The sequence below is a fragment of the Scyliorhinus canicula genome, chromosome 18 (assembly GCF_902713615.1).
Source record: "Scyliorhinus canicula chromosome 18, sScyCan1.1, whole genome shotgun sequence".
NCBI classification, from domain to species: domain Eukaryota; kingdom Metazoa; phylum Chordata; class Chondrichthyes; order Carcharhiniformes; family Scyliorhinidae; genus Scyliorhinus; species Scyliorhinus canicula.
Window position 1 is genome coordinate 116,725,327 of NC_052163.1, and position 144,179 is coordinate 116,869,505.

The 144,179-nt window shown below is 49.2% G+C and overlaps 1 protein-coding gene across 2 annotated transcripts; it reads left to right on the forward strand.

Annotated features, from left to right (window-relative positions):
• The first annotated feature begins 2,842 nt into the window (after positions 1 to 2,842).
• LOC119953503 (tyrosine-protein kinase JAK2-like) lies at positions 2,843 to 111,049 on the forward strand. Of its 2 annotated transcripts, XM_038777847.1 has the most exons (24): positions 2,843 to 2,968; positions 28,820 to 29,040; positions 34,387 to 34,510; positions 42,240 to 42,357; positions 44,748 to 44,893; positions 52,180 to 52,477; positions 54,253 to 54,375; positions 60,034 to 60,191; positions 61,918 to 62,029; positions 64,066 to 64,246; positions 68,121 to 68,245; positions 75,405 to 75,536; positions 76,402 to 76,489; positions 79,057 to 79,190; positions 84,477 to 84,615; positions 85,451 to 85,602; positions 88,593 to 88,743; positions 89,828 to 89,967; positions 92,360 to 92,549; positions 95,426 to 95,550; positions 102,246 to 102,418; positions 104,136 to 104,253; positions 108,092 to 108,199; positions 110,661 to 111,049. In XM_038777847.1, exons 2-24 carry the CDS (start codon positions 28,845 to 28,847, stop codon positions 110,763 to 110,765), a joined length of 3,336 nt encoding a protein of 1,111 aa, XP_038633775.1. In that variant the 5' UTR covers positions 2,843 to 2,968; positions 28,820 to 28,844; the 3' UTR covers positions 110,766 to 111,049. The 2 variants fall into 2 exon arrangements, with proteins under 2 accessions (XP_038633775.1, XP_038633776.1); XM_038777848.1 differs by lacking the exons at positions 2,843 to 2,968; positions 28,820 to 29,040; positions 34,387 to 34,510 and adding an exon at positions 34,890 to 35,042.
• Positions 111,050 to 144,179: the final 33,130 nt, after the last annotated feature.

The window sequence follows — 144,179 nt, forward strand, 5'->3', positions numbered from 1 at the left end:
GTATTCTAGCCCTCTCAAAGTGAATGCAAACATTGCATTTGCCTTCCTAACTGCTAATTGAATCTGCACGTTAACCTTAAGAGAATCCTGATCTGGGAATCCTGAGTCCCTTTGTGTTTCAGATTCTCAAAGCCTTTCCCCATTTAGAAAATAGTCTATGGATCTATTCTTCCCATCAAAGCAAAAGCTCAACACATTTCCACATTGTATTCCATCTGCCACTTCATTGCCCACTCACCTAGCCTGTCCAAGTCCTTCCGCAGCCTCCCCACTTCCTCAATACTACCTGTCCCTCTACATATCTTTGTATCATCTGCAAATTTAGCAACAGTTCCTCTTCCAGATCGTTAATGTAGAGAGTGAATAGTTGCGGTCCCAACACTGACCGCTGCGGATCAACACTAGTCACCGGCTGCCATCCTGAAAAAGACCCCTTTATCCCCACCCTCTGCCTTCTGCCAGTCAGACTAATCCTCTAACCTTTAACCTCCTCTAACCTCCAGTACCTTTCCTCTAACACCATGGGCTGTTATCTTTGGCAGCCTCCTGTATGGCATCTTGTCAAAGCTCTTCTGGAAATTCAAATGGATCAGGTCCAGTCTTTTACCTAACCTCCTTGCTACCTCCTCGAAGAATTCTAACAGATTTGTCAGGCATGACCTCCCCTTGACAAAGCCATGCTGACTCAACCCTACTGTACCAAGCACTTCAAAGTGCTCCACAATCTCTTTTTTTTAAATAAATTTACAGTACCCAAATTTATTTTCCCAATTAAGGGGCAATTTAGCGTGGCCAGTCCACATCTTTGGGTTGTGGGGGCGAAACCCACGCAGACTCGGGGAGAATGTGCAAACTCCACACGGACAGTAACCCAGGGCCGGGGCCGAACCCGGGGCCTCAGCGCCGTAGGCAGCAGTGCTAACCGCTGTGTCACCATGCCGCTCCTACTCCACAATCTCAACCTTAAGAATAGACTCTAAAATCTTACCAACGACTGGCGTCAGGCTAACCGGCCTATCATTTCTCATCTTAAACAGGGGTCTCATGTTAGCCATTTTTCAGTCCTCTGGGACCTTCCCTGATTCCAGTGATTCCTGAAAGATCACCACCAATGCCTCCACCATCTCCTCAGCTATCCCCTTCAGAGCCCTGGGGCGTAGGCCATCCGGTCCAGGTGATTTATCCACCTTCAGACCTTTCAGCTTCCTTAGTGATGGCCACTACACTCGCCTCTGCCCCCTGACTCTCTTGAGAAAATTGAGAATGAATGAAGAAAATCATCTCGCGAGGCACGCCAGCTTCTTTGAAGGTTGTCTTTCCGTACCTGGCCTACCCCTTCTCCAAACAACAATACCCGGTGTAGTTTAGAGGAAGATTGATGATACAAATGTAAACATGTGCGGGTTAGGTGGATTGGCCATGATAAATTGCCCAAAGATGTGCGGGTTAAGTGGATTGGCCATGATAAATTGCCCTTAGTGTCCAAAATTGCCCTTAGTGTTGGGTGGGGTTACTGGGTTATGGGGATAGGGTGGAGGTGTTGACCTTGGTAGGGGTAGGGTGCTCTTTCCAAGAGCCGGTGCAGACTCGATGGGCCGAATGGCCTCCTTCTGCACTGTAAATTCTATGTAATATCATACATTCATGGAGGAAAGGATATTATTGCCATAGAGGGGGTGCAACGGAGGTCCACCAGACTTGCTCTGGAGATGGCGGGACTGTCTTCTGAAGAGAGATTGCGGGGAAACTGGGCCTGTTTTAGAGTTTCGAAGAACAAGAGGTCGTCCCATTGAAACCTAAAAAATAATTCAAGGAATAGACAGGGTCGATGCAGAGATGTTTCCCTTGTTTGGGGGGGTACAATTTCAAAATAAGGGGGAAGCCACTTAGAGCCAAAATGAAGAGAATTTATTTGCACAAAGGGTTGTGAATCTTTGGAATTCTCCACTCCAGAGGGCTGTGTAAGCTCAGTCATTCAGCATGTTTAAAGCAGAGATGGATACATTTCTGATTGACAATAACATAGAGGGTTATGGGGATAGTGGGTATAAAACGCTGTGTCCAATCTGCCATGATCGTTTTGAATGGTAGAGCAGGTTCGACGGGCTGAATGGTCTACTCGTCTTCCAATGCTCCTAAAGGGCGGCAATCTTTGATTATTATATGCAATAGAACAGTACAGCACAGAACAGGCCCTTCGGCCCTCGATGTTGTGCCGAGCAATGATCACCCTACTTAACCCATTCACCTGAAGAAGGAGCCGTGCTCCGAAAGCTCGTGTTTGAAACAAACCTGTTGGACTTTAACCTGGTGTTGTAAGACTTCTTACTGTGCTCACCCTACTTAAACCCACGTAACCCGTATACCCGTAACCCAACAATCCCCCCATTAACCTTACACTACGGGCAATTTAGCATGGCCAATCCACCTAACCCGCACATCTTTGGACTGTGGGAGGAAACCCGGAGCACCCGGAGGAAACCCACGCACACACGGGGAGGACGTGCAGACTCCACACAGACAGTGACCCAGCCGGGAATCGAACCTGGGACCCTGGAGCTGTGAAGCATTGATGCTAACCACCATGCTACCGTGAGGCCCCATATAAAGAATTTCATAAATATTGAAGAAATTCTGAAATAAATCATCATCAATAATTACTGATTCGCCTTTAACTTGTTCGAACCACTTTGCAGTGTGACTTGCCGTTGGAGTGGAGTGACTACTCTTATGGAGGCGCGTGCTGCTATGTAGGTTAAGAAGGGGAAAGAGCCCGTTCAGAGGCAGGAAGCTGCACAACAATCTATGTCTCATCCATCCTTGACAGGAAGTCTAGGACGCATGCAGTAAACGTAGCTGCTCACACAGCAGAGAAGCCAGACACAGCATGGAGGACCTCCTACCCGCTCGCTCCTCTCACTCTGCAATGTGGAAACCCTGACCAGTGTAGGAGAAGCAACATTTCAGGGTAAGAAACTTTATTGACTGGTTTTATAACTTTAATAGGTACTTTGTAGAGGGAACGGGCCTTCCTTCCCATAGACACACACACACACACACATATACCCACAAAGGCATAACACACAAACTCTCTCACACACACACGTCTGTATCCATGCCCAAATGCACACACACACACACGTATATACACACACATCAATATTTATATACACACAGATGCACACTCATTCAGACATAGGCATACATAGATACACACACACCAACACTCAAATACACTTCAGTACACACACACACTCACACACTCATGTGCTTACAAACACTTATACAACCAAACACACTCATACACACATGCAGACAGAAACACACACTCAAACACAAACACAGAAACACGCACAGTCAAATACAAACACACACACTCACACTTTCTGGGATGATTTAAATGAGCAGCAGCAGGTAAATGTGCCCCTCCATATTCCAGGGCTCTGACCTGCACAGAAGCCTCTAGACACCCCAAGGTGTTTTATAGCGAGTGAAGAAGTACTTCTGTCGTGTCGCTGCTGTAGAAATGTTGACAACTCAGCAGCTCAAGTGGACACAGCAAGCCTTGACAAACAGCAATGTGACAATGACAATGTGATAATCTGTTCTGGTGACATTGACCGAGAGATAAGCGTTAACTAGGACAGTGGCTCTCTTCCTCTTCTTGCTCAGCGTGACTGAGGGATAAATAATACCAAGGACAGGAGTTCCATTGCTCTTCGTCCATAATAGTGACGTGGAATTTCTCACATCGACCCGAGACCCGTACCAGCCTCCCCGGACAGGCGCCGGAATGTGGCGACTAGGGGATTTTCACAGTAACTTCATTGATGCCTACTTGTGACAATAAGCGATTTTCTTTTTTTCATTTTCGAGAAGGTAGACAGGTGCCTCATTCAAATGGCAGTGTCTCTGATAATGCAGCACTCCCCGGGTGCTGCAGTGTGAGTTTACATTCTGTGCCCAGGTCTCTGGAGTGGGACATGAACCCTCAACCTCTAACGCAGGTGTGTGCATGTTAAATACTGGGGGTTGTTGGGTTACGGGTATAGGGTGGATACGTGGGTTTGAGTAGGGTGATCATTGCTCGGCACAACATCGAGGGCCGAAGGGCCTGTTCAGTGCTGTACTGTGCTATGTTCTATGTTCTAACTGTCGCCTTACAACCTGAACTTCTGGAGGAAGCAAGAGAAATCACTTTATTTTTGTGCTTCACCAGACAGTAGTAGTCAATGGAACACCCTGGAGGCCATTTCTGGCTTCCAACCTAGGAGTAATTGGACGGGATGGGTCGCTCCCCCTTGTGGGTCCTGCCTGATTCTAATTCCTCTGATGCCAGGAGTTTGAATTCAGCTCAGGCAGCTTCTGAAAGGGAGAAGGGGTCGGCCTGGACTCCCAGGCTACCCATCTGACCAATCAGTGAAGCCAGAGACCGAAACTGCTCATCCCCCTCCCCTAACTCCCACTGTGTCTTCAATCACCCCATATACAGCCTGGTGTAGGTGGACAGTGAAGCTCCCCTCACTCCCCCAACAGCCCACCTCAGCTCCAACTGCAGAAGCGGACTCCCAACTCGATCGGGAATCAGTCTCTGAGCATATTTTGTCAGCTGGATACAATGAAACCAATATGGAAATGGTTTGAGAATTCACCATCGAAATCATTAAAACAGATTATCTAGTCATTATCACATTGCTGTTTGTGGGAGCTTGCTATGTACAAATTGACTGCTGCATCTCTTACATTAGCAATGACTATGCGCTTTTGGGCATCCTATGATCACAAAAGGCACGATAGATATGCAAATCTTCCTTTCATCTTTTTATCTATTCCCCTATCACCCCATGCTGTAAATGGTTGGGACTGAATTCCGACACACAATTTGTCTCATGTAACTCTAATCCACTCATTGCATTTGGCTGGAGAAATCACCCAGACTTGGTTTCTGTTTGCTCTGGTTCATAGAGTCTCTCTGTAAGTAGACTCTGTAGACTTGCTGCTGGTTAAACAGACTTTACAAATTGGACTGTTTTCTGTGAGTCTTGCCATAAGCCTTGCCTCACAACATTGGTTGGCACAGTGGAACCACGGGGCCAGGCACGGAGACAGGAATGCACAGGTCTGCTGGGTCCCCGACTCCATTCTGCCCCGTTTGCGGAGGCAGGATGGGTAGGGGGCTGCCCGCCCTCAAGCAGCGAGTGGCCAATTGACCTAATTGAAGGTCAATTGAACCCTGGTGTTGGAGGGTAACTGGAAAATGTTGTTTGGCTTTCCAGGTTCCCAGGAGCGTTGGAGAACTGCGTACTTGCCTGGCAGCAGCCGGCCGGAAGCTTACAGGGGGCCAGTACTCCATGCAGGTTTAGACGCCCTTCCCTGCCAGCCTGGCTCCACCTCCTAAGGCTATTTTTAATTGAAAATTTAAGAAGTTGGGATGGGCGCGCTCACCCTCATTTTCCTGTCAGGATAGCCAGCTGCTCCTCCCGAGCTGGAGAACATTCTATTGATTCTCTAACTCCGAGAACGCACCGTCGTCCTCAATTGATCAGCAAGACCGCCCTCTGGAGGCTACTTTGTCAATTCGGGGAAAGTAACAGCCAATACTGCTCCCCACACACGGGCATTTAATCCCCATTTTAGTTTGGGCGGGGGGGTGGGGTGGGGGTGGGGGGGGGGGGGGGGGGGGGGAGGGGGGGGGCGGGGGGGCGGGGGGGGGGGGGGGGGTCCACAGCCCCTAGGAAAAACATTGCACTCTAATTTTTAACAGAGTTATAAGCCTAATTAAAATAATTGCCTCACCAAAATGCAGAACGTACCCAAGGTAATTAAATTACCCCCTTTATAGGTTAATGTGTACAACGCCTTATGGCGCCGTGGGTAGCATCCCTTCCTGCGAGCCAAAGGACCTGGGTTCGATTCCCATCCCAGAATTTGGTGGCCAAGGAAGGTGCATTCATAACGCGTTGAATGTCAACTCGTAAATTCTTCCAACACCCCAATGACAGGTGGGGGTAAGAGTGGGAAAGACTCCGGGTCTCAGACACGGGCAGCACGGTAGCACAGTGGCTAGCACTGACACTTCACAGCTCCAGGGTCCCAGGTTTGATTCCCGGCTTGGGTCACTCTCTGTGCGGTGTCTGCATGTTCTCCCCCTGTCTGTGTGGGTTTCCTCCGGGTGCTCCGGTTTCCTCCCACAGTCCAAAGATGTGCGGGTTAGGTGGATTGGCCATGCTACTTAGTGTTCTGAAAGGTCAGGTGGGGTTACTGGATTATGGGGTAGGGTGGGAGAGTGGGCTTGGTGCTCTTTCCAAGGGCCGGTGCAGGAGCGATGGCCTCCTTCTGCACTGTGAATTCTATGATTCTATGGTCAGCCATGGGCATGGAAAGGAAATTGGAGCGTCCACCATCACTATTCGTAGCTCCAGACCACAGTGTGCATGGTGAAGTGCATGCTGTCAAAGCAACTCAGACTCCTTGGGGTGCTGGATCGCTGATGTGGATCAAATTGGTGCCAAACAGCACAGGGTTCAACCTTCCCTGCCCTACCTGGGGTGGTGCTGTGGGTCAGACCCACCTTTGGTCAGAGAACCGAAGAAGAATAGGGTAGTGCGTGGCCCAGAACCATATAGACGTTGGAGGAGTGAAGGCTGTGTGGTGTTCTGAGGGAGGGAGGGGGGCTGAGGTAGGCCGCAAAGACATGTGGTTTGGCAGCAAGAACGTCTACACCTGTTTGTCATTTATTTTAAACTGATGCAAAGTTAATATGGGATAGTATGACACAGCAGGAGGCCACTCCGCCCATCCTAACCATGCCAGTCTTTGCCAGCCAGTTAATCCCATTTCTCTGCCCTTTCCACATAGCCCTGTGCACTGTTTCGCCATCTGCTTCTCCCACACTTACATGCAATGTCATCCATATCATTACAGGAGCATTTCTCGAAGGTGTCGTGGAACACCTTCAAAACTATTGCAAAGAATGTCCTTTCATTTTCGTTCTGTTAATTTTATTTATTTTAAAACTATTTTTGTTTCAGCAGTTAGTGAGAGCTGAACATCCTTCCCTCAACCTCGCTGGCTCTTTAACGCGCACCCCACTCCTCCCCACCCCCCATTTTAAGGTTCTCTTTAAAACCTACCTATTTGACTGAACTTTTGGTCATCTATCCTATTCGTTCCTGATGTGGCTAAACGTCAGATTTTGCTGACAGTGCTCCTGTGAGGCAGCAATGCTCCTATGAAGCAGCAATGCTCCTGTGAAGCAGCAATGCTCCTGTGAAGCAGCAATGCTGCTGTGTGGCAGCAATGCTCCTGTGAAACAGCAATGATGCTGTGAGGCAGCAATGCTGCTGTGAGGCAGTAATGCTGCTGTGAGGCAGCAATGCTCCTGTGAGGCAGCAATGCTGCTGTGAGGCAGCAATGCTCCTGTGAGGCAGCAATGCTCCTGTGAGGCAGCAATGCTCCTGTGAAGCAGCAATGCTCCTGTGAAGCAGCAATGCTCCCGTGAGGCAGCAATGCTCCTGTGAAGCCACAATGCTGCTGTGAGGCAGCAATGCTCCTGTGAAGCAGCAATGCTCCCGTGAAGCAGCAATGCTCCCGTGAAACAGCAATGCTCCCGTGAGGCAGCAATGCTCCTGTGAAGCAGCAATGATGCTGTGAGGCAGCAATGCTCCTGTGAGACAGCAATGCTCCTGTGAAGCAGCAATGCTGCTGTGAGGCAGCAATGCTCCTGTGAAGCAGCAATGATGCTGTGAGGCAGCAATGCTCCTGTGAGGCAGCAATGCTCCTGTGAAGCAGCAATGCTCCCGTGAGGCAGCAATGCTCCCGTGAAGCCGCAATGCTCCCGTGAAGCAGCAATGTTCCCGTGAAGCCGCAATGCTCCCGTGAAGCCGCAATGCTCCCGTGAAGCAGCAATGCTCCCGTGAAGCCGCAATGCTCCCGTGAAGCCGCAATGCTCCCGTGAGGCAGCAATGCTCCCGTGAAGCCGCAATGCTCCCGTGAAGCCGCAATGCTCCCATGAAGCCGCAATGCTCCCGTGAGGCAGCAATGCTCCCGTGAAGCCGCAATGCTCCCGTGAAGCAGCAATGCTCCCGTGAAACAGCAATGCTCCCGTGAGGCAGCAATGCTCCTGTGAGGCAGTAATGCTGCTGTGAGGCAGCAATGCTCCTGTGAGGCAGCAATGCTCCTGTGAGTCAGGAATGCTCCTGTGAAGCAGCAATGCTGCTGTGAGGCAGCAATGCCCCCGTGAAACAGCAATGCTCCCGTGAGGCAGCAATGCTCCTGTGAAGCAGCAATGCTCCTGTGAGGCAGCAATGCTCCTGTGAGACAGCAATGCTCCTGTGAAGCAGCAATGCTCCTGTGAGGCAGCAATGCTCCTGTGAAGCAGCAATGCTCCTGTGAAGCAGCAATGCTCCCGTGAGGCAGCAATGCTCTTGTGAAGCAGCAATGCTCCTGTGAGGCAGCAATGCTCCAGTGAAGCAGCAATGCTCCTGTGAGGCAGCAATGCTCCTGTGAAGCAGCAATGCTCCCGTGAAGCAGCAATGCTCCTGCAAGGCAGCAATGCTCCTGTGAAGCAGCAATGCTGCTGTGAGGCAGTAATACTGCTGTGAGGCAGCAATGCTCCTGCGAGGCAGCAATGCTGCTGTGAGGCAGCAATGCTCCTGTGAAGCAGCAATGCTGCTGTGAGGCAGCAATGCTCCTGTGAAGCAGCAATGCTCCTGTGAAGCAGCAATGCTGCTGTGAGGCAGCACTGCTCCTGTGAAGCAGCAATGCTGCTGTGAAGCAGCAATGCTCCTGCGAAGCAGCAATCCTCCTGTGAAGCAGCAATGCTCCTGTGAAGCAGCAATGCTCCCGTGAAGCTGCAATGCTGCTGTGAGGCAGCAATGCTCCTGTGAGGCAGCAATGCTCCCGTGAAGCAGCAATGCTGCTGTGAGGCAGCAATGCTCCTGTGACGCAGCAATGCTGCTGTGAGGCAGCAATGCTCCTGTGAGGCAGCAATGCTCCTGTGAGGCAGCAATGCTCCTGTGAAGCAGCAATGCTCCCGTGAGGCAGCAATGCTCCCGTGAAGCAGCAATGCTCCCGTGAAACAGCAATGCTCCCGCGAGGCAGCAATGCTCCTGTGAGGCAGCAATGCTCCTGTGAGTCAGGAATTCTCCTGTGAAGCAGCAATGCTCCTGTGAAGCAGCAATGCTCCTGCGAGGCAGCAATGCTGCTGTGAAGCAGCAATGCTCCTGTGAAGCAGCAATGCTGCTGTGAGGCAGCAATGCTCCTGTGAAGCAGCAATGCTCCTGTGAAGCAGCAATGCTCCTGTGAGGCAGCAATGCTCCTGTGAAGCAGCAATGCTGCTGTGAGGCAGCAATGCTCCCGTGAAGCAGCAATGCTCCCGTGAAGCAGCAATGATGCTGTGAGGCAGCAATGCTCCTGTGAGGCAGCAATGCTCCTGTGAGGCAGCAATGCTCCAGTGAAGCAGCAATGCTCCCGTGAGTCAGCAATGCTGCTGTGAGGGAGCAATGCTGCTGTGAGGCAGAAATGCTGCTGTGAGGCAGCAATGCTCACGTGAAGCAGCAATGCTCCTGTGAAGCAGCAATGCTCCCGTGAGTCAGCAATGCTGCTGTGAGGGAGCAATGCTGCTGTGAGGCAGAAATGCTGCTGTGAGGCAGCAATGCTCACGTGAAGCAGCAATGCTCCTGTGAGGCAGCAATGCTGCTGTGAGGCAGCACGTTATTATGTTCACGGTGATATTCAAACATGAGTTGTTGTTCTGGCAACTTCCCAGAAACCTTTACCTGGGATTGTGGTCCTTGGCATCGATTTACATCAGGCTCTCTTTCCACTTTCAGGATGTAAGTTGTTGTTGTCATTCGTTCTTGTCACATGAGCATCATTGGCTAGAGAGACTTTTATCATAAACTGACCACAAAGCCAATCTATTCTGCATGATTGATGCATCTTAGGATGTCTTAGTACATTAAGGGTTCAGGGTGTTGTTGGTGTTTGCGGTGGTGTTGGTGATGGTGTTGGTGGTCGTGTTTGTGATGGTGTTTGTGGTGATGGTGTTGGTGCTGATGTTGGTGTTGGTGTTGGTGGTGATGGTGCTGATGTTGGTGTTGGTGTTTGTGGTGATGGTGTTGGTGCTGATGTTGGTGTTGGTGTTGGTGGTGATGGTGTTGGTGCTGATGTTGGTGTTGGTGATGGTGTTGGTGATGATGATGGTGATGGTGGTGATGATGATGGTGGTGCAGTTGGTGGTGATGATGATGGTGATGGTGGTGCTGTTGGTGGTGATGATGATGGTGATGGCGGTGCTGTTGGTGTTGGTGGTGGTGGTGGTGTTGGTGATGATGATGGTGATGGTGGTGATGATGATGGTGATGATGATGGTGATGGTGGTGATGATGATGGTGGTGCAGTTGGTGGTGATGATGATGGTGATAGTGGTGCTGTTGGTGGTGATGATGATGGTGATGGTGGTGATGATGATGGTGGTGCTGTTGGTGGTGATGATGATGGTGATGGTGGTGCTGTTGGTGGTGATGATGATGGTGATGGTGGTGATGATGATGGTGGTGTTGTTGGTGGTGATGATGATGGTGATGGTGGTGATGATGATGGTGATGATGATGGTGATGGTGGTGATGATGATGGTGGTGCAGTTGGTGGTGATGATGATGGTGATGGTGGTGCTGTTGGTGGTGATGATGATGGTGATGGTGGTGATGATGATGGTGGTGCTGTTGGTGGTGATGATGATGGTGATGGTGGTGCTGTTGGTGGTGATGATGATGGTGATGGTGGTGCTGTTGGTGGTGATGATGATGGTGATGGTGGTGATGATGATGGTGGTGTTGTTGGTGGTGATGATGATGGTGATGGTGGTGATGATGATGGTGGTGTTGTTGGTGGTGATGATGATGGTGATGGTGGTGTTGTTGGTGGTGATGATGATGGTGATGGTGGTGCTGTTGGTGGTGATGATGATGGTGATGGTGGTGATGATGATGGTGGTGGTGGTGTTGGTGATGGTGGTGCTGTTGGTGGTGATGATGATGGTGATGGTGGTGGTGTTGGTGGTGATGATGATGGTGATGGTGGTGATGATGATGGTGGTGCAGTTGGTGGTGATGATGATGGTGATGGTGGTGCTGTTGGTGGTGATGATGATGGTGATGGCGGTTCTGTTGGTGTTGGTGGTGGTGGTGGTGTTGGTGATGATGATGGTGATGGTGGTGATGATGATGGTGATGATGATGGTGATGGTGGTGATGATGATGGTGGTGCAGTTGGTGGTGATGATGATGGTGATGGTGGTGCTGTTGGTGGTGATGATGATGGTGATGGTGATGATGATGATGGTGGTGCTGTTGGTGGTGATGATGATGGTGATGGTGGTGCTGTTGGTGGTGATGATGATGGTGATGGTGGTGATGATGATGGTGGTGTTGTTGGTGGTGATGATGATGGTGATGGTGGTGATGATGATGGTGATGATGATGGTGATGGTGGTGATGATGATGGTGGTGCAGTTGGTGGTGATGATGATGGTGATGGTGGTGCTGTTGGTGGTGATGATGATGGTGATGGTGGTGATGATGATGGTGGTGATGTTGGTGGTGATGATGATGGTGATGGTGGTGCTGTTGGTGGTGATGATGATGGTGATGGTGGTGCTGTTGGTGGTGATGATGATGGTGATGGTGGTGATGATGATGGTGGTGTTGTTGGTGGTGATGATGATGGTGATGGTGGTGATGATGATGGTGGTGTTGTTGGTGGTGATGATGATGGTGATGGTGGTGTTGTTGGTGGTGATGATGATGGTGATGGTGGTGCTGTTGGTGGTGATGATGATGGTGATGGTGGTGATGATGATGGTGGTGGTGGTGTTGGTGATGGTGGTGCTGTTGGTGGTGATGATGATGGTGATGGTGGTGGTGTTGGTGGTGATGATGATGGTGATGGTGGTGATGATGATGGTGATGATGATGGTGATGGTGGTGGTGTTGGTGGTGATGATGATGGTGATGGTGGTGCTGTTGGTGGTGATGATGATGGTGATGGTGGTGGTGTTGGTGGTGCTGTTGGTGGTGATGATGATGGTGATGGTGGTGCTGTTGGTGTTGGTGGTGGTGTTGGTGATGGTGGTGATGATGATGGTGGTGTTGTTGGTGGTGATGATGATGGTGATGGTGGTGCTGTTGGTGTTGGTGGTGGTGTTGGTGATGGTGATGGTGGTGCTGTTGGTGGTGGTGTTGGTGATGGTGATGGTGGTGCTGTTGGTGGTGGTGTTGGTGATGGTGATGGTGGTGCTGTTGGTGTTGGTGGTGGTGTTGGTGATGGTGATGGTGGTGCTGTTGGTGGTGGTGTTGGTGATGGTGATGGTGGTGCTGTTGGTGGTGGTGTTGGTGATGGTGATGGTGGTGCTGTTGGTGGTGGTGGTGTTGGTGATGGTGATGGTGGTGCTGTTGGTGGTGATGATGATGGTGATGGTGGTGCTGTTGGTGGTGATGATGATGGTGATGGTGGTGCTGTTGGTGTTGGTGTTGGTGATGGCGATGGTGGTGCTGTTGGTGGTGGTGGTGTTGGTGATGGTGATGGTGGTGCTGTTGGTGGTGATGATGATGGTGATGGTGGTGATGATGATGGTGGTGTTGTTGGTGGTGATGATGATGGTGATGGTGGTGTTGTTGGTGGTGATGATGATGGTGATGGTGGTGCTGTTGGTGATGGTGATGGTGGTGGTGTTGGTGGTGATGATGATGGTGATGGTGGTGCTGTTGGTGGTGTTGGTGATGGTGATGGTGGTGCTGTTGGTGGTGTTGGTGATGGTGATGGTGGTGGTGTTGGTGATGGTGATGGTGATGGTGGTGGTGGTGATGATGATGGTGATGGTGGTGCTGTTGGTGGTGTTGGTGATGGTGATGGTGGTGGTGATGATGATGATGATGGTGATGGTGGTGCTGTTGGTGTTGGTGGTGGTGTTGGTGATGGTGATGGTGGTGCTGTTGGTGGTGGTGTTGGTGGTGGTGGTGGTGGTGAAGATCAGCAATGCTGACTGTCCTCCTGATTGAGGTTAAATTGAAGGGTTTCACTCAGAGAATATCACCAGGTGTGGGGAATGGAAATGCCGCTAAAGTAAAGGTGCATTCATCTCATCTTTAGGGACAAATCTTTCTAACTACATGTACTCACCCTTTCCCCCAAAACCTTTCAACTCCTTTGTCTTCATCGACATGGTTGCAGCTTCAAGAAGAGACACAAAGTCTTCATGGAGTTAGGCTTCCGTTAAGCACGACAGCTCTGGCTTCCATTGGCAGAAGGGCAGGAGTCAGCAGGGACTGGTCTAGCACAATGGGCTGAACAGCTGGCATGTAATGCAGAACACGGTTCAATTCCCGTGCCGGCCTCCCCGAACAGGCGCCAGAATGTGGCGACTAGGGGCTTTTCACAGTAACTTCATTGAAGCCTACTTGTGAAATGAAATGAAATAAAAATCGCTTATTGTCACAGTAGGCTTCAAATGAAGTTACTGTGAAAAGCCCCTAGTCGCCACATTCCAAGGCCTGTTCGGGGAGGCTGGTACGGGAATCGAACCCACGCTGCTGGCCTGCCTTGGTCTGCTTTAAAAGCCAGCTATTTAGCCCAGTGTGTTAAACCAGCCCCTCATTGTGACAATAAGCGATTATTATTATTATTATTAGATAGAGGTGGTAGTGGTGTCTGGGCGTTAAAAAATCCAGAGACCCGGGCTGGAGCCATGGGTTCAAATCCCACACACCCTGATAGCTGATACAATTTAACTTCAATTAGTAAATCTAGAGTTGAAACTATCATTGTCTGTTGTTAAAAATCGATCTGGTACACAGTAGAGGAAAGGGGAGAGGAAGGGAGCCGGAATGTTCTGTGGGCTTCCATTTGCAATTAACGGGCTCACCCCGACTTCTCAGCTTTACAGGAAGCGTCTGTCACACAGGTCACTGCCAGCAATAGGTGACCCAGAATGGGAAAGTGACACCTTCTCAAACTCAATGCCTTGACAAATAGGAGGATTTGTCATCATAAAACACGGTGACAGATGGTGTCATCATCGGGGTTTTTGGCTCAGAAGAGATATTAACTGAAAAAAATGGAGCAAGGGGGTATTTTGTTTTTAATTTATTCATTTATGGGATGTGGGCGTCGCTGGCTAGGCCAGGATTTGTTGGCCACCCCTAATTGCCCCTAGAGAAGGTGGTGGCGAGCTGCCGCCGTCTTCACCTCCCACAGGGCTGTTGGGGTGGGTTTTCCAGAATTTCCACCTAGTGGAAGCGCAGGAATGGGGGATATATTTCCACGTCAGGATGGTGTGTGTGTGTGTGTATGGCTTGGAGGGGTGACCACTGCCCTTGTCCTCTGGGGGAGGGAGGGATCAAGGTCGCATGTTCGGAACATACCACTAACCTTATGCAAAGTTTAACAAACACAATAAAGGCTTAATCACTCGCCGCAGGGACTGAGTCAGTAACTTCCCCTCTGGAATATCCCCCGGTACTGCCGCCATTTCTCACCATTGTGTTCACAGTTGTCTGGTGGCCAATGGCACTGAGCTTAGCAACGCTGAGGTTGTTAGATCAAAACCCACAAACGGCAAATTGTGAAACTTCGTGTCAGAAACCTGCTGAAACCTGCCCACCTGTCAGCTGGCAGCAGTAACGTCTGACTGAGAAAACCCAACATGTTCTTCAGATAAAGAGAATGTGCCGCGTGCTGCCCCGCCAGGCACTCTGGGCAGGATTTAATGCAGGCGACAGGGGCTTTGCCCACTAGCTGGACGGTGAGAGGCCTTTGTCGCCTCTTTTGTGGACAGCCCACCACTTTCAGCACTTCAGACCCAGCAGCCACCCATCTCCGGGGTTCAAGAACCCTGGGAGCAAATTCCCCCCCCCCCCCCCCCCCCCTCCCACCTTCTCCATCCCCGAGAGCTGTTAGGTAATCAGAGGTTGGCAGCTGTGAATTGCTAGCAGTGCCAGTAAAAGCAGCCACGCAAGGCCTACTTGAAGGCTTCAGTTGGCAACAGGCCAAGTAGGCTGCCCATGTGCCCCCAACCAACCACAGACTTAATCAGGGAAGAGGCAGGAAGGTGGCGGGGTCCCCAAATGCCACCCTCCCACCCAATTAAATGCCCCTTCCGCCACCAAACTCACCTTGGAGCTGGACGGAATTATCCTCCGCCCTCTGCGTAACTGACTCCTATTGGCCTCTGGAAGGTGATGGGAAGGCCGCCACCACTTTGTCAGGTCAACTAGCGAAGGGCAAATACATGTGGCTCTGCTAGCAATGCCCACATATTAGAATTTTTAAAAACTGTTTTCAAAAGCAAAACCACAGAAACAATCAAAATTCTTTATCAGTTCTGTTTGCAGCGCTGATTTATTTTAATGAAGACCAGCGGTCTATATATCCTAGACCGTGACACACCCTGATTCCCCCTGGGGTGGTGCCCCGACGTACAGAACCTTACCTTTCCTGAGATGCACCTCATGTGCCCAGGTCTCTGTCCAAGACCTTATCCGAATGGCCATTCTTTACATTCTTTCAGCAGTAAGCATTGGAAGGCTGGTCTACTAGAGAGCACTTCATAGCAGAGAAAAAGCTGCATCCGTACTCATTGTTCACACATTGTTCATACATGCAAGCATTCCAGCACTGGATTACTGGAAAAGAGAATCATTGGATAGCAACCTATGACATGTCTGATTTATAGAACATACAGTACAGAAGGAGGCCATTCAGCCCATCAAATCTGTATCGACACACTTAAGCCCTCATTTACACCCTATCCCCATAACCCAATAACCCCTCCTAATCTTTTTGGACACTAAGGGCAATTTAGCATTGCCAATCCACCTAACCTGCACGTCTTTGGGCGGAAACCGGAGCACCCGGAGCAAACCCATGCAGACACGGGGAGAACGTGCAGACTCCACACAGACAGTGACCCAGCGGGGAATCAAACCTGGGACCCTGGCGCTGTGAAGCCACAATGCTATCCCCTGTGCTACCGTGCTGCCCTTGTTTTGTTTCCCTGAGCCCAGTGCTGCTGAAGCCAATTGCAACATGTTAGCTGTATTGTTAAGGTGAGCAGGTAAACAGAATGAAATACTTCAAGCACTTGTAAAGCGAGACCGTTGGGAAATTGGGTCAGTAGGTGGAAAGCAATTCTGCATTTTATAAATTAACCTATTATCAAGAAAAGGATTGTGTCACAAGTTTCATTCTTCAATAACTGCTTTGGGATCAGGTTGTTATCAAATATCAGCCTGGGTTTTAGCAGAAGAAATTTGCATTTCGCTCCTGTCTGACACAACTTCCAGACATCGCAAAGCCAAGGTGATTCATTTCATGTTGTTGGGCAATACTCACTGTTGCAATATAGGAAACAGAATGGCAAACTTTTGCACAGCAAGACCCCACAAGCAGCAATGAGATAAATGTCTGTCTCTTAACGATGATTGGAAAATAATTAATTTTTTTAAAAAAATTTAGTGTACCCAATCATTTTTCCAATTAAGGGGCAATTTAGCATGGCCAATCCACCTAGTTTGCACGTTTTTGGGTTGTGGGGGCGAAACCCACGCAGACACGGGGAGAATGTGCAAACCCCACACGGACAGTGACCCAGAGCCGGGATCGAACCTGGGACCTCAGCGCCGTGAGGCAGTTGTGCTAACCACTAGGCCACCGTGCTGCCCTGGAAAATAATTAATGGCCAGCAGCCCCTGCCCACCCCACTGTGCTGAAACTGGCCCAGCAAGCTTAAAGGGGTTTTATTTTTACAAGAAGCTGCTAAAATCTTGCAGGGGAATTTTTGTCTTTTTATTCATAATTCAGGGAAATTTGAAGTGAGACAACTTCCTATTTATTTGTCAATTGTAGTTTCCTAAGATGGACGATGTGCTTTGGTAAATCCAGTACCATATTGCGAGCGTTACTTCCTGACTTGACAGAAATAATTTTGAAATGTGTTGACTGCAAGAAGGAGTGACTGATGCTGAACTGTTTGATGCCTGTATAACAACTCCAATGTGACAGCTCCCTCAGCACTTTACACAAAAGCACGTCTTTTTTTTAAATCGAGCTATTAGAAAGTTCTTGTTTTTAGCTTGGTTTCTCATACTCAGTTTCCAGATGCGGCCGCTAATACTTTCTGATCAAAGGCTTTTGGTCATCATTTTGCTGTTTTCTATTGCTCCCAGCACCTGAACGTACATAATTCCTCAGTTTCAATCTGGGATGTACCCTGTGCTGCATCTGGAAATCCTGGTCATGTGATGAATCAGGCCTTCCCGTCGGATCCAATCCCTGAATTGCAATCTTTGTGCCGTGCTTGATCCTGAGATGCGTTCCCGATCCCGTCTCGCACCATGGGCTGGAATCAACGTTTGGGAAACTAAGTGTCGATGCCAGCTGAGCAGGTGTGGACTTTCAGAACCAAAATTTCGGCCTGAACCACCTACCCCCCCCCCCCCCCCCCCCACCGATTCCGGTACCGGTGAGGGGCTAGCACCGGCGGCGAGTGAAACTCCTGCAGCAAAAACAGCCGAAGAATGGCCGGGTCATGGGTCACGGCTGACCTGCACTGGTCGCACCGTACAACACGGCGCCGGCCGTGCGCGAACCCAACCCGTCAACCGCGACACCACAGCCCACCCCCTGGCCACCCCCCCATCTGTCCCCCCAGCCCTCACAGGAGCCCCGCCTCCTCCCCATCCCCCGCCATCGAGCAGCAGCGCGGATCCTGGCCAAGTGTGGCGGCACTGGACACACTCCGCAGCCGGCACGCCATGTTCCTGCGCGTTCGGGACTACACGTGGCCCGCACCGTCCAGAACTCGGCCCATTGGAGGCGGAGCATCGCGGCTGGGGCGGCCGATGATGCGCCAATGCCATTGCAACGGTGCACCGGTTTGGATTGGGTGGAGCAGAGCGGACCAGCGCCAAACCCACGTCGGCCCTGATTACAGCGTCGGAATCCATTCTCCACCTGATAGCCAATCATGATTTTGCTGTCGGGCTACAAAGAATACCGCCCCATATCTTAAACCTTCACTCCCTCTAGTAGCGCCGCACAGTGGCAGTGATGTCCCATTTACAGGATGCACTGCAGCATCCTGGGGTTGTGGGGGGGGGGGGGGGGGGGGGGGAGATTTATTTACAGCGCAGTTCAGGGCTCCCTTTAAAGATGGGCCCTGATATTTGTGTCGACTCTATCAGGCCCCGCTCCGCCACAGTGGCAGCGCAAACCACGTCCCTGGATTTTCTCTGCGTATCGACTAGCTGGGCTGAATAAACTGTTTTAGTTCTGATGTAAATATTACATAACAAAAAATACACAGATGGCTCAGCATCAGTGAAGATAAAAGACTGGGTAATGTTTCAGATGTGGCCTGAACTGGGAACTGGTAAATGGGTACAGGGTGTGGGTCAGGAACGAGGCATGGTGAGAACGATGCAACTGCTTGTTTTGGCTTGGTCGTAGTAAATGGAAGCAAGTTGAGGAAGTGTCGGAGGAAACTGGTTCAGGTAACAGATGTCGAAAAGCCACAGTCTGTGCTGATAAACAAGTGATGTCAAACATGTGCAAAAACAAGGCCCAACCTTCACTGAACTCAGCGACGAAAGAGGATGCATTTCAAAATCGCACTCTTTATCATTTCAACTCACCGTCCAACTTCTTAGGTCTGGTTAAGGTTATTGGGTTGGAGAAAATTGAAATTAAGGTGCTGCAATCAGTCAGAGAGTGAAGCTGTGTGACGACATTCAGGATGTGCGCCTTTTGCTTGGATTGAAAATTAAAAGAGAAACCGATATTTCAGTAAGATTTGGGGAGAAGGAGGAAGCATGGCGTTTGGCGTTTGTGCCACTTTGCAGTGGTTGCCAGATTTCTGACGTTACAACACTGGCAACGTTTCCATTTGTAAAGCACTTTGGTACATCCTGACCTCATCAGCGCCGGCCCTAGGGTTGCTGGCGCCCCGGGCAAGCTGAACTTCGGCGCCCTTCGGGGGGGGTCGGGGTCGGGGGTCGGGGTCGGGGGGGGTCGGGGTGGGGGGGTGGGGTCGGGGTCGGGGGGGTCGGGGTCAGGGGGGGGCCGGGGTCGGGGTCGGGGGGGTCGGGGTCGGGGGGGGTCGGGGTCGGGGGGGTCGGGGTCGGGGGGGGGTCGGGGTCGGGGGGGGTCGGGGTCGGGGGGGGGGGGGCGGGGGGGGTCGGGGTCGGGGGAGTCGGGGTCGGGGGGGTCGGGGTCGGGGGGGGTCGGGGAGGGGGTCGGGGAGGGGGTCGGGGTCGGGGGGGGGGGTCGGGGTCGGCGGGGGGCCGGAGTGACCTGGTATATGATCGGGACTCACCGATCGGCGGGCCGGTCTCTCTGTCGGCAGGTCTCTGACGCCGGTCACGCACTCGTTGATGGCGCCCCCTAGCACATGGCGCCCCGGGCCACTGCCCGAGTTGCCGGTACCTTGAGCCGGCCCTGGACCTCATGAAACACACTGTCAAAAAATGCAAGCCTGTCTTACGCTCCAAGGATTCTATGGGAAGCAAGAAATGAAATTGCAGAGCCGTTGGCAATGATCTTTTCGTCCTCACTGTCAACAGGGGTGGTATCAGGGGATTGGAGAGTGGCGAATGTCGTGCCCCTGTTCAAAAAAGGGAATAGGGATAACCCTGGGAATTACAGGCCAGTTAGTCTTACTTCAGTGGTAGGCAAAGTAACGGAAAGGGTACTGAGAGATAGGATTTCTGAGCATTTGGACAGCTTGATTTGGGATAGGTCTTACCTTACAAGTCTCATTGAATTCTTTGAGGAGGTGACCAAGCATGTGGATGAAGGTAAAGTAGTGGATGTAGTGTACATGGATTTTAGCAAGGCGTTTGATAAGGTTCCCCATTGTAGGCTGGTGCAGAAAGTAAGGAGGCATGGGATAGTGGGAAATTTGGCCAGTTGGATAACAAACTGGCTAACCGATAGAAGACAGAGAGTGGAGGTGGATGGCAAATATTCAGCCTGGAGCCCAGTTATCAGTGGCGTACCGCAGGGATCAGTTCTGGGTCCTCTGCTTTTTGTGATTTTCATTAACGACTTGGATGAGGGAGTTGAAGGGTGGGTCAGTAAATTTGCAGATGATACGAAGATTGGTGGAGTTGTGGATAGTGAGGAGGGCTCTTGTCGGCTTCAAAGAGACACAGATAGAATGCAGAACTGGGCTGAGAAGTGGCAGATGGAGTTCAACCCTGAAAAGTGTGAGGTTGTCCATTTTGGAAGGACAAATATGAATGCGGAATACAGGGTTAACAGTAGGGTTCTTGGCAATGTGGAGGAGCAGAGAGATCTTGGGGTCTATGTTCATAGATCTTTGAAAGTTGCCACTCAAGTGGATAGAGCTGTGAAGAAGGCCTATGGTGTGCTAGCGTTCATTAGCAGAGGGATTGAATTTAAGAGCCGTGAGGTGATGATGCAGCTGTACAAAACCTTGGTAAGGCCACATTTGGAGTACTGTGTGCAGTTCTGGTCGCCTCATTTTAGGAAGGATGTGGAAGCTTTGGAAAAGGTGCAAAGGAGATTTACCAGGATGTTGCCTGGAATGGAGAGTAGGTCTTACGAGGAAAGGTTGAGGGTGCTAGGCCTTTTCTCATTAGAACGGAGAAGGATGAGGGCGACTTGATAGAGGTTTATAAGATGATCAGGGGAATAGATAGAGTAGACAGTCAGAGACTTTTTCCCTGGGTGGAACAAACCATTACAAGGGGACATAAATTTAAGGTGAATGGTGGAAGATATAGGGGGGATGTCAGAGGTAGGTTCTTTACCCAGAGTGTAGTGGGGGCATGGAATGCACTGCCTGTGGAAGTAGTTGAGTCGGAAACATTAGGGACCTTCAAGCGGCTATTGGATAGGTACATGGATTACGGTAGAATAATGGAGTGTAGATTAATTTGTTCTTAAGGGCAGCACGGTAGCACTGTGGATAGCACAATTGCTTCACTGCTCCAGGGTCCCAGGTTCGACTCCGGCTTGGGTCACTGTCTGTGCGGAATCTGCACATTCTCCCCGTGTGTGCGTGGATTTCCTCCGGGTGCTCCGGTTTCCTCCCACAGTGACAAAGATGTGCAGGTTAGGTGGATTGGCCATGATAAATTGCCCTTAGTGTCCAAAATTGCCCTTAGTGTTGGGTGGGGTTACTGGGTTATGGGGATAGGGTGGAGGTGTGGACCTTTGCTAGGGTGCTCTTTCCAAGAGCCGGTGCAGACTCGATGGGCCGAATGGCCTCCTTCTGCACTGTAAATTCTATGATAATCTATGATTAATCTAGGACAAAGGTTCGGCACAACATCGTGGGCCGAAGGGCCTGTTCTATGCTGTATTTTTCTATGTTCTATGTTCTATGTTCTTTCTTAAGTACAACTGTGATTGTCACCCAAGACAAAGGCCACCAAATGATGCTGAGAGTGAATGTCCATGATCGCAAGGGTCATGTGCGCAGACAAGGGGCGGAAGCTTGCCCCCACCCCCCATTGTGGCATTTGGTAATGAGATGGGACTTTAATTGGGTGAGAAGGTGATGAGTGGGGGTCCCACCACCTTCCTGCCTCTGCCTTGATGGAATCCATGGAGAGAAGGCCCATGGACAACCTTCCTACCTGGCTGCCGGTGGAAGGCCATAAATGGGTAGTTAGGGCCACTTAAGGGCTTCATCCCACTGTCACTAGTGGTGGGAAGGTGGCTTGCCATTCAGGGAGCATGAAAATCATGTTTGCTTCCGGGCTCCCAGATGGTCCTTTGTTCAAAGGCACTCAGTGCCAGTTTGAGAGACCCTGCGTTGGGAAAGGGAGCGCTGGAAGCCACCCCAGCCCTTTCTGCTGACCCGCCTCTCCCCACCCTCCCACCACCACAGCCGGAATCCCACCATCACTCACTTATTCCTGAGACCCTCCTTGATCCGAGGCTGTCAGTGGGTGTAGTGCCGGAAGTGGCCTCCGCCTTCCCATTGGTGCTGCTGAGTGTCTCCAACTGACCAGCAACTCTCGGCAGGTGGGCCATCCGACCATGGGAGTCCGTCATCCCAGGGAAGACCCACTGTTGGCTTGTTAAGTGCCTGAGTAGCACAAGATGTGGCATGCCTTCCCGAAGAGAGGCAGCTCAGGGGTTTCACTGAGTCTCCAGCTGGAAACTGCCAAGTCCCCTTATCAATGCCAAGAGCACCCACCCAACATCTAGGTTGAGATTCAGGTCACCACATTACAGGAAGGACATAATTGCTCTGGAGAGACTGCAGAGGAGATTTACAAGAATGTTGCCAGGGTTTGTAAATTGCAGCTATGTGGAGAGAATGGAGAGGCTGGGGTTGTTTTCAAAGAACAAAAAACAAAGAAAAGTACAGCACAGGAACAGGCCCTTCAGCCCTCCAAGCCTGCGCCGACCATGCTGCCCGTCTAAACTAAAATCTTCTACACTTCCGGGGTCCGTATCCCTCTATTCCCATCCTATTCATGTATTTGTCAAGATGCCCCTTAAATGTCACTATCGTTCCTGCTTCCACCACCTCCTCCAGCAGCGAGTTCCAGGCACCCACTACCCTCTGTGTAAAAAACTTGCCTCGTACATCTCCTCTAAACCTTGCCCCTCACACCTTAAACCTATGCCCCCTCGTAATTGACCCCTCTACCCTGGGAAAAAGCCTCTGGCTATCCACTCTGTCTATGCCCCTCATAATTTTGTGGACCTCCATCAGGTCACCCCTCAACCTCCGTCGTTCCAGTGAGAACAAACCGAGTTTATTCAACCTCTCCTCATAGCTAATGCCCTCCATACCAGGCAACATCCTGGTAAATCTCTTCTGCACCCTCTCTAAAGCCTCCACATCCTCCTGGTAGTGTGGCAACCAGAATTGAACACTATACTCCAAGTGTGGCCTAACTAAGGTTCTATACAGCTGCAACATGACTTGCCAATTTTTATACTCAATGCTCTGGCCAATGAAGGCAAGCATGCCTCATGCCTTCTTGACTACCTTCTCCACCTATGTTGTCCCTTTCAGTGACATATGCACCTGTACACCTAGATCTCTCTGACTTTCAATACTTTTGAGGGTTCTACCATTCAATGTATATTCCCTACCTGCAATAGAACTTCCAAAATGCATTACCTCACATTTGTCCGGATTAAACTCCATCTGCCATCTCTCCTCCCAAGTCTCCAAACGACTCCAAGTTTTCATTAGAACAGAGCAGGCTAATGGGCGAACTATTTCCAAAGACGTGCAGGTTAGGTGGATTGGCGATGAAAAATTGCCCTTAGTGACCAAAAAGGTTAGGAGGGGTTGTTGGGTTACGGGGATAGGGTGGAAGTGAGGGCTTAAAGAGGGTCGATGCAGACTTAATGGGCCGAATGGCCTCCTTCTGCACTATATGTTCTATTTGTGGTGTACAAAATTATGAGGGGCCTAGACAGGGGAGACAGGTAAGAGTCGTTTCCCCTCGCTGAGGAGTCAATTACCAGGGGGTGTAGATTTAAGATAATTGGTGGAAGGATTAGAAGGAACATGAGGAAAATCGTTTTCACCCAGATGGTGGTGGGTGTCTGGAATTCACGGCCTAAGTTGGTGGTTGAGGCCGAAATGCTCGACTCATTCAAAACGTGACCTAGATCTGCATCTGAACTGCTGTAAACGGCAAGGCCAAAGACCAAGTGCTGGAAAGGGGCATTAAAATGAACGGCTAGTTTCATTATTCTTTTTCTTTGACCGGCACAGAGTCAATGGGCCGAACCGTAACTTTTCTACGGTTCTGTATTTCTGTGATAATAACCATCGATGTTTCAGGTCACCATACAAACCTGCTTATAACAGCCGTTGGACCATAACAAATGCTACGTGCAGTTCTGGTCATCACGGAAGGATGTACTCGCACCAGAGAAGATGCAGAGGAGGTTTTTGAAGATGTTATCAGAATTGGAGAATCTTAGCAATGAGGAGGGATTGTTTTCTTTGCAATAAAGAAGGCTGAGGGGTGATTATAATATAATAATAATCTTTATTGTTACAAATAGGCTCACATTAACGCTGCAGTGAAGTTACTGTGAAAAGCCCCTAGTTGCCACACTCCGGTGCCTGTTCGGGTACGCAGAAGGGCTGGTTTAGCACAGCGGGTTAAACAGCTGGCTTGTATTGCCGACCAAGGTAGCAGCGCGGGTTCACCGGCCTCCCCGAACAGGTGTCGGAATGTGGCAACTAGGGGCTTTTCACAGTAACTTCATTGAAGCCTACTGGCGACAATAAGCGATTATTATTATTATTATAGAGGGAGAATTCAGAATGTCCAAATTACCTAATGGGGTAATCTTTCGGGACTTGCGGGAGGAAACCGGAGCACCCGGAGGAAACCCACGCAGACACGGGGGGAACGTGCAGACTCCGCACAGACAGTGACCCAAGGCCAAAATTGAACCCGGGTCCCTGGCGCTGTGAGGCAGCGGTGCGAACCACTGTGTTACCGTGCCCGCCCCTCTTTCACGGCTGGTACACACAATGGAAAATGGCCTCCTTCTGTCTGTAGATTTCTATGATTCTAAGTGGACCAATGAACTTGCTGTTGGGATTAAGGAATGAGCTACATCACGGTTAACTGTGAGAGCCACGTCACTTTGTGATGCTCCAAATTGGCTATTTAAAAGAACCTTCTTGCCTATTATCCCACCAAGGGAGCCCAGCTCCCTGGAATTGTTTCTGTGTCTCTCTCCTCCTTTACAGAGTTGCTTAAAGTTTCCCCTGAAACATCTCGTGTGGCTGAGGTGTCAAATTGGGTCTGAAATGTCCTGTAAAGCACCTTGGCTCAGTTCTTCTGCATTGAAGGGGGTGACATAAATACACATTCTTATTGTACCTTTCTGGGATGGAATTTAGCTCAGGTCCCAGAGGTAAGAGTGCCTCACATCGTTAACCCATACAGGGGCTGAATACCCTGGGCAAGAGGATTAATGTGTGCAGTGAGGTAGTTAGCAGCAAAACACCTAATATTGTGGGGGAGGGCGATATATAAAGATGCACCGATGAGACTGGAGGGAAATCGCGGGCTCAGCCACTGTGATTTCCGACGTTCTGCTGGGATGGGGCCTGACCCAGCCATTTGTTACACAAGCACTTTCGGAGCTGAGAGCATTTCCTGCAGGTTTCATCACATGACTTGCCACCACGCTCCAGCCATCATTCGGCCAACACATCCAATCTTGTGGTGCACGGCCTTCCCTACGCTGATTGGAAAGCAGAAATACCCATTACCCAAATGGACAATGCTTGACCGTCATCCAAACATTTTTTTCTCTATTTTCAATATTTTTATACCTGGTGAAGAAAAATGTTTTAAGTGAGCGACAAAAGAAAAGTCTTTTTTTAATGTCCCAATGATCTTCCAATCATTTTTTAAAAATAAATTTAGTGTATCCAATTAATTTTTTCCAATTAAGGGGCAATTTAGCCTGGCCATTCCACCTACCCTGCACATTTCTGGGTTGTGGGGGTGAGACCCACGCAAACACGGGGAGAAAGTGCCAACTCCACACGGACGGTGACCCAGAGCCGGGATCGAACCTGGGACCTCGGTGCCGTGAGACTGCAGTGCTAATCACTGCACCGCCCTTGATCTTCCAGTCAAATACAATACAATCGATCACTAACATGCTCTTATGGGAGAGTCTAGGACCAGAGGCCATAATCTCAGAGCAAGGGGTCACCCATTTAAGACAGAGCTGAGGAGGAATTTCGTATCTTAGAGGGTAGAGAATTCTTTACCACAGAGGGCTGTAGAGGCTTAGTCAATAAGTATGTTCAAGGCTGAGATTTTTAGTCAGTAAGGGAAGCAAGGGTTATGGGAGGAATGTGAAAAAGTGGAGTTGTGGAGTATCATTGCAGATCAGTCATGATCTCATTGAATGGTGAAGCTGCTCGATGGGCCGAATGGCCTACCTCTTATGATTTGATTTGATTTAATTCCATTTATTGTCACATGTACCGAGGTACAGTGAAAAGTATTGTTCTGCATACAGGCCAGACAGATCATTCCATATATCGAAAACCTGGGACATACGATAAATACACAATGTAAATACGTAGACACAGGCATCGGGTGAAGCATTCGGAGTGTAGTACTACTCAGCAGAGAAGATGTGTGGAGAGATCAGTTCAGTCCATACGAGGGTCATTCAGGAGTCTGGTAACAGCTGGGAAGAAGCTGTTTGTCAATCTGTTAGTGCGTGTCATCAGACTTTTAGATTTCCTGCCCAATGGGAGAGGTTGGAAGAGAGAATAGCCCAGGTGGGAGGGGTCTTTGATTATGCTGCCCGCTCTGGCAGTGGGAGGTGTAGACAGAGTCAATGGATGGAGGCGAGTTCGCGTGATGGACTGGGCTGTGTTCACAACTCTCTGTAGTTTCTTACGATCTTGGGCCGAGCAATTGCCATACCAAGCTGTGATGTAGCCAGATAGGATGCTTTCTATCGTGTATATGTGAAAAATGGTAAGAGTAAATGTGGATATGCCGAATTTCCTTAATTTCCTGAGTAAGTGTAGACGCTGTTGTGCTTTCTTGGTCGTAGCGTTGGTGTGGGTGGACCAGGACAGATTGTTGGTGATGTGCACACATAGGAATTTGAAGCTGTCAACCATCTCCACCTCGTCACCATTGATGCAGACAGGGGTGTGTACGATACTTTGCTTCCAAAGTCAATGACCAGCTCTTTAGTTTTGCTGACATTGAGGGAGAGATTGTTGTCATTACACCACTCCACTAGGTTCTCTATCTGCCTCCTGTACTCTGACTAATTGTTGTTTGAGATCCAACCCACTATGGTCTTGTCATCAGCAAACTTGTAGATGGAGTTGGAGCCAAATTTTGCCACACAGTGTATAGGGAGTATGGTAGGCGGCTAAGTACGCAGCATTGCGGGGCCCCGGTATTGAGGACTAACGTGGAGGAGGTGCTGTTGTTTATCCTTACTGATTGTGGTCTAGGGGGCAGGAAGTGGAGGATCCAGTTGCAGAGGGAGGAGCCAAGTCCTAGGGTTTGGAGTTTGGATATGAGCTTGGCTGGGATTATGGTGTTGAAGGTGGAGCTGTAGTCAATGAATAGGACTCTGATGTATGAGTCCTTGTTGTCGAGATGCTCCAGGGAAGAGTGTTGGGCCAGGGAGATGGTGTCTGCTGTGGACCGGTTGTGGCGGTATGCGAACTGCAGTGGATCAAGGATTCTGGGAGTACGGGGTTGATGTGCCTCATGACCAACCTCTCGAAGCACTTTATAATGATGGATGCCAAAGCCATTGGACGGCTGTTATTGATGCACGTTGCCTGGTTCTTCTTTGGCATTGGTATGACGGTGGTCTTTTTGAAGCAGGTGGGAACCTCGGAATGGAGTAGGGAGAGGTTGAAGATCGTCTTATAGGTGTAGAAACAATTTACAGGTACCATGGATAAGGGACTTTGATTCTGTGGGGAATCTGGGTCTGTTCTGATTAGAGTAGAGAGGCTTCAGGGGAGAGTTACTGGGGACGTTCAAAATCATAAACAGCTTTGTTTTGAGTGAACAAAGAGAAATTGGTTCCAGCGGCTGGGGGGGGGGGGGGGGGGGGGGGGGGTAAGCAGAGGTACGTGGATTTTAAAATAACTGACAGAGAAACCAGCAGGAGGAGATGAGAAGAATGTTCTTGCTCAGCAAATTGTGCGCTGCCTGAAAAAGTGGAGGAGGAATATTCGATCGTAACTTTCAAAAAGGAACTTAAAAGTTGAGACTTGGGAAGAGCAGCAGAAGTAGAAATACTAAAATGGACATTTCAGGGAGCCAACATGGGCAATAGGCTGAATGGCCTCCGGAAGTGTACCATTCTAGCACAGGGAGCTTCTGGGTCACTGACTAGGCAGCAATGACATCATCCGCACTGGGAGTGGGATTTTAACTCAGTCAGAACCTATTCGTTTGCCGTTAAGCGGATCCTTTGTTGCTCAATCGCGACCTGGATCTAAAACAAACACACTTTGCGTGTCTTTTCATCATCTGATGGTCTTGTAGTTCTGGCGGTTTTTGTGGTGCTATGTGACAAAGGCAGAGAAAGCATTTTGAAGTAATGTTGGGTCTGCAGCACGGCTTCTAAGAGAAAGAAAGATAATTCTTACAGAAACAGAAAATAGTGGAAACATGCCGTTAGTCAAGCAGCAACTGTGGAGGGGTAAACAGAGTTAACATTCCGGGAAAAATGACCTTTCGGCAATTCTCAAGCTCTAGGCTTCCCAAAGTGCTTCACGGTACAGTGCAGCCAAAGAAGTGTGATAGTCACAGTTAGACAGTGAAGTGTTCCTGTTCGTTCTCTGATTCGTGAGCCGATTAATGAGACACCTTTAACTTAAAACCCAACCTCTAACATATTTAAAGTTACTTCCTTCTGCCATGGCAACCTGGAACTTGTGGTGTGGACTTCCTGGAGCAGTTAGAGCTGTTCACGATCTGAATCACCTTGTACCAGGGGCCCTGATCAAGCGTTCACCTCTGGCACAGTTGAGCTTCCCTGTGTCTCTGAACGCGATCCGACGGCTGGAAAAGCAGCTCGCCGCAGCGCAGCGTGGCCAATGAAAGCCGGGAGATCCTGCCCTGCAAAACAAAATCCTTTTTTAAAAAAACATGACCACTGCAGTCAAACGCACAATAACCACAGGATTGTAACCCTTAAATTGCCCCAACATTTAGAAGCTACTATTCCTCAAGCCCTCTATTAGTCAAATGGTGAAAATGTTTCTCTTGTTCTTTTTTTCTAGCCAAGAGGAAGCGTCTTATACCTAAATGCCTCCACTACACCACTTCGGAGAAATGGCTGCTCCTGGGGACGCAGCTCAGGAGGGGCATGGATCTGAAGGTGTCATCGGACTAAAGGTCTACCTCTATCACCCCACCACTCACCCTGGTGGAAGCACCTTGGATTTCTGCTCTGGAGGCTACACAGCGGAAGAACTTTGTATTCTGGCTGCAAAGGCAAGCGGTGAGTGTTGTAATATGCCTTTAAGGGATATCAGCGTGACATCACGGGAAGAGAAATGTATCATGTGACCCAGTCTAAGTTTCACTTTTGTTCTGGGCAGAGTACATACACAGCTCTGATGTCTATGCATAACTGGTCTCGCGGACTTAGTCTTCAATAAATGAGCCCAATCCCTTTTGAGCGATTGGTGTCTGTGTGTCTTATACAATAAGTAGGCACAAGGTAGTATATTGTTGGGAACAATGTGTAAATTTAAGTTTAATTTGTATTTGTGTGTTAAGAAACGTGGAGCACGGTTTCAGTTTCATTTTGGGGTTTTTTTCATGAGCTTGGTGCTGGGAAATATGGAAAGCCCCTCAGCAAAAGGATCAATATTTTAGGGTTTGCTTATATATAAAACATGCGTTTTAATGAGGTTTTACAACCGTTGAAAAGGAAAGATGGGTTACAAAGGGGTTAGTGATTTGGTGAAAAAAACGCAAAGTGGAAATAAAACGGCTGTTGCCGAGCAACAGGGGTCCAGTGACATCTTGCGATACAGGGAAAGACAGAAAGGAAGCTCATGTTGTGTATGCCAGAGAGAGAGAGAGAGAGAAGACAGGAGTTCTAAGCTCTCTGAAGATAAATGCTGCACTGTTGCTGGGAGAACTCATGTGTTTGCTCTGCAGTTGGAATAATCGTGAATTTCGAGTGTGACTCTGGGTGGCTCAGTGAAAAATAGTGAATGCTTGGAAATCCACTGGGAAGAAAGCCATTTGCAACTGGGCCAGCTCAAGCATGGCACTTTGGTGTTAAGATAGTGGTAAATCTTCACTGGGCCTTTGTGTGTGTAAGGACATTGCTTAGATAAAATGAATGGCACAAAGTTGAATCATTTTCTTGCAAATAAATAAATAATCACTTATTGTCATAAGTAGGCTTCAATGAAGTTACTGTGAAAAGCCCCTAGTCGCCACATTCTGGCGCCTGTTCAGGGAGGCCGGTACGGGAATTGAACCCACACTGCTGGCATTGTTCTGCATTGCAAGCAAGCTATTTAGCCCACTATGCTAAACCAGCCCCTATCTCTAATTTGTTTTTGTACTGAGATCGTTCCAACCTCTTTGCCTGGTGTGCTGTGGTTCATTTTGTCCCTTGTTTCAAAAATGGTTTATTCTTTATGTTAAAAATTCACCACTAATCTCCTGTGAATTTGTTTGTCAACTTTCCTCCATGGTTTCCAAAACAAAACAAAGAGTTTTGCCAAGCCTAGCTCTGGAGGAAGGCTTTGAGCTCATTGAAATTGTTCAGATCTCTTCTGCTTTCGACATTACTCTGCGCAAAATAAAAATCTTTCGAGGAAAGACCCAGTTCTCTTTGGAAGCAGTTTTGTAACCGCCATGGTCCAAATTTCACTGCAGGTTGCAGCAGCTGGTATTGGAGGTTGGGGAGTGGGGGAGGGGTGGGGCGGGGCGGGAGCGTGGGGAAGAGGGGATGGTCTGTCAGGAAACCTGTCACTCCAATTTGGCTGATTAATGGCCAGAGTGGAGTTTGTTCAATTAAGGAAGTAAGTAAACGGCAAAGGAGAGTGCAAGGAGTTCCTAAGAAAACATTTATTCAACAAAACAGCAATATTTACACAGGACCCAGTTACACATCTCAGGGTCTTAGAATCATAAAATTTACACTGCAGAAGGAGGCTATTCGGCCTATCGAGTCTGCACCGGTCCTTGGAAAGAGCACCCTACCCAAGCCCACACCTCTACCCTATCCCCATTGTGGTGAATGTGATTCACACTATATATAGTTGCCAATATCACTCCATGTATATATGTTCGTTATCTACCCATTGTAAGTGCAGTTGCACTATCCGACCACCAGGGGGAGTCGCTCTGGGAGTACGCGAGAGTTTGTACTGGGCTCCTCTCTTGGCTCCGCCCAGGACTCCTCCCCTGCGACCGATGTATAAAGATCAGTGCCTTAGAGCCAGCCTGCCATTTCACCTGAAGTTCAACGACGAATAGGCTGGCTCTAAGTGTATTAAAGCCTCTGTTCAGATCCAACTACACGTGTTCGCTGAATTGATGGTTCCATCAATTTAATACACTTAAGAAGCTGCCGAAGTAAAGCATGGAATCCGCTCTAAAACCAGGACGTCTAGAACTCGATCCGCAGGATGCAGAGGCAAAAGAAACCTTCTGCCACTGGCTGAAATGTTTTAAGGCCTACCTGGCCGAAATCAGCACTGCTGAAACTACGGAGAAACAAAAGCTCAGCCTACTGCACGCGAGGGTAAGCCACAGAATTTCTACACAATTAAATCCAGCCGGTTCCTACACCGCTGCGCTGGCGATTTTGGACAAAATGTATATTAGGCCCATGAACGAGGTCTTTGCCCGCCATGTGTTCACGACTCGCCGACAACGGTCTACTGAAACTTTAGCTGAATTTGCACGCAAGTTGAATAATCTCTCAAATTACTGCAATTACCAGGCCGTAACCACGGCCGGACATAGGGAACTTGCTGTGCGGGATGTTTTTGTAGCGGGCCTTTGATCTAGCTATGTACGCCAGAGACTATTAGAAAATGGGGCCCAGGGCTTAGAGACTACCGTAGAGGCTGCTATCACAATGGAAGTTTCCTTCCGCAGCCTCAACTCGTTTCCCGCGGACCCCGCTAACCCCGCATGGGCCCCCGACCTGAGGACCCCCCAAGCCTGTGCCGCAAGGCCCCCAGCTATCACGCTGCCACAGCCGGCCCTACTGTCCCAGTCAACTACTCAAACTATCCAGCTGCTCCAGCTAATTACTCAGCTCCCCCAGCCAGCTACTCAGCTCACCAAACCAGTTATTCAACTGCTCCAGCCTGCCACTATTCAGCTCCCCAAACCAGTTATTCAACTGCTCCAGCCTGCCACTATTCAGCTCCCCAAACCAGTTATTCAACTGCTCCAGCCTGCCACTACTCAGCTCGCCAAACCAGTTATTCAACTGCTCCAGCCTGCCACTTCTGTGGACAAAGCCAGCACCCGCGGCAGCGCTGCTCAGCCCGATTCGCGACCTGCAGCAGCTGCGGGAAGAAAGGCCACTATGCTAGTGGCCTACCCCCCCCCTCACATACTCTCTCCCCATTCCCATCCTACCACCCTCACATACCTTCTCTCCATAGCTTGTCAAAGTGGCAAAGACATTTAAACATCCCATAATATGACAGCTAGTGTTGGAAAGGGGGGGCACGGCTTGGCTTCCCCCAACTCTCCTACACTGCACTGAAGGACTCCAGGGGCAGCTACGCTCCACATCCATCCACAGGCCCAGGTTGGAGGCCCAGGTGAGAACTGTGGGGCTCCAGTCTCAAGTAAGAAAATAGGAGCAGAGTTATCCGACAGTTGTTATCGCTCCTCGTATGATTTGATTCACGAACTGTTGCCCTCTCCACAGATGTTGCCACAGCTGTTGAGTATTGCTAATAGTTTCACATTTCCACCATCAGTAATATTTTACATTTTGCATTAAACAAATAATTCAAATTCTAAAACTGTCGCGAAACCTGAACTCAATCACACGGGCCTGTTAGTTTCTTGTTCGTGGGGTAATAATGGTGACACACCGCTTTTCTCTGCGACTGACCTTGGGAAAGCTTAAACTCTGCGTCACAGATACTGGCCACGTCCACCCCAGCCTCACTCGGCCTTTCCGCCTCTGAAACCCACATCCTTTGTCACCTCCAGACTATTCTGGGCAGGGGGGGGGGGGGGGGGGGGAGGGGCTTCTACCTTCCATCAGCTGTCCAAAATCTTCGCCTGTTCAAAATTCTATTGGTCGTATGTCATTGTCAAAGTGTTGTGGGTGCTCTGTGGGTGCTATTCTCAACTCTGAGACAAACAGCTGTGGGTTCAATCCCCGCTCCGGAGGCTTGAACACAAAATCCCTGCTGGGACTGCTAGCTCAGAGAGTGCAGCATTGTCAGAGGTGCCGACTGTCAGGTGAGATGTTAAGCTGACACCTTGACTGCCCTCTTGGTGGAGGTGAAAGGTTCCTGTGATTCTTTGACAAAGAAGAGCTAGGGAATTCTCCCTGGTGCCCTGATCAGTATTTATATCCATAATGAGCATCACTGCAGCTAGCTATCTGGTCGTTATCTGTTTGGGGAACCTCTTGTGGGAGATTGGATGTCGCATTTCCAATTGTACAACAGTAAACCTCGTCTCCTTCAAAACTCCTTCTTTGAGCAAATATTTGTCAATCTTATTTAGCCCATTATGTTTTTTTAGGACCTCTGTGAGACACCTCGCCTGAGGTGTGCTGATCCTCAGGTCAAATCACCACCAGTCAGTTCTCCCTCTCGAAGGGAGGCCACCTATGGCCACCTGGGACTATGGCAAATTTACTTTACTTAATTACTTGTTTGTGCCTGTAAATAAATACACCATAGTTTCGCTTGTCCGCACAAAGTTATTCCTTCACCAGCAGAAAGGGCCTCCCTCGTTCTGTCGATCTGAAGTGCTGAGTGATGCCACAAGTTTCTCTGCCACCTTTGTCCCCAGTGGTATAATTGCAGCAACTCACAAGGAGAAATGGTGAGCGGAACCTGGACATCTCTCCTTCTTCACCCTGGGAAATGGGGTTCTGACATGGTGACTGGAAAGCACCCTGAAAGGATTCTCCCTTTTTCTAATCTCCTTCAATCCCAGACCCCTCCAATATATCTGTGTTCCTCTAATTCAGGCCTTTTGTGCATTCCCAATCAAAATCCCTCCACCGTTAGTGGCTGTGGCTTCAGTTGTCTCGCCCCCAAGCTCTGGAATTCCCTCATCTCTTCCTGCCTCTTGACTTTATACGCCACCTTCAAAACAGTTTTTAAGACCTTCCTCTTTGACCAAGCCATTGATAATTTGACCGAATAACTCCTCAGGTGTCTCAATGTCTTATCTTGTTTGATGATCATCCTCTGACATGCCTTAGGATGTTTCATTGCATTAACAAGTGCTATTTAAATATAAGCTGTTGCAGTTGATGTAAATATCTTCTGCACCCTCTCTGAAGACTTCACATCCTTCCTAAAGTTCCTAAAAATGTATGCCTCAGCTCTCCACCAACTTTCAACTTTGACTATTGACCCTGAGGGCGGGATTCTCCGTTCCCGCCGCACCCATCCTCCAGGAGCCGGCCAATGGGGTTTGCCATTGTGGGGCACCTCCACACCGTCGGCAAGCCCTCGGGCGTGGGTGCGCTGTGGGCGAAGCGGAGAATCCCGCCGACGGAGAATCCCGCCCTGAAGCGTTCACTCAGTCTTTAGCAGCTATGTCTCAGCGTCTCAAGTCTTCGTCTCTGTCTTTGACATTTGAACATTTCTATCTCCCCCAGGGATCCTGCCAGTCTACAACAGCCTCTTCGCTCTTGCAACTGAAGATTTGAAATTTTGGTTCCCTCCAAGTCACATTTTCCAAGTCGATGGATCCACTCAACAGGTTGTTCTGTACCGGATCAGGCAAGTTGTGGCACATTGCATCCATGTTGTGGTCCTCAATGGCCTGTACAGTGTTAACAAACGGTCCTTACTATATTTTTGCTGTTCGTGCGTTTTATCCTATAGTTGTAGCAAAAAGAAACAAAAAAGAAGACTTGCATTTATATAGTGCCGTCCTCAACCACAGGAAGCCCCAAAGCGCATTACAGCCAATTAAATACTTTTGACTGTTGTCGTGTAGGAAACGCAACCGTTAATTTCTGGACAGCAAGCTCCCACAAACAGTAACGTGATAATGACAAGGTCATTTTCCTTTGTGATGTTGGCTGAAGGATAAATATTGGCCGGGACTCCCCAGCTTTTCTTCAAACAGACCTTTAACTTTCAACGAGGAGAGCAGGCGGGTTTAACATCTCATTCAAAGGATGGCGCCTCTGGCAGTGCCGCACCCCCTCAGTGTTACACTGGAGCGCCATTCGAGATTTTGGTTCTCAAGCCCTGGTAGAATCTGGAACCTTGTGACTCAGTCAGGACTGTCAGTGAATTGATGTCGGTGGGCCAAGACCATCATCAGGCCAATTGGCTAACAAGGTTAAGCTTGGCAAGAAATGGGGCTGTGCCCGTTACAATGTTGACATGAATCTGTGAGAGGATCAGCTCTGGAATTACGCTCTATAAATGTCACGCTAACGCCATATCAATAAAGCATTGGCTGGTGACCACACTGTCAAACAAAGTCATGTGGACAGAATGCTCCCAAATCGAAGGAGGTTCTCCTGACATCTCAAAGGATGGTCCCTGTTCAGGAAAGGAAGAAAAGGCTTCTGGTCTAACTGATCTTTGCCTTACCTGTCAGCTTTGGACTGTGACCATCCAGGGATGGAGACTGAAGTGAAAAGTGTTCACAGTATTGACACTGTTCATCTGGTGACTGTTCCAGAATGACTCTGTCATACTCAGCAGATGAACCCAAGGAATTCTTAGAATGCAGTTTATTTTTGTTCTGCTTTTAAATGCTGACCATTATAGAGTATTGGTTGCGGCAAAAATCAGTTGTGCTTCTCTTTTAAGGAACTGAGAAGTGTAGAGAGCAGCAACAAGTTACAGTCCTTAGCCTGGTCTGTTACAATCCTACAACTGACAGCAGAGAGTCCTATAACTGGAATCAGCGCCGGCCCTAGGGTTGCTGGCGCCCCGGGCAAGCTGAACTTCGGCGCCCTTGGGGGGGGGGGGGGGCCGAGAGGGGGCGGGGCCGAGGGGGGGCGGGACCGAGGGAGGGGGGCGGGGCCGAGGGGGGGGCCGAGAGGGGGGCGGACCCGGGGGGGGGACCCGAGGGTGAGGGCGGGGGGGAGCGGGGCGGGGCGGGGGGGGTGCGGACCGAGCGGGGGGAGCGGACCGAGCGGGGGGCGGACGAGGGGACGGACCGGGGGGGGGGGGGGGGGAGCGGACCGAGCGGGGGGGCGGGGGGACGGGACCCGAGGCGGGGGGGGGGGGGGAGCGGACCGAGCGGGGGGAGCGGACCGAGCAGGGGGGGCGGACCGAGGGGACGGACCGGGGTGGGGGGCCGCCCTGGGGGAGTGTGGCCACACTGGGGGAGTGCGGCCATCGCGCATACGCTGGTTGGCGCCGGCCCAACTGCGCATGCGCGGGACCCGAGTCTGGCGCCCCCTAGCACATGGCGCCCCGGGCGACAGCCCAAGTTGCCGGTGCCTTGAGCCGGCCCTGACTGGCATGTTGCTATCCTAATCCTAACTTGTTCTTCGAATCTTTCAGGGGATGTGGGCGTCGCTGGCTAGGCCGGCATTTATTGCCCATCCCTAATTGCCCCTGAGAAGGTGGCGGTGAGCTACCTCCTTGAACCCCTGCAGTCCACATGGTGTAGGTACATCCACAGTGCTGTTAGGGAGGGAGTTCCAAGGTTTTTACTCAGCGACAGTGAAGGAACGGCCAATATAGTTCCAAGTCAGGAAGGTGTGTGCCTTGGAGGGGAGCTGTGCAGGTGGTGGTGCTCCCATGTAGCTGCTTCCCTGGTCCTGCTGGGTGGTAGAGGCCACGGGAGAATGTTTTGCAGGAATGTGTGGGTTGTCTTATGAGGAATGGTTGGAGAGGTTGGGTCTGTATCTCCACCAGAATTGAGAAGAGTAAGAGGTGACTTGATTAAAACCTTTAAGATCCTGAGGGGTATTGACAGGGTGGAGGTGTGACGGATATTTCCTCTTGTCAGAGAATCCAGAACTAAGGATCACTGTTTAAAAATAAGGGGTTGAGCGTTTGAGACTGGGATGAGGAGAAAGTTTTTCTTTCAGAGGGTCATGAGTCTCTGGAACTCTCTTCCTCAAAGGGCTGGGGAAGCAGAGTCTTTGAATATTTTTATTACGGCAGAGCTGGATAGATTCTTGATTAACAAGGGGGTGAATGGTTATCAGGGACAGGCAGTAATATGGGGTTGAGGTTACAATCAGATCAACCATGATCGTATTGAATGGCGGGGCAGGCTGGAGGGGCCGAATGGCCTCTTCCTGCTAATTCATATGTTGATATGTTTGTTTGGAAGGTGTTATTGAAGACTTGTTACAGTCTTATACCTGGCATGTTGCAATTCTATTTCTCAGATATTCCTGTCCTACCTGATGAATTAGTCCTGAAACTGGTTAATTCTCCATAGTTACAAAGAACAGTACAGCACAGCAACAGGCCCTTCGGCCCTCCACGCCCGTGCTGACCATGCTGCCTGTCTAAACTAAAATCTTCTACACTTCCTTGTTCCATATCCCTCTATTCCCATCCTATTCATGTATTTGTCAAGATGCCCCATAAATGTTACTATCGTCCCTGCTTCCACCACCTCCTCCAGCAGCGGGTTCCAGGCACCTCTGGCACCCACTACCCTCTGTGTAAAAAACTTGCCTCATACATCTCCTCTAAACCTTGCCCCTCGCACCTTAAACCTATGCCCCCCGGTAATTGACCCCTCTACCCTTGGAAAAAGCCTCTGACTATCCACTCTGTCTATGCGACTCATAATTTTGTAGACCTCTATCAGGTCGCCCCTCAACCTCCGTCGTTCCAGTGAGAACAAATCGAGTTTATTCAACCTCTCCTCATAGCTAATCCCCTCCATACCAGGCAACATCCTGGTAAATCTCTTCTGCACCCTCTCTAAACCCTCCACATCCTCCTGGTAGTGTGGCAACCAGAATTGAACACTATACTCCAAGTGTGGCCTAACTAAGGTTCTATACAGCTGCAACATGACTTGCCAATTCTTATACTCAATGCCCCGGCCAATGAAGGCAAGCATGCCGTATGCCTTCTTGACTACCTTCTCCACCTGTGTTGCCCCTTTCAGTGACCTGTGGACCTGTACACCAAGATCTCTCTGACTGTCAATACTCATGAGGGTTCTACCATTCACTGTATAGTCCCTACCTGCATTAGACCTTCCAAAATGCATTACTCACATTTGTCCGGATTAAACTCCATCTGCCATCTCTCCGCCCAAATCTCCAAACGATCTGAATCCTGCTGTATCCTCTGACAGTCCTCAGCACTATCTGCAATTCCACCAACCTTTGTGTCGTCCGCAAACTTACTAATCAGTTACCTTGAGAATTCTTGATATTGTGTTGAATTTCAGAACGAGAAGGACAATCTCATACATTTGGGCTGCACGGTAGCACAAGTGGATAGCACTGTGGCTCCACAGCACCAGGGTCCCAGGTTCGAATCCCCGCTGGGTCACTGACTGTGTGGAGTCTGCACATCCTCCCAGTGTCTGTGTGGGTTTCCTCCGGGTGCTCCGGTTTCCTCCCACAGTCCAAAGACGTGCAGGTTAGGTGGATTGGCCAGGCTAAATTGCCCCTTAGTGTCCAAAAAGGTTAGGAGGGGGTTATTGGGTTCTGGGAATAGGGTGGAAGTGAGGGCTTCAATTGGTCAGTGCAAACTCGATGGGCCGAATGGCCTCTGCATTGTATGTTCTATTAACACACACACACTTTGATCAAATAATAAATCATAGAATATTCCCCCTGTGTGCGTGGGTTTCCTCCGGGTGCTCCGGTTTCCTCCCACAGTCTAAAGATGTGCGGGTTAGGTGGATTGGCCATGCTAAATTGCCCGTAGTGTCCTAATAAAAGTAAGGTTAAGGGGGGGGTTGTTGGGTTACGGGTATAGGGTGTATACGTGGGTTTGAGTAGGGTGATCATGGCTCGGCACAACATTGAGGGCCGAAGGGCCTGTTCTGTGCTGTACTGTTCTATGAAATCAAAAGCAATAGATTAGAATGAAGCAATGATATCCCCCAGTTGGATTGAATTTGTTCAAATAAGATATGGGAAGGATAGAGGGAAGATTTGTCCTCTTCAAAACTGTAAACAGGAAACCATACCCCACTCAGCGCATACAGCAGAGATCAGCACTGCGATAGACAGTGTTCCTTCCTTTGCTACAGTTGAAGATTAAACAGAGTCTTCCTCTTTACAGAGTGAGTAGCGTTGATTATCTTCTAGATTGAAGCTGAACTCCAGAATGTGACCACATCACGCAGGCTGACACGCCAACACTGAGAGAGTGCTGCACTGTCAGAGGTGCCGTGTTCCAGATGAGATGTTAAGCCAAGGGTCTGTCGCTCAGTTCTGATTAATGCTAAAGATTCCATACGGCACAATTCTAAAAAAAAACAGCAAGTTTTTTTTATCCAATTAAGGGGCAATTTAGCGTGGCCAATCCACCTACCCTGCACACCTCTGGGTTGTGGGGCAAAGACAGACACGGGGAGAATGTGCAAACTCCACACAGACTGTGACCCGGGGCCGGGATCGAACCCGGGTCCTCAGCGCCTCGAGGCTGCAGCACTAACCACTGCGCCACCGTGCCGCCCTGAAAAAGAGCAGGTTTTACCTGGGATACAGGAGTATGCTTTTCTCTCAACCAACATTAACCAGGCGTTTGACTGATTCAGAGTATAGAAGCATGAATGGTGTCATGTGAGAGAACCTTGAAGAAATGTGTGGTTATAAATGGGTGTGTATATAAATATCTGTAGTGAGAGTACCTTTAAGAAATAGGTGTTTATTACGGCAGTGATGTCAGAGAAGGGGTGGAGCTGGGCTGTCTGTCAGCTTTTTACTTTTGTTTTAGGCTGTTTGCTGCAGGGTGTGTTTTAGTTTTGTTTTCAGAGCTGGGTAGCTGCAGTCACAGCCAGAAGGTGTATGAATCTCTCTCTGTAATCTAAAGACTGTAAATTGATCCTGGTGATTTAAAACTAATAACAGTAGTGACTTTAACCTGATATGCTTCTGGTAAAATGTGTTTTAAGTCTAATGGATGTTAAAAGGAAAGCTTAAAGGATTATTTAGTGATGTATTCTTTGGGGGGGTGTATTTGAATTAATGGTTGCTAAGATGTTCACTGTATGTTTTAAAAAGGTTAACTTGAGTTCATAGAATAAACATTGTTTCGCTTTAAAAAAATACTTTTCCATTTCTGCTGGACCTCACCAGTAGAGTGAGCCGTGTGCTCCCCATACCACAATCTATTAAAAGTTGTGGGTCAGGTGAACTCCATGATGCACTTTGGGGTTCTCTAAAACCTGGCCCATAACAATGGACATACAGCGCCTTGTGCCTGTTCAATGTGATTGTGACGGATCGCAATCTGAACTGCATTCACCTGACCTGGCTCCGTTTCAGATTAGGTCCTTGCCTGGCTAGAAGTGCATTGATATCCGATTTTAAATTATTCATTGCTGTTTATGGGATCTTGCTGTGCACAAATTGACTGCTGTATCTGTCAACGTACCAACGGCATTTTCTGTTCGCAATGACTTCACTGATCGTTAAACCCTTGGTGACCCGCAAGGTTTTGCTCTGCCTCCTTCGTTTTGTGAGAACGGTGACCGACGTCTGTTTAAAATCAAGAACGGACCGGATTTTGCATTGCCAGTGACGGTGAAATTGTCGGCATTCGCCGTCATCATTCCTTGGAAACTGACAGCAACTTCTGGAGTCTGTAAATATGTAGTTAAACGTGGAAATCCAGAAGCTGCTGTCAGTGACTCTATGCATCTCAAGACGCTGTGTTGTGTTGAGATCCTGCAGACTGCCATCAATTAGAAATCAATTGGATTCGGATTGGATTTGTTTATTGTCACGTGTACCGAGGTACAGTGAAAAATATTTTTCTGCAAGCAGCTCAACAGATTATTAAGTACATGGGAAGAAAAGGGAATAAAAGAAAATACATAATAGGGCAACACAAGGTAGGTTATTAATAATGTTAGTCTTAGAATTAAATTTTAAAAGATTAGAACGAGTATAAGTTCAGTAAAAAGTGGATCTGTTGGGGAGAGCTCGCAGAGAGTCGCCTCGCTCCGGCGCCATCTTCTGGACATTTACACTTACAGTCTCAAACTCTTGCGAATGAGGTGAAACGAAGTGAAACTGAAAGTCTAAAGGTATACTAAATTCATAATAACTTGCAAACACCCTAACTGCCTCTGAAAGAGTAATTTTTATATTTTTTGAATGTCAGATCTCAGGATTTTAAATGTGTTGACTGTATTTCGGCTGGAATACACAGGCCGTTGGTATTCTCTTTGCCCACTGGCAGCACAGTCTGTTTTAAAAAGGTGAACTTGAGTTCATAGAATAAACATTGTTTTGCTTTTAAAAAATACTTTTCCATTTCTGCTGTACCACACCTGTAGAGTGGGCCGTGTGCTCCCCATACCACAATCTATTATAAGTTGTGGGTTAGGTGAACTCCATGATACACTTTGGGGTTCTCTAAACCCTGGCCCATAACAATTGACTCTTAATGCCCTCAGAGGGCGCTGGGATGGACAATAAATGTGACCTGGCTGGTGTTGTCCACCTCCCATAAAACAAACAATGGGCGCAATGTAACCATAGAAAAAACAGAGTCTGTTCTGGATGGTAATCGAGGGGGCGTTCCTGTCGCTATGGAATTTTTGTATGACCCCGCTATCTAATGCACCCCCCCCCCCCCCCCCACTCCCGTGCCACCCCCCTCCCCCCACGCACAAAGCCGTACTCAGCCGCATTTCCTGCTCTGCTCACAGCAACTCATCGGTGCAGGAGGAGATCAGGACGCCACTTTTAAATGGCATCCCAATCTCTTGACCATTTCCCCAACTCACCTATAAGGGGGTCCTCAGCCCCCCCCCCCACCCCCCCCCCCCCCCACCCCCCCCCCCCCCCGCAACACACACACACACATAGGCAGGGCCCATTCCTCAGCCGAGGCAAAATATCACCCTGATACCTTGACACTGCCAGCCTAGCACCCAGTGCCAGGGTGGTACCCTGCCCAGAGACCAACCACCCGGGGGCATCCAGCCCCCTTAGAGACCCCACCCCAGTGCCATTCTGCCTGACCCCCATTCGTGGGGACCAGTATTTTCAACAGCACTCACCTAAGCTCTCCGAGGGAAGGGGTTAGACACCCCCCCCTCCCCCCAAGCTTCGGGTAGATCAGGTGAGACCAGCTACTCACTCTAATCTGCAGATTTGCCAAATGTTGATCCCGCCCACAATGGGTGGCATCCAGATCTCGATGTCGCGCGAGATCCCGTTAGATCCCATGAGGCGTGGGGAGCCGGTTAACTTCCAGAAGTGGCCTCTCCTGGCATTGATTCGGGCGGGACGTGGCTGGTAGATCACGCCCATTCAGACTGTGATCTCTGTTTTTCAGGCTGACTGTCTCATCTCTCTCCCTCTCCCCAACGCAGATTTTTCTTCCCCAACTGGTTTGGACAAGGCAGCAGGAAATCATATCGCTGTGACCTTACGAAGGAGCACATTAACACCGTATTGGATTACTCTGTCATAGACTACCTCTTTGCTCAGGTAATTGTGAAGCTTTTACGCATCAGGAAATATGAACCAGGCTGGGATATTTCTAACATGACGAAACGTTCATTGGATTCTGAGATCATTAGTTGGAGCCAAGAAGTCAAAGATCTCCAAATATAATGATATGGTGTTCAAAATATGGTGTTCAAAACAAAAAGCAAAAAAAGCGTTGGCTCTCATTTCTGAAAGGATATAACTGGAAAAAGAGAAGTAATGTTAAACTTGCATTGGTTAGCGAAGACTTGGAGTACTGTGCACAGCTCTGATAATTAAGTTATAAAAGAGATGACAGGACGCTATTTAACCAAAGGGGAACAAAGTTCCATAGCAAGCGTGTTTAGCCGTGTGGTTCCCGCCGCTCACTGCACTGAGAAATACCTCGTTATTTAACGCACCCCCAGTTAGATAGGAGGCCTCAGTGGGGACTGCGTTGCAGAGGCCTCACATAGCTCCGTTTTGTGCACTGAGGAGTTCCACTCCCAGGAACCCCTCAGTGTAGCGAGAGATAAGGACGTCATTATAAAAATGGCCTCCCCATCTATGAAGCCCCTGCGCAACCCACGTCGCTACCTTAGCCCCAACTCACTATGAGGGTGACCCCCCTGCACTCCCCGCCCAACGCCTGTGCACGATCTCCGCTGTGCATGAAAATTCCAGCTTGACACTGCCAACCTGGCACCTTGGCAGTGCCCCTGTCAGCTGGCAGTGCCACCGGAGCACCTTGGCAGTGTCATCTAACACCCAAGCTAACACTCAGATGGCAATGCCAGGGTGCTCTGCTGGAGGTTCCAGGGTACCCAGGTGGCACCAGCAGTGCCAGGGTACCACCCTGCCCAAAGGGCATGCAGCTGGGTGCCTCCAATCCCTTGGAGACCCTTAGGACTGCCTTTCCATCTGGGCCCCGTTTCATTGGGGACCCGCGCCAAATAGCGTTCACCGACGTCCCAGAGGTGAAGGGATTGAATGGCAAAGCCTCAGATACCTCGGGAATCTGCACGTTAGAGTAAGGCTTACTGTGGGCGGGATTCCCCTCGCAACGTCTCGCGAGATTATAAGGTGTTGCGAGCTGGGTAGATCGCGGGAGCAGGATCTCCCGGCTTTCACTGGCCATGCTGCGCTGCGGCGAGCTGCTTTGCCAACACAGCGTGGCCGGAGGATAGCGCCTTTAGGTATTTTTCCATTGAAACGTGCTCTTTACCTCCCTTGTGCCCAGCTGCGAGCAGCAAAGAGCAATGCCACAGGAGGTCAACTAACTGGGTTTAAGGTTCAGAGGGTTAAATTCACTTCAGAATGTGGTTTAATTTGAACCCCGTGGAGTGCAGAGATTGAGAGGTGACAAAAATCGAGGTGATTAAAATGTTTGCAACCTTGGGCGGAGAGAAACCATTTCCTGCGGTTGAGAATCAGGAACAGGTTAGAGGCAGATCGATCCGGAGCAAAGTATGGGGCACTATTCACATAAAGAACAGAATAGTCTGTCTCCGCCAGCAGTGGGAAGCTTGGCGGGTGGGGGGAATTCTTGCGACACCTTTCCCAATGCCGGGATGAACTTTGGGAATTCTGTTCTTGGAACTTTAACGGAGGCTTAAAGGCCGGTCGAGCTACCTGTTGATAAAACTTTAGGAAGCCCTTTTGCTCACATTAGCATCTCATGCAAGCTCATTAAAAGGCCCCCCGCCAGTCAGAAATTAGAACGTTTTCTGTTACATCTGTAGATAAGGGGTGTACACCTGACAAGGCTCACCTCTCCCGCGTTTGCCAGTGAGTTGCCGCCGTATTATACTTTGGGGCGGGTCGGTACACTATAGCCTGCACTTGAGACCAGGCAGGGGCAGCTCAGGATGCGCGGAGGGTGACCAATGAAAGGAGGAAGGGTTAGCAGGGAAGGGTAGAGTGGTGGGCTGGGCAAAGCTGGCAGGTTTAAGTATGACGCCAACCCAATGAGGCAGTGGCGGGCACAGCGACTTCCTGACTGCACCCGCCACTACGAGGTGCGTAGGTAATGAGCTGACCGGCGCAAAATCGCTCGTGGTCAGCCATCCCCCCCGCCCCCCCCCCGTCCCCGTCCCCGTCCCCTATCCCCGTCCTCCACAACTCTCCCCAGCAGAAAACGGAACTGCAATGCAAATCAGGTCTGGTCAATTCATTGGCAGTGTGCAGGCCTCAGCAAAACAGGAATCTACCGATAGCATTCTGCCAGTTAATTATTTACGGATCCGTCTGGTTGAAAATGAGCTCAGATTGATGAAACAATGTGTTGATGAGGGTTTATCAAAGAGGAAACTCAACCTTATTGAAAACATCTTATCAGGGTTAGCCGCACAAGGCAACAAGACTTATCAAACTAGCTAATCATTGCTATGTTTTGTTTGGTCTCCACTTAGTCACGCACTGACTTTGTCGGTGGCCACATCCAGGTGCCTCTGGACCTACAGATGCAGGAGGAGTGCCTGGGAATGGCCGTATTGGACATAATGAGGATATCAAAGGAGAGGAAGTGGAACCTGCGGCAGATCTGTGACCACGTCAGGTGAGGGAGTGAAGTAGTCATAGAATTATAGAATTTACAGTGCAGAAGGAGGCCATTCAGCCCATCGAGTCTGCACCGGCTCTTGGAAAGAGCACCCTACCCAAGGTCAACACCTCCACCCTATCCCCATAACCCAGTAACCCCACCCAACACTAAGGGCAATTTTGGACACTAAGGGCAATTTATCATGGCCAATCCACCTAACCTGCACATCTTTGGACTGTGGGAGGAAACCGGAGCACCCGGAGGAAACCCACGCACACACAGGAAGGACGTGCAGACTCCGCACAGACAGTGACCCAAGCCGGAATCGAACCTGGGACCCTGGAGCTGTGAAGCAACAATGCTAACCACTATGCTACCGTGCTACCGTGCTACTGTCAGATGATATCACCCCAAAGCCCCCCCTCCCCCCCATAACAATATTACATTCCACCTTCTCCCCCTGTGCCTCCCATCTCTGTGGGAGGAAACCGGAGAACCCAAGGACAGCCCCACATGACATTGTGAGCAGCTACAATGAAGAATGTCGTGCCCTGATTGCTGTGCCCATTGACGTTTCAGTCCAGTGACTTTCTGCCTAAAATCTGATCTTTTGTAGCAGGTATTTTTACCTTTGACAACCACTTCACTTCTCTTTACCCCTTGCGGACTCTTCTTAAAACCCTGTCTCTTTGTCTGCCCCCTCCTCCCTTCCACAACCCCTACTTGGCCCTGGGGTTACTCTCTGAAGCTGTCCAGCTTAATAGAGATGATGTCTCGGGCCTGACTGATCACACACGCAGAGTGACCCCTTTGATTGCAGAATGGGTGCTCCCATATTTCTAGATCAAAATAAGTCCTATTGAAATGTGGTTACTGTTCTGAATCAACAGCCAATTTGTGCAAAGCAAGCAGCCAGAGACATAACGATGAGATGATCTTATCCTCCAATGACGTTGAGATATTAAACAAACGTCCCCCCCAAAGAATGGCACTTCTGGCTTAGAATAGAATCATAGAATGTACAGTGTGAAGGAGGCCACCCGGCCCATCGAGTCAGTACCGGCCCCTGGAACGAGTACCCACCCAAGCCCAAACCCAGCAACCCCACCCACACGTTCCTTTTGGACACTAAGGGCAATTTAGCATGGTCAATCCACTTAACCTGCACACCTTTATGGGCAGCACGGTAGCACAAGTGGATAACACTGTGGCTTCACAATTCCAGGGTCCCAGATTCGATTCCCCGCTGGGGTCACTGCCTGTGCGGAGTCTGCATGTTCTCCCCGTGTCAGCGTGGGTTTCCTCCGGGTGCTCCGGTTTCCTCCCACAGTCCAAAGACGTGCAGGTTAGGTGGATAGGCCACGCTAAATTGCCATTAGTGACCAGAAATGTTAGGAGGGGTTACTGGGTTACGGGGATAGGGTGGAAGTGAGGGCTTAGGTGGGTCAGTGCAGACTTGATGGGCCGAATAGCCTCCTTCTGCATTGTATGTTCTCTGTTCTTTGGACTGTGGGAGGATACCGGAGAACTCGGAGGAAACCCACGCAGACACGGGGAGAACGTGCAGACTCCGCACAGTCACCCAAGCCACGAATCGAATCTGGGACCCTGGAACACTGAAGCAACAGTGCTAACCACTGTGTTACCGTGCCGCCCGGAGGGAGTTCAGCACTCCCTCAGTACTGACCCTCTGGCAGTGCAGCATTCCCTCAGTACTGACCCTCTGACAGTGCAGTGCTCCCTCAGTACTGACCCTCTGACAGTGCAGCACTCCCTCAGTACTGACTCTCTGACAGTGCAGCGCTCCGTCAGTACTGAACCTCTGACAGTGCAGCACTCCCTCAGTACTGACCCTCTGACAGTGCAGCACTCCCTCAGTACTGACTCTCTGATAGTGCAGTGCTCCCTCAGTACTGACCCTATGACCGTGCAGCATTCCCTCAGTACTGACCCTCTGACAATGCAGTGCTCCCTCAGTACTGACCCTATGACAATGCAGCACTCCCTCAGTACTGAGCCTCTGACAGTGCAGCATTCCCTCACCACTGACCCTCTGACAGTGCAGCATTCCCTCAGCACTGACCCTCTGACAGTGCAGCACTTCCTCAGTACTGACCCTCTGACAGTGCGGCACTCCCTCAGTACTGACCCTCTGACAGTGCAGCACGCCCTCAGTACTGACCCTCTGACAGTGCAGCACTCCCTCAGTACTGACCCTCTGACAGTGCAGCACTCCCTCAGTACGACCCTCTGACAGTGCAGCACTCCCTCAGTACTGACCCTCTGTCAGTGCCGCACTTCCTCTGTACTGACCCTCTGACAGTGCGGCACTCCCTCAGTACTGACCCTCTGACAGTGCCGCACTCCCTCAGTACTGACCCTCTGACAGTGCAGCGCTCCCTCAGTACTGACCCTCCGACAGTGCGGCACTCCCTCAGTACTGACCCGCTGACAGTGCAGCACTCCCTCAGTACGACCCTCTGACAGTGCAGCACTCCCTCAGTACTGACCCTCTGTCAGTGCCGCACTTCCTCTGTACTGACCCTCTGACAGTGCAGCGCTCCCTCAGTACTGACCCTCCGACAGTGCGGCACTCCCTCAGTACTGACCCGCTGACAGTGCAGCACTCCCTCAGTACTGACCCTCTGACAGTGCCGCACTCCCTCAGTACTGACCCTCTGACAGTGCAGCACTCCCTCAGTACTGACCCTCTGACAGTGCAGCACTCCCTCAAGGGGCTGGTTTAGCTCACTCAGCTAAATCGCTGGCTTTTAAAGCAGACCAAGCAAGCCAGCAGCACGGTTCGAGTCCCGTACCAGCCTCCCCGGACAGGCGCCGGAATGTGGCGACTAGGGGCTTTTCACAGTAACTTCATTGAAGCCTACTCGTGACAATAAGCGATTTTCATTTTTCATTTCAATACTGACCCTCTGACAGTGCAGCACTCCCTCACTATTGACCCTCTGACAGTGCAGCACTCCCTCAGTACTGACCCTCTGACAGTGCAGCATTCCCTCAGTACTGACCCTCTGACAGTGCAGCACTCCCTCAGTACTGACCCTCTGACAGTGCAGCACTCCCTCAGTACTGACCCTCTGACAATGCAGCACTCCCTCAGTACTGACACTCTGACAGTGCAGCACTCCCTCAATACTAACCCTCTGGCAGTGCAGCACTCCCTCAGTATTGACCCTCTGACAGTGCAGCATTCCCTCAGTACTGACCCTCTGACAGTGCGGCACTCCCTCAGTACTGACCCTCTGACAGTGCTGCACTCCCTCAGTACTGACCCTCTGACAGTGCAGCACTCCCTCAATACTGACCCTCTGACAGTGCAGCACTCCCTCACTATTGACCCTCTGACAGTGCAGCACTCCCTCAGTACTGACCCTCTGACAGTGCAGCACTCCCTCACTATTGACCCTCTGACAGTGCAGCGCTCCCTCAGCACTGAACCAAAGTGTCAGCTAAAGTTGTTCACTCAGGTTTCTGGACCTTGGACCCATGATCAGCTGACTCAGTGCTGTCACTGAGCCAATGCTGGCTGTTATAATTGGCTGGTGTTCATGGCTACGCTGAGGTTCTTTTTCTAGTTGTTCCTGTGAAACACTGAGGCTGTTGATTTTGCATTAAAGGCACACAATAATTTCAAATTATTGTTGAATTATGGACTGTCCTAGTTCAGCAGGATTCTGTTGATTCTGACACTGCACATGGACACCCTCCCATCATTAGTACTTGTTTCTGAGTGATCTTCCAGCAATCCTTAAAATAATCACTGCAGGCAGCTTGAAAACTGCAACATGAAACTCTATCAAAATGATCCTACAAAATTCAACATCCTCCCCTTCTGTGGTATCTTGACGCACTCAGTTTTTGGGAATTTTCCATCCCTGCTTTCGGTGGGCAGGAATAACGAAGGGGGCGTAGAATCGAGAGGGAGACCCAAAATAGCATTTTGGCCAGTGGGATTTCCCCCGCTCGATTGTCCATTCAATGACGGGAACCCCATTATAATACATTTGAATGTAATTAGCCGGCATCCCCTCTGTAATATCCCCCCCACATGGGATAGTCGCCATCAGCAGCATGATGTCATGTTTGCCCAATTCGCAACAGTATTGAAAAACAGGGAATTGGCAAACAGAACCCAACGGGGGCGCACAGGTGAGTACAACCCCCGGGGGGGGGGGCAAAGGTCATGCCCGGGCAATACCCTGATACTGCCCTGGCATTGCGCCCTGGCTCTCACTGGGCACTGCTCCCAACTCTGTCTGGTCACTGTCCCCTGGCACTGCCTGGGCAGTGCCACGGTGCAGTCCTGGGGTGGGTAGGTTTCCTACGGAGTGGTTGGGGGAAGGAGGGGGAGCTTTGTGTCCATTCCCACCTCAACAAGAGGACGGTGCAGCACTTGTGCTGTGTCTTCATGGACTTGGCACCATGTGGTGGAGGAGGATACCCACTCCCAGAGGCCGTCAAGGTCACCGCGGCCCTGAACTTGTACGCCTCAGGATCATTCCAGGGCTCGAGCGGGGAATTGTGTGGCGTCTGACAAAGTGCAGTGAAGGCAGGGTGCACGATCAACAGGCTTCTCTGCCATTGTTATGGGCCAGGGTTTAGAGAACCCCAAAGTGTATCATGGAGTTCACCTGACCCACAACTTTTAATAGGTTGTGGTATGGGGAGCACACGGCCCACTCTACAGGTGTGGTACAGCAGAAATTGAGAAGTATTTTTTAAAGCAAAACAATGTTTATTCTATGAACTCAGGTTAACCTTTTTAAAATATACAGTGAACATCTTAGCAACCATCAATTCAAATACAACCCCCAAATAATACAACACTAAGTAAACCTTTAAGCTGTCCTTTTTAACATCCATACGACTTAAAAACAAAACCTTTATCAGAAGCACATCAGGTTAAAGTCACTACTGAAAACATTTATAATTCTGAATTCACAAATGATCAATAGATAGTCTTTTGATGGCAGAGAGAACAGCAGTACACTCGTTTGGTCTGGCTTCAGCTCCAACACTGAAAACGAAACTAAAACACACCCTGCTGCCTGCTCAAAAACGAAAGTAAAAAGCTGACAGACAGGCCAGCTCCACCCACTCTCTGACATCACTGCAGTAGTAAACACCCATTTCTTAAAGGCACTCTCACTACAGATATTTATATACACACCCATTTATAAGCACCCATTTCTTAAAGGTACTCTGACATGACAACATTGACGGTATGCCCCAGTTCCTGAAGATAGTGCATGACCTTGTGCTCACCGGTACTTCTGGGAGTGCCCTATAGCAACAGCAAAGGGATTTCACTCCCTGATCATCCAGCTCCTGTGCGACCACAACATGAAGATCATGAATGTGTGTGCATGCTTCCCAGGGAGTGTGCACGACAGCTGCATCCTGGGGCAGTCGGATATCCCCGGCTTCTTTGAGGAGCACCCCAAGATGGCTGGTTAGCTCTTGGGGGATTAGGGGTACCCACTGAGGACCTGGCTAATGACGCACTGCGGAGGACGGTGATCGAAGCGGAGATCCAATACAACGAGGCCCATACGGTGGCTATACATGCTGCCGGGATGCTCAGCCATGGCCGTCACTGGCTGAGCCACACCTTGGACACCTCCTCTCATGCTGCTGATGTCGTGCTGCAGGCTCTCCACTGCGGCCGCCATCCTGGCAGTGTTGGCCTCAGTGCCATGCATTGTCGGTGCCACCTCCTGCACCCGTGGCCTCTGGAACTCCTGTGGGCTATGGACCTGCCAGAGGTTAGCTGACCTCCCCCTCTGAATCTCACGGCCGCACCCTAGCGTCTGCATCAGCTCCGGGTAAACCTGGTGCTGGGGACCCGGGTTTGACCCCGGTCCCAGGTCACTGTCCGTGAAATGAAATGAAAAATTAAATGAAATAAAAATCGCTTATTGTCACAAGTAGGCTTCAAATGAAGTTACTGTGAAAAGCCCCTAGTCGCCACATTCCGGCGCCTGTTCGGGGAGGCCGGTATGGGAATTGAACCCACGCTGCTGGCCTAGGTCTGCTTTACAAGCCAGCAATTTAGCTCACTGTGCTAATCCAGCCCCAATGTGGATTTTGCGCACTCTCCCCGTGTCTGAGTGGGTCTCACCCCCACAATCCAACGATGTGCAGGGTAGGTAGATTGGCCACACTGAATTGCCACTTAATTGGAAAAAAGAATTGGGTACTCTAAATTAATTTTTTTTAAACCTGGTCCAGAGGTGTAGCGTCTGCCCCAGCTGTGTCCTGGGATCCAGCAGACCTCCGACTGCTATCTCACCTGGGTAGGCCCGCCTCCACCTCATGTGCATCAGCAACTGTGTGGTGCTCACCAGAATGTGGCCAACCGAGGTGTAGTCTCTGGGCTGGTGGAGGCTGGGTACTCTTTGATGGTGGCATCCTTGGAGCTTCCCTCTGAAATGTTCTCATGGAAGGCATGGGGGGGGGACAACGCAGATGGGCCTGTGCCGTCGGATGGTGATCCTGCGGGAGAATGGGCGTGTGGTCAGTCGGAAGGATGGACCAGTCTCCCAACTCACACATGGCAGGTCATCTGGGTGGGGGCCGGTGAATCCTCGCCTCTCCACCTTACACCAACCTCGACCCCCTCCGCGACCTCCATAACCCGTTTCTCGTACGGAGTGAGGACACCGAGGGGGCATCGTTAGCCGCACTCATCGTTTATCGCAGGGGGTGGAGTGGGAGAGTGTTGGGGGGGGGGGAGTAGCGTTGGCGAGATGGCCTGTCAGGGGGGAGGGAATAGGAGTATGGGGTGGGGGTCGTGGGCAGCACTGTTAAATCTCACGAGGCAAAGCGAGTCAGGTAGGTTCCAGAAGAGGGAACCCACAGCATCTAATGGCCGCGCTGCTTTTCAAAAAGAGTTTCCTCTCTTTGAGGTTACCCAAACCTAGATAACCCCTTGGGCCAGGCTTTTAGCACATAGGAGTAAATTATATTCTCCATCTTGAACCGACCTCTTCTACCTCTCTACCTCCTATTTCTGCGCGTCATTTTCCATCCCCTCGTGACTCAGCTCACCACCTGTTTTCCTGCTAATTTGCACATCAAAGAACCCTTTCCAATAGATGCACTTTTCTCAGTCCCATTCTTCACTTCATTTTCGCCAAATTTTATTTTTAATCTTCATTTGACTCAATTCTCGAATCTTCCTTTTACTCCAATATCTTGACATTGTACAGAGCTACGTTTAGTCCTGAATTGTCCCTGGGTTGACTCCCTTGCTAACAAATTCATTCTCATTCCGTTCAAAGCTACAAGTCCTGCATCCCGGCTACTCTCCGTTGCCAAATCCAACAGCACAACTTCCTGACGAGGAAGAGAATCCGAAGAAAGTTCAACAAGTTCTTGAAGAAAATCAGTCACTGCGAGGCGGACCTCAAGTACCTGAAGCTGAAATATCTCATGGACATGGAAAGCTTGGAAACTGTGCCCAGCAAGGAGACATTCCATGTTAAAGATCCAACATGGGACCCCCAAGGGCAGGAAGTTCACAAGTTCATCTGTGTCTCTGGAGAACATGGAATTCAATGGAGTTTAAAAAAGGATGAGGTTGGTGTTTATTTGTGGCAGACCATATGCAGAAACTAATGGGAATTCAGATCAAGGGAACACTCTTGCCTTTAGCCATGGAAACATAAAAGCAAAGTACACCAATGCAGGCCATTTGGCCTGTCATGCCATGCTGGCTTTCTAGAAGAACCACCAAATGGTCTTATGCCCCATATCCCTGCCATTGTTCTCAGCTTTATGTTGAGATACAATTTCCTGTCCAAAGCTACTGTTGAATCTGGTTCCGCCACTCTTTCAGAAAGCACTTCCCAGGCTGTAACAACTCGGCGCGTTGAGAAATCTCTCCTCATTCCCCCGTGCCAATCATCTGAAATCTGCGCCTCCGGTTACCCAATCACCTGCCATTGGAAAACGTCTCTCTCTATCCACTCTATCAAAGACCCTCACGATTTCACGCACCTCAGTTAAACCGCCCCTTCAACAAGGGGGTCAACCCCAATATCTCGACTTTCTCTGGACAGCTAAATCCGAGTAAATCTCCTCCGCACTCACTTCAGGGTCGTGACACCCTCACTAAAGTGTGGAGCCCCGAATTGGGCTCCAAGCTCCAGCTAAGGTCCAGTCAGTGAATTAACGTGACTTCCTTGCTTTGGTGTTCCACTTATAAAGCTTCACTTTTATTCTGCTAACTTTCACCACTTGTCCAGGTGGATCAGATCCAAGCTTTTTATCTTTGGGCAGTCCGTGACTATGGGTTTTTCTGCAAGCTTACTCACTTTCCCTCCACCACCAGTAAGGCTAACAGAATTCCACACCTCTTGCCAGCTGGGAATATTGGGCAGGATTCTCCGACACCGCACCGGATCAGAGAATCACCGGGTTGGGGGGGGGGGTGCATCACGCGACGCCACTCCGACGCCGCTCCGCCGATTCTCTGCTCAACGCGCCGCCCCCCCCCCCCCCCCCCCCCCCCCCCCCCCCCACCACCACCCACCGGCGATTCTCCGCGCTCGACAGGCTGAGTGCCCACCGAGTTTGGACTAGTTCCACCGGCGCTGTTCGCATGTGGTCCTACCCAGCGGGACCTCGGCATTCTGTCAGCCGTCCTGGTTGGGGGGTTGAATCAAACTCGGGGGGGGGGGGGGGGGGTTTCCACGTTGGCCTGATCCACAATTGGGGCCTACCAATCGGCGGATGGGCTTATCCTGGGGTGGGGGGGGCCTATGTTCCTCCGCGCCAGGCCCCTGTAGGGCTCTGCCATGTTGCCCGGGGGCCAGCACGGATAAAGCAACCGCGAGCCCGCGGATGCCGAGCTGATGCCCGTATCGGCAGCTGGACCTGCGTGAAGCGCTCCAGTGCCGCACTAGCCCCCTGTGCGGCGCAGGAACGCTGCTCCTAGGGGCCAGATGACGCCGTTGTAAAATGCTCCCGCGTTTACGACGGCGTCAACACTTATCCCCAATTTTGGAGAATCCCGCCCATTGTTTCCCAAATCAAAAACTGCAGGTAGATTCTGAGTTTGATAATATTCCTGCTGCATGCTTACCTCCATAAACTGTAGACTTTGGTAGGAGGGTGGCTCAGCTGCTTGATTCTCCAACATGGGCTGTGAGCCGGCCTTAACCTCTCATCGGGGGAATATTGGGTGGGGTGAGAAGAGCACAAAGGTCTCATAATTCTTTTGGACCAATGAACCAGAGTCGCTTCATCTGCACGTAAATGTTTTTATGTTGATAAAATCCTGACTGTAACCCGCTTGACGACAGATCGCTGGATAAGAAGATGACCTCTCTTTGGTTTCCTTCCTGGTTTAGCAGTGGCAGCCATTTTGTGACTTCCCCGAGATTGTCGACATCACTCTCAAGCAAGCCAGCCGGGATTATGTCCTGGAAGAAAGTCGAATTGTCACACTCACCAAACAAGACAACAAGCTTTTGGTAAGCGTAATCTAAACATTGACGTTTGCATTCCTAGCACAGAATATCATCCCACGAGGAGCACCAATCAGAGAACCTAAGCAACCTGAACGTTAATTCACAATATTCTATCCAAGTTGGTTCCAATCAGTTCCGAATTGCTGCCAATTTGGTGTACAGAGGTTAAGAGGTGATCTGAAAAAAAAAATGAAAATCGCTTATTGTCACGAGTAAGCTTCAATGAAGTTACTGTGAAAATCCCCTAGTCGCCACATTCCGGCGCCTGTCCGGGGAGGCTGGTGCGGGAATCGAACCGTGCTGCTGGCCTGCTTTAATAGCCAGCAATTTAGCCGAGTGAGCTAAACCAGCCCCTGTAGAAGAGTTGAAATCAGGGGCCCAGTGCATAGGGATAAATTGTATCCAGAGCCTAATGGGTCAGTAACCAAAGGACACACATTCAACGTGATTTACAAGCGAATCAGAGGCAACGTGAAGAACCTTTTTATTTATTTCCACATTTGTTGCTGTGAATTGGAAGGTATTTCCAGAAAGAATGGTTGGAATCGGACTCGCATCTTCTAAATAAAGAATTGGTTAAAAGGTTGACAGGGCCCGCTTTTCCAAGACTATGGGGATAGAGAAGGGGAATGAGGCTAATTGGCCAACTCTTGCAAATGGTCAGCACAGGCATGAGGGGGCGAATGGCCTTTTTCTTTGCTCGTCCTGTGAGCCATTCTCTGACTCTATCCTGGCAGAGTCAGTCTCGGCCAGAAAAGCTACAGCAATGGGTGGCGTTGGGACTATGACACCGAGGGCGTTGAAGAAGTGTAAAAGGAGGTTTATTCCGTGCGTAAGCTGAGCTGATGAAGGATTCCCCAACCGAGGGGGTTCTACTCTCCGCCTGATTCAAGAGCGCTGCAGTTGAGTGGAAGGGAGTGTTTGCATTTTGGATAATTTATTAAGGAGACGGGGGTCCGGCATTCTCCCTTCTGGGGACTAAGTCCCCCACTCCGGCGGGAAAACCGGCGCCAACCACTCCGGCGTCAACGGCCCCCCCAAGGTCAGACAGTCTCACCTGTCTCGGGGGCTAGGCGGACGCAGGAGGGGTTGGCGCCGCTCCAGCCGGCGGCAAAGAGACGGCGCGAGTTCGCGCATGCGCGAATGGCTGGTGTAGTCTCGCGCATGCGCGGAACCGCCGGCGCATTTTGGCACATGCGCGGGGGGTTCTCTACTGTCGGGCTCTGTCTTGGCCGGCGCGGAAGAAAGGAGTGCCCCCACAGAACAAGCCTGCCCACAGATCGGTGGGCCCCAATCGCAGGCCAGGCCACCGTGGTGCCCCCCATCCCCCAGGTTCGGATCCCCCCCCCCCCCGACGATCGGCCACGCATACTCACCTGCCAGGCCCTGCCTTGTGGGACCTGAGTAACCCACACCGGTGGGACTGGCCAAAAATGGACGGCTGCTCGGCCCATCGGGGCCCGGAGAATGGCCGGGGGGGGGGGGTGGCCACTGCCAACGCCCCCGACCGACGTGGCAGGAATCCCGCCCCCGCCCGAAAAACTCCGCCGGAGAATACGGTAGCCAGCAACAGGGCGGCAGGACGGGATTCGCGCTTCCCCCCGGGGATTCTCCGACTTGGCGGGGGGGGGTCAGGGAATCCCGCCCAACGAGTCCACACCGAATAAAATAAAGAACTTTGATTTATTTACAATACGGTATGTACACTTCCCGGTAGAACACTACTGGGTCGCTCTTCCGATCAATGACTTAATGGCCAACCTTTTATACAATGCTCAATTGAGTTCCCCCCCCCCCCCTTCGCGGGTGAGCTCATACTCCACATAAACATCGGGGAAGATTTTCCCACCCTGTAAGTCCCATGTGGAATGTTACAGATAACACCTCTTCAACACCACATTGACATCCCAGAATAACGGACAATTGCAACCTTTGAACCTTGGTACAAGGTGAGTGAAGCATCCAGCTGGTGGTCAGCAGGGTGACACAAACAAGGAAAGTGACCAGATAACCTTTTTTTGGGATGTTGGTCATCATATTTGGGTAACCCTCTGATCTCCTTTGAATAATGTCATGGGATCTTTATAGAATCGTAGAATGTACAGTGCAGAAGGAGGCTATTCGGCCCATCGAGTCTGCACCGGCCCTTGGAAAGAGCACCCTATCTTAGCCCACACCTCCACCCTATCCCCGTAACCCAGTTACCCCCACCTAACCTCTTTTGGACACTAAGGGCAATTTAGCATGGTCAATCCACCTAACCTGCACGTCTTTGGACTGTGGGAAGAAACCGGAGCACCCGGAGGAAACCCACGCAGGCAGGGGGAGGTTGAGCAAACTCCGCACAGACAGTGATCCAAGCCGGGAATTGAACCTGGGACCCTGGAGCTGTGAAGAAACAGTGCTAACCACTGTGCCGCCCTGAGCAGGCAAATGGAATCTTGATGTAACGTCACGTCTGAACCACTCCAAATCCAATAATTGCTTCTTTCTCTCAATACCGCAATCAAGTGTCTGGTTAGATTGTGCCCTCACGTCTGCCGTGGGACTCTTAACAAAGAGGCTACAGGTGCCACCAGCTAAATCATGAACAAACTGACCAATCGGGAACCAAGAAATAGACCCCCCCCAACGCTGGAGAATTGAGTTAATGAAATCCTGTCGAGATCTCAATCCTTCAGCCCCGAAAGATGATGACAGCCAACCTTATCAATGGTTATAAGATAGCAAATGGTAAATAAAATGTCCAGATAGGACACTAGCCTGAATTCAGTTAGATCATGACTGGTCTGTATCTCAACACCCACCTTGGTTCCATATCCCTTAACACTGCTGCCTGCCCCTGAACGGCCTGGTTCTCACTTTAAGGCTATGACTCCTTGTTCTGGACTCCCTCACCAGCTTCTCTCTACCCTGTAAACCCCCTTTATCATTTTGAACATCTCACTCAGATTATCACTCAATCTTCTTTGCTCAATGGAAAAACATGCCTTGTTTATGCAACCTGTCCTCGTATCAAACCCTTGAGCTTCTGAAATGGTTCAGTTCCCATTGCTTCCCATTAAACCCTGGCAGAAAGACAAGACAAGGGGACACCAGAGCGAAAGGTAAATTTAGGACTGATCAGGAAGTTGCCCTCCGGGAAAAATGGCCAAGGTTTGGAATGGACACCTTCTTATGGGCAGCACAGTGGTTAGCGCAGTTGCTTCACAGCTCCTGGGTCCCCGGTTTGATTCCCGGCTTGGGTCACTGTCTGTGCGGAGTCTGCACGGGTTTCCTCCGGGTGCTCCGGTTTCCTCCCACAAGTCCAAAGATGTGCAGGTTAGGTGGATTGGCCGTGCTAAATTGCCCCTTAATGTCCAAAAAGGTTGGGTGGGGTTATGGGGATAAGGTGGAGGTGTGGGCTTGGGTAAGGGTGCTCGTTCCAAGGGCCGGTGCAGGCTCGATAGGCCGAATGGCCTCCTTCTGCACTGTAAATTCTATCTATGACGGCCCCTGGAATCAGTGAAGAGGAAGATGCAGGAATGGTGGACTGTGCAGTGACTGTGGATGGATGAGGCTTCATGGTTCCATTCATCCTTAGCGATTGGACTCCAAATTTCAGGATCACAACTAATATTCCAGTTCACCGGCATCGGGGGCGTAATTATGCCCCTTTTCACCTCGGCAAAGCGGCCAGTATCAGCAACTTAGACCGGTCAATCCAACAAGACAAATGGCTAAAGATTGTGGTGGTGGTGGGGGGGGGGGGGGGGGGGGGGGGGGGTTTTGTGGTGGTGGTGGTGGTGGTGGTGGTGGGGGGGGGGGGGGTGGGGGGGGGGGGGAGGGTTGAGCATGAATTGGTTAGGCTATTTTTGTTTTGTTGCATATTTCGGTCAGGATGTAAAAATAATGTCCCTTGACAAACAGCGTAATATAAATAACTCTGTGTCGCTGAACTCATTTGTGGCATTATCATCAGCGTGACAACTGAAGATATTATCAACGTTCGACGACGTTCATTTTGTGTTCTGTTTTAGAATTGGGGATGTGGGTGAAAAGGCACTGCCCGTAATGTAGGTCACCAGCAAGATGGTGGAGGGATGAAGACGTGTGAAAATGAACGTCATGTTTATTTTTAATTCAGTCATGGGGAGCGAGCCTTGTTGGCAAGGCCGTCCCAAAATGTTTGGCAGCCAATTAAATACTTTTGAAGTGTAGCCACTGATGTTGATGTTGGACTTGCTGCAACAATTTGTACACAGCAAGCTCCCACAAACAGCAATGTCACAGCAATAAAATACTCTGCTTTTGTGAAGGGTAGTTATTGGCCAGGACACTGGGGAGAACGTCCCCCTGCTCCTCGTCAAAATAGTGCCCTGGGACCTTTTACATCCACCTGCAAGGGCAGACAGGCCCCCCTTCCTCTGAATGTTGCCACCTCATCATAATAATCTTCATTATTGTCACAGGTAGGCTTACATTAACACTGCCATGAAGTTACTGTGAAAAGCCCCCAGTTGCCACACTCCGGCGCCTGTTCGGGTACACAGAGGGAGAATTCAGAATGTCCAATTCACCTAACAAGCCCGTCTTTCGGGACTTGTAGGAGGAAACTGGACACCCGGAGGAAACTCACACAGACACGGGGAGAACGTGCAAACTCTGCAAAGACAGTTGTTATGTGAGCGGTGTTTTCAGAACCCCAAAATATATCATGGAGTTCAACCAACCGCTCCCTTTAATGATTTTTGCTTTTGAAGCACACGGCTTGTTCTCCAGGTGTGGTTTTACAATTATTGGCACGTGGGTTTTTAAACACAAAGCAATGTTTATTCCATGAATTCAACTTCACCTTTTATAACAAACATTGGATCACTTAACACCCCTTACTTCAAAGATAACCCCGAAAATAATACAACACTAAATAATCCCTCAAAATGTTCCTTCAAACCTCCAAAAGACTTCACCTTTAACAACAGAAACACATCAGGTTAAAGACATTACTATTATGAGTTTAAATCACCCAAATGATTCAGAGATAGTCTTTCATGGCAGAGATCAAAGCAGATCCAGCTCACTGCAAACACAGACACACCCAGGTTCTTTTCCTCAAAACTGAAACTAAAACTCCCAAAAAGCAGAAGTGAGCTCAGCTCAGCTCCCCACCCCCCACCCCCCTCCCCCACCCCCCTCCCCCACCCTCTGACATCACTTCCGTAATCTGAGCTGCTGCATTTCTTAAAGGTACATTGCTGAAACATCCATTTCTTAAAGGTACTCTCACATGACACAATGATCCAAGCCGGCAATCGAACCTGGGACCCTGGCGCTGTGAAGCACCAGTGCTAACCACTGTGCTACCATGCCGCCCTAAATCAAAGTAAGGAATGTGAGCACCTCTGACAGCGCAGTACTCCCTCTCAACTAGCACTGGGAATGTCAGCCTGCATGATGTGCATAGGTGTCCGGAGCAGGACCTGAACTCATGACCTCCCGAGGCGCTAGTGTGCTGCCGGCTGAGGCAGATATTTGGGAGAGGCGGGAGTGAAAAGTTCAGAGGGTTAGTGCCAGTAGCGGTGTCTAAACTCGAGAAAGACGGCAATACATTAGGAGTAGAGATTGAGATTAGAGGTATAACATCCTGTCTCTGTCTAACTTGTTCCATTCCTGCGACCACAGGAGGCAGAGTTTCCCACTCTGAGAGAGGCCCTCTCCTTCGTGGCTCTTATCGATGGCTATTACAGGCTGACGGCCGATGCACATCATTATTTCTGCAAAGAGGTGGCTCCACCCAAGCTGTTGGAACACATTGAAGACAACTGCCATGGACCAATCACGTACGTTCAAGGGTCGGGCATTACAACTGACCGAGCGAAAGTGGATCATCACCTTTAATAATACGGAACGTGGTGCAGTGGTTAGCACTGGGACTACGGCGCTCAGGACCCAGGTTCGATCCAGGCCCTGGGTCACTGACCGTGTGGAGTTTGCACATTCTCCCCATGTCTGCGTGGGTTTCGCCCACACAACCCAAAGATATGCAGGGTAGGTGGATTGGCCACACTAAATTGCCCCTTAATTGAAAAAAATGAATTGGTTACTCTAAATAATAATGATAATAATCTTTATTAGTGTCACAAGTTGGTTTACATTAACACTGCAATGAAGTTACTGTGAAAATCCCCGAGTCGCCACACTCCGGCGCCTGTTCGGGTACACAGAGGGAGAATTCAGAATGTCCAATTCACCTAACAAGCACGTCTTTCGGGACTTGTGGGAGGAAACCGGAGCACCCGGAGGAAACCCACGCAGACACAGGGAGAACGTGCAGACTCTGCACAGACAGTGACCCAAGCCGGGATCAAACCTGGGATCCTGGCGCTGTGAAGCAACAGCGCTAACTACTGTGCTATCGTGCCGCCATGCCTATCATTCATTCAATACCTCCTTACAATAGGGTTATTTAAATCAGAAGGTCATGAGGGTAGGGTATAATTGCTGCAGTTACTATGTGAGACATTGGGCGAGATTCTCTGGTCTTCCCATGGTGTGTTTCTCGATGTCGGAAGGTGACCTGTCATTGGCCGGCAGTGGGGTCTACTGGTCCTGCCGCTATCAAGTCCAACATCACAATCATCAATGGGATTTCTCATTTAATCCAGCCCACATACCGAGAAGCCGGCGGTGGGGGTGTCCCATCGGCAAGACCAGGAGATCCCTCTGGCATGAACAGCCAGAAGATCTCGCCCATTGTGTTGGAGTCCCACCACAAAGTACCCCAGCACACATATTTTCCATTTTGCTCTCTTTCTCCTCACCTTCAATACCCTTTTATACACATGAAGAAACATCCAACGCTTAACTTGCACCAAGTGCCCTTCACCCCCCCCACCCCCCAATCGCCCGCTGACCCCCCCCCCCCCCCCCAATCGCCCGCTGATCTGCACTGGTTCCCAATCCAGCAATGCCTCAATTTTATCCTTGTTTCAATTCTTGTGATGGTTTCACTCCTCTTTATCTCTATAATCTCCTCTAGCTCCACAAACCTCTGAGATATCTATATCCTCTAACTCTGGCTCCTTGAGCATCCCTGATCTCCATCACTCCACCAATGATGGCTGTATCTTCAGCTGCCTAGACCCTAAGCCCTGTATTTCCATCCCCAAGATGCTGTGCCTCTCTACCTCTCTCTCATCTCTGAGGAGACTCCTTAGAAACTCAATATATGACCAAGTTTTCGGTTATCTGCCTAGTACAGCTGAATGGGCTTTTTCTGTCTTGCGAACATGCAAAAAGGTTTTTAAAAATGCCGAACAAGTTCTGACTCAATTTCTGATCATTGTCAGTCCAACTCAAAATGGGGGCCATGGGGAGCCTGCAATGACAAATGGAAATGCTCTAACTTTAGCGAGACGTCAAAGGCCAAACCAAAGCCATACTGAAAACTCCAATGAACAACAGTTCCATCCACCTACCCTCCCACATCCCTGTTCCCTGTGAAAGGGTCCATGGTTATTTTTAGTCCTCTTGTCCTTATTTAAAATTGATTGCTCTTCCTAACAGTTCTGACTTTGCCATGTATAAGTTGAGAAAACTTGGAAACCGAAGAGGCCTCTATATCCTTCGATGCAGCCCTAAGGAGTTCAACAAGTACTTCCTGACCGTTTGCGTTGAAGTAAGTCGCCATCTTAAAATGTGGTTATATACTTGATATATTTGATTTGCCTCAAAGCAATGTAAAGATGACATTAGTTTCTAAGGGTGCAGGAGCTTTGTTTATTGAGTTTTAGACAATGTTTTAAAATGTCTGCACCATCCTGCCAGCTTAGTTTCTGTTTACTTAACTCTGAGTCAACGCCCGGGCTCAACACCAATCAAGCACAATGAGCATAGATCAGTTACCGGGTTCACATAATCAAACATAAAACAATTGAACTATTGAACACTACAGGTGCCAATTGAATTAGGTTTTGAATTACATTCATCTCTGTCTGTAGTAGAGTCCCAAGCAGCTGAGGAAGGTCCCAGGTAGCCCCTGGGGTGGGTGGTGAGTCAGCTGGAAAGTGATGGAATGACCGATAGAATGCAGGATTCACAGTGGCCTGAGTTGGGAAGTGTGAGAAAGAGTCTTTCCCACTAGCTTATCACTGCCCAGTGCACCCCATTGCTGGATGTGGGGTCAAGTGTGAATGTCGGCTGAGGAAGAGATCAAGATCAGCCCTGATTTTCCCATTGTCCAATAGCCACTGACTTGAAATTCCAGGGGATCTGCTCTGCCAGCACAAGGCCACGGGGCTTCATCCCAAATTGTGAAGGTGAGGTGATTTCCATGGCATATTGGCCACACCATCTCCAAGGACACTTCAACAGTAACTACCCTTCACATCATTACAAGGTAGACCATAGCGGCTCTCTTTGAGCATTCCTGAACAGAGTAACCTTACATCAAAGAAATAGGAGAAGTCTATTCAGCACCTTAAGCCTGTCCCACCATTCATAGAACATAGAACATTACAGCGCAGTACAGGCCCTTGGGCCCTCAATGTTGCGCCGACCTGTGAAACCCCTCTAAAGCCCATCTACACTATTCCCTTATCGTCCATATGACTATCCAATGACCATTTGAATGCGTTTAGTGTTGGCGAGTCCACTACTGTTGCAGGCAGGGCATTCCATGCCCTTACTACTCTCTGAGTAACGAATCTACCTCTGACATCTGTCCTATATCTATCTCCCCTCAATTTAAAGCTATGTCCCCTCGTGCTGGACATCACCATCCGAGGAAAAAGGCTCTCAATGTCCACCCTATCTAATCCTCTGATCATCTTGTATGCCTCAATTAAGTCACCTCTTAACCTTCTTCTCTCTAACGAAAACAGCCTCAAGTCCTTCAGCCTTTCCTCGTAAGATCTTCCCTCCATACCAGGCAACATCCTTGTAAATCTCCTCTGCACCCTTTTCAATGCTTCTACATCCTTCCTATAATGCGGCGACCAGAACTACACGCAATACTCCAAATGCGGCCGCACCAGAGTTTTGTACAACTGCAAGATGACCTCATGGCTCCGAAACTCAATTCCTCTACCAATAAAAGCTAACACACCGTACGCCTTCTTAACAACCCTCTCAACCTGGGGGGCAACTTTCAGGGATCTATGGACATATTCAGTTTAAGAAAATCCTTTGACTCCAAAGGAGGCCATTTGCAGCCTCTCCCGAGGCATTTTTGTTAGGTAAGGGAATGAAGATTTACAGAACTAAAGCTGGTAGATGGAATTCAGATACAGGTCAGCAGTGATCTGACTGAATGACGGGACAGGTTTGAAGAGCTGAATTGCTTCCTTCTATCCCTATGCCCCCTTTCTCCTCATCAGAGAAGGTTGCTAATCAGGGGCACAGATTTAAAGTATTTGGCGGAAGGATTAGCCAGACGTTGAAGGGAATGTTTCCACTCAGAGGGTGACTGAAGGGATAACAGAGGAAGAAAACCACATCTCTTTAAAAGAAGCACCGGGTTGTGCATTTGAGATGCTGCAACCTCCAGAGCTATGAATTAAGGGAGGAAAGTGGGATTAGGCCACATAACTCTTTTTCGAGCCAGCATGGGCATGATGGGCCGAGTGGCCTCCTTCTGCGTTTCTATGTGAGGAAATGTCTATTAATTCCACTGGGATTTCAGTGCGTTTGATGATCCTCTTTCACTTGATGCAGTCGGAATGCGGGAAAGACTACAAGGACTGTCTCATTATAAAGGAGAAAAAATATTCTCTGGCTGGTGTGCAACGCCAGTTTGAGAGCCTGAAGGAGCTTCTGAATTATTATCACAGGACGGGCCTCATGTCAGAAGGAGTCAGCATCCAGCTCAACACTTGTTGTCCACCTCGACCCAAAGGTAAAAACGGTCTTTATTTCCCAATTTTCTCTCTCAGATTCCTTAAGTCTCTCTTCTGCTCCCTCCTCCTTTAAGGCACTCCTTAAAAATTACCTCCAGTTTCCGAAGATCTCCTATGCGTTGTTAGAATCTATATCACAGACTAACGTCAGCATTCCACCAACATTTTCATGGGTGAAACAGGAGTGTAGTAATGGCCACGTAACTGTTCTGCGTGATGTTGGTTGGGGGGGGAAATCAATATTGGCCGGGTTGCTGGGGAGGACCCCCTTGCTTTTATTCAAAATAGTGCCGTGGGATCTTTCACACCCGCCCCAAAAGGCAGATGGGACCTTGGTTTGACGTTCCTTCCAAAAGACAAGCACCTCCAACAGTGCAATGTTCCCTTCGTGCTGTATTCAAGTGTCAGTCATGGCCATTGTGCTCAAGCCCTGGAGTGGGATTTGAACCCAGAGTGTGAGACATCAAACGATACCGACCGAGCCACACCTGTTGATTCGGTATCAGAGTTTGTCCGATAATCTCTCCTGTGAAGCGTCTGGGCGTGATTACTGCACCAAAGGACAGGCAAGTTTCTGCTGTTCAACTCCAGGTTAAGGCATTAACTGATGTGGCCAATTTCTTGCTACCACACCCACGGGGCCATTATTAATGATTGACACTAGGCAGTGAGTGTTGGCAGGCTATTTGGCTCTTGCGCTGGAGACTGGGAGAGACCTGAACAGAATAGTAGAATGTTAGTGTCGAAGGAGGCCATTTGGCCCATCAGACCTGTGTAAGGGAGGTCTCTGTCAGGGCGGCATGTGGCGCAGTGGTTAGCACTGGGACTGCGGCGCTGAGGACCTGGGTTTGAATCCCGGCCCTGGGTCACTGTCCGTGTGGAGTTTGCACATTCTCTCTGTGTCTGCGTGGGTTTCACCCCCACAACCCAAAGATGTGCAGGTTAGGTGGATTGGCCACGCTAAATTGCCCCTAATTGGAAAAAAATTTTTTTAATTGGGTACTCTAAATTTATAAAATAAAATGCGATCTTTGTTTTAGTTCTTTCAGGATGGTGAAGGTTGTAGTGCTAACAAAGAACAGCACACTGTGTTTAATAAACAAAGCTAATTTATTACACTGCACTGAATTAGATTCAAATATATTACGAAGGAATTAGTTAAGTAAAGATCTACACTTTTAACTATGCTATTAGTTAGACTATCTCACAACTACTCTGTCTTGCTCTCTCCCATTCTCTCCATGTATCCCATCTATCTCTTCTATCTTCCAGAAATCAAGGAGGCATGTGATATTCATTTGGTTGCTCTATAGCACCATCTAGTGACTAGAGTAGTAACATTACATTAACCCTTTCTGTGCTTTACAATAGCCACATATTGTGACAGTCTCTGGGAGAGCTATGTACTTGGTCTCATTACCTTGGCATTGCTCCATATTTTTTGCTAAATGTTGTTATTTAAATATTAATCCCATTTCTGTCGAAAAGGTATAATACAGCACTTTGCCTATAAACGGCATAAAGCACATCTTCCTCACATCTTTCTTGGTAATTTTGATGATGATTTTTAAACGTATGCCCTCTGCTTTTTGATTCATTGATCAGCGGCAACAGATCTTTCCCCTGTGCCTTATCAAAGCACCTTGTGGTTTTGAAAACAATATTTCCGCCGAATCATCTTTCTTCTAATAAAACGAGCCGTGGCTTTTCAAGTAACTTCCAACCAAAACCTCTTGTTGCCAATACTGTTGTCAGTGAAATAAAGTACTTGCATTCATACCAGCCAAGCTCACGACCCCCAGATTGTCCCACACAGCCAATCAAATCGTTTTGAAGTGTGGTCACTGTTGTAATGTGGGAAACATTGCAGCCAATTTTCACACAGCAAGATCCCACAGAACAGCACTTTGATATTCTATTCTTGGTGGCACAGTGGTTAGCACTGCTGCCTCACGGCGCTGAGGTCCCAGGTTCGATCCCGGCTCTGGGTCACTGTCCGTGTGGAGTTTGCACATTCTCCCCGTGTCTGCGTGGGTTTCACCCCCACAACCCAAAGATGTGCTGGGTAGGTGGGTTGGCCACATTAAATTACCCCTTAATTGGGAAAAAATAATTGGGTACTCTAAATATCTATTTTTTTTAATTTTTAAAAGATTATCTATTCTTGTGGTGTTGATGAAAGATGGCAGTGGGAGAGTTCCTTTATTTCGAAGTTGTCCCCAAAAGATCATCTCCTTGCTGTTAGAGTTCCTGCTGTGCGTAAATAGGCTGCCATGTTGCCTCCTTGTTGAAAGTGACTTCACCTCATCGGAACTTTGTTGTCTGAGTGGGCAGCCAGGGGAGCCTGGCTTAACCTCACCTGAAAGATGGCACCTCGGACAGTGCAGCATTCCCTCAGTGCTCCATTAGAGTGACCTGCGTGTCTCTGGATTGGAACCTGAACTCAAGCATTGGTAACTTACGGGTGACGATGCTACTGCTGAGCCAGGGTGGACCACTTATCTCTATCCAATCATCCTGCCCCTTCTCCATGATGTCCTTTCTCAAGGGTGGCACCCAAAACTGATCATCAATCTGAACCAATTACTTTGATTGTTTCAAAGTCACCACTCAAACCAGTATGAACCATGGACCTGACATCCCCAGATTAAATCCTCACTATTATGGTGGTGGGACGAACATACGACCATACAAATGAATTAGGAGTCGGCCACTCGGCCCCTCGAGCCTGCTTCACCATTCCGTAAGATCATGGGTAATTTGATTGTAGCATCAACCTCACATTCCTGCATACCCCGATAATCATTCACCCCCTTGCTAATCAAGAATCTATCGAGCTCTGACTTGAAACATTCAAAGAATCTGCTTCCACTGCCATTTAAAAAAGAAAGTTCCAGAGACTCTCGACCCTCTGAGAGAACAAATTTCTCCTCATCGCTGCCTTAAACGAGCAACGTCTTCGCCACATCCACCCCCTCAACGCCCCTCAGAATTTTCAAGGTTTCGACCAAGTCCCCTCTTCCTCTTCGAGTTGATACTAATCTAACCTCACCTACCATTCCTCACAGGTCAACCCACCCATTCCTGGTGTCTGGTAAACCATCTCTGAACTGTTTCTAATGCATCCCCGTCTTTCCTTAAGGAGACCAATACTACACACAATAATCCAGATGTGGCCTCACCATGATACTGAACTGGTAACCCCCCCCCCCCCCCCCCCCCCCCAACTACTTTTAAGAAGTTTCCATTCATTTCTCTGACAGTAGTATCACCATCTGGTTGATAGTTCTACAGGCAATAAAATTCTCCACTGGTGTTCCACTTAGAATTTCAGGAGGGTGTGATGTTAAGATGAGGTGCCACGAGTGAAAAGATCAGATTCAAGCCACAGTGAAGTAGGTTTTAATCAACACCTCCATGGGCACGGCACGGTAGCATTGTGGTTAGCACCGTTGCTTCACAGCTCCAGGGTCCCAGGTTCGAATCCCGGCTTGGGTCACTGTCTGTGCGGAGTCTGTATGTTCTCCCCGTGTGTGTGTGGGTTTCCTCCGGGGGCCCCGGTTTCCTCCCACAGTCCAAAGATGTAGCAGGTTAGGTGAATTGGCCATGACCAAAACAAAAGGTTAGGAGGGGTTACTGGGTTACAGGGGCGGAGGTGCGTGGCTTAGGTAGGGTGCACTTTCCAAGGGCCGGTGCAGACCCAATGGGCTGAATGGTCTCCTTCTACACTGTAAGTGCTGTGATCTATGATTAAAGTGGCCAAGGGCATCAGAATGAAAATCAAGCAGCTTCGACAATGGACAGATTGTTCTATCCCTGGGAGCCGTTACTCAGCCCCAATCAATATCTTCCTCGTCTCTCTCCCCTTCGCAGATAAATCCAACTTGATTATCGTACGGGGTAACTGCTCTTCCGCCCTCCTTGCATCTCCGACCATGCAACGAAGGAACGTCCATCAGATGATGTTCCACAAGGTGAAGAGGGAGGAGCTAACTTGGGTGAGTCAATGAAAGTGGAGCAAAGAAGGATTGGCAAAGACAATTGCGTGTGCTGGAAATCTGAAATTAAAACGGCAAATGCTGGAAGTTGTGTGGGCAGCATCTGTGGAGAGGGAAAAGCGGAATTAATATTTCATATCAATGACGTTTCACATAAGGGAGTGTTTGAAGTTGACTGAGAGTAAAAGAGGGCAAGTCATTAACTTGGCAATGGAAGTAGCCAATCTGAAATTGTAATTTCACTCATAATATGCTCCTGCAGCTCAAAGAGTGAGAGGGCTAAGTGATGTCGAGCTCGGAAATTCGTATTTCCTTTTAAACCTCTGTGTCTGTCAAGGTGGTGAATGTTTAAGAGAGAGAGTGAGCTGTCCGATTTCCAGCAGTCAGCATCAGTATTAGACACTCCCAGGGCTGGAAGAGGACAGTAAATGATAAACTTGTGCGCTCCCTCTACTCTGCCGGAAGATACTTCAATGTCCCTCACTGCGGCGGTGTGACATTTCCTGACTTCTCCATGGGATTGTAAATTTGGAAGTGATTCGGTGTGCCCTAGCTTCTTGAGACTCCGAGCTGGATGGAGGCTGTGGTAAATCATCGCATTGCAGTATTCTTCCCGAAAATGAGCAAAGCAGTCTCTCACCCTAGGGGTGCACATCTCCAAAAATCTGTCCTGGTCCACCCACATCGACGCCACCATCAAGAAAGCACAACAGCGCCTATACTTCCTCAGGAAACTAAGGAAATTCGGCATGTCCACATTAACCCTTACCAACTTTTACAGATGCACCATAGAAAGCATCCTATCGGGCTGCATCACAGCCTGGTATGGCAACTGCTCGGCCCAGGACCGCAAGAAACTTCAGAGAGTCGTGAACGCCGCTCAGTCCATCACACAAACCTGCCTCCCATCCATTGAGTCCATCTACACCTCCCGCTGCCTGAGGAAAGCGGGCAGCATCATCAAAGACCCCTCCCACCCGGCTTACTCACTCTTCCAACTTCTTCCATTGGGCAGGAGATACAGAAGTCTGAGAACACGCACAAACAGATTCAATAACAGCTTCTTCCCCGCTGTTAACAGACTCCTAAACGACCCTCTTATGGACTGACCTCATTAATACTACACTCCTGTATGCTTCATCCGATGCCGGTGCTTATGTAGTTACATTGTGTACCTTGTGTTATCCTATTATATATTTTCTTTTATTCCCTTTTCTTCCCATGTACTTAATGATCTGTTGAGCTGCTTGCAGAAAAATACTTTTCACTGTACCTCGGTACACGTGACAATAAACAAATCCAGGATATGTTGAAGCGTTTTGATGGCGTAAATAGGGTTGATTATCTTCTCTGCTTGGAGAGCTAGTAAGGACTGGCCATCAAACTAAATCTGTCACTAAACTGAGGGGAGGAATTAGGAGAAATGTATTTTATTGGAGTGATAGTTTTGGTGATGCAGGAGTTTCTTTGTCATGTAGGTACATAGGATTGCCTCACGGCGCCGATCCAATCCAATCAGCTTATCAAGTGGTTCTGGATTTGAACCCAGAAGTGGAAGTCGACTATGTGATTGCACAAACCCAATTTCCAAGCATTGCAGGCGAGGCGAGCCAGACCCATTTATTTGAAGGTTGAGCTGAATAAAGGAAGAATGACTTGCGTTTATAAAGTAGCTTGCTGCCAAGGAAATGCGTTTTCAAGTGGAGTCACTGTTGTGCTGGTTAGGATTTAGAATTGGCTGCCCTAGGGTGTGCTGGAGGCAAACTTAATCACGGCTTTCAAAAGGGAGCTTTTTGTTTTAACTTGTTCTTGGGATGTGGGTGTTGCTGGCTGGGTCAGTATTTTTTGCCCTTCCCTAACTGTCCTTGAACTGAGCGGCTCGCTTGGCCATTTCAGGTGGGGCAGCTAAGAGTCAACTTTTCTTTTCATGTACTAAATGATCTGTTTGAGTTGCTCGCAGAAAAATACTTTTCACTGCACCTCGGTACACGTGACAATAAACAAATCCAATCCAATCCAATCTTTGCGATTTTGCAAAATAATTAATTTGAGCAGCGCAAAAAGTCTTGATGTTGACAGAGAGAAAAGGAGTTTGAATGGAATTTCAAATTATCAGAGGGGAACGGTGATTAAAGTAGTTTTGATAAAAGAAGTAAAAAATGAGGATATGTTGAAGCGTTTTGATGGCGTAAATAGGGTTGATTATCTTCTCTGCTTGGAGAACTAGTAAGGACCGGCCATCAAACTAAATCTGTCACTAAACTGAGGGTAGGAGTTAGGAGAAATGTATTTTATTGGAGTGATAGTTTTGGTGATGCAGGAGTTTCTTTGTCATGTAGGTACATAGGATTGCCTCACGGCGCCGATCCAATCCAATCATCTTATCAAGTGGTTCTGGATTTGAACCCAGAAGTGGAAGTCGACTATGTGATTGCACAAACCCAATTTCCAAGCATTGCAGGCCAGGCGAGCCAGACCCATTTATTTGAAGGTTGAGCTGAATAAAGGAAGAATGACTTGCTTTTATAAAGTAGCTTGCTGCCAAGGAAATACGTTTTCAAGTGTAGTCACTGTTGTGCTGGTTAGGATTTGGAATTGGCTGCCCTAGGGTGTGCTGGCCATCAAACTAAATCTGTCACTAAACTGAGGGGAGGAATTAGGAGAAATGTATTTTATTGGAGTGATAGTTTAGGTGATGCAGGAGTTTCTTTGTCATGTAGGTACATCGGGTTGCCTCACGGCGCCGAGGTCCCAGGTTCGATCCCGGCTCTGGGTCACTGTCCGTGTGTAGTTTGCACATTCTCCCAGTGTCTGCGTGGGTTTCACATAACGTTCTATGGCCGAGAGAGAGATTGGGCAAAAACGACTGCATATCAGAGGACAAATCATTTCAGTCCCAATATAAAATCAGTAACGAGAAACAGATCATCGGTTCCTGTTAATCTCCACCACACAAGCAAAGGTGATACAGTTCCAATTCATCTAAATGATGCTATGATGGATTTCAGCTTCACCACTCTGAGAATGTAGCGAGGAAACATATACAACAAATAGTTTGTTATATTCTTGCTCCAGCCACCTGCACCCTCAACTCTGGAGCTCCTTCCCCAAACATTACCCCCTCTTTCACAATGCTGCTCGAAACCTGTCTTCATCATTCACCTCCTTATGTGCCTCGCTGTCAGTTTTTAAAGTGCGTTGGTACTTTTGTTTCAACTATGTTATTGTTCTTGTTGTTGACTCGTTGTTCATTGTGTAATGTCTGTCCTTGTTATAATGTCAACACTTTTATACAATGTCACCCATATTTAACTAATTTTCATTGCACAGTCTGTTGTAAAATTCTCTGCTCCCACTTACATAGAAATGTAGAAACATAGAATACAGGAGCAGGAGGTGGCCATTCAGCCCTTCGAGCCTGCTCCACCATTCATTATGATCATGGCTGATCATCCAACTCAATTGCCTAATCCTGCTTTCCCCCCATTTCCTTTGATCCCCTTTTCCCTAAGTGCTATATCTAACTGCTTCTTGAAAACATACACAGCGGAATTCCCCGTCGACGGAATCTTCCCCTCCGCTGGTAGTGCACCCACGCCTGCGGGTTTCTCGACGGCGTGGGGTGGCCACAATGGGAAATCCCATTGGCCAGCTACCAGAATGGAGGATCCCACCGCCGGCAACGACGTCATGCCACGCAGGAAAACGCGGCTGGTGCACCGGAGAATCCTGCCCACAGTGTTCTGGCCGCCACTATTTTCTGTGGTAATGGATTCCACGGGCTCATCATTTTCTGGGTGAAGAAATTTCTCCTAATCGCTCTCCTAAATAGTCTACCCCTTTATCCTCGGACTGTGACCCCTTGTTGTGGACACCCCCACCATCGGGAACATCATTCCTTCATCTACCGTGTCTAGTCCTGTTAGAATTTTATATGTTTCGATGAGACCCCCCCCCCCCCCCCCCCCCATATTCTTCTGAACTCCAGCGAATACAATCTTAACCGATTCAATCTCTCCTTATATGACAGTCCCACCATCCCAGGACTCGGTCTGGTAAACCTTTGCTGCACTCCCTCTGGAGCGAGAACATCCTTCTTTAAATAAGGAGACCAAAATGGCGCACAGTGTTCCAGGTGTGGCCTCACCAACATCTTTTCAATTGCAGCTGGAGATCCCTACTCCTGTACTCAAATCCTCTCGCTATGGAGGTCAATATACTATTTGCCCTCTTTACTGCCTGCTGTACCTGCGCGCTTACCTTCAATGACTGGTGTATGAGGACATCCAGGTTTCGTCGGACATACCCTTCTCCTAATTTATGGCCATTCAGATAACAGTCTGCTTTCTCGTTTCGGCTACCAAAGTGGGTAACCTCGCATTTATCCAAGTTATATTGCGTCAGCCATTAATTTGCTCACTCACTCAACTTGTCCAAATCACACATCCTCCTCACAGCTCACCCTCCCACCCAACTTGGTGTCATCTGCAAATTTGGAGATATTACAATTTTGTTCCCTCATATAAATCATCAATATATATTGTGAATAGCTTAGTCCTAACACCGATCCCTGCGGTACCCCACTCGTCACTGCCTGCCAATTTGAAAAAGGCTCGTTAATTCCCATTCTTTGTTTCCTGTCTGCCGCCCAGTTTTCCTCCATCTCAATACACTATTCCTAATCCCATGTGCTTTAATTTTACACGCTAATCACTTATGTGGGACTTTGTCAAAAGCCTTCTGAATGTCCAAATACACCACATCCCCTCCCCCCCCCCCCCCCCCACCGCTCTACTAGTTACACCCTCGAAGAATTGCAGTAGATTTGTTAAGCATGGTTCCCCCCTCATAAATCCATGCTGACTCTGTCTGATCCTGCCACTGTTTTCTAAGTGCTCTGCTATAAAACTTTTGATAATGGATTCTAGAATTTTCCCCACTACTAATGTCAGGGCTTACTGGCCTAAAATTTCCTGTTTTCTCTCTACCTCCCTTTTTAAACAGTGGAGTTACATTAGCTACCCTCCAATCTTCAGGAACTGTTCCAGAGTATATAGAATCCTGGAAGATGACCCCCAATGCATCCAATATTTCTGGAGCCGCTTCCTTAAGCACTCTGGGATGTAGATTATCAGCCCCTGGGGATTTATCAGCCTTCAGTCCCATCAAGTTTCCCAACACCATTTCTTTACTAATATTGATAATCTTCAATTCCTCACTCTCACTAAGCCCTACGTTCCCCGACATTTCAGGTATCTGATTCGTGTCCTCATTTGTGAAGACAGAATTAAAGTGTGTGTTTAGTTGCTCAGCCATTTATTTGTCCCCATTATACATTCCCCTATTTCTGACTGTCCATTTGTCTTCACCAATCTTTTTCTCTTCACGCAGTAGAAACCAATAGAAACTTTTACAGTCAGCTTTTGTGTTCCCTGCAAACTTCCTCTCGTACTCTTATTTTCCCATTCTTAATCAATCCCTTGGTCCGTCTTTGCTGAATTCTAAACTGCTCCCAAGCCTCAGACGTGTTTTTTTTCTTGGCCAATTTGTATGCTTCTTCCTTGGATTTAATACCATCCCTAATTTTCCTTGTAAGCCATGGATTGGCTACCTTTCCAGACTCACGACTTTAAACGAGAACAGAAGAATTCTCCCCATTGTCTTTTTTGCCAATAATTACCCCACAAGCAGCGTCATCAAAAAACAAATGATCTTATCTCACATTGTATGTAGGGAATTGCTGTGCTCAATTAGGTTCCCATGTTTCCTACATTTTTAAAAATGAATTTACGGGCATCACTGGCTATGCCAGAGTTTTATTGTCCATCCCTAGTTGTCCTCCAGAAGGTGGTTGTGAGCTGCCATCTTGAACCGCTGCAGTCCCTAAGGTGTAGGTACACCCACTGTGCTGTTAGGGAGGGAATTCCAGTGACAGTGAAGGAATGGCCGATATATTTCCCAGTCGGGGTGGTGAGTGGTTTGGAGGGGAACCTCCAGGCAGCGGTGTTCCCTTTTATCTGCTGCCCTTGTCCTTCTAGATGGTGGCGGCCGTGGGTTTGGAAGGTGCTGCCTGAGGAACCTTGGCGAGTTCCAACAATTGCAACAGCCACTATCCTTCATTGGCTGCAAAGACCTTTGGGGTGTGTGGAAGATGCGAAAGGTGCTATAGCGTTGAAAATTCATCCTTTTCGTTTGCTCCATAGCCCTAACTCTGAGAAGAAGAGGTCTTGCGCACAATACTTCACGTAAATAATTTGTGCCATTAAAGTGAAATGAATTCTGTTCCCAGAGATGAAATTAAGCAGATTGATAACAAGCTCTATCTGTGGAGCCCGAGGAAGATGACATCCTCTTTGGATTATCACGATTATGTTGGTGCTTTTACTGTGGACGTCATGAGGCACTGATTATCTTCTCTTGCTGTGAAACAGCTCATGGAATTTCAAAATACATTTATGTGGGAGGTTGATATTTCAGTCCGCAAAGTCAATTCCCAAAAAGGATCTGTTGCAGCAGTGCAGTCAGCCTGCGATTCCATTTCTTATAGCCTGTGCTGTTGTAGTCAGTTCTCTCAGAGCTCTTGTTGAAGAAGGAGTAATCAAAACCCAATTGTGTGTCGGTAAAGACCTAAGCAGTGGCGCCCTCTATGGGTCTGAGTTAATTGAGAGAAAGAAGCGTCGCCCCTGGGTGAGAATGTTTCCTGTTATTCATTCAATAATGTGTACGTCACTGGCTAGGCCAGATTTTTTACTGGTATGAGCCACCATCTTCAACCACTGCAGTCCCTGTCGTGTCAGTGCACCTACAATGCTGTTAGGCAGGGAATTCCAGGATTTTAGACCCAGCGAGAGCAAAGCAACAGCAACATATTTCCGAGTCAGGATGCCGTGCGACTGAGAGACACTTGTGTCACTTGTGTACCTACGTGTCTGCTTGCTTTTGTTTCCTAGTAGATGGAGGTCAAGGGATCGGAAGGTATTTCTATTGTGTATGTTTCTAACCTGTGATCAGCGACGAGAATGCGCCCATGGAAATAGAGCTGCCTCGTTGGCTCCTTGAATGGGAGATACCCGGGTGTCAAAGCCAGCTGTAGTTTACCTGCGCCCAAGATGAGAATGGAAACCACTTTGAACTAACGACTTTGGTTCAATCACAACAGGGTGAAAGCCTGGGTCAAGGCTCCTTCATGAAGATCTTCAAAGGTACAAGGAAGGGAAATGCGGATTGTGATTCTTACGAGATGGACGTTTTACTGAAAGTCCTGGACCACACACACAGGAACTATTCTGAGGTAATATCGTCATCTTTCATTCTGATCTACAGGGTCACTCAGCAAGTGGACATTAGAAGATTAAGAGGTGGTCTCATTGAAATGTCCAAAATAAGGAGAGTGACATCTGAATTAGTCAAATCCTTTAGGCACGGTGGTGCAGTGGTTAGCACTGCTGCCTCACGGCGCTGAGGACCCGGGTCCGATCCCGACCCCGGGTCACTGTCCGTGTGGTATTAGCACATTCTCACCGTGTCTGCGTGGGTCTCACCCCCACAATACAAAGATGCGCAGGGTAGGTTGATTGACCACACTAAATTGCCCCTTAATTGAAAAAAAATTACTGGGCACTCTAGATTTTTTAGAAATTCTGGAACTCAGCGCCCCCCTCCCCCCCAAAAAAGATTTTGAAACTGTGGGAGAAATGAAAATGGAGAGCTTGAGATTTTTGCAAGGCAAGGGTATTAAGGCCCATAGACAAATGGAGTTAAAATACAAACTGGTCCTGATTTTATTGAAAGGTGGGATAGTCAATGGACTAAGTGGTCCCTTCTTCCTTCTATGTTGCTTCATATGTCCATCCAGTCATGAGGTCTTTGCGACTGGATGTGAGGAAAGCAGATATTCAGTGAAGGAAAACTGGTAGCCGAAACCTTGGCCCAAGGTGGGATGCAAAGGAGCAGAGAAAGCCCAGATTTTTAGAGAGCAGTTTCCAGAGATTGCAAGTGTTGGGGGAGGGGGAGGGCGGGGTGACAGGGATGTAACATGGATGGCCAGAATCAGAGAAGCACAGCATTTGGGAGTGGCTGGAGACGATCTCTGTTATGATAACTATAATATTGAGTTACATCCATTGTTCAAACGTGGACTCTCTTTACGCTTACAGTCATTCTTTGAGGCAGCGAGCGTCATGAGTCAAATTTCCCATAAGCACCTCATCCTGGTTTACGGAATCTGTGCAGTCAGCGACGAAAGTAAGTCCAGCAATTTTCGCGGTGCCTGACTGAATTTTCCTCAGCGACCAAACTTTTAAGTTCAGAGAAGAATAGAATCCATCGCATCCCTACAGTGCAGAAGGAGGCCATTCGGTCCATTGAGTCTGCATCGACCCTCTGAAAGAGCACCACACCTAGGCCCACACTCCCTGCCCTAGCCCCAGAACCCCACCTAACCTGCACATCTTTGGATAGTGGGAGGAAACCGGAGCGCCTGCCCGGAGGAAACCCATGCAGACACGGGAAGAATGTGCAAACTCCACACAGACAGCCATTGAGTTGAATCCAGGTCACTGGCGCTGTGAGGCTGCAGTGCTAACCACTGTGCCACCATGCCCCCATAAATTATTTTAACATCTGATGGCACGTTGTGACACAGGAACAGAAGGAGGTCTAGTGGCTTCGCCACTGGACCACTGATCCAGAGACCCAGAGTAGTGCTCTGGGGACCCAGGTTCAAATCCCACCATGGCCGATGGTGAAATTTGAATTCAATAGAAATCGGGAATCGAAGGTCAAATGATGACCATGAAACCATTGTTGATTGTTCAAAAAAACCATCTGGTTCACTAATGTCTTTTAGGGAAGGAAATCTGCCGTCCTGACTTGGTCTGGCCGACATGTGACTCCAGACCCACAGCAATGTGGGCTGACTCTTAATAATAATAATAATAATAATCACTTATTGTCACGAGTAGGCTTCAATGAAGTTACTGTGAAAAGCCCCTAGTCGTCACATTCCGGCGCCCGTTTGGGGAGGCCGGTACGGGAATTGAACCCGCGCTGCTGGTCTTGTTGACCCTCTGGAATGGCCGAGCAAATCATTCAGTTCAAGGGCAATTCAGGATGGGCAATAAATTCTGGCCCAACCAGCGATGCCCCTATCCCGTGAAGAATAAAAATCCCCACGAACCCATCTCACCAGTCATGTAGATTATCCAGCAAGAACCGTTTGCCGTCACCATGGTCATGGGTCAAGAGAGGCGCCGCTGCAATGGCAAACTATTTCCGGCAGAGTTTGTTATCTCGCATTCCTGTCTTGCTCTTCCATTTAGTCCACCTCCGACTGTGTACTCCGTCAAACAGTTCAACTGCAGTCGACCTTTCTTCGTTTTTTTTTGCTGCACGAATGGAGTGGCGGGCAGGGAATTTCCTGGGCTAAAGTGTTGATGACTCTTCATGAGAATAAGGCAGCAAAGTGGGATCAGAGTTTGGGATGGGTGCAGGCAGGGCGCTCTCAATACCTTACCCATTATCACAGCCAGAGGGCAGGTGTAATTACCTACCAATCTGCCTTCGCTTTATTCATTATACTGCCCACCTCTTGTCGCTCACAAATGACATTAACGCCGTTTCTTTCTTTGCACGTGGCTGTGGGTGTCACTGGTAAGGCCAGTATTTGCTGCCCATCCTTAATTGCCATTTTCAGGGGGCAGTTAAGAGCCAGCCACCTTGTTGTTAGTCTGTAGTCAGACCGGATAAGGGTGCCCGTTATACTTCCCTCACAGACATGAGTGAACCAGGTGGCCTTTTACCACAATCAACGATAATTTCATGGTTGCCATTATTGAGTTACAAGGAGAAGCTGAATAGGCTTGTATTGCTTTCTTTCGAGCAGAGAAGACTGAGGAGGGATATGATTGAGTTTTTTAAAATTCATTTACGGGATGTGGGCATTGCTGGTTCGACCAGCATTTATTGTCAATATGGTCGTGATGGTGAGTTGCCTTCTTGAGCCGCTGCAGTCCTTGAAGTGTAGGTACACCCACTGTGCTGTTAGGGAGGGAGTTCCAGGATGTTGCCCAGCGACAGTGAAGGAGCAACATTATATTTCCAAGTCAGGGTGGTAAGTGACTTGAAGGGGAACCTCCAGGTGGTGGGGTTCCCAGGTATCTGCTGCTCTTGTCCTTCTGGATGGTTGTGGTCATGGGTTTGGAAGGTGTTGTCCTAGGAACCTTGGTGTGTTGCTGCAGTGCATCTTGGAGATGGCACACATGACTGCCAATGTTCATCGGTAATGAAGGGTATGAATGTTTGTGGAAGGGGGAGCAATCAAGCGGGCTGCTTTGTCCTGATGGTATCGAGCTTCTTAAGCGTTGTTGGAGCTGCACTCATCCAGGCAAGTGGAGAGTTTACCATCACACTCCTGACTTGTGCCTTGTAGATGGTGGACAGGCTTCAGGTAGTCAGGAGGTGAGTTACTCGCTGTAGGATTCCTAGCTTTTGAGCTGACCTGGTAGCCACATAATGAATGTGACTAGCCCAGTTGAGTTTCTGATCAATGGTAACACCCAGGATGCTGATCGTTGAGATGTGGGAGATTATGAGGGATTTGGACAGGGTAAATAGGAAGCAGCTATTCCCCTTGGTTGAGGGGTCAATCACAAGATTTATGGTGAGGGGCAGGAAAGAGAGCACATTCCGTTATTAAAGCCTTAAAGGCAGCCATGTTACACTTGTTGTAAATGTTAAACATTCTTCAGCTGTTCTACTCAGCAGCCAGCCGATGCCTGTCCCTTACATTTGCTCCTTTTTTTGCTTTACAGACATCATGGTGCAGGAGTACGTGAGGTACGGAGCCCTGGACATGTACTTGAAAAAGAATAGAAGCAAAAACTGTGTCAACATCAGCTGGAAGCTGGAAGTTGCGAAGCAGCTTGCTTACGCCATGAATTTCCTGGTATGTGTTGCAGCATGTTCCACAGAAACAGCCGCGTAGCTCGGTTTCCAAATAATTGTGAGCTGTCTTGTTACGTATTGGGCTGAGGGTTAGCGCACAGTTCTTATAACCCTGACACTGAGTTGAATTCCGCTATTGACTGATGGTTTGAAAAACCTTTTCTCCCCAGTGGCCACAATGGTTTGGTGAGTCACGAGTAAAAGAGATTAATAATGGGCGGCACGGTGGCACAGTGGTTAGCACTGCAGTCTCACGGCGCTGAGGTCCCAGGTTCGATCCCGGCCCTGGGTCACTGTCTGTGTGGAGTTTGCACATTCTCCCCGTTTCTACGTGGGTTTCGCCCTCACAACCCAAAGATGTGCTGGGTAGGTGCATTGGCCACGTTAAATTGCCCCTTAATTGGAAAAAATGAATTGGGTACTCTAAAGTTATTTAATTAAAGAGATATATAACAAAGCCTAACTTTATCTAAACTGTAGGACAGAGAATAAATCTAGAGATACTGAGGGCATGTAAAAACGGAAACACTTTAATCACGATGACTTCAGTCTTTGTGAAGATTGGGAAAATCAAATTGTCAGAGGTAGCTGTGAAGAAGAATTCAGAGAGTGTACTCAGGACTATTTTCTAGAACAATTGTAGTGGATCGAACCAGGGATCAGGCTGTTTCGGAACTGGTAATGTATAATGAGGCAGATTTAATAAACGATAGCGGACAGTACAGTGGTGCAGTGGTTAGCACTGCTGCCTCACAACGCTGAGGACCCGGGTTCAATCCCAGTCCTGGGTCACTGTTCATGTGGAGTTTGCATGCGTCTCACACCCACAACCTAAAAGATGTACAGGCTAGGTGGATTGGCCATGTTAAATTGCCCCTGAATTGAAAAAATTGGGTACTCTAAATTTAATCAACCATGGTTAACCCAGGAAGTTAAGGATAGCATTAAAGTCAAAGAAAAAATGTACAATGTGGCAAAGGTAAGTGGTAAACCAGAGGATTGGGAACATTTTAAAAGCCAACAAAAGATGACCAAAAAAATAAAGAGGGAGAACATAAACCATGAGGGTAAACTATCAATTAATATACAAATGGACAGCAAGAGCTTCTTTAACTACATAGAAAGGAAGAGATGCCAAAATGAACATAGGCCCCTGAGAGAATGAGACTGGGGAAATAATAATAGGGAACCAGGAAAAGGCAGAGGAGTTAAACAAATACTTTGTGTCAGTCCTCATGGTGGAAGACACTAATAACGTTCCAAAAATATTAAATAATCAAGGGGCAGAAGGGAAGGTGGGGAGGAAATAAATACAATAACTATCATGAGAGGGAAAGTACCAAGAAAACTGATGGGGCTAAACTTATTTTTAATTCATTCATGGGATGTGCGAATCGCTGGCTGGACCAGCATTTATTGCCCATCCCTGAGGGTATTCTGGAGTAAACTACATTGCTGTGGGCCTGGAGTCACATGTAGGACAGACCCGGTAAGGACAGCAGATTTCCTTCGCGAAAGGACATTAGTGAACCAGATGGGTTTTTGCATCAATCTGCAATGATTTCATGGCCATCGTTAGACTTTTAATTCCTGATTTTTTTATTGAATTCAAATTTCACCATCTGCCCTGGCGAGATTTGAACCCGGGCTCCCAGAGCATTACCCTGAATCGCTGCCTTATCATCCAGTGGCAGTACCACTAGACCATTGCCTCCCCATAAATGCCGATAAATCCCCTGCATCTAAGGGTGAGGAACAAAAAACTGCTAACTATCAGCCAGTTAGCTTAACATCTGTCATTGGAAAAATGGTGGAGTCCATTGTAACAGATGTGATCGCAGAGCATTTAGAATTTCATAATACAATCAAGCAGAGGCAGCATGGCTCCATGAAGGAGAAATCATGTCTGACAAATTTATTTAAAATTCTTTGAGGCGGTAACGAGCAGGATAGATAAAGTGGAACTGGTAGATACAATATACTTGGATTTCGAAAAAGCTCTTGATCAGGTACCGCACACAAGACTACTTATTAAGGTAAGAGCCCGTGGTTTATTAGCATGGATAGAGGATTGGCTAACTAACTGAAAACGGAGAGTTGGGAATAAGAGAAGTATTTTCAGGATGGCAACCTGTAACTAATGAAGTGTCACAGGGGTCAGTGCTGGGACCACAATTATTTACAATATATATTCATGACTTGGACTTGGGCAGCACGGTAGCATTGTGGATCGCACAATTGCTTCACAGCTCCAGAGTCCCAGGTTCGATTCCGGCTTGGGTCACTGGCTGTGCGGAGCCTGCACGTTGTCCCCGTGTGTGCGTGGGTTTCCTCCGGGTATAACATTTTATGGAGTATAAAAATAGGGAAGCCTTGCTTAAACAAAGCAAAATACTCGTTGGACCATACCTGGAATACTGTGAGCAATTTTGGTCCCCTTATCTGAGATAAGATATACTGGCATTGAAGGCATTCCAGAGACTGGGGCTGTTTAGCACACTGGGCTAAATTGCTGGCTTTGAAAGCAGACCAAGCAGGCCAGCACCACGGTTCGATTCCCGTACCAGCCTCCCCGAACAGGCGCCTAAATGTGGCGACTAGGGGCTTTCACAGTAACTTCATTTTAAGCCTACTCGTGACAATAAGCGATTTTCATTTCATTTCATTTCAGAAGGTTCATTCAGTTGTTCCTGGGTATGGAGGGATTTTCTTCTGTGGAGAGGTTGAGTCGATTGGGCCTGTACTCATTGAGGTTTAGAAGGATAAGAGGTGACCTTATTGATTCATATAGGATTCTCAGAGGGTTTTTTTGACAGGGTAGATGCTGAGAGGTTGTTTCCCCTTGTGGGGGAGTCGAGGACCAGAGGGCATAATGTCAGAGTAAGGGGTCACCCATTTAAGACAGAAGTAAGAGAGAATTACTTCCTCCAGAGTGTAGTGAATCTGTGGAATTCTTTACGACAGAGAACTGGGTCGATAAGTATGTTCAAGGCTGAGATGGACAGATTTTTAATCAGTAAGGGAATCAAGGGTTATGGGTATAAGTGGAAAAGTGGATTTGAGGATTATCATAGCAGAGCAGTAGGCCATTCGGCCCATCGAGTCTGCTCCACTATTCAATGATATCATGGCTGATCTGACTCTTCCTCCTCAATCTTCTCGCACTGTAGGCCATTTGCTGTACCTGCATGTTTGCTTTCAGTGACTTGTGTACAAGGACACCCAGGTCCTTCTGTACATCAACATTTCCCAACCTGTCAGCATTTAAATAATACTCTGCCATTCTCTTTCTCCATCGAAAGTGGGCGCTTTACATTTATCCACTTTATACTGCATCTGCCATGTATTTGTCCGCTCTTTTAACTTGTCTAAATCACCTTGAGCTCTCTTTACATCCTCCTCGCCACTCACACTCCCACCTAGTTTTGAGTCACCTGCATATTTGGAAATACTACATTTGAAAAATGAAAAATGAAAATCGCTTATTGTCACGAGTAGGCTTCAATGAAGTTACTGCGAAAAGCCCCTAGTCGCCATATTCGGCACCTGTTCAGGAAGGCTGGTACGGGAATCGAACCGTGCTGCTGGCCTGCCTTGGTCTGCTTTAAAAGCCAGCGATTTAGCCCAGTGAGCTATACCAGCCCCTTATCCAAATAATCAATATTTGTTGTGAATAGTTGAGGCCCAAGTATTGATTTTTGCGGGACCCGAAAAGTCACTGCCTAAAAGATCCAGGTTGGATTCAGCAGACGAAGGTCCGCTTTTGGGTGCATTTAGCGGGGTGATTCTCAGCGGCTGCAGTGCCAAGAGGTAACCCGCTATTCAACGGCACTTTGCTCTTTTTTTGGGCCTCGGGGGTTTCTCACGGCCAAAGCCACATTTAGTGCGATTTCCTCGCTGCAAGTTACTCGGTTACAAGCTAACCTCACCTGCAGGAACGGCTGTTCCCAGGTCGGGTGGCATTTTGAACGGCAGCCCCGATCTTCCCCTCCCCCGACTATCAGCCCCCCCCCCCAACTACTCTCTGGACCCCCACTTCACCCCCCCCAACCATTTTGAGCCCCATGGGAACCCATCCCTCCACTCCCCACCCCCCCCCCCCCGGCTCCAATTGGTAAGGCCTCTCCGGGCCTGACCCCTGGGTGCTAACCTGCCAGCCTGGCAGCCTGTCAGTGCCCCTGGAACCCTGGTAGTGCCACCTGAGAAACGAGCAGTGAGATGCCAGAGGGAATATCAGGCTCATTTAATTATGCAGATCTGGATCTCGCGCAGTAAGGACAAGATCCAGATTGTGTCAGGCAGAGCAAGTCAGGTGACTCGTGATCGACCCGGCGTCTGGCGACGATCCCGTTTTGGGGCTCGTCGAGCACAACGAGATCCCGGAATCGGGCCCCTAGTCATTCCTACTCTCTGTTTACAGTCTACTAACCAATTCTCAATTCATGTTATATTACCCCCAACCCCATGCGCTTGGATTTTGCACATTAACCTCTTTTGTGGGACTTTGTCAAGAGCTTTCTGAAAACCCAAGTACATCACATCCACTGGTTCACCCTTATCTATTCTACTATTTAAATCCCCCAAAAACTCCCGTAGGTTTGCCAAACATGATTTCCCTTTCATAAATCCGTGATGACTTTGATCAGGATTTGGAATGCACTGATAGGGTGGTGGATACAGATTCGACAGTAGCCTTCAAAATGGAATCGGTTAAATACTTTAATCAGCAAACAATTTCTGGGTTATGGGGAGAGAGCAGGGGAGTGGGACTAACTGGTTGGTGTAATGATCCACCATAGACTTGATGGGCCGAATGGTGGTCTCCAGCTGTACTATTCTATGATCCAATGGAACTAAATTGCTCCACATTACAAGGAAGCCACTCATACAAGGAGGTTGGTTTAGATCCATTTGATCTCCTCCTCCGGAACATGAAACCCAACTTCCTTCCCATTCAAGCATCCAACTACTTGTTGAAGTAGTCCAGGGCTCAGCCTCCCTCCCTCAATAACCTATCCCTATCATGGGCCACTGCTCTGAGTGGAGAAATACTTCCAGGAACCTGTCCTGTATTTTTCTTTGACCTGTGCTCTCACTCACCCTCTCTTCCTGGACAATTGGAAAGTACGAATGTGGGCTCTATGCCCTGCCTCTTTTATATTACCCTCTGAAATCTCCCTCGCCGAAGAACCACCAGATTGTCCAGATTATCCTTCACCGACCCAACTGCTTTCAGGCCCCACCCAATGCTGAAGATACTTTGGACATAAAGCTTTCACCTTTACAGGAGGACAAGCACATTGTCCATGGAAACGTCTGTGCGAAGAATGTCCTGTTGACACGCGAAGGAGACGCAGTGACCGGGATTCCTCCGTTTATCAAGCTAAGCGACCCCGGTGTCAGTATCACAATCCTGCCAATTGAAGGTAAGAGGAAATTGGCCTGAAATTCACATCAGTGCACAGGTTGCTTTTTTGTTGGCGGAGAAGGAATTGTCCGTCAAGTTGGGGAATGCTGGGGGAAAGAATAATATTGACAAACGTTCACCCCGTCAACATGACCAGTGTGTGTTGATGCCATTTTGGAAGTACATAGAACATACAGTGCAGAAGGAGGCCATTCGGCCCATCGAGTCTGCATCGACCCACTTAAGCCCTCACATCCACCCTTTCCCGGTAACCCAATAACCCCTCCTAATCTTTTTGGTCACTAAGGGCAACTTAGTCTGGCCAATCCTCCTAACGTGCATGTCTTTGGACTGTGGGGGGAAACCGGAGCACCCGGAGGAAACCCACGCAGACATGGGGAGAACGTGCAGACTCCGCACAGATAGTGACCCAGCGGGGAATCGAACCTGGGACCCTGACGCTGTGAAACCACAGTGCTGTCCACTTGTGCTACCGTGCTGCCCAAGTAGATTCATGCCTTTCTGTGGGCATTGTTGCTGGCAAGATTGGCACTTATTACCCATCCATTATGGCCCTCGTAAAAGAGATGATGGATTTCTTCTCGAACCAGTGCAGCCCATGTGGTGAATGTGCTCCCATTGTGTTGCTGGGTCCAGGACTCCGGGATCTTGAGCCAACAAAGGAATAGCCCATTTCTGTCCGCGTTGGGACGGTGCTCAATTCAGAGGGGAAGGTGCGAGTGTTTCCCAGGCACCCGGTGCCTTTGCCTTCGTAGCAGGCGGAGGTTGCAGTTCTATAAACACCTTCTTGCAACTAAATGTGAGGTTGATGCCTGACTGCGCTCTTTCTACAGTACGGATCGACAGGATTCCCTGGGCGGCTCCCGAGTGCATTGACGACCCCAATCACCTGGCTGTGGAATCAGACAAGTGGAGTTTTGGGACAACACTCTGGGAGATATTCAGTGGGGGAGACCTCCCTCTCTACACCATGGAGCCGACACGGGTAAGGAGCCATCCACTTCCAGCTGCCCAACATTTGAATAGACTTTGTTCTGGGGCTACCCAGCAGCACATTCGGCAACTCTGAGCGAATTCAACAACAGAAATTGGTCCGTGGCCTTTGAGGATGGGAGAATCCAACACCCAAGCCAGTCATGTCATTCAGAATATCTAACTGTAGGCATTCGAGGGAATTGCAAGATTTTATACATCATAGGGAAATATCTATTGCAGGAGAAGATAGACCCCATTATGTTGTAGGGAATAGCGACCCCTGTGAATGAGGTAGGGAACAGCAAATACTGGATTCTCCGGTTCCCCAGCCACGGTGTTTCCCGGCGGCGGCACGCAGTTCGCTGGCAGCGGGATTCCATGGGCGAAATTCTCCGCCCCCCACGACGGGTGGGAGAATAGCGGGAGGGCCTTCCCGACATTTTTGCCGCCCTCCCGCTATTCTCCCCCCCCCCGCCGAAGTCCCGACCCGAATCGCTGCCGCCGTTTTTTTACGGCCGGCAGCGATTCACAGCTGTTAGATGGGCCGAAGTCCCAGCCCTTTCCGCCGTTTTCACGAACGGCAAACACACCTGGTCTTGCCGTTCGTAAAAACGGCGTCACCAACTCGCTTTTTATAACCATGGCACCGATTGGCACGGCAGTACCACGGCCGTGCCAAGGGTGCCATGGGCCCGCGATCGGTAGGCACCGATCGCGGGCAGCGGGCCCGATGCCCGCGCACTACTTGTCCTTCCGCCGCCCCGCAGTATCCATTTGCGGGGCGGCTGAGGGGCAACCCGGCCCGCGCATGCGCGGGTTTCGCGCAAAAACGCGATGACGTCACCCGCGCATGCGCGGGTTGGAGTCTTCCAAACTGCGCATGCGCGGCTGACGTCATATGACGCGTCAGCCGGCGCTAACTCCGGTAAGCGGGCTTAACGATTTTCGTTAAGCCCGTCTTGCCGGAGCCTACGGCGTCGGGCTGCTAGCCCCGACCGGGGACCAGAATCGGTCCCCCGTCGGGAAGGGGCGCGCTGCCGTAAAACCCGCCCGGGTTTTACGGCAGCTTTACGATTTCTCCCGTTTTGGGAGAATCTCGCCCCATATTCCGGCCGCTTGTCAACGGCATTTCCCATTGAAGCCAGCCCAGGCCACAGGGAAACCCACGGGCGGGTGTGTACTGCCAGCGAGGACAGAGAATCTCAACAGCCAGAGAATTCCAGCCGCCATGTACAGTATATAGAATAACAGACTCCGTGTATATTACAGGGAATAGCATTAGCCCTGTGTTATATTACAGAGGGATAGTAGCCCTGTGTATATTACAGAGAATAGCATTAGCCCTGTGTTATATTACAGAGGGATAGTAGCCCTGTGTATATTACAGGGAATAGCATTAGCCCTGTGTTATATTACAGAGGGACAGTAGCCCCTGTGTATATTATAAAGAAGAACAAAATATTCTGTGTAAATGCCGCTATTCCTTCAGCGTTTCTCCCGTCTTTCTGCCTTTCCTCTTTTCTTGATTTCACCCTCTTTAACAAATTGGGCGGGGTCCTCCAGTCTCGCCCATGTGGGGACCCGTTGTGAGTGAGAATCAAAACTCCATTCACTGGGAAATCCGAGCCCCAAACAAGGACGGAAGATTTTGTCTCCCTCCTTCTCTTGGTTCATGCTGGTGGGTCCAATCCACACCTTCCAGACTCACACAGGTGCCCAGCATTCCCAAGTGAGTGGAGCCACTGAACATTGTGTCATAATATGCACTCATGCACATCATGAGGTTAAGACAGGCAGTGACAGACACCCAGGTTAGCCAATCAACACACAGCACAGAACACAACCAATCACCAGACAGAACACTAGAGGGGGGCCTCCTACTATAAAACACACGAGGCAGCAACACTCTGCCTCTTTCCATTGGTGACAACTGTAGTGACAGTCAGGGTGTATATATCAGTCAGCACCTTCTACACGTGGATCAGAGCTAGTCTGGTCTAGTTAGTTATAGTTAGCACACTTAGAGTAGTACAGTGTCAACCCACAGCAAGCTGTGTGCATTGTTACAGAAGTTCAATAAATCGTATTGAACCAATGTCTAAGTTTGGTGTCTGCTTTACAGTCTAACTGCATCCAGTTGCAGTCTGTGTTACCCCAGGGTGAATAACACAACACGTTGGACGTTGCCTATAAATGTAGGAGGTATCACAGGGATAATGTCCCCACATGTCGCCTGCGTACATCGTGCGTTCCAACAGGGGTCCCTTAAAATAAACTCGGAGCAGGACCCCCACTGATTTTCCTCCATTTCTGATTGAATCTCAGGCTGCCACGGTCAGCAGTGAATGAACCTCTATTCCCGACTGGCTCACAGAAAGGTTTACATTTATATAGCGCCGCCCGCAGCCTCAAAGTGCTTCACAGCAAATGAAGTTTAGTCACTGTTGTAATGGGCAAAACAAATTTGCACACAGCAAGTCCCCACAAACAGCAATGTGACAATGGTTGGATAATCGATTTTGTGATCAATATTAGCCAGGGTATCACGGGGATTTCCTCTGTCACTGAAACTATATCATGGGGGTCCCTGACATCAATGGAGAGATAGGACCTCAGTTTAAGGTGCCATCTGAAAGACAGCACTTCTGACAGTGCCGCACTCCCTCAGTACCACACTGCAAATGTCAGCCTTATAATTTAGTGCTCATGTCTCTCGCGGAGTGCTTAAACCCACCATGTTCTGACTCTGGGTGGGCAGGCAACCCACAGAGCCACAGCAATTCACTGGGCACCTGGGATTGATGCAGGGACCTCTCTTGTCTGTCTGGTTCAGTTACGGAGCGAAAAGTAGATTTCCCACTTGGAAAGTTTTTCCGTTCAAAGCCCAGGTAGTTATCTAATGAAGCAGATCAGCTGTAGAAACTGCCGGAAAATGTAGCCATGCTGGGCGAGATTTGTAATGTTTTATTCTGTCGTCTTTTTGTCCCATGTGCCGTACAGAAGCTACAGTTTTATGAAGACGGTCTCCAGCTTCCTGCTCCCAGGTGGACGGAACTCGCCAACCTCATCAATCAGTGCATGAGCTACCAGCCCTATCTGCGGCCATCCTTCAGGGCCATTATCAGAGAACTCAACAGACTGAACACATCAGGTAACTCATTTTAGAAATCAGTGCTACATCCTCCCCACACTCCTTCTACACTGTCCCCATTAGACAATCTCAAGACAGATTCAGCACATGGATAGATACAGAGTAAAGCTCCCTCTACACTGTCCCCATCAAACACTCCCAGGACAGGTACAGCACGGGGTTAGATACAGAGTAAAGCTCCCTCTACACTGTCCCCATCAAACACTCCCAGGACAGGTACAGCACGGGGTTAGATACAGAGTAAAGCTCCCTCTACACTGTCCCCATCAAACACTCCCAGGACAGGTACAGCACGGGGTTAGATACAGAGTAAAGCTCCCTCTACACTGTCCCCATCAAACACTCCCAGGACAGGTACAGCACGGGGTTAGATACAGAGTAAAGCTCCCTCTACACTGTCCCCATCAAACACTCCCAGGACAGGGACAGCATGGGGATAGATACAGAGTAAAGCTCCCTCTACACTGTCCCCATTAGACAATCTCAGGACAGGTACAGCACAGGGTCAGATACAGAGTAAAGCTCCCTCTACACTGTCCCCATCAAACACTCCCAGGACAGGTACAGCGCAGGGTTAGATACAGAGTAAAGTTCCCTCTACACTGTCCCCATTGAACACTCCCAGGACAGGTACACTGTCTCTACACTGTCTCCATCAATGCTCCTCAACCCCAATCTCAGGAGAAGGCACTCTGTGGCCTCAATAGATTGCCATTTTTGAACATTTGGTGCCAAAACAGAGACAGTTTGACAGTTCACTAGAACATTGACTGAGAAAACTAATTTCACAAGATCCTTAAAACAGACAAAGGACTGTCTGTGTGGAGTTTGCACATTCTTCCCGTGTCTGCGTGGGTTTCGCCCCCACAACCCAAGGATGTGCAGGGTAGGCGGATTGGCCACGCTATATTGCCCCTTAATTGGGAAAAATGAATTGGGTACTCTAAATTTTTTTAAAAACAGACAAAGGAGATTATAGTTCCTTCGTTTAGGCTTGAAAAGAACAAGACTCTTGAGGTGAAAGGCCAGAATTTAACCCTACATTAATCCCCGGTGTTGTTAATGACCTCTCTGTATTTTGCAGACTATGAACGGCTCTGTGACCTGTCCCCCAGCGACCTCCCCAGTACCGACGGTTTCTGGCGGTTTGTTGACATGAGGAAACAAGATGATCCCAGTTTCTTTGAAGAGAGGCATCTTAAATTCATCTCAATGTTGGGCAAGGTAATTTGTGCTGAATTCATAGAGAAATAAAATCGAGGATGGAGGAGGAGAGTGTTGGATGTGAGTTTGAGGGCCACCTCTCAAATCCTGGCCTGCGCTGGATTCACTGATCTCAGCTCCCTTCAGTTCCTCAGGATGTCTCAAAGAGCTTTCCAGCCAATGAAGCAGCTTGTGAATGTGGCTACTGTTGTAATTTGGCAGCCATTTTGTGTCTGGTCCAAGATCCCCCAAACATTCAATGAGATAAATGACCAGATCATTCACTGTAGTCATACTGGTTCGGAGATTTAGGGGAGGTGGTGTGATGATAATGTCAAATTTAGAATATAAATCTAGGGCGTGATCTAACGGAAATGTTTCTAAGTGTGATTTGTGGTGGGTTTTGCTGGGAGACTCCCCCTGACTCTGTCAACGAGTTCCCCACTGTTATCTAACTACACGTAGTCACTTTTTTGGGCCCTGTGGAATTTTTCACCAGACCAGCCCACACTTTTTGAATTATTTTCATCACTAGAGGGCTAAACTCATTGACCAGACCAGCTCCACAAAGATCCGGCCGCCATTTTGAAAGAGTGCCCCCATCTCTAAGTGAGCTTGTGAGACCCTCACGCACCCCGACCCTTGGGCAGTGTCACACCCCACACACGTGGGTATTACCCCACATCCCTTCAAATGATGTCACCCCACTTTGGGGTCGCTAAGCAACCCCCCCACCCCTCTTTTTAGGCCGTCCCACTTCCCTTTCATGCCTCCCCACTTCAAGGACCCCCACCCTTCACCCCATTCCAACCTTCCAGAGGCCTTTCATACCTGCTTTCCAATCCCTCATCTTCATCCCCTCCCGCCCTCACCCTCCTTTCATGGGCATGGCCCCCCTCAGGCCTTGACCCTTGGCAGTTCCATCCTGGCACCCACACCCTGGTACTGCCACCCTGACACCCTCAGTGCTCCTGCCGGCCTTGCAGTGCCATCCAGGCATCTTGGTAGTGCCCAGGTGGCAGTGCCAAGGTACCCGTGTTCCAAGGGGAAGGCCAGTGGGGCACCCTGTCCGATCCCTGACTACCCAAGGGCCTCCGAGGGCCGGGAGATCCCACCCCGGGTGCCGTTCTGCCTGGTGCATGTTTGTGTGGACCACTATCGAATGGCACCCAGCTTGGCACTCCCTGGGGAGGTCGGTAGATGCCGGGAGCCCGATAGATCCTGGGTCATCACCCCTAAGCGGGTTTTAAACCTCCTTAGGCGTGCAAGGACTATTGTGGGCGGGACACTGATCGAGTCACCTCGCGAGATCTGGGTAGATCCCGAAAGTCGTGCTGGATGTCGGGAAGCCCATGGGAGGCCTCTCCTGGCATCTACTGGCCACGTTACACTCCTGTTCAGGCATGATGTGGCCGCTAGATCACGCCACTAGTCTCTGCAATGGTGACCATGGCCAGGAATGTCCAGCCCCGCTGTGTCAGGTCCTCTGTGTCCACAAGACCATAAAATATAGGAGCAGAATTAGGCCGCTCGGCTAATCAAATCTGCTCCACCATTCAATCATGGCCGATATGTTTCTCATCCCCATTCTCCTGCCTCCTCCCTGATCCCCTTATTAATCAAGAACCTATCTCTGTCTTAAAGCCTCCACAACCTTCTGTGCCGAATATTTCCACAGATTCACCACCTGAAGAAATTCCTCCACATCTCGGTCCCTTTAGTCTGAGGCTTAGGTTCCAGCCTCTCCTACTGGTGGAAACAACTTCTCCACGCCCACTCTATCTAGGCCTCTCCGTATTGTATAAGTTTCAATGGGTCGGATGCAGCGAGACATTCAAATCTCCGTTGACCTCGGTGGGATCAGAAGATTCTGCCAGTGGGAGGGGCCATAAAATCCTGGTCTACAAGAACCATCATAGATTGTTGGAAAAACCCATCTGGTTCACTCGTGTCCTTCAGGAAAGGAAATCCGCCATCCTTACCTGGTCTGGCCTACATGTGGCTCCTGGCCTGCTGCAATGTGGTTGACTCCTAACCACACTCTGAAAATGCCTAGCAACCCACTCAGGCAATTCGGCATGGACAGCAAATGCTGGCCTTGCCAGTTCTTTCCACATTCTGTAAAATAAAAGACTGAAACGGTGCTGGAACACCCAATTCCAATAGTGTCATGGGATCTTTTACATTCACCTGAGGCGGCAGACAAGGCCTCGGTGAACATCGACACCAAAAACCATCACCTCCCATGCAATTTTTAAAGTTTTCCTTCTGATTTTTCTCCTGGAGGTTGTTCCCAACCGTGTCCTGGAGCTTGAACTTTCATTCCTGGAGATTCCAGGGCAATCCTGGAGGGCTGGCAACCCCCAATCCCCAAGGCCAGTTTGCTCAGTGACTCTTGTTGCCTCATTGACAGGGAAACTTTGGCAGCGTGGAGCTATGCCGTTACGATCCACTCGGTGACAACACGGGAGACCTGGTTGCCGTGAAAAAGCTCCAGCACAGCACGACAGAGCACCTTCGGGACTTTGAGCGAGAGATTGCAGTGGTCAAGAATCTCCACAGCGAATACATTGTAAAGTACAAGGGTGTCTGCTACAGTGTCGGTGAGCCAGAATGCTTTCCCCGTTCTCTGTTTTCTTTCTGTGTTAAGGATAATTTGGCAACCGAAGACTTGGGGCGGGATTCTCCCATCCCGCGGCAGAGTGTCCACGCCGTCGTAAACACCGTCGTGTTTTACGATGTTGTGAGCGGTCCGCTGCCAGGAGTAATTCTGGCCCCTACAGGATGCCAGGATAGCGCTGGAGCGGTTCGCGCCTCTCCAGCTGCTGATCCCAGCGGGAACTGCGCGCCGCAGGATCCGCGCATGCACAGCGGCCCCGGTGCCAATGCGCCGGCCCCAACGCAACATGGCGCAGTACTATAGGGGCCGGCGTATAGGAAAAGAAGCCAGGAGACAGAGGCTGGCCCACCGATTGGTGGGCCACGATCGCGGGCCAGGCCGCATCGGAGGCCCCCATCCCCCCCCCCCCCCCCCCCCCACAGGTCGCACGCAGAGCTCCCGCCGGCTGCGAGCAGGTGTGGACGGCACCGGCGGGACTCAGCATTTTATCTGTGGCCGCTCGGCCCATCCGGGCCGGAGAATCGGCGGGCCAGCCGTATAGAGTGGTCCCCGACCGGCGCCGCACCAACCACGCCGGCACCAATGGCGCCATTTCTTCACTCTGCGGAGAATCGCGTGCCGGCGTCGGTGCGGCATGGCCCGGTCGCGGGGATTCTCCAGCCCGGCCCAGGGCTGGGAGAATCCCACCTTTACTGTCAGCAATTCTTGTCATTGAGGAGACCGGGCAGAAAGACGAGGGGCGGGATCTACCGGCAGCGTTGCGCCCGCAGAGCAGCGCAGCATGGTCAATGCAACCGGTAGATGCCGGGAGATCCCACTTCCGGGATCCAACCAACTCGCCACGCCTCGTGGGATCTCACGAAGTCGCGATGTGAATCCCGTCCATTGTGGGACTCTTCCCATTTGGATAGAATGTGCTTGAGATCTCATAGTGCACAGTTGGAAAAGTAAGAAACAATATGCTTATGGTCACAAAATGAAGGCTCATTCTGTCCTGTCCAGTCCTATTCTGTCAGGTGTAGGACATTTTTAACAGCAGATATAACAACGGGCAGCACGGTAGCATGGTGGTTAGCATAAATGCTTCACAGCTCCAGGGTCCCAGGTTCGATTCCCGGCTGGGTCACTGTCTGTGCGGAGTCTGCACGTCCTCCCCGTGTGTGCGTGGGTTTCCTCCGGGTGCTCCGGTTTCCTCCCACAGTCCAAAGATGTGCGGGTTAGGTGGATTGGCCATGCTAAATTGCCCGTAGTGTCCTAATAAAGTAAGGTTAAGGGGGGGGTTATTGGGTTACAGGTATAGGGTGGATACGTGGGTTTGAGTAGGGTGATCATTGCTCGGCACAACATCGAGGGCCGAAGGGCCTGTACTGTTCTATGTTCTATATTCTCTTAGTTCCAGTGATTGCTTTCCCTTGTACGTGGTCCTCATGTCTTTATGGCCAGGGCTGCACCATTTTCAGCCCAATTATTTTAACTCTGGGTCTTCTGGACACCGAACCTCCTGTCGGTGGAAACAGTTTCCCTCCCATATATTGTCAAAAAGCCTCATGATTCTGAATGTTTCCATTAAACCCTACTTAACCTTCTCCGTTCTAAGGAGAACAACCCTAAATTCTCTGGCCGCCCCAGATATCTGTAGGGGTACACGGCTATGTTACTGGACTCGTAATCCAGTAGCCCGGAATTAGGATCCTAAAATACAAGTTAAAATCCCACTATCACAGCAAGCAAATTTAAATTCAGTTAAGTAAGCAAACGTAGAGCCATAAAACTACTGGATTGTTGCAAGAAACCTATCTGCTTCACTGAGGTCCTTCCTGGGTCGAAGGAAATCTGTCTTCCTTACCTGGTCTGGACTGGGTGGCCGGGACTTTCCAGCCATTCACGCCGGTGGGTATTTCCGGTGTTGCCGATGGTCCCTCCCCCTGACAACGAGGGAATGGGAAGCCCTGTTGACAATGACTGGACCAATGGTGGGCCATCTCCACGAAACATGAGGCGGCTGTGCAGAAAATCGCTCCCTGTGTGATTCTAGACCCATTAGTCCAGCTGTTTCTGAAATGGCCCAGGAAGACCCTGGGTTCTATTCAAGGAGGTAGCACACCACCACCACCACCTTTTCAAGGCCAATTAGGGACGGGCTACAAATGCTGGCCAAGCAGGTAACACCTACATCCTGAGATTGAGTAAAGGAAACGGCTACCCCATGGATTTTCCCTCACAGGTCCTTGGACCAGAACCTTTTCCACAGCGCTGAAACACGTGTTCAAAGAAATGCAGCAGGGCACAAATCCACTTTAACCACAGGCTGCCTCCTTGTCACCTTGTGGCCCGTCTTCGGCACAAAACATCTGAAGCTTGTCGGAGGAAACAAAGGCTAACGGGAACCCGGAGTCCCACAGCTTTGGGCTTTAGAATAGGTCATGATTCAACAAGTCTTGACTTCAAAATAGGGAGGGTGCAGGCTGTAGGGAGGTAAAGGGTGCTGGAAGGTTTTAACCTTTGGGAATACTAATGGTAAAAATAGAACAAAATGTGATAAAGCAGAGAGGGATTGGAGAACGGGGGCGAGGGAACGATTCCGCAAGCGAGAAATAATTTCCTTTGCCATTAAGGATTGAAATCTGTGTTTTTATTTCCTGCGTGCGGGCTAAATGTTTGCATAAAAATCTGTTTGAAAGATTAAAAAGCTCATCTGTGTGAGTGCTCAGCCTCATTGAAAAATGTATTCCGATTTTACCGAAAGCTCCGCTATTCACATTTCTCCACAATATGTCCCATTCTGTCTGTGACTCATCGGTGTTACACACCCATGCAACACTTCTTGTGTCAGAAATAGCTGTTGTTTTATTTCCACAGGGCACAGGAACCTGAGGCTGATAATGGAATATCTGCCGTATGGGAGCCTGCGAGATTACCTGCAAAAGAACAAACACAGACTAGATCACAAAAAACTCTTGCTGTACGCCTCCCAAATATGTAAGGTGAGTAGGGCCGAGGAGGGAGAGTTGGACGAGCTTGGCTATGTATGATGTTAGGTGGTTTGGGGGTGATAGGGTGTCAGTACTGTGGATCAAAGAGTCCAACACAAGGCCCACAGGAAAGCCCGACCCACAAGCTCCTTGTTATCAGCTTTACTAGTGTGAGGATCCCAGTTGATGTTATGACTGTTATGATGGGACGATCCCAGAATGGAACCCTGGCTCGAAAGACCCAAACTTTTCATTATGTTTAATAAAACATGGAGGAACAGAATCACAGGACACTAATCAGCATTAACAACAAGAAAATAGCATTTATTAAACATTTAAAAATTGGATTGTGATGCAATACACCTTTACCTCCCCCCCCCCCGCCCTCTTATTTTTATAACCTTTTTGTCACAAGTAGGCTTACATTAACGGAGCAATTAAGTTATTTTGAAAAGCCCCTAGTTACCACATTCAGGCACCTGTTCGGGTACGCTGAGGGAGAATTCAGAATGTCCAATTCACCCAACAGCCCATCTTTCAGGACTCGTGGGAGGAAACTGGAGCACCCGGAGGAAACCCACGCAGACACGGGGAGAACGTGCAGACTCCGCACAGACAGTGACCCAAGCCAGGAATCGAACCTGGGACCTTAACGCTGTGAAGCAACAGTGATGCCCACTGTGCTACCGTGCTACCCTTATCTTAATAATCACACACAGATTTGATGATTAACACGGATTACAAAGAACAAAAGAAATAGGAGCAGGAGTAGGCCATCTGGCCCCTCGAGCCTGCTCCGCCATTCAATGAGGTCATGGCTGATCTTTTGTGGAGTCAGCTCCACTTTCCCGCCCGAACACCATAACCCTTAATCCCTTTATTCTTCAAAAAACTATCTATCTCTATCTTAAAAACATTTAATGAAGGAGCCGCAACTACTTCACTGGGCAAGGAATTTCATAGATTCTCAACCCTTTGGGTGAAGAAGTTCCTCCTAAATTCAGTCCTAAATCTACTTCCCCTTATTTTGAGGCTATGCCCCCAGATCTGCTTTCACCCGCCAGTGGAAACAACCTGCCTGCATCTATCCTATCTATTCCCTTCACAGCAAAGCAGCATGTTTTAATATTTTATCATTTAAATAATAATCCTTTTGCTGTTATTCCGACCAAAATGGATAACCTCACATTTGTCAACATTGAATTCCATCTTCCAGACCCTAACCCATTCACTTAACCTATCCAAATCCCTCTGCAGATTTTCGGTATCCTCTGCACTTTTTGCTTTCCCACTCATCTTAGTGTCATCTGCAAACTTGGACACATTGCCCTTGGTCCCCAACTCCAAATCATCTATGTAAATTGTGAACAATTGTGGGCCCAACACTGATCCCTGAGGGACACCACTAGCTACTGATTGCCAACCAGAGAAACACCCATTAATCCCCATTCTTTACTTTCTATGAATTAACCAATCCTCTATCCATGCTCCTACTTTACCCTTAATGCCATGCATCTTTATCTTTTGCAGTAACGTTTTGTGTGGCACCTTGTCAAATGCTTTCTGGAAATTCAGATATACCACATCCATTGGCTCTCCATTATCTACCACTGGTAATGTCCTCAAAAAATTCCACTAAATTAGTTAGGCACAACCTGCCCTTTATGAATCCATGCTGTGTCTGCCCAATGGGCCCATTTCCATCCAGATGCCTCGCTATATCTTCCTTGATGATAGATTCCAGCAAAAGTACACCTTGATCTACAATGATCTCATTAACACAAAGTCCCTTTTAAGCACACAAGATGACTGTGGGTAAATACACTCCCCACTATGAACCCCAAGTAAATGTTTGTCGATGTCTCCTCAGAATTCCCCCGGATGTTTGTCACATGAGAGTTTCCAAACTCTACTACCAAAACACACGTTAAAATCTCTCATAATAATACTTTCCCTTAACGGTTTGAATTCCAAAATCCAGACCAGGTTTTCCAAATGACATTTTAAAACAAAGCTTCCACTCCACTTTTTATAGATTATCCAGTCCAGGATTTTACAATAACCTGTGCAGGACTTCTTTCTCTTGACTGCCATGTAAACTGCTCACAATTGCTTTAACTCTCAATTCCCATACTGTATTAAAATGACATCAGGTGTTTGATTTATTTTTGACGGCTGCTGTCCCAATTTAAATCTAGTTACTGCAATTGTCTCTTTCGCTCAGAACACTTTGTTTACTCTTACTTGTATTCTTCTGAATAAAATCTTGGTCTTTGTTCACTTTGTTCAATCGTCTTAAGCACTCTTTCTGTACCAACTCCCCGGTTACCTAGACTTTCAGAAGCTTCCCTCTTTGCAGCTCACATCCTGTCCAGTCTTTTTTCTGGCACAGTTGAAAGATGTCCACTCCTCAAAGTCCTGTCTCCAACTGCCAACAAATTCAGCTAAAACTAAAACTTAAAAGCTTTTTAAAATCCTTACAAGGGCCTCCAGTTGCTAAGCAACTCCTGCTAGCCCTATTTATTCTTTGCGCCGTAACCCAGTGGAATCATAGAACGTACAGTGCAAGAGGAGGCCATTCGGCCCATCAAGTTTACACCGACCCTTGGAAAGAGCACCTCACTTAAGCCGTACTTAAGCCCACACCTCCACCGTATCCCAATAACCCAGTGACTCCACCTAACCTTTTTGAACACTAAGGGCAATTAGCATGGCCAATCCACGTAACCTGCACATCTTTGGACTGTGGGAGGAAACCGGAGCACCCGGAGGAAACCCACGCAAACAGGGGGAGAACCTGCAGACTCCGCACAGACAGTGACCCAAACCGGAAATTGAACCTGGGATCCTGGAGCTGTGAAGCAACAGTGCTAACCACTGTGCGACCGTGCCGCATATATGCTTGTTTGTCTCCACTCACCTCCGAAAGCTAGTGATTACAAAGAAACCTATTGGACTTTAACCTGATGTTGTAAGACTTCTTACTGTGCCCACCCCTGTCCAACGCCGTTATCTCCACATCTTGTTTTCACAGCAATAGGTTTATATCAGTTCCTTTCACTTTTCCATGCTTGAGAACACAATCACGTGTAGAATTCAACACACGTTCAGCTGTTTGTGGGACTGCTAAAGACTCCCCTTTTAGCTTTCGGTAGCAACTTTAGGTTTCACCCTCTGAGCCAGAAGGTTACGGGTTTGAGTGTTAAGACCAGTGCATGAATTCCAAGCTGATACTCCCAGTGCATTAGTGAGAGAATGCTGTGAGGTCAAAGTGCTGGATTTCAGCTGAGAGGCTGTGAACTCCCTCAGGTCGACATAAAAGATTCACTGTCACTTTTCAAAGTAGAGCAACAGAGTTCTCACCTGCATCCCGGCCGATATTTATCCCCAAACCAACATTGAGCAAAACAATTTACCTGGTCACCTAGCTCACTCCTGCTTGTGGGATTCTTCTATGCACAAATTAACTCCTGCCTTACAACAGTGACCACACTTCAGAAGCATGCGGTTCATTGGCCGGAAGGCGTTTTCCGGTGTCATAGAATCATAGAATTTACAGTGCAGAAGGAGGCCATTTGGCTCATCGACTCTGCACCGGCTCTTGGAAAGAGCACCCTACTTCAGTCCACATCTCCATCCTATCCCCAGAACCCAGCAACCCTATTTAACCTAAGGGCAATTTAGCACGGCCAATCCACCTAATCTGCACATCTTTGGACTGTGGGAGGAAACCGGAGCGCCCGGAGGAAACCCACGCGCACACGGGGAGAACGTGCAGACTCCACACAGACAGTGACCCAAGCGGGAATCGAACCAGGGACCCTGGCACGATGAATCCATGGTGCTAACCACTACGTTACCGTGCTGCCCCTAATATAAATAGCAGTGAATGGTTTTGATCCATCGACCTCTGAGTTACGGGCCCAGCACGCTTCCGCTGTCCTGAGAAAGTGCTATATAATTGCACATTCTGCCCATCAGGCTTACAGCCCAAGGCCATCTTTGTCCCCTCATGACAAGAGGTGCAGCAATGTTCTGCTTCCAGGGCGAGGTTCGATGTTTTACAGAGGACTTCAGGCCGAGGAGTTGTCAATCCTGGATGGAAACCTCCCTGAAGGTTGCCTGACCTGCTGCCTCCAATCGCCCTGCCCCTACACTCCTGCCATTGGCTACTCAATACATCCACACCTATAGCACATACAACATATAGCGCAGAAGGAGGCCATTCGGCCCATCGAGTCTGCACCGACCCACTTAAGCCCTCACTTCAACCCTATCCCCGTAACCCAATAACCCCTTGTAAACTTTTTTGGTCGGTAATGGTAATTTATCATGGCCAATCCACCTAACCTGCACGTCTTTGGACTGTGGGAGGAAACCGGAGCAGCCGGAGGAAACCCACGCAGATAGGGGGAGAACGTGCAGACTCCGCACAGACGGTGACCCAGCGGGGAATCGAACCTGGGACCCTGGCGCTGTGAAGCCCCAGTGCTAATCACTGTGCTACCGTGCTGCCCACTATGGTGCCCTGCCTTCCAGTGACCAGTCAGTAAATGTACAGCCTCCACAGAAATCATCCACCTGGCTGGGTGATTTCGGCTTTCAGTCAAAACACCCTTTTCCCCCGTATCCGATATGCATAATTAATAAAAACATAGAAACATAGAAAATAGGAGCAGGAAGAGGCCGTTCGGCCTCTCGATGATGATCCATGATCATTCGGCTGATGATCCAACTCAATAGCCTGACCCCGCCTTCCTCCCATAGCCTTTGACCCCTTTGCCCAAGTGCTATATCTAACTGCTTCTTGAAAACATGGGTTTGGCCTCGAACAATGGTAAACAAATCCACAGGCTCACCACTCTCTGGGTGAAGAAATCTCTTCTCATCTCTCTCCTAAATAGTCCACCCCACATCCTACCGCCATCGAGAACATCCTTCTTGTAACTACTTTGTCTCGTCCTGGGAGAATTTTATGCATTTCTATGAGTACCTGTCCCTCATTCCTCTGAACTTCAGCGAAAGGGGCGGCACGGTAACACCGTGGTTAGCATTGTTGCTTCACAGCGCCAGGGTCCCAGGTTCGATTCCCGGCTTGGGTCACACTCTGTGTGGGGTCTGCATGTTCTCACCGTGTCCGCGTGGGTTTCCTCCGGGTGCTCCGGTTTCCTCCCACAAGTCCCGAAAGACGTGCTGTTAGATGAATTGGACATTCTGAAATCTCCCTCTGTGTACCCGAACAGGCGCCGGAATGTGGCGACTAGGGGATTTTCACAGTAACTTCATTGCAGTGCTAATGTAAACCGACTTGTGACACTAATAAAGATTGTTGTTATACAATCCTAGCAGACTCAACCTCTCCGCCCGCATCAGCCCTGCCACACGAGGACTCAATCCAAATAATATTATAATCAGAGGAGTCCAGAGAAGGATTTAAATACAAAGATTTATTAGGTAAATAATTGAAAAGTAACATAATCAGTCCCAGTTAGGATCCTCTGAAGATGTCGGTTCCATCCTGGCCGATGTTATTGGTCCATTTTAACAAGCCTGCCGTTAGGCCTTCACCCCACAGCGGGCCAGCTTCTATTCCACCAACCTCACGGGGAGCTCAATCAGGACGTCCCCATGGGTCTCATGCGGGTTATTACAATCACCAAAATATTTTTGAAAACTATTCTCAAAGTACAATTTTTTAACGATCATTTTGCTCGGTTTACTTGCTTCAATGTCACCACTGCCTCTAGACAGTTTTTGCCTTAAGAATGGACACAACTGTATTAGAAGCACTTCAGAGAAGGTTCACTTGAGTGATCCCCGGGGTGAAGGGGTTAACCTTGTGAGGAAAGATTGAACAGGTTGGCCCTTTTGGAGTTTAGAGGATGGGGAGGTGATTTTATTGGAATGTGTTAAATCCTGAGGGTGGATGTTGAAAGCACATTTTCCCTTGCGGGGGTGTCTTGACTAGGGGTTAAAAATTAACTCTCTCCCATTTAAGATTTATGGTAAACCACTGTTAGTGTATTTTATGTATTGCGGGAAACTGTTACTATACATGTATTGTGGTAAACCACTGCCTGATGGCTCCGCCTGTGGCTCCTCCCCTCAGGCTTAGTATAAAAGTGGATGACCTCCGGCCTTGCCCCAGTTCAGGATCAGTGGCCAAGAGGCTTTCTGTTTAGCTTATTGAAGCTACCGTTTCGTTCACTACCCTTCTTGTGTTAATTGATGGCGCATCAAGACTAGAAGCAGGAGATGTTCTTCCCTCAGGGGGTCTTTCATCTGTGGAATTCTCTTCCCCAGGGAGCAGTGGAGGCTGAGCCACTGAATACACTCAAGGCTTGAGTTAGATATATTTCTGTAAGAGAGTCAAGGGTTATGGGCTGGGTGGGGTGGCGGGGTGGGTGGGGTGGCGGGGTGGGTGGGGTTACGGGCTGGGTGGGGTGGCGGGGTGGTAGACAGGAAAGTGGTGTTCAGGTTCCAATCAGATCAGCCATGTCAGGGCAGGCTCGATGGTTAGGGTTAGGGTTATTCCTAATTCTTGTGTTAGTCTTTAAACCCCCTACTCCAGGGCAATCCCGAAGGGTTGCCTACGTATCTCAGGTCCTCAGGGATGGGTTAGCATTTATACTTTCCCTAATGAAGCACAATAGTTGAAACGGTCCAATCTGCAAGTCACATGTGAGAACTCTTCCTGTTCTTGAAAGGGGATGGACTATCTTGGCTCCAAACGCTACGTACACAGGGACCTGGCAACGCGGAACATTCTGGTAGAAAGTGACACCTGTGTAAAAATAGGTGACTTTGGACTGACCAAGATTCTACCCGGAGACAAGGATTATTACAAAGTGCTGGAACCTGGAGAGAGTCCGATCTTCTGGTAAGAGTTCTTCACAAACAATGAGGAGTCCCCCTAGTGGCTCGGTCAGTTACTGCATAAGGCTAATATCTGCAGAAACCTTTGTTACAAAAGAAAGAATTGCATTTATATAGTGATGTTTATGGCCACAGGGCACCCCAAGGTGTTTACAGGCAAATAAGTATTTTTGAAGTTCATTCACTTCCAATTTGTAAACTCCCAGAAAGAGCCAGGTGATAGTGAGCAGATAATCTGCTTTTGTGATGATGGTTGATAAATACCTGTTCTCCCAGGACGCCGTGGCGGACTCTTTTGCTCTTTGTCAAAATTGTGCCGTGCGAGTCTTCCTGCAAAGACATGAGAGGGAAGGCGGGGCCTGGGTGTAATGCCTCACCTAAAGACAGCACCTCTGACAGTGCAGCACTCGCTCAGTACTGCCCTGAGAGAGTGGCAACCAAGGCTTTTGTGTCCAGGGCCTGGCGAGGAGCTTTAATTCACAGCTCTCGGAATCAGAGACAAGGGTGAGGCACTGAAACATAGATGGATAGAAAGATAGAAATGGCAGCAGTGTGACACCTCAGTGAATACCCTCCAATTGCCTGGATGAGTACAGCTGCAGGACGAAGCTTGATTGGTACCCAATTAGCTAGCCTAAACAGCCACTTCGCTCCCTCAATTAACATGCTTGCAGTTTACAATGCACTGCGATTGGGAATGGTAGCATCGTTTAGCATAGTAACATAGCATGTTTTTTCCCCAGGGTAGAGGGGTCAATTACTAGGGGGCATAGGTTTAAGGTGCGAGAACAGAGAACATTACAGCACAGTACAGGCCCTTCGGCCCTCGATGTTGCGCCGACCTGTAAAACCCCTCTAAAGCCTATCTACACTATTCCCTTATCGTCCATATGCCTATCCAATGACCATTTCAATGCGTTTAGTGTTGGCGAGTCCACTACTGTTGCAGGCAGGGCATTCCACGCCCTTACTACGAGGGGCAAGGTTTAGAGGCGATGTATGAGGCACGTTTTGCACACCGAAGGTAGTGGGTGCCTGGAACTCGCTGCCGGAGGAGGTGGTGGAAGCAGGGACGATAGTGACGTTTAAGGGGCATCTTGACAAGTACACGAATAGAATGGGAATAGAGGGATACGGACCCCGGAAATGTAGAAGATTTTAGTTTCGACGGGCAGCATGGTTGGCGCAGGCTTGGAGGGCCGAAGGGCCTGTTCCTGCGCTGTACTTTTCTTAGTTCTTTGTTGCTAGGCTAGTCATTCAAAATACTGCTCTGGAGTTACAAGCTCAAATCCTGCCATAAATTAAATGAATTCATTAAATAAATCTTGATTTTAAAAAACTGGCACGAGTAATGGTGACCATAAAATTGTTATAAAAAGCCATCTGGTTCCCCAATGTCCTTTAGGGAAGGAAAGCCACCATTCTTACCCTGCCTAACCTGGATTTGGGTCCAGTCCTGATGAAATAGCCTAACAAGCCACTCAGTATTCAGGAATTGAGGAAGCTCACTTCTCAAGGGTAATAGGGGTGGGCAATATTGAGACGTCAGCTGCCTTAATGCCTGAATACTGAGTGGCTTGTTAGGCCATTTCAGCACTGCTCACGTTCACAAATGGATTTTTTAAAAAACACCGGTGAGTGGGAGTTACCCTGATAACTTGATCATGCTGTTCGGAAAGTCTGGACCATCATTTTTGAACTAAAATCCCTTCGGGTTTTAGGTACGCTCTTGAATCTCTGACCGACAGCAAGTTTTCCAGGGAGTCGGACGTGTGGAGTTTTGGCGTGGTACTTTACGAGTTGTTCACGTACAGTGATCGAAGCAGGAGTCCGCCTATGGTAAGTGCTAATATTGAGGTGGCGGCAAATCCGCAAACGGTGCTGAGCCTGTGGTTCCAAACCCCTGCAGAGGTAAATGTGGCAAATCCGCTGTGGTGAATGTAATGTATATGATATGATAATTCACACTGTCTTTGTAAGCGCAGTAGCGCTATCCAACCACCAGGGGGTGTAGCGCTGGGAGTACTCAGTAACTTGTACTGGACTCCACCCTTGGCTCCACCCATGACTCCTCCCCCTAGTGTTGCTGTATAAGTACCCTTGTCCAGAGTCAGCCTGAGTTCACTAAGAGTTCATCAACAGGTAACAGGCTGGCTCTGAAGTAAGTCGATTAAAGCCTAGATTCATATCGGAAACACGTGTCTGGTGAATTGATGGTTCCATCATCCGTCTCGGACAAAGACTTCAAAACGCAGAAAGCCTGACACGCCTCTGTCTTCCCATCCAAATGACAGGCTACGGAGGGTTTTTTTTTACTTCCATCTTATTGCACTATCACACAAGGTCAGAATTTGCACGGTAGATTGCTCGGTGGAAGGGCAGACTGAGGGCCGTGGGAATGTCCATGTTTTGCGATGCTGGTAGGGGAATGTGGGAATCCACCATGCGGTTTATGTGTAGTCTCGTATACACATCAAAACTCAATAGAAATTCAAGTTACACTTCTCGGATGTGAAATAAAAATCTTTTATTGTGTCTATTGATTATAATTGAGAGACTGAAATCTTCTTGTGGTTCTAAATCAAATGTTCTGAATAAAGCCCTTGCCAGCAAAAGACTTTAAGAGAAATATATGGCTTAATGGTTTACAAACAGATTTAACTTTCAAAATGCAGTAACGGTTTCTTGCTCAAAGCAGAACAGCTTGCGCAGACTTTAAGAGTTAGATTGGAAATATGACATACGAAATAAGGATAGCGAATAGTTAGGTAAAAGGTATAGAATGATCCTGGATGGAAAATGACTGGCCGGACCTCTATGTTTAAAGAGAATGTTATCGGTCTGGCTCCATCTGTCCCTACCCCTGCAAAGTGCTGATTGGCTTGGATGGGTCTCAAATGCATTTGGTTGGATGGTTAGTTGTCATGGGTTAGCACGGTAGCATTGTGGATAGCACAATCGCTTCACAGCTTCAGGGTCCCAGGCTCGATTCCGGCTTGGGTCACTGTCTGTGCGGAGTCTGCACATCCTCCCCGTGTGTGCGTGGGTTTCCTCCGGGTGCTCCGGTTTCCTCCCACAGTCCAAAGATGTGCAAGTTAGGTGGATTGTCCAAAATTGCCCTTATTGTTGGGTGGGGCTACTGGGTTATGGGGATAGGGTGGAGGTGTTAACCTTGGGTGGGGTGCTCTTTCCAGGAGCCGGTGCAGACTCGATGGGCCGAATGGCCTCCTTCTGCACTGTAAATTCTATGATCAATGTGTAACATATATGCGGATATCGTGCATCTTTGGGTGCTTTCTATGTGTTGGAATGTGATTTATACTTTTAATCAATTCTAGCTTTTACTGGTTGTTCTGCTGATCTGCATTCTGAACAATGGTGGATTCATATAATCATGGTGCTTATTTTGACCTTGATCAGATTGTGGTTAGCTGCGTAACTTTTGCAATTCTGTTCATTGGAACAATGGACAGTTTATAATGTCAATTTAACTTTTCAGTAAAATGTTGCATCAGCTTTAGCTAACCTTTAGATGTTTCAAATTCTGTGCTTTGCCACTGCAAATCCTGCAAGCTGTGTTTTTTTTTGTAATCTAAGTTGTGCTTGAAGTTATATGATGAAATCCATTTTAAAATGGACTTTAAACTGGGCTTTTAGTATTTCCATTAAAATGGCTAAATTAATGACCCTTTTACCTATGAGAAATAGCCGGTTCCCTTCAGGGACTGATGTCAAGTAACAGGTGCTACCTCAAGTTCTGATTTCCAAGAAGTGTACGTATTGGAGTTTGAGGTAAAGTACAGATAAACAATGCCAAATATGTCACGGAAAAACAAGACTGATTGGATTTGGATCATGCAAGTTGAAATATAATTAGAAAATTTGACACTCTTTTTAAAAAAAATAGTCACCTCATTGGGCTACCATCTTGTCCTTCATTTAGTATCAGAATGTCCAGTGAATCAACAGTAACCAATTAATCTCCTCAATGTTGTTCATCGTAAATCAAAACGCAAGCATATTCTTCAGGTGGGCAAGGCTAGGAGGCAGGGGATGATTGAACCAGGCTGCACATTAGTCCGAATTTATTCACTTCCCAGTTTAAAACATTAATTTCTATCCATGTTTTTTCTGTAATACACTGATTTTGCAATTGTCGTTCACTGCTACATGAAAAGTTTCCAGTCATTTGGGAATCAGAGACCCAGCGGTGGTTGGAACACAAAGGTTTCACTGCAGTGGAGGTGAAGGAGTTGGCAGTCACAGAAGTGTGGTGCCACAGCGCCGCCACTGATGGGAGGGTGTAATTACAGTGTGACCTCTTTACACAGGCAAATTCCCTTCGATGTTTTGACACGGGAATTTAAAGTGAATAATGTCAACATCAAAGCATGATCAAAACATGACAGCAAGGAAAAATGGGGTGGCAGTCAGAAAAAGGGTCCAGGCAAAAGGGGCTGGGATTTGAGGGGTGGGAGTGGAAGCGGGAAGGTGCTAAAAACAGCCCTGCTGGCCAGAATGCTAGTTATCTCCTGCCTCTAGGCCATTTTCGCAGAGTGGGGGGAGTGGGGGGAGGGGAGGGGGGTGGGGGGGAGGTAGCAGGGCCCCCTACCCACATCCAGTGGGGAGTGGATCAAACTAATCAAGGGCCAGTACTAAAAAAACAAAAGGGACGGCACCGTGGTTAGCACTGCTGCCTCACATCGCCAGGGATCCGGGTTTGAATCCCGGCCCTGGGTCACTGTCCGTGTGGAGTTTGCACATTCTCCCCGTGTTTGCTTGGGTTTCCTCCCACAGACCAAAGATGTGAAGGGTAGGTGGATTGGCCGCGCTAAATTGCCCCTTGGTGTCCAAAGGGTTAGGTGGGGCTTACAGGGATAGGGTGGGGGCCTCACCCTAGGTAGGGTGCTCTTTCAGAGGGTTGGTGCAGACCCAATGGGCCGAATGGCCTCCTACTGCACTGTTGGGAATCCATGATTCTATGACCAATTGAAGGAGGTTGACTGTAATTTTCCAGTCAGCCTTTAGGTTCTCAGAGGCAGCAGGGACCAATTTATCTGCCCCGGATGTAGCCTCCTGGTGGCAGGATGGAGCAAATGTTCCAGGCAGCTTCGAGCCCCTCCCTTTCTGCTTGAGTGCAGCAGCAGTCAAAGGCCACCTGGTAAAGGATACAGCAATTTTTAATTCAACTTTGAGAATCCTGAGGTGACGCAGCGGTTATAATAATAGCATTGCTACATCACGGCGCCGAGGTCCCAGGTTCGATCCCTGCTCTGGGTCACTGTCCGGGTGGAGTTTGCACATTCCCCCCCTGCCTATGTGGGTCTCACCCCCACAACCCAAAAAGATGTGCAGGATAGGTGGATTGGCCATGCTAAATTGCCCCTTAATTGGAAAAAAAATAATTGGGTATTTTACTTTTTTTTTTAAAAGCAAGGGGGAAAATCGTCAAGTTTAATGTTTGAGAATCTTTAAATTGTGCAGGGGAAAACTGATTTTGAGGGGCCGGGAGGAAATAAGCCGGATTAGGAGGCGGTGTGAGGTGACTCAATTTTTGCCCTTTGGGATCGCGCGGAGGAGGAAGAATGGAGGAGATGGTGTCTTTCAGACTCAAAGAGAAAAGTTTGGAAATACAGCAATCAAAATTATGTTCCTGTCCTCTTTTTCCTCTGAAAAGGAGTTTCTGCGGATGATCGGTTCAGATGTACAAGGCCAGATTGTCCTGCAAATGCTGGAAGTGCTGAAAACCAAACGGCTGCGAGCACCTCAGGACTGCCCGAGAGAGGTAAGGAAGCTGCGCAGACCAGGGGTTGTCCAAGACCTTTGTCTTTGTGGGTGATATGATGGAACCTTGGGTCTACATTCAGGCCAGAAAACCACTTAGACATTGACCGACCCAAGAATATCCACCCAACCATTTTAATGGGAATGGCCCAGACTGATATTAAAGCTTAATGTCGACTTCCCATTCGGTTAGACATATCTCGCCACCATGTCCTGGGGTTGTGGTTTAGGATTTATCCGCCAGGAAAAGATTTTCCCAGATTTAAACAAAAGGATTGGATGACCGTCAAGATTTCCCCTCTCCAGCCCAGAGATGTCAAGACCAATTATACGAACTGGTTGCACTCAACCAACACAGCAAAGAGCAGGGATTGAAGTTGGTGATCCCATTAGTCAATTATTCATTGTTTTAGTTGCCTGAGCCAGTCCAACAACCAGATTGCCTTTGATCCAATGTCTTTGCTCTACTCTCTCGATCCCCTTACAGATCTGGGGCTGGATTCTTCAAAAATAGGGCTATGTCCCCACGCCAGTGTAAAAACGCTGCTGTCTCACTCTTGACTTTCCTCAGGAAAATCTACAGCTATTCTCCTACCTTGCAGGGGGCTGGCAGGGCCGTGGGGTGCTTCTTGCAATGTCAGCTGCGATTACGGGCCCCCGCACTTCCGGTCGCGAGTCCGCTCTTGCGCACAGCGACGGCATGCCGCGGCCGCGCCGTGCATGGACTCGGACCGTGGTGGACTCGGACCGAGGGCCAACATCGATAATGTAGGCCCCCCCAGAGATGGCGCGCGGCCCGCGGATCCGAACCGCCTGATCGCTGCCCCGGCCGTCCATGAGGCCCCCCCACCGGGTGCTCGATCCCCCCCCCCCCCCCCAAACCACCACCCCCCCCCCCCCCCCCCCAATCAGGGCGGCCGCGGACTGAGTCTGCAACCGTCACCCGAGGTTCCCGACGGCCAATACGTGGTTGGAACCACGCCTTCGGGAACTCGGCCAGTTTTGCCCGGAGAATCGCGGGGGGAGGCCTCTGTCAATGGCCCCCCCCCAGCCGCGCCGCCCGAGCGATTCTCCAGCTGCGGGAGAGGCGCCGGCTAAGATTTCCGCATAAAGATCGATTCTCCGCCCCTGCACCAAACACGATTGTGGCGCGGGGCTGCGGAGAATCCCGCCCCTGGTGTGGAAAACAATTGGCTTGTCATCACCTTCTCAAGAGCAATTGGGGGTGTGCAATAAATTCTGGCCTGGCCAATGATGCACACATCCCCTTGAATCAATTTAAAAATAGACTCGGCAGAGAACACTGGAGATGATGTTGGGATGAGCGTGTAACAGGCGCTTGAATTGGGTCCACTCGCTGTAGCACAAGGCTAGCCCCTGAATCCAACAACCCAGCGCCATGACTAAGACGCCAGGAAATTATAAAACTGAAACAAAAACTGGCCAAAGGTCGGCAGCGGCTGTGAATTTCCTGGAAACTGCTCCCATTGCGATGGCATAACTTCGCCAGAAACCTCCGGGGTCTCCCAGTTTCACAGAGTAGAGGCAGCAATTGAGGAGTGCGAGGACCGGCCATTGAGGAGTGCGAGGATCGGCCATTGAGGAGTGCGAGGACCGGCCATTGAGGAGTGCGAGGACCGGCTGATGGTTCCCAGCCCCTGGCCCGGGGATTTTGAAAGGATTGGAGTATTTTAATGTTACTCCAACCAAGAGCAATTGATTCCGCATGGGCTTTAGGACAATTGGTGAGGGGGTGGAGATGAAGGAAATGCTTTTAATGCAGTGAGCCGTGATCTGGAGAGAATGATAAAACACATTTGGTAATGAAATTCAAAACAATCTATCGGTGAAAAGAAAAAAAAGTACAATTGCTGGGCTTTGGGGAAAGTTCAGCGGGAGCGGGAATATCTGAAGCTTCCGATCAAAGAGCTGGCATGGCCACAATGAGGTCAATGGTTTCCGCATACACCATATTATTCATTGAACTAGGAATGGATAAGAGTGGTCTGTGTTTGGCCCAGCCCACAACAGGCAATAAATTTACTCGTTAATCCACCATATCTTGTACGGCGGCACGGCAGCACAGTGGTTAGCACTGTGGCTTCACAGCGCCAGGGTCCCAGGTGCGATTCTGGCCTCGGGTCACTGCCTGCGCGGAGTCTGCCCGTTCTCCCCGTGTCTGCGTGGGTTTCCTCCGGGTGCTCCGCTTTCCTCCCACAAGTCCCGAAAGCCGTGCTTGTTAGGTCAATTGGACATTCTGAGTTCTCCCTCCTTGTACCCGAACAGGCGCCGGAGTGTGGCAACTAGGGGATTTTCACAGTAACTTCATTGCAGTGTTAATGTAAGCCTACTTATTGATCTTCCAGGAGTGTGTTTGAGTCATTCCTGTTACGGTGATTTGAATGTGTTGTTTGGTCCCGGTATTAAATGTTAATTTTATCTCCTTTTTAACTATTGTGCAGATGTACAATATAATGCTCAGTTGCTGGAACCACAGTCCCGCGCAGAGACCGACCTTCATAGAACTGCAGCAAAAGATCGAAGAAATGTACAACGCCCTACGGTGATTAGCTTGGCTTGTTGGAGGACACCCACCTCACGGAGACAACATGGCGGACACGTTGTGCCCTTTCACGAAAGCAAAACTCATTCATTAAGAAACGCACAGCCCTTGCATTTATGTTTCACTTTAACAAGTTGTTTGAACTGCCTCATTGAGCATCGCACAATTAATTACTCTGAGCGAGTGCAGTGATCGCTGCTATGTGGAGCAGCTTTAGCTTCCACCGCCACAGCTTGCCCAATCCCACTTTGTTCAACATCTTCGAAATAAATATTGAACAGGACGTCACATCACAACTGCTGTAAGTTGGAAGGAATCAGATGCAAGGACGGCATCTTCTCCTTCTGCACTTTTCTTGCACTTATGTCACATTTAAACTACTACGAGCTCCCCCTCCGAGTGCTGAGGCGCAGGCAACAGAGATAAAAGGCAGCGAGAGTGTGGAGAGAGGCACAGTCAGCACATATTTAATATAACTTACTGTTTGTCTTCAAGCTAACTTGCAGTTGATGCCTTCCTCGGTACTGAAACTGAAGATGGGCTGAATAGCTGGGGTATCTGCCTATTGATAGCTGCACTTGTTTTGGGGGAGGGGGGGGGGGCGCAGTGGGAAGGGGGGGATAGGTAGGTGGGGGGGGGGGGGGGCGATCGACAGTTCCTTCAGACTGAAACTCCTATGACCTATCGCTGCTTGGCGTGAAGTGGCATATCCCACGAAAACGCCATCTACAGGCATCACAGCATTGTAACATTAAAACATAGAACAGTACAGCACAGTACAGACCCTCAGCCCACGATGTTGTGCCGACCATTTATCCTAATCTAAGATCAACCTAACCTAGGCCCCTTCAACCTACTGCTGTCCATGTGCCTGTCTAAGAGTTGCTCAAATGTCCCTAATGACTCTGACTCCACCACCTCTGCTGGCAGTGCATTCCACACACCCACCACTCTCTGTGTAAAGAACCTCCCTCTGACATCTCCCCTATACCTTCCTCCAATCACCTTAAAATTATGTCCCCTCATGACAGCCATTTCCACTCTGGGGAAAAGTCTCTGGCTATCCACTCTACCCATGCCTCTCATCGCCTTGTACACCTCTATCAAGTCACTTCTCTGCCTTCTTTACTCCAGTGAGAAAAGGCCTAGCTCCCTCAACCTTTCTTCATAAGACATGCCCTCAGGCATCATCCTGGTAAATCTCTGTACCCTCTCCAAAGCATCCACATCCTTCCTATAATGAGGCGACCAAACGGGACACAATATTCCAAGTGTGGTCTAACTAGAGTTTTATAAAGCTGCAGCAAAACCTCACGGCTCTTAAAGTCAATCCCCCTGTTCATGAAAGCCAACACACCATACGCTTTCTTAACAACCCTATCAACCTGGGTGGCAACTTTGAGGGATCTATGTACGTGAATCCCAAGATCCCTCTGTTCCTCCACACTTCCAAGAATCCTGCCTTTAACCCTGTATTCAGCATTCAAATTCGATCTTCCAAAATGAATCACTTCACATTTCTCAAGGTTGAACTCCATCTGCCACTTCTTAGCCCAGCTCTGCATCTTGTCAATGTCCTGTTGTAACCTGCAACAACCCTCAACACTATCTACAACTACCCCAACCTTCGTGTCATCGGCAAAACGTACTAACCCACATTTCCACTTTCTCATCCAAGCCATTTATAAAACCCACAAAGAGCAGAGGTCCCAGAACAGATCCTTACAGGACACCACTGGTCACTGACCTCCAGGCGGAATACTTTCCATCCACGATCACTCGCTGTCTTCTTTCGGCCAGCCAATTCTGTATCGAGACAGCCAAATTTCCCTGTATCCCATGCCCCCTAACTCTCTGAATGAACCTACCATGAGGAACCTTATCAAATGCCTTACTGAAATCCATATACACCACATGCACTGCCAGACCTTCTTCAATGTGTCTCGTCACATCTTCAAAGAATTCAATGAGGCTTGTGAGGCATGACCTACCACGCTCAAAGCCATGCTGACTATCGTTAATCAAACTATGTTTTTCTAAATAATCATAAATCCTATCTCTCAGAACCCTTTCCAATATTTTGCTCACCACAGACGTAAGACTGATGGGTCTGTAATTCCCAGGGATTTCCCTATTCCCTTTCTTGAACAGGGGAACAACATTCGCCTCCCTATAATCATCCATTACTACTCCAGTGGAGAGTGAGGACGCAAAGATAATCGCCAACGGCGCAGCATTCTCCTCCCTCGCTTCCCGTAGTAACCTTGGGTATATCCCGTCAGGCCCAGGGGACTTATCTGTCCTGATGCTTTTCAAAATTTACAGCACATCCTCCTCCTTAATGTCAACCTGTTTGAGCCTATTAACCTGGTTCACACCGTTCTCATGAGCAACAAGGTCCCTCTCTCTAGTGAATACTGAAGCAAAGTATTTATTTAGGGCCTTCCCCATCTCCTCAGACTCTGGGCACAAGTTCTCTCCACTATCCCTGATCAGCCCTACTCTCACTCTGATCATCCTCTTATTTCTCACATAAGTGTAGAACGCCTTGGGGTTTTCCCTCATTCTTCCCGTCAGGGCTTTTTCATGCCCCCTTCTAGCTCTCATCAGTCCATTTTTGAGTTCCTTCCTGGCTACCTTGTAACCCTCTAGAGCTGAGTCAGATCCTTGCTTCCTCAACCTTACGTAAGCTTCCTTCTTCCTCTTGACTAGAAGCTTCACTTCTCTTGTCATCAAAGGCTCCTTCACCTGACCATTCCTTCCTCGTCTCAGTGGGACAAAACTATTCAGCACTCCCAGCAAGTGCTCCTTTAACAATCCCCACATTACTGTTGTGCATTTCCCCGAGAACAATTGTTCCCACTTTATACTCCTCAGCTCCTGTCTACTAGCAGTATAATTTCCCCTCCCCCAATTAAATACCCTCCCATAGTGTGTGCTCCTATCCCTCTCCATGATTATGGTAAAGGTCAAGGAGTTGTGGTCACTGTCACCTAAATGCTCTCCCACCGAGACATCTGACACCTGGCCTGGTTCATTGCCGAGCACCAAGTCCAATATGGCCTCCCCCTATCTACATATTGAGTCAGGAATCCTTCCTGTACACACCTGACAACATCTGCTCCATCCAAACCATTTGCGCTAAGGAGGTTCCAGTCAATATTAGGGAAGTTGAAGTCACCCATGACAACAACTCTGTTACTTCTGCACTTTTCCAAGATCTGCCGCCAATCTATTCCTCTATCTCTCTGCTGTTACTGGGGGGTTTATAGAAATCTCCCAATAAAATGACTGTTCCTTTCTTGTTTCTGACTTCCATCCATACTGACTCAGTAGACAAACCCGCCTCAACTACCTCCTTTTCTGCAGCTGTGGTGCACTCCCTAATTAACAGTGCCACTCCCCCTCTTCTTTTACCACCCTCCCTATTCTTCTGAAAACATCTAAACCCTGGAACATCTAACAACCATTCCTGCCCCTGTGAAATCCATGTCTCCGAAATGGCCACATCATCGTAGTTCCAAGTACTGATCCATGCTCTAAGTTCATCTCCCTTATTCCTGACACTCCTTGCATTGAAACAGACACACTTTAACCCATTCCACTGAGTGCAACTTTGCCCTATCAACTGTCTGTCCTTCCTCACAGACTCGCTGCATACTATTTCTGCCTGTTCAACAGCTACCCTATCCTCTGATCCATAGCTCTGGTTCCTATCCCTTTGCCAAAGTAGTTTAAACACTCCTGAAGAGCTCCAGCAAACCTCCCACCCCGGATATTGGTGCCCCTCCAGTTTAGGTGCAATCCATCCTTCATGTACAGGTCCCACCTTCCCCAGAAGATATCCCAATGATCCACATATCTGAAGCCTTCCCTTCTGCACCAGCCCTGTGGCCACGTGTTCAGCTGCACTCGCTTTCTGTTCTTTGCCTCACTTGCACGTGGTACCGGTAGCAATCCTGAGATCACTACTCTGTTTGTTCTGCCCTTTAGCTTCCAACCTAACTCCGAAAATCACTTTTTAGATCCTCATCCCTTTTCTTAGCCATGTCGTTGGTGCCTATGTGCACCACGACTTCTGGTTGCTCGCCCTCCCCCTTAAGAATCCTGTAAACTCGATCCAAGACATCACTGGCCCTGGCACTCGGGAGGCAACATACCTTCCGGGAGTTTCGCTCGCGACCACAGAATCTCCTATCCATTCCCCTAACCATTGAGTCTCCTATCACTATTGCTTTTCTATTCTCCCCCCTTCCCTTCTGAGCCCCAGAGCCAGGCTCAGTGCCACAGACTTGGCCGCTAGGGCCTTCCCCCGGTAGGTCATCCCCCCCAACAGCATCCAAAACGGTATACTTGTTTTGAAGGGGAATGGCCGCAAGGGATCCCTGCACTGTCTGCCTGTTCGTTTTCTTTCCCCTGACTATAACCCAGCTACTCTTGTCCTGTACCTTGGGTGTGGCTACCTCCCTGTAACTTTTATCCATCACCCCTTCTGTCTCCCGGATGATCCAAAGTTCATCCAGCTCCAGCTCCAGTTCCCTAACACGGTCTCTGGGGAGCTGGAGCTGGGTGCACTTCCCGCAGGTGTAGTCAGCGAGGACACTGGTGGTGTCCCTCACCACCCACATCCAACAGGAGGAGCATGCAACTGCCCTAGCCTCCATCCCCTCCGATCTGAATTCACAAAGAGATTTAAGGGGGGGGGGGGGGTGAAGAAAGATTAAACACCCTTTAGGCCCTTTAAAAAAAATATATGTACACTGTTGCTACTCTCCCAAGTGAACCCTTGAAAATTGGTGATTCTACGAAATGATACAATGGTAGCTTGCTGCCCCCCCCAAAAAAAAACAAGGCTCAAGTAAGAGCTTCACCTCTCTTTCCAATGTAGCTTACAATTGCATCAATTCTAACATAATATATGAACTGATTTATGTTTATTTACTGGATTTATTAAACAATTTCTGGCCTCGGTTTGATAGGACATGATTTTTGCAAATCTGAGCGAGCACTCACTCAACAATGAGTCACCACCTGAATTTGGTGAGTTTGTGGGCGGGCAGGGCTTATGTCAGAACAATTGGACGCATGCCTACTCTACTTGTTGAGGTACAATGGACCCATAAATCCCTCTGCCTCCAAGCTGTCAGGACAAGGCACTTTTGATTGATTGCACGTACCCAACCACTGGTGGGTAATCAGCCCCTTGGGGATCAATGGCCCTGTTTGGTGGGGCCCACAAGGGAAACTAGGCCAGCGCTTCGGGAAAATTAGAACCTGATGGCTGACCGAGGTGTGCGACGGTCGGAATTCCTTTGGGATCCTGTAATGTTAGCAAAAATCATCCCCTCACATCCTCTGGGAAATAATCACAGAGGTAAGCAGAATATGTGCCTTCCCCTTCTCCATCACAAGCCTCCAATACTCTCTCCAGGTTAGATCTTCCAGGGTCAGTTATAGTAATTCCAATTCCAGGTTTAACCCCAAATCCCCCCCCCCCCCCCCCCCCCCCAACGCCCACAAACCGTTGGATAAGGTGTCACATCAAAGTTTGCTGCACAAAATAAGACCTCTTGGTGTGGAGTTAACATATCAACACGGATGGAGGGTAGCTAACACGAAACAGAGAGTGGGGATAAATAGGTCATTTTCACACAGCAAGATGTAACCAGTGGGGTACCACATGGATCAGGGCCTGGGCCTCAACTATTTACAATCGATGTCAAACTCTTTGATAAAGAGACTGAATGTATGGCGGTTAAGTTTGCTGGCGACACAAAGGTAGGTGGGAGAGTAAGTTGTGAAGAGGACATGCGGGACTTTGTCAAAACCTTCTGAAAGTCCAAATACACCACATCCACTGGCTCCCCCTTGTCAACTCTACTAATTAATCCTCGAAGAATTCCAGTAGATTTGTCAAGCATGATTTTCCCTTCATAAATCCATGCTGACTCTGTCCGATCCTGCCACTATTTTCTCAGTGCTCTGCGCTAAAATCTTTGATAAATGGATTCTAAAATTTTCCCCACTACCGGCATCAGGTTTACTAGTCTATAATTCCATTTACTCTCTCCCTCCCTTTTTAAACGGTGGAGTTACATTAGCTAACCTCCAATCTGCACGAACTGTTCCAGGGTCTATAGAATCCTGGAAGATGACCAACAATGCATTCAGTATTTCTAGAGCCACTTCCTTAAGTACTCTGGGATGTAGATTATCAGGGGATTAATCAGCCTTCAAACCCATCAATTTCACACTAATATTGATGTTATTTATACGGAGAGAGATTGCCGAACTCTTGAGGTACAGAGGGATCTGGGTGTCCTGGTACATGAATCACAAAGCATTAGTAAGTAGGTACAGCAAGTGATCAGGAAGGCAAATGGAATCTTGTCATTTATTGCAAGAAGAATGGCATATAAAATTAGGGAAGCTTTACGCTGTTGTACCGGGACATGAAATGCTGTGTACAGTTTTGGTCTCCTTATTTAAGAATGGATATAATTGCATTAGAAGCAGTTCAAAGAGGCTCCACGCAACTGATTCTTGGGATGCGGGGGTTATCCTCTGATGAAAGGTTGGACAGATTGGGTCTGTATCCGTCGGCGTTCAGAGGCCCAATCGAACGGTTGCGTCGCGCCTGACGCGGCAACGTTATGAGGCTGTTAAATCCCGCGAGAGGAAATGGATGCAAGTGCAGCCTCGTTTAATAGTGGGGTTGGACTCAGCACTGCAGACGCCGGGAAACACCCCACTAAACGCACCCACAATCGGACTTTCTCCCCATTAAATCACACCCTGGAAGAATAAGAGTTGATCTCATTGAAACATGCAAGTTCCTGAAGGAACATGACAGGGTGGGTGCTGAATGGCTGTTTCCCCCTGTGGGAGAAGCTAGAACTAGGAGGACACAGTTTAAAAATAAGGGATCCCCCGATGGAGATGAGGAGAATTTTTCTCTCAGAGGGAGGTCAGCCTGTGGTAGGGTGGGGGTCATTGAATACTTCTAAGGCTGAGTTAGGTTAGACAGACTCTTGATTGACAAGGGAGAGACCAGGGTGTAGAGGGGGGACAGGAAAGTAGAGATGGGGCCAGAATCAGATCAGATATGACCTTATCGAATGACAGAGCTAGCTCAAAGGGCCTCAGCCTGCTCCTAATTCGTATGAAACCGACAACTCCATCTTGTCCACTTTGGCGGCAAGAATAGGTAAACAAGAATATCATTTAAAATAGAGCGAGACTACAAAGGGATCTGTGTGTCCTTGTACATGAACCACAAACGGTAAGCATGCAGGAACAGCAAGAAATTACGAAGGCAAATGGAAATTTGGCCTTTCTTGCAAGAGTAATTAATGGTGTATACAAATAGAGGAGTCTTGCTACAGCTGTACAGAGCATTGGCAAGGTCACAGGTAGAGTACATTGGGATTCTCTTCCCCAGTCAGCAGTGGGGGCTGGGTCATTAGATACTTTCAACGGTGAGTTGGTCAGATTTTCGGTTGACAAAGGAGTCGAGGATTATGGGGATAGACAGGAAAGTGGCACTTAGGCCACACTCAAATTAGCCATGTTCTTACTGAATGGTGGAGCAGGCTGGAGGGGCCGAATGGTCTCCTTCTCATCCTCGTTCTTCTGTGAGAAATTCTCACCTGAGAATGTCTCCAACTGGGACCTTAATCTGGGTCCAATTAAAACTCAAAAATCCATCAGTGAACCCTTCCCTATCCATTCCCACTCTCCCTTAAACATCTATTCTTGTTCCCCTTGCCGTATGCTCCCATCTATCCCGAGGAGAAGTAATTGGCTTCGGAAATTGAACAGAGTGGAAAGAAACAGCAGAAAAAGGCCAAGGAGAAATGGGGAAAAATTGATGGACTGCAACGTTTCTATGGGAGGAGTACATTGCACCTGCAGAATTGTTACTATCCAAGTTTATATCTGAAATGCAGTAGACATCAGCCGGTACGGGACAAGGTGGAATTCAAACATTTCAATTCTCAAATCTCCCATCAGGTGACAGATTGTGCTCATTGTTTGTGTATATTTTCTTTTCCAAAAGTCAGAAATGATCACAGAGCTTGAGGCACATCACAGAGTATCAGCTGACTGGCCAAATCCCGAAAGCGAAACCACTCAACAACATAAATTAACTCAATGAGTAATGAATTTCCCCATCCGGCTTCATTTAAGAAATTGGAACAGGGGGAGACAATTCGGTCCCTTTGAGACTGCTTTCCCATTCATTGCGTTTGTGGCTGATCTTCCACCTTTCCTACCCTCTCCCAAAAATATACGAGGGTTGCGAGAAAGGATATTGACTGACACAGGAAAAGTGCAGTCAATGAAAAGGTGTGTCAATCAAACAACAAAGGACAAAGCAATGGTACAAATCTTAGACAAACACAAAATCAAACCAGGTACACAGGCCCAGAAAGCTCTGATGAAAGTCACCTTGCAGCCCGTTCCTGGTCGACAGGCTAGCATGTTGCTGCTGACACACGCAGACGAGGAAAGTCCAGGTATCAGGGCCAGGATTCTCCCCTACCCAGCGGGGCGTGGGGTCCCGGCGGGATGGAGTGGCGGGAACCACCAGCGTCGGTCCGCCCCAAAGGTGCGGATTTCTCCGCACCTTTAGGGGCTAAGCCCTCACCTTGAGGGGCTAGGCCCGCGCCGGAGTGGTTGCCGTCCCGCCGGCTGGTGTGGAAGGCCTTTGGCGCCACGCCAGCCGGGGCAAAGGGACTCCGCCGGCCGGCGGAAGTCCGTGCATGCGTGGGAGCGTCAGCGGCTGGTGACGTCATCCCCGCGCATGCGCAGGGGAGGGGCTCACTTCCGTGTCGGCCATCGCGGAGGCTGTGGCCAACGCGGAGGGAAAAGAGTGCCCCCACAGCACAGGCCCGCCAGTAAGAGAGGTGGTTTGATTCACGCCGGCGGGACAGGCATTACAGCAGCGGGACTTCGGCCCATCGCGGGCCAGAGAATCGCCGGGGGGGGGCCCGCCAACTGGCGCAGCGCGATTCCCGCCTCGCCAACTTTTCAGCGGGAGATCGGTGAATCCAGCCCCAGATGAGAGAGACGAAGATAAAAAGTCAGATAGGGTCTTGCCGACCCTCCCAGCAGGTATGGAGGGAGCGATGCACTGTCAGTGGTGTTAGCTTTCAGGTGTTTAGTGTCTCAGAGACTCTCAGTTAAGAGTCAACCACATTGCTGTGGGTCTGGAGTCACGTGTAGGCCAGACCAGGTAAGGACGGCAGATTTCCTTCCCTAAAGGACATTAATGAATCAGATGGGGTTTTACAATAATCAGCAATGGTTTCATGGTCATCGTTAAACTTTTTTAATTCCAGATTTTTATTGAATTCAAATTTCACCATCTGCAGTGGCGGGAATTGACCCTGGATCCCAAAGCATTACGTTGGGTAGCTGGTTTACCAGTCCCGTGACAATACCACTGCTCCACCACCACGGGAGCTTGCTGTGTAAATTGGCTACTGCCTATTTCCTATATTGCAACAGTGACTAATCTTCAAAAGAACAAAGAAAAGCACAGCACAGGAACAGGCCCTTCGGCCCCCCAAGCCTGTGCCGACCATGCTGCCCGTCTAAAGTAAAATCTTCTACACTTTCGGGGTCCGTATCCCTCTATTCCCATCCTATTCATGTATTTGTCAAGCGCTGGCCATTAAGTGCATTAGGATGGCCTAAAGCTGTAAATGGTGCCATCTGTAAATGTATCAAACCCTAACCCTAACCCTAATTTTCTTGCCTGATGAAGTTGCTTCTGCACGATTGGTGGGAGGGTGTAGTCCTAACAACCATTCCACACCCACCCTCACCCCCACTCTCTTCAACAAATTGGAAAGCGACTGAGATTAAACAAGAAGTGGAATTTCAGCACACGCCGATGAACAGTTTTGGCACCTTCTCTGAGGAAAGATATCCTGGCACTGGAGGTGTTCCAGAGAAGGTTCACTCGGTTGATCGCAGGTATGGAGGGATTTTCTTATGAGTAGAGGTGATAGAAGTCATAGAATCCCTACAGTGCAGAAGAAGGCCATTAGGATGCACTGACCCTCCGAATGAGCACCCCACACAGGACCACTCCCCACCCTATCCCCGTAGCCCCATTAATCTTTGGACGCCAAGGGGCAATGCACATTTTTGGTTGAGTACATTGGACCTGTACCCAGCAGAGTTTAGAAGAATGAGTAGTGACCTTTTGAGACATATCGGATTTTCAGGGGCTTGAGAGGGTCGATGCTGAGAGCACGTTTCCTCTTGTGGGAGAGTCTAGGAGCAGAGGGCATAATCGCAGAATGAGGGGTCCCCCATTTAAGGACAGATGAGGAGGAATTTCTTCTCCTGATAGTAGTGAATGTGTGGAATTCTTTACCGCAGAGGGCTGTAGAGGCTGGGTCGTTAAGTATGTTCAAGGCTGAGATAGACAGATTTTTAATCATGAAGGGAATCAAGGGTTATGAGGATAAGGTGGGAAAGTGGAGTTGAGGATTATATCAGGCATGATCTCATTGAATGGCAGAGCAGACTCGATGGGTCAAATGGCCTACTTCTGCTCCTACGTCTTATAGTTTAACTTGGTTGATTCCATTCCCAACTCCCTGGTTAGCCAGCTCATCCGAGGTCTTCCTCTGCCCCCATCCCACAAGGGAATAAAAAGAAATCTCCAAAGTGTTGGTAGATAATAGCTAACAACTTTCAGCCGGAGTCTATCTTTGATACTCTCTAGTGTTCCTGCATTCACCATGCAGGGTGGCATAATGTTACGGGACATGTAATTATTCACATTTTTTCCGTGGGCTGTGGGCTTCACTCGCTAGGCGAGCATTTATTGCCCGTCCCTAATTGCCATTGAGAAGAATTTGGATTTGATTTATTGTCACGTGTACCAAGGCACAGTGGAAAGTATTGTTCTGCATACAGTCCAGACAAATCGTTCCATACATGAAAAAACATAAGACATACAATAAATACACAATGTAAATACAGAGACACAGGCATCGGGTGAAGCATGCGGAGCGTAGTACTACTCAGTACAGAAGATGTGTGGAGAGATGAGTTCAGTCCATAAGAGGATCATTCAGGGGTCTGGTAACAGCGGGGAGGAAGCTGTTTTTGAACCTGTTAGTGCAGGGGTGGGCAAACTATGGCCCACGGGCCGCATGCGGCCCACCAAAGGTCTTTATGCGGCCCACCAAGATCAAGTCATTAAAAAGAAAAAAAAAAAATTTTATTTTTTATTTTTTTTATTTTTATAAGGTTAATGTGGGGGGGGGGGCTGTTAGGTTACTGGTATAGGGTGGATACGTTGACTTGAGTAGGGTGATCATTGCTCGGCACAACGTCGAGGGCCGAAGGGCCTGTTCTGTTCTGTGCTGTACTGTTCTATGTTCTATATGAGGCGCCCAGAATCATAACCGGGCGAATCCCCATTTTTGAAAAGTAGAGAAAAAGAGGGCTAAAGGCAGGATGCCGCCGGGGGAAGCGCTGAGTATATGCCGCACGCTAATTGGTTACAACCGGGACTATTAATTAATATACTATGCGGCCCTTTAAAATTGTGAATTTCTGAATGTGGCCCTTGCACGGAAAAGTTTGCCCACCCCTGTGTTAGTGCATGTCCTCAAAGTTTTATATCTCCTGCCCGATGGAAGAAGTTGGAAAGAGAGAATAATCTGGGTGGGAGGGGTCTTTGATTATGTTGCGGGAGGTGTAGACAGAGTCAATGGATGGGGCAACGTGCCTCAACGACTACCGTCCGGTGGCCTTGACATCTATCATTATGAAGTGCATCGAGGGGTTGGTCATGAGACACATCGTGCGGGATTCCCCATCTTGCCAGCCAATGGGGTTTCCCATGCCGTCGGGAAATCCCCAGGCTGCCGGCACAACGGAGAATCCGACAGAGGAGAATCCAACCCATCAACGCCATACTCCCAGAATGCCTTGATCCACTACAATTCGTGTACCACCACAACCGGTCCACAACAGGCACCATCACCCTGGCCCAACACTCATCCCTGGAGCATTTCGACAACATGGACTCCTACGTCATTGACTCCAGCTCCACCTTCAACACCATAATCCCTGCCAAGCTCATATCAAAATTCCAAACTTAGAACTTCTTCGCTCCTCCCTCTGCAACTGGATCCTTGACTTCCTGACCCATAGACCACAATCAGTAAGGATAAACAACAAAACGTCCTCCACAATATTCAGCCCTCTTGAACCGCTGCAATCGTTCTGGTTCGGTACACTCACAGTGCTGTTACGGAAAGGGCCGGATAAATACCTTGGCCATTTCACCGTGGCCCAGTGGTGGAATTTAAATTCAATTAAATATACCTGGAATTAAATGCTAGTCTAATTAATAACCATCACGAGCCCACTGGATTGTCACCTCACTCACTAATAAACTCAAGGGGAGCATGTTTGCTGTCTTCACCTGGTTTGACCTAATGTCTGCGGTTGACACTTGACTGCCCTCTGAAATGGCCAAGCAAGGTATTCAGCTGCGGGTGGTCCACCAGGGCCTGCTCAAGGGATGAGCAATAAATGCTGACCATTGCAATGCAGCTCAACAGCCCGAAAACAAAATTCTAAAAAAACGCTCTTGGGTACGATTAGCAAATAACGCCGGCTCATTAGCGAAGTTGCTACGGCTGCACAAATTATTCTTAGCTGTTCCATTATCACAGCTCCATATTATCATTTATGATAATTACTATAATTCAACTCACTTTATCTGATGGCCCAGTTCAGTTTGTTTTCTCCGAAGGCTGTGTCTTGACCCGTATTAGCAAAGGCTCCAAGGTTGTGTGACTGACAGCCCTCCTCATAACAGGAGCTGATGCTGCACCTGTCTGGAACAAACCAAAAGCAGATCAACAGAGGGATTGCCTTGATGGCTCGAGTGGTATGAGTGGGATACACGGGGAAGATCCTGGGCTGGATTCTCCGCCCCTCCCCCGAAATTCGCGTTCGGCAACGGGGCGGAGAATCCATTTTGACGCCGAAATTGGGAGCGGCGTTGGTTTTCGGATTCTCCACTCCCTGAAAAGCGGGATACTCCAGGAGTTCGCGCACCACGAATCCACGGCCTCAGGCCATTACCTGAGGCCCTGCCCCACGATGCTCCGTCCCCGGCCGGCCGATGGCGTGGGTTACGTGTGCTCACACCGTCCAGGAACCTCGCGTGGCGGCTGTGGACTCAATCCGGGGCTACCACAGTTGGGGGGAGGGCCGATCTGCGGGCGGGGGGAGGTGGGGGGGGCTTCATTCGGGGCTGGGGCACTGTGGGGCGGGTGGTCCGGGGCACACCAGCGGTCGAAAGGGAGCGCTACTGGGGCAGCACGGTAGCATTGTGGTTAGCACAATGGCTTCACAGCTCCAGGGTCCCAGGTTCGATTCCCCGCTGGGTCACTGTCTGTGCGGAGTCTGCACGTCCTCCCCGTGTCTGCGTGGGTTTCCTCCGGGTGCTCCGATTTCCTCCCACAGTCCAAAGATGTGCGGGTTAGGTGGATTGGCCATGCTAAATTGCCCTTAGTGTCCAAAATTGTCCGTGGGGTTGCTGGGTTATTGGGATAGGGTGGAGGTGTTGAACTTGGGTAGGGTGCTCTTTCCAAGAGCCGGTGCAGACTCAATGGGCCGAATGGCCTCCTTCTGCACTGTAAATTCTATGATCTATGATCTACTTTTGCGGTCCGGGTCCACGGGCTGATTCCGCCATGAAGCCCGGCGCGGCCGCTGCAGGTCACCGCCCTGCGCATGCGCGGCCACGGAACCGGGAATGCTCATGCCATATCGGCAGCTACGCTGTCTCCCTGCTAACCCCCAGCAAAACGGGGAATCAGTGGCCGTTCTGCGCCAGTTGTCCTGGCGTAAAAGGCTTTCACACCCGAGAGGGAACTTCGTCTCCCTAACAGAGAATCCACCCCCCAAGTCGCTACTGTGGTCAGTAAGGCAAATGGAGGGTAACACAGGTTGCTGGTGGGTGGCGGGCGGGGCGCGGGGGGGAAGACACGTCTGGGTTTCCAGCCTCTTCAGCTGCTCTTCCGGAATTTCACCACCTCAAGTGACCTGAGGCGCCTGCTTGACATTCCGACTACTGGCACTGAGGGAGGTCTGCCCTCTCCGAGGTGCCACCTTTTGGGTGGGACGTTAATACAGGACTCAGGGTCTGTATTCGTTGGAGTTTAGAAAGGTGGTGCACCCCACCCACAACCCTCTTTGTCGGACTTGAAACATACAACAACAACTACTGTTTTGTAGAAGAGCAGGGATGTTCTCCCAGAGTGTCCTGGGACAATGGCCCACAAACTGAAAAAAACAGATGATCTGGTCACTGGGGTGTTGCTGTTTTTTTGGGACCCCCTGTGTCGGAGGCTAGAGTGCAACCTGTACAGTACAGCTGACGTGGAGGAATCGAAAATGCTTCCAAAGATCAAGACCATTCAGACCAAAAGACATAGGAGCAGAATTAGGCCGTTCAGCCCTATCAAGTCTGCTCCGCCGTTCAATCATATGTTTCTCATCCCCATTCTCCTGCCTTCTCCCCCATAACCCTTGATCCCCTTTTTAATCAAGAATCTTTCTATCTCTGTCTTAAGGACACCAGTGATTTGGCCTCCACAACCTTCTGCGGCAAAGAGTTCCACAGATTCACCACCCTCTGGCTGAAGAAATTTCTCCTCATCTCAGTTTTGAAGGATCGATCCTTCAGTCCGAGGCCGTGCCCTCGGGTTCTAGTTTTGCCTGCAAGTGGAAACATCCTCTCCACGTCCACTCCATCCAGGCCTCTCAGTATCCTGCATGTTTCAATAAAATCCCCCCTCATCCTTCAAAACTCCAACGAGTACAGACCCAGAATCCTCAACCTCATATGACAAGCTCTTCATTCCAGGGATCATTCTTGTGAACGTAGCACAGTGTTTAGCACAGTTGTTTCACAGCTCCAGGGTCCCAGGTTCGATTCCCGGCTGGGTCACTGTCTGTGCGGAGTCTGCACGTTCTACCCATGTCTGCGTGGGTTTCCTCCGGATGCTCCGGTTTCCTCCCACAGTCCAAAGATGTGCAGGTTAGGTGGATTGGCCATGATAAATTGTCTTTAGTGTCCAAAAAGTGGGGTTACTGGGTTACGGGGATGGGGTGGAGGCGGTGGGCTTAAGTAGGCTGCTCTTTCCAAGATCCAGTGCAGACTCGATGGGCTGAATGGCCTCCTTCTGCACTGTAAATTCTATGATTCTATGGTTCTCTCCAAGGCCAGCACATCCTTCCTTAGATATGGGGCCCAAAACTGCTCACATTACTCTAAATAGGGTCTGGCCAGAGCCTTGTACGGCCTCCGAAGTAATTCCCTGCTCTTGTATTCTAGCCCTCTTGACGTGAGTGCTGTCATTGCATTTGCCTTCCTGACTGATTGATTGAGGATCCTTCATATCTCCCAATCCTGAAGTGTTCAGCCAACATCACTCAACTGATTTTTCATTAAAACAAGTAATTCCATCTCCTCTCTCATTGGAAACTTTTAGTTCTAGGAACAGAATGATCCCAACAAGGTAAAGACAGCAGTCTCTGTGTACAAAATCAAAGATTGGATGATTGAAGTACAAAGGGTTTGTTTGGTTCTAACATGATGGATACAAAGTCTTCGACTGAAACAGAAGGGGTGAAACAAAGAAGTATTTTTCTCCTCTGCCAGAGCTCCTGGCTGCGAATCACAAAGACATGTCGACCGTCTTCAGTCGCTTGTAACTCAACAGCACAGGTGGTCAATGTGACAGCGATGCCCAATTTAACAGATCAGATTACCCCGCTCTCGGTTACAGTCACAGCCCTGTGTACTTATGCAGTCTGATTCCACGCCCTCAAACTAATCGGAATGTTGTCCCACACAGAGAAAGACCCCAACAGAAAATAAAATAAATCTCGCTCAGCGGCTCTGGTAGCTGCCTCTTGCCTCTCAATTCGAAGGCCATGGATCTGAGTCCCACCCAGTCAACCTGAGCACAATGTACAAGCCAGTTGAATACTGAGGGAGTATTGCACTGAATGAGCTGTTAAACTGACAGTCCTACAGTGAATGGAAAATAGCCCATTGCCTTTATTCGAGGAACAGGGAACCTCTCCATTGAAGTCCTGGCCAATATTTATCCCTAAACCAACATCACTAATACAGATTGTCTGGTCATGATCACATTGTTGTTTGTGGGACTTGGTTGTTGTGTTTCCTACAGACCAACAAAGAGATGAGGTATAAAGGGAAATACTTACATTTACCAGAAACTGAACTGGATTAGCCCTAAAATACTGTGGCCAGAAGTGGAGGTCAGAGGCTCGGAATCACAGCACAGTGGTTAGCGCTGCTGCCTCACGGCGCCAGGAACCCAGTTCGATTCGAGCTTTATGTGACTGTCTTTGTGGAGTTTGTACGTTCTCCCCTCGTCTGCGTGGGTTTCCTCCGGGTGCTCCGGTTTCCTTCCACAATCCAAAGATGTGCAGGTTAGGTGGATCGGACATGCTAAAGTGTCCCTTAGTGTCCAAAAGGTTAGGTGGGGATAGGGTGGGAGGGTGGAGCAAGATAGGGTGCTCCTTCGGAGGGTCGGTCCAGACTCGATGGGTCAAATGGCCTCCTTCTGCATTGTAGGCATTCTATGATCCTGTGGCGAGTAATTCACTTCCTGACTCCTCAAAGCATGTCCAGAATCTACAGGGCATAAGTCAGGAATGTGATGGAATACTCTCCACTTGCCTGGATGAGTAGCAGCTCCAACAATACTCAAGAAGCTCGATACCATCCAGGCCAAAGCAGCCCCGTTTGATTGCTACCCTTTCCACAAACATTCAATCCCTCCATCGCCAACAAACAGTAACAGTGGAGTGCACAAGATGCAGTGCAGGAACTCACCAAGATTCCTTAGGCAGCACCTTCGATCACACATCTCAGAGGACAATGGCAGCAAACACATGGGAACGCCACCACCTGGAAGTTTCCCTCCAAGTCACTCACCATTCAGTCTTGGAAATATATCGGCCGTTCCTTCACTGTCACTGGGTCAAAATCCTGGAATTCCCTCCCAAACAGCATGGTGGGTGTACCTACATGTGGACTGTAGCGGTTCAAGAAGATAGCTCAGCACCACCTTCTCAAGGGCAATTAAGGATGGGCAATAAATGCAGGCCTAACCAGCGACTCACACATCCCGTAAACACACATTTAAAAATCTTTTAAAGCATCTTTCGCAACCTCACCCAAGAATGTTTTAAAACCAATGAAGCACTTTTGAGGAGTCGTCACTTTTGCAAAGTTGATAGTAGTTTGATAAAGACTTTATCATCTGTATTTCTAATATTGGTTGAGGGATAACTACTAGCCAGCAAACTGGCTAAAAACTTTCTGACTTTGCTTTGAAACAATTTAGCACGCTGGGCTAAATCATTGGCTTTTAAAGCAGACCAAGGCAGGCCAGCAGCACGGTTCGATTCCCGTACCAGCCTCCCCGGACAGGCGCCGGAATGTGGCGACTAGGGGCTTTTCACAGTAACTTCATTTGAAGCCTTCTCGTGACAATAAGCAATTTTCATTTCATTTCATTTTCAATCCTGTGGGAGTTTTAATGTCACCGGAGTTAAGTGTGGAGCGAAGCTAATTACGGAGCTAACCTGACGGAACAATTGTACCTCTATGGGAATTTCATTTTTGAGGGAAGGTTGGTTGGCTGAAGCTCACTGCCTGAAAGGGTGGCTGAGGTAGAAATTTCAAAAATGCTGGTATGTGATGTCATGGGACCAATCGAGGCATTCAAGAGGGAATTTGATTATTGGCCGGAATTTTCCGACCATTCTCCTGCCCCGGCACACCTGCCGCGGGTTTCCCGGCAGCAAGGGGTGCATTTAACGGGAGACCCCGTTGATAACGGCGGGATCAGAAGGTTCTACCACCAGAAAATGGCCTCCAGCCGCTATGAAACATGTGGTGAATTGCGAGAATATTCCCGCCAATATCTGAAAAGTGTTCTGACCGGTTCCCAGGTGAGATTTCCCAAATTAGTTATCATCCGGCCGGGATACCCCCAAATTGTTATGGCCCGGGTGAGGGGATTGAACCGGTTCCCATTCTTTGTTCAAACCCCCCCCCCCCCCCCCCCCCCCCCCCCCCCCCCCCGCCGACCCCTCTGCTGCACAACAAGAAATATAATAAAGATCCCCCCACCCATTCACGGATACCCTTTCACCAATACCATTTTTTTATGTGTTAAAAGAAACCAATTTAACCAGTCTTACTTACATTAAATATAGAGGGCGGAATTTTCCAATATTTCTTCAAAGTGCTGGTCCCAAAACCGGAGAGAATCCATTTTTCCCCCCATGGGGTTCACGCCCACCCGCGGCGATCTGCCTCTGATTCGTTCGGCCCGACGAGACTGAATCTCAGCAATCTGTGGGGCTCACCATTTAAACGCCCCCCCCTCCCCCCCCAAGCACTTGTTCCCAGTCCAATTGGGGGTTGGCCGCAAGGAACACTCCACCGCACGTCAGCGAGGGAGCCAACCTCTGGGTGGGGTATCCAGCAGAGGCAGGAGAGCCTCTGCCCTCGATTGGGCAGACGTCCTGCCAGCGAGGTCACCAAGGCAGAGGCTGTGGCTGTGAGTGCCAGATCAATACATAAGAGGAAGGGCTGCAGTGTCCTCAGAAGATGAATGACCTTTGCGCTGCCAGGGTAAGTTTACCTTCCCGTGTGTCCCGCAGAACGCCCAACACTCCCCTCACATCTCCACAGGGACCTCATGTTGCCACTCACCTCATGGGTCCCAACACATCCCATGCCACTCCCCACCTCCCTATTATCCCCCCCCACAGCAGCTCCTCACAATCCACCTCCCACTCACCACCCCCCCCCCCCCCCCCCCCCACGCACGCCAGACTACATCACCATCTGACCTTGAACGACTCCTGCCTACACTCTCCCCGTTTGTCTTGTTCCAGGGCAAACCCAAGCACAACCAGCGTGAGTGGGCGCAGCCTGGCAGAGTGATGCCGGAGCTCAACATCCGAACCCCTTTTGAGGAACGAGCCCTTGAGCAGGACCGCACCTGTGCAGAGGGCAAGGTGGGGGCTGAAGACACAAGTGAGAACCCTCAACACATCCAGCCTCATGTGAATAACCTTTCTCCTATCGGTGTTCCCCTGCCCCGCACTAATGCCACCTCCTTTCCTTTGCAGGTCAATCAGCAGACCATCCCGGAGCATCCTCGTGGCCCCTGGACACCACGGCCCCGAGCAGTTCCGAGGCAGACATCTCGGAGACCTGCATTGATGAGCCGTCACAGTTGCCATCCGTACCCTCTGTCAGGGCAGATACTCACAACTCGGTGGGAATAATAGTAGGCAGGCTTCTGGGTCACTCACTGGTGAGCACGTCACTGCTGAAGGTGGAAGGAGGAACATCCCACGGATTCGGCACTTGGAGGGATGCTGGAGCCCAGGACTCTGCTGAGCCTCAGTCCAATGATGTGCCCCTGGGTTAAGTCATCCCAGAGCTGCTGGAGCTGCAAAGGCAGAGTCACGAGAATTAGGAAGGGATGACAGCATCCCCTCCTCGTTCTGCAAGGCCAACTGGAGGAGTCCAATTGCCTTCTGTCCGAGGAGATGATGCTGTCACTCCTACACAATGAGGCTAACACGGCGAGGGTGGAGTCCGCAGTTGAGAACTTGGCACAGGCCATGCACTGCATGGAGGGGCACGTCTGCTCCATAGTTCAGCTCATGAACGTCATGACTGAGGGCATGAGCTCCATGGTGCAGGGCTTCAAATGCATGGTGCAGGCCCAACTGAGAATCCACAAATGTCAGGGCCAGAGGACGGCGAGTCTTCTGCATCTCACTCCAGCTGCCCCTCAATCCCATGGATCGGGACGAGGTTCGGCAGGAGCACAGCACGGGGTTTTCCATCCAGGAGACCCTGGGGTTGTCCAGCCCATCTGAAACCCAGTCCCTGTGAGCGACACATCTCCAACCCCGCACACCGAGGAGGGCAGCACTCGTGCTGGCCCAAAAGCAAGCTCAGACCCGCGGGGTCCCAGCCCTCCTGGGAACGCCCACCAAGGCCATCTCAGGCAGCGTGATGGGGAAGTCAGCAGACCACCTCAATCTCAGCTGTGGACTGATACACGATCAATTGTACAAAGACTAAGGTTGGATACAACTGTGGCTTTATTGCAGTAAGATGTGTGGCCTCCCACAGCAGCTGGCGAAATGGCTGCTGAATAGAGGACACGCTCCTCCTACTGGGCGGAGCCAGCAGGTAGGGGCTACTGGCGAAGCTGTAGTACAGGTCCTACCTTACATCACCTAATACAGGTGTAACTGTGGTTTACCACATGGACCCTGGGATACACCTAGATGTATAGGAATGGCAAAGAAAAGATAGGCACCTTGTGGGTACGGTGAACATAGACACTAATAAAGAAACATCGTCAATGTAAAAACTAGCTAGTATTAAAATTCACTTTGTTCACCCGGAAAGTGCCTCCACGCCACCATGCTCCGCAAATCTCCACCCAGACTCGGCACTTCCTCCCTGTGCAGTGAATGGCAGTGTTACATCTCTCCCACCTCCCACACTGGCAATGTGGTAATATTCAGCCCCCCCCCCCCATCCCCACCCATTACCCCACTCCCTCTTCCCCCCACCCTCCTGGCCGACAAGCGCACACGTTGATGCAGGAACTTTGTTGTCCGGAGTCTCAGTGGGTGTCTGGGGCCTCCGCACTGGCATCATCAGCCACCTCCTGAGTGGATGCCCATTGTCCTCGAGGAGCCATCCCTCCAGCTGCTGCTCTGCCTCGAACAGAGCTGGGATCTGGAGCACCCCAGGATGTAGCCATCATGGACGCTCCCTGGGAAACAGGCGCACACATGCATATTGCGCATGGCGCGGTCACAGATGATCTGATCATTGAGGGAGTGGAATCCCTTGCGGTTCACAATCGGCGTCCCATGCTGCCATGGCGACGCAGAGACACATGGGTGCAGTCAATGGCACCCTGCACCTGGGCAGTCCAGCTGTGTGGGTGAAGCCCATCCATGCCCCTGGAGTCCTGGCTCATCTGGTCCTGGTCAAAGTTGTACAAGTGGGCCTTCGCAAATAGCTCATATGTACTTGTACTTGTGTGTGGCTCACTGGCAGATGCTGCACAGGTCACCCATGCAACCTTGAAATGAGCTGGTGGCATAAAAGTTCAATGTCAATCAACGCCACCTAACGCCAATCAATGCTCGCCAGAGCGTAAAATGGCAGCGGACCTGTCAGAGTTGGCAGCCGAGCGCATACCCTCTGAAAAATTCAACCCCATGTTGATCACGCTTCCTCATAGATACTATTCCCTTTGGTAGCAATTTCCACATTCAAATGTAGATTCTCTGGATAAAGGCATATCTCCTAAATTTCCGACCGGATTTATTAAAAACTATCTTATATTTTTGACCTATTGCTTTGGTCTTCCCCACACAAGTGAAAATGCTGTCTCCATGACCACCTTATCCAAGCCACAGTCTCAAATATCCCTATCAGGCCTCTTTTCTGCAGGAAAGAACCCCAGTCTGTTCAGTATTTCCTGATCGTTTTAGACTCTGTGTTATGGCACACTTGGCCAAATGGTCAAAATGAGTTCACACGAAAAGGCTCGACAGCTAACAGAAGAGTTGCTGCCCGTGAATTTGGGCCGAGGTCTCAGGGGTCAGCAGCCGACCCGATCCTTCCTGTTTTTAATGAAGCGGTTCTGGTGGCTGCGGGGACTGGGTTTACCAGCTGCACATATGGCTCTCAACAGGCCCAGAGAACCGTCACAGAAAGTAAAATCGCCTATGAAGTTTGGCTGGAACCTCCGCAAATGTTTTGCAGCCATCGATGCAACAAATTAGCATCTTTGCAGATGGGAAAACCCTGTGCATGTTCCTCCTGCTGGCCGCTGTGGAGTGCAGTAAACACAGGGTCGACACAAAGCTCCTCCACTCTTTTTTTTGGTGTTGTGCCAAACTGTGTGTTCCTTGCAAAACTGATAGCACACCAGCTGCACAGCCTATTCACTGCTTTTGCCTTGGCAGAAGACAAGGAATAATCATTGTTTCACCCCCAACCCTCTTCCCCCCCCCCCCCCCCCCCCACCCTCCCCCACACACACACACACACACCCTTCCCCAACCCCCGCTTTCTGTTTAATTTTTGCAGGGCACTCTCTTCCTTGTGGCATTATAACGTGTCGATCTAATTGTGCGTGTCTGACCATGCGTCTGGCCAGCGTGCTGTCTAACCGCCAACTATTCCAGTCAGGTTAATTCTCCATCTGAACTCTCCTATCCCCGTCAACACAGGTTGGCTGGGGTCAATTGCTCGTTGATTTATCTGTCAATGGTGCATCTACTGTGTTGCCACTTCGAACGTGGACATGAACTTGGAGAATTGCAGAGACCCCCCCCCCTATGCAGCCTTGCCCCCCTCCCATGCAGCCTTGCCCCCCCCGTATGCAGCCTTGCCCCCCCCGCGTATGCAGCCTTGCCCCCCCCCGCGTATGCAGCCTTGCCCCCCCCTGTGTATGCAGCCTTGCCCCCCCATGCAGCCTTGCCCCCTCCCCGTATGCAGCCTTGCCCCCCCCATGTAGCCGCCCCCCCCCCCCCCATGCAGAAGACGCTCATGACCAAAGGCTGAAGACGCTCTTTGCCTTCACAGACCTTCAGCGTCCAACACACCCCGGAGGATCTATGGACAGATGCAAATTTGATCTGTTTCATTGAAGGGGAAAATGAGTTATGATGTACTATCAATTACGACGAGACGAGAGTAGAGAGTAATCAAGGCTTTATTAAGCAGAGATGTGTGGCCTCCTGCAGCTGCAACCAGAATGGCTGCAGCTCGGTGTGCACACACATTTATACTCCGCCTACTGGGCAGAGCCAGAAGGCAGGGTTTTACCCCCGTACCTGTAGTACAGGAGCCTTACCGTATTACCTCTAATATGAACTATTATTCAATCAGTGGTGACTACCACAAGTTATATTTGAAGAGATATCAGCGAAAGATCCGGGATAAGAAAGTGCAACTTTTGCAAGGTGGGGGGGGACTTGCATTGGCGTGGGTGGGAAATTCTGTCCCTTCCCGCCGACTGGATTATCCAGTCCAGCGGAAGGTGAACACACCCCCTGGGGCGGGATCTCCAAGGGCAGGACGGGCGAGCCATGCAAAATGCTGTAGACATCAGCAGGACCTGAAGGTCCCGCCGGCAGCCAATAGCAAGTCTCCTCCCCACCTGGTGACACGTCGCGGGGGCGGGGCCGGGAAACTCCTTTCATAATCTGAGGATGTCACAATGAATTTTGCGGAAAGTTAAGTATTCTTTCAGGTGTAGCCACCGTTATAATGTCGCAAACACAGCAGTAGATTTATACACAGCATGATCCCGCAGATATCAACGTGATGATCGAGTCGTACAGCTCAGAAAAGGCCCTTCGGCCCATCGCAGTGCTGCACGGCCGATTGGCTTTCGAGGCGCAGTTGCTGTTGCGTGGGGCAGGCGGGGGAGAAAAGGAGAGAAGGGAGGGAGAAAACAAGAGGAGGAAAAGGGAAGAAAGGGAAAGAGGGGAGAAAAGGGAAGAGAGGGGAAGAAAGATAGGAGGAAGAATTAGGAGAGATGGGAAGGAGAGCAGGAAATGGAAGGAAGGAACAAAAAGGAAGGATAGGTCAAAGACAACCACTTAACTATTCTAGTCCCATTTTCCAGCACTCGGCCTTGTGTGCCCGGACGTCGCACATCTAAACATTTCTTCAATGTCATGAGTGTCTCTACCTCCAGCACCTTATGGGTGAAAAACATTTCCTCACATCCCCTCTAAACCTCCTGCTCCATACCGTAAATCTACACCCCTGGTCATTGACCTCTACACCGAGGGGAAAGGTTTCTTCCTGTCTATCTATGCCCCTCATAATTTAATACATCTCAACCGTGTGCCCCCTCAGTCTCCTCTGCTCCACGGAAAACAACCCAAACTTATCCAATCTCTCTTCATGGCTAAAACTCTCCAGCCCAGGCAACGTCCTGGTAAATCTCCTCGGCACCCTTTCCAGTGCTATCACATTAGATTATCGGTTATAATGTCACCATTCGAGGGAGAAATATTGTCCAGGCCATTGGGGTTAAACCCCCGGCTTTTCCTCAAACAAAATCTTTTATAGCCACTGAAGACAGCAGAAGGGCTTTTGCTTGACCATCTTATTTGAAAGAAGGCACCTCTGACATTGCAGCACTCCCTGGGTAATGCACTGGGTGTGCCAGCCTAGGATTTTGCACACAGAATCCCAAGTGGGGCCCAAGCCTATGAACTTCCGGTGCAGAGAATCTCAGAATCATAGAATGTACAGTGCAAAAGGAGGCCATTCGGCCCATTGAGTCTGCACCGGCCCTTGGAAAGAGCACCCTACCTCAGCCCACACCTCCACCCTGTTCCCACACCTCATAACCCTACCTAACCTTTATTTTGGACACTAAGGGGCAATTTAGCACGGCCAATCCACCCAAACCGCACATCTTTGGACTGTGGGAGGAAACTGGAGCACCCGGAGGAAACCCACGCAGACACGGGGAGAATGTGCAGACTCCACACAGACAGTGTCCCGAGCCAGGAAACAAAACCGGGACCCCGGAGCTGTGACACAACTGTGCTAACCACTGTGCTACCATGCTGCCCTCAGGTAAGCATTGAGCCACAGGATAGGTAAACGTGAGCTAGACCAGGAAGTAATAAAGACCAAAGTAATAAAGTGATAGGGGGATAATTAGATGGAGGGAGATACGGGACTAGAAAGGGATTAGCAACAATAAGATAAAATTGAACAGAATGATTATTGGAGTGGGTGACGAAAGAGGAAAATGGCGTTGTCAACTTCCTCAGCACAGTTTCCCGAAAAATCACCAAAACTGGAATCTTCCTGAAATCAAAACCTAGGGAACAAAGGGAGGCCATAAGGCCAGAAGACATAGGAGCAGAATTAGGCTACTCAGCCCATCGAGTCTGCTCTGCCATTCAATCATGGCTGAATATTTTTCTCATTCCCATTCTCCTGTCTTCTCCCCATAACCCCTGATCCCCTTCTTGATCAAGAACCTATCTATCTCTGTAAAGATACTCAGTGACTTGGTCTCCACAACCTTCTGCTGCAAAGAGTTCCACAGATTCACCACCGTCTGGCTGAAGAAATTCCTCCTCATCTCTGATTTAAAGGATCGTCCCTTTAGTCTGAGATTGTGTCCTCTGCTTCTAGTTTTTCCTTCAAGTGGAAACATCCTCTCCACGTCCACTCTATCCAGGCCTCACAGTATGCTGTAAGTTTCAATAAGATCACCCCCTCATACTTCTAAACTCCGAGTCCAGACCCAGTATCCTCAACCTTTCCTCATATGACAAGCTCTTCATTCCAGGGATCATTCTTGTGAACCTCCTCTGGACCCTTTCCATGGCCAGCACATCCCTTTGAACCTGTGCTGACTCTTTGACCAAGCATTCCTGCTTCGTACCACTCACCCCCTATTGTGTCCTCTGTACATTTCTCATCCTCAAGTACCCGGCCAACTCACTTTTTAAAACTGTTGGAGGAGTTCCTTCCACCTTCGTTTCAGGCCGAGCATTCCACATTCCGACATTTCTCCGCCCGGAATATTACCAATGATATTACCAATGATATTGTGGTGATATGATTTGCATAGCTGTCTGCCATTGGGGCAGAACACGGGCTTACCATTGGCCCTGGTCGGTCATGTGCCTCTCGACCGATTGGTTGAGACCAGTCATGTGACAGCTCTCCGATTGGTCGAGAGGCTGAGTTAACCACGCCTCCTTGCCGAGGTATAAATAGTCGAAACGCCCGGCGGTCGTCCATTTTATTGTAGACAACCGCAGGGCTAAGTTCTAGCTTATTAAAGCCTAACTTTTGTACAGCAACTCGTCTCTCGTGCAATTGATGGCTCATCAGATTTGAAATCGATGATCCCGGTTACCGACCCACTTGCCAGAATAGCTTTTCCTCCATCAACCCCTCATCTTGCAAACGACCATTGGCCTACTCTGTTTCAAGGAAAATGGCTCAGAGCCAAAGCCCCTCATCTTTCACCATCGTGAAGATGTGCTTGAACTTCCCATGTAAGATTCACAGAATTTTTGCTTTCGCAGTTTGTTAATATTGTGCTATGTGACAGATGGTCCAACCAGTACTTGGATAACAAACATACCCAGCATTGGCAGAAGCACCTAGACTTCAGAGATGTGACTGTGATTTAGATGATTAAAAAATTAGCAAAATGTGATAAAAGTGATAATGTTCAGTTATAGGAGAATAGACATCATTACAGCGCACGAGGCCAGGAAATTACTGTCAGCGTTTAACATGTTTACGTGCCATTCCTCTGGCCATTATTTTAACGCAGGGATTTATTTAATGTTTGAAAACCATGTTCAGCACCTTCATCCACGAAGATGGTCGAGTCACTTCAAAGCTACAGTGACACAGAGACTGGGGAATAGCAGGATAGTGCTATTCTGAGGCTGCTTGGTTGCAAACATTCCACCCAAATTCTGAGTGAGTCCACAATGATGAGCTGTGCAAGATAATGGAATTGTTACAGCATTGAAGAAGGCCCTTTGGCCCATCAAGCCTGTATTGTGGCTTTCAACGGGATTCCAATTAGTTCCACTCACCAGTTCCTTCTCCACACTCCCGAAAATATTTCCTTTTCAAGTCTTTTTGCAATCCCCTTTCGAAAGTTACTTTTGAATTTGCTTCCATTGCCCTTTTCGCAGCTAAGCGCTGCATAAGGATGAATTTTTCTTTCATTTTGGAAGGTCGAATGCATGTAGGGAATATACAGTGAATGGTAGAACCCTCAAGAGTATTGACAGTTAGAGAGATCTTGGTGTACAGGTCCACAGGTCACTGAAAGGGGCAACACAGGTGGAGAAGGTAGTCAAGAAGGCATACGGTATGCTTGCCTTCATTGGCCGGGGCATTGAGTATAAAAATTGGCAAGTCATGTTGCAGCTGTATAGAACCTTAGTTAGGCCACACTTGGAGTATAGTGTTCAGTTCTGGTCACCACACTACCAGAAGGATGTGGAGGCTTTAGAGCGGGTGCAGAAGAGATTTACCAGGATGTTGTATGGAGGGCATTAGCTATGAGGAGAGGTTGAATAAACGCAGTTTGTTCTCACTGGAATGAATGAGGTTGAGGGGCGACCTGATAGAGGTCTACAAACTTATGAGGGGCATAGACAGAGTGGATAGTCAGAGACTTTTTCCCAGAGTAGAGGGGTCAATTACTAGGGGGCATAGGTTTACGGTGCGAGGGGCAAGGTTTAGAGGATATCTATGAGGTAAGGTTTTTACACACAGGGTAGTGGGTGCCTGGAATTCGCTGCCGCAGGAGGTGGTGGAAGCAGGGACGATAGTGACGTTTAAGGGGCATCTTGATAAATACATTAATAGGATGGGAGTAGAGGGATACGGACCCCGGAAGTGTAGAAGATTTTAGTTTAGACGGATAGCAGGGTCGGCGCCGGCTTGGAGGGCTGAAGGGCCTGTTCCCGTGCTGGACTTTTCTTTGTTCTTTGTTCTTCCTCATGAGTCTGCAATTATCAATTACTTTAAACCTGTGACCTCTGCTCACTGACCCTTCTGACATAGGAAAGAATTTATCCTACCCGTTCAAAACTGTTCATGGGTTTAAACATTTCCATCAAACTTCCTTTTAACTATCTCTGCTTTAAGATGGAGCATAACGCTAATTACCTTTGACTGGCATAATTAAAGAGACAACAAAGATCACTATGGTCAATTAGAAACATCAGAGAGCAAGAAAGGCCACTCAGTCCATCAAAGACCTTTCTCTCGTAGCCTAACATCCCCATTATAAGGGCTGCATGATGGCGCAGTGGTTAGCACCGAGGTCCCGGGTTCGATCCTGGCTCTGGGTCACTGTCCGTGTGGAGTTTGCACATTCTCCCCGTGTCTGCGTGGGTTTCACCCCCACAACCCAAAGATGTGCAGGGTAGGTGGATTGGTCACGCTAAACTGGAAAATGCAAAAATAAATTTCCATTGTGTCCAACTGGACTAGATTTTGGAAAAACCGAATGGTTGTGTTAGGCTTTTAAATTGGGCAACACTGGCTGCGCCAACATTTGTTACCCATTCCTAATTGCCCTTTGAACTGAGCGGCTTGCCAGGGCATTTTAGAGTCAGCAGTATTGCTGTGGATCTGGAGTCACACCTCGGCCAGGGCAGGTAAGGATGGCAGATTTCCTTCACCAAAAGGAACTGGTTTCTTGGTCATCATTAGATGTTTAATTCCAGATTTTTATTAAGCTCAATTTAAAAAAAATTTAAATTTAGAGTACCCAATTCATTTTTTCCAATTAAGGGGCAATTTAGCATGGCCAATCCACCTAACCTGCACATCTTTGGGTTGTGGGGGCAAAACCCACGCAGACACGGGGAGAATGTGCAAACTCCACACAGACAGTGACCCGGGGCCGGGATCGAACCTGGGACCTCGGTGCTGTGAGGCAGCAGTGCTAACCACTGCACCGCCCTGCCGCCCTATTAAACTCAAATTTTTTAAATTTTTTTTAAAAATAAATTTTGATTACCCAATTATTTTTTCTAATTAAGGGGCAATTTAGCGTGGCCAATCCACCTAGCTTGCAAATTTTGGGTTGAGGGGGCGAAACCCACGCAGACACGGGGAGAATGTGCAAACTCCACACGGACAGTGACCCAGAGCCGGGATCGAACCTGGGACCTCAGCGCCGTGAGGCAGCTGTGCTAACCACTAGGCCACCGTGCTGCCCTTTAAACTCAAATTTAACCATCTGCCGTGGAGAGGTTTGAACCCAGGTCCCCGGGCCTCTGGATTACTAGTCCAGTGACAATACCACAATCCCATCATTCCACCAGGATAGCCACACTCAGAAACATTGCGGAGCAGATTTAGGGATGGCAGTGTTTGCTTCCTCAATGGGAGATGACAAAATCATGGAACGATCACTTCTGTTGCAAACACTCATCACTCTTTGAATATAGAAACTCCACTGACCATCCATTTTAAAGCAAATTTCCATTTGGTTGGCTTAATTTGAACTACCTTTCTGAGTTTAATGTATCAAGGTGCTATTAAATATTCCTTCTGCTTATATCAGTAATATTTGTCCTAAACCATCTTCTTTCTAGTTTGACCTTATCTACTGTTTCCCTATTAGCATCCTGTTTATGTTTGGCATCAGTCTGTTTTCTTGCCCCTGTTTCCTTGTCAATGCCCCTTGCCTGTGTTTGCAATATAAATAAATTGCATAGAGTTTACATCCAGCATCAGGCCATTCAGCCCAACTGCCCAATTCCGCAATTTATGTCCTACTTGAGGCTCCTCCCACTCCATCTCAGTCCTTTGATTCCTTATTCCCTCAGGGTTTTTTCTGACTTCCCTTTTAATGCATCGATATTATTCCTCTCAATTACTCCTTGTGGTAGTGAGTTCCACATTCCCAGATCTCTTTGGGACGGATTCTTCCTTCCCAAAGGGAGGGGCCCTTTGGGAAGTCCATGCTGAGGCGTTCAAAGGGGCGGGAGGCCTTCACCAGGTGCGCCCGGTCTGGCCGGTATAAGGGTGGTTTGCACTCCGCACAGACCTGGCAATCTCTAGTGACCGTCCTGACTTCCGCAATGGAGTAGGGTAGGTTGCAGGCCTTTATGAAGTGAAAGAACCAGGTGACCCCTGGGTGACAGAGAGCATCGTGTAGGGCCCGGAGTCGGTCCACCTGTGCGCCGGCACATTTACCTCGGGATAGGGCATCGGGGGGCTCGTTGAGTTTACCGGGGCGATACAAAATCTCGTAATTGTAGGTGGAAAGCTCGATCCTCCACCTCAAGATTTTATCATTTTTGATCTTGCCCCGCTGTGTGTTATTGAACATAAAGGCAACCGACCGTTGGTCAGTGAGGAGAGTGAATCTCCTACCGGCCAGGTAATGCCTCCAATGCCACACAGCTTCTACGATGGCTTGGGCCTCCTTTTCGACGGAGGAGTGCCGAATTTCAGAGGCGTGGAGGGTGCGGGAAAAGCGTGCCACGGGTCTGCCTGCTTGGTTGAGGGTGGCGGCTAGAGCGACGTCTGGTGCATCTCAACTTGAAAGGGGAGGGTCTTGTCGACCGCATGCATCGCAGCTTTGGCGATGTCGGCCTTGATACGGTTGAAGGCCTGGTGAGCCTCGGCTGTCAGGGGGAAAACTGTGGAGTGAATGAGTGGGCGGGCCTTGTCCGCATAGTTAGGGACCCACTGGGCATAGTATGCGAAGAATCCCAGGCATCGTTTGAGGGCCTTGGGGCAGTGGGGGAGGGGGAGTTCCATGAGGTGGCGCATGAAATCGAACTCCATTTACACCACATAGCCAAGGATGGCTAAGCAGTTGGTGTTGAACACGCACTTCTCCTTGTTGTACATTAGGTTCAGGAGTTTGGCAGTGTGGAGAAATTTAAAAAGGTTAGCGTTGTGGGCCTGCTGGTCGTGGCCGCAGATGGTGATGTTATCCAGGTACGGGAAGGTGGCCCGCAGTCCGTACCTGTCAACCATTCGGTCCATCTCCCTTTGGAAGACCGAGACCCCATTAGTGACGCCGAAGGGAACCCTAAAGAAGTGGTAAAGGCTGCTTCGAACGCCATATATTGGCGGCCTGCCTTGCGGATGGGGAGCTGGTGGTAGGCAGATTTCAGGTCCACTGTAGAGAAGACCGGTACTGTGCAATCTGATTGACCATATCAGATATGCGTGGGAGGGGGTACGCGTCGAGCTGCGTGTACCGATTGATGCTCTGACGGTAGTCAATGACCATCCTGTGTTTCTCCCCATTCTTTACAACTATCACTTGGGCTCTCCAGGGGCTGTTGCTGGCCTCGATGATGCCTTCCCGAAGCAGCCACTGGACCTCCGACCTGATGAAGGTCCTGTCCTGGGTACTGTACCGTCTGCTCCTGGTGGCGCCGGGTTTGCAATCCTGGGTGAGGTTTGCAAACAGGGAAGGTGGGTCGACCTTAAGGGTTGTGAGGTTGCACACAGTAAGAGGTGGTAGGGGCCCGCCGAATTACAGATTTAGACTTTGGAGGTTGCACTGGAAGTCCAGGCCCGAGTAGCAAGGCAGCACAGAGGTTGGGGAGGACGTAGAGCCGGAAGTTGCTGTACTCTACGCCCTGGATGGTGAGGGTGGCGGTGCAGTACCCCCGGATCTCCACGGAGTGGGATCCGGAGGCCAGGGAGATTCGTTGTGTAATGGGGAGTACCGCGAGGGAGCAGCGCCTTACCATAGAGGGGTGGATGAAGCTATCCGTGCTCCTGGAGTCGAGAAGGCAATGTGTCTTGTAACCATCGACTTTCACCATCGTTGTCGCGGTTGCGAGGTTGAGTGGCCGGGACTGGTCGAGCGTGATGGAGGCGAGCTGCGGCTGGTGTTGGTGGGCCCCGGGCTGGTCGGCGGCGGTTCCGGGCGATGAGTGGCCTGATGAGGTGCCCGACGAGCAGGGGTCCTGAGGCGCCATCAAAAATGGCACTGAAGATGGTGGCGTTAAAGATGGCGCGCCCATGGGCCACGCGAGGTCTGATGAGGGGAAGATGGCGGCACCCACGAGCCACACGTGGGTTGCGGGGGCGAAAATGGCGGCACCCACGGGTCGCACGTGGGGCGTGCAGGAACAACGGGGCTGGTTACAGCGGCGAGCGACCGGGCCTGGCACACCGCAGCGAAAGGTCCTTTCTTCCTGCAGGCCTTGCAGAGCGCGCTCCGCGCCGGGCAGCGCTGCCAGGGGTGCTTTGTCTGCCCGCAGAATAGCACTTGGGGCCCCCCGGGGTTGGCTGGCTGCCACGCGGCGCAGGCTTGGGGTTGGCTGGGGGCGGTGGCTGGTGGGGTCCACGGTGTCCAGGAGGGGGTCGCCGTGCGGTCGGGGGCATACGCTTGTACATTACGGGAGGCTACCGTTAGTGAGGTCACGAGTTTCTTGATCACCACAAGGTCGAGCGTGCCCCCTTCTAAGAGGCGTTGGCGGATATACGCCGACCCTATGCCCGTAGCAAAAGCATTCCTGATTAGGAGTTCGGAATGTTCAACGGCTGAAACTGCCTGGCAATCGCAGTCCCTCGCCAGGGCGTGCAGGGCACGCCAGTAATCGGCCACAGACTCACCGGAGAGTTGTTGCCGCGTGGACAGGAGATACCTGGTGTAGAATTTGTTGATCGGCCGTATGTAGTTCTCTTTCAGAAGCGCCATAGCCTCAGTGTAGTTGGGCGCGTCCTGGATAAGAGGAAAAATATCGGAGCTCAACCGTGTGTACAGGAACTGTAGTTTCTGTGCCTCTGTGGGTGGTTCTGTAGCTGATCCGACGTAGGCTTCAACGTAAGCTAGCCAGTGGTCGAAGGCCGAAGTGGCGTTGTCTGCTTGAGGGTGCAGCTGCAGGCAATCTGGCTTGATGCGAAGGTCCATCGCTGTAAAATCTCTGCGTAATAAATTGATGCACTATCATTTACGACGAGACGAGAGTAGAGAGTAATCGAGGCTTTATTAAGCAGAGATGTGTTGCCTCCTACAGCTGCTGCCGAAATGGCTGCAGCTCGGTGAGCACACACATTTATACTCCGCATACTGGGCAGAGCCAGCAGGCAGGGATCTACCCCTGTACCTGTAGTACAGGAGTCTTACCGTATTACATCTAATATGTGTACTATATACAAACAGTGGTGACTACCACACTTGTAGAGTTTTTTCAGAACAACCTTATACGTATGATCCCGAGTTCTATTCTGCTCCTTCAAGTGGAAACATTTCCTCTACATTGACCCTATCAAACCTCTGAACATAAGAACATAAGAATTCGGAGCAGGAGTAGACCATCTGGCCCCATTCAATGAGATCATGGCTGATCTGAAAGACCACAATCAGGTCACCTCTCAGTCTTCTCTATTCCAGAGAACTGAGATGTGGTTGTTCAGTCTTTCCTGCCACTTCTAACCACTCCCTCCATCACTGAAGCACAGTAGCAGCCGTGTGCACCATCTACAAGATGCACTGCAGCAACTCACCAAGGCTCCTTTAGCAGCACCTTCCAAACCCAAGACCTCTACCATATAGAAGGACAAGGGCAGCAAATACTTGGAACACCACCATCTGGAGGTTCCCCTCCAAGTCACTCACCATCCTGACTTGGAAATAAATTGCCGTTCCTGCAACTCCCTCCCTAACAGCACTGTGGATGTACCTACACCACATGGGCTGCAACGGTTCAAGGCGGCAGCTCACCACCACTTTCCCGAGGGCAATTAGGTAAA

Coding starts and splice junctions, on each gene's coding strand:
- LOC119953503 (XM_038777847.1), top strand. CDS start 28,845: ATGCCTCCACTACACCACTTCGGAGAAATGGCTGCTCCTGGGGACGCA. Junction 88,744..89,827: donor CAACAGACTGAACACATCAG/GTAACTCATTTT, acceptor TGTATTTTGCAG/ACTATGAACGGCTCTGTGAC. Junction 102,419..104,135: donor GGAGAGAGTCCGATCTTCTG/GTAAGAGTTCTT, acceptor TTCGGGTTTTAG/GTACGCTCTTGAATCTCTGA.